Source organism: Camelus dromedarius, chromosome 11 (genome assembly GCF_036321535.1).
Source record: "Camelus dromedarius isolate mCamDro1 chromosome 11, mCamDro1.pat, whole genome shotgun sequence".
Classification (NCBI taxonomy): domain Eukaryota; kingdom Metazoa; phylum Chordata; class Mammalia; order Artiodactyla; family Camelidae; genus Camelus; species Camelus dromedarius.
The window spans coordinates 167,466-269,594 of NC_087446.1; the positions used below are offsets into that span (position 1 = coordinate 167,466).

Below are 102,129 nucleotides of genomic sequence, written 5' to 3' on the forward strand. Positions count from 1 at the left end.
AAAAATTTTTTAATGAACGTCTGGTAGTGACAAATTCTTTGTCTTTGAAATATCTTGTGTCACCCTCATTCTTGAATGATAATTTAGCCAGTGCAGAATTCTAAATTGACAAGTTTTTTTTTTCTTCAATATTTTGAAGATTTTTCTTTCCATGTGCTTCATTCTGGGTAATTTTCCCATTTCTGACTTCCGTCTCACTAATTCTGTTCGAGTTGACTTTGCTGTTAATCCCATTCATAGAGGGCTTTTTTCTCATAGATTTTTAATTTCAATGACCATAGATTTTATTTCTACAAGCCTTATTTTGTATATTATCAAAGCTGCTTGCTCTTTCTTTATATTGTCTTTTTCTTTCTTATTTGATGCATTTTTAGATTTCTTCTGTCTTAAATCATTTCAAAAATACAAAATTTTTAATTCTAGTCAATAGTTTCTTTGTGTGGGAGCTTTTCGGTGGTCTAATCCTGCTCTTTGTGGTGCTCACCGACTGATCCATGGTGGATACTTTCTGTGAGAATTTTGTGACTTGGATTATGAATTCAGTTGGGCCTGTATTTCTATGGAAATCCTGGGCAGCCTTGATGTGTCCCTCAGAGGAGTGTGGCCTGCCCAGGACTTCTTGTATGTTATCTGTCTTGGCTTAGTGGTCCTGGGGACCACAAAGAACAGCATACTTTAGACTCCAAAGTTGTGCAGGACAGGCAGTGGTTACAACTTCATAGGGAGACTGCACCAGGGAGACCACCACAAAGCTTTATGAAAATTATTTAAATGAAAAAGAAATATATAATAAGAACTACGAAAATAGATTGCTCACCAGGTTTTTGAGCACTGCATGTCAGTCTAAGTGTATGACATGGACTAGCTCATTCAGTCATCACCAAATCCCTAAGCAAGACCATCTTTGTCCTTATTCAACCGATGAGGAAACAAAGCAAGCTAGAAGTAGCTTAACTTGCCAAAGTCACATGTCAGTGGAGGAACCAGGGTCTGACACATGGCAGTGAGCCTGTGGCCCAAGCAGGGCCAGTGAGAACCCTGCCCTGGCGCCTTCTCTTTCTCTGCCCCTGGCATACACAGGCAAGTGCAGCTCAGGAGCTACTGCTGACCCAGGCTCCAGCCTCAGGAAGAAAGTAGCCCAGAGAGGAGTGCAGATACCAGAGACAAGGAGGGATCTGAAGAGGCTGAGCCCCAGCTTGTCCCTGAAATCTGCCTTTCTTGCATTTGGTTTTAAGAGCCAGTAAGTTTCCCTTCTAGGTTGAAAGTCCATGTAAAAGAGAGGTGGAAGGGCTGGCCTGGATTGGACTCCCTGCTCAACCACCAGATGCCCTGGTGGCCTGGGAAAGCTGCCTGGCTTCCCTGTGTCTCCGCATGAGCTCTGGAAGTTGGGGACAATAGTAGCCCTCTTGCAGGCCCCATGCCAGGCACCTGCCTTCAGGGGCTGACACGCTGGCTCCTGTCCCCCTGGGCCATTGTGCAGGCTGGTTGAGATACATGGATGTGAAATGCTCACCAAGTGCCTGGTACATAGTAAACACATTTTTACTATAATCATAAAGCTGGTTCAAATTTGGTTTCTGTCCTCTCAACCAAAGGAGTGAGTTCTAATGTGCATTTATTCCCATTTGGTGGCAAAACTTAGAGCCATGTTAAGGGTGGCTGAGCTTTGTTGTATGTTCTTAGAAAGAGCATTAGACTTAAAGTATTATTTTAACAGTGAAATTAAAAGGGAGAAATACATGCCTGGTTAATTTCACATCTAGTCTTCCCCTTACCTTTCGGTTCAAGACTGGGAGTTTTGCCCATGTGTTCACCTCTCCTTGTTCCCAAAGATCACTGACAGTTTAAGAACTATGTGAAGTTTTTTTTTTATTATGATAAAAAAAATACATAGCATAAATTTTACCATCTTAACCATTTTTAAGTGCAGAATACATTAGTGTTAAAAAGAACAAAGTGTATTTTTTTTCTTGTTATGAAACCTTTTTTTTCAATGTGTATTTTTGTTGAGGGGGAGGAAATTAGGGTTTTTTTTATTTATTTATTTATTTTTAATGATGGTGCTGGGGATTGAACCCAGGACCTTGTGCATGCTAGGCACTCACTCTACCACTGAGCTATACCCTCCCTCCAATGTGTATTTTTAAATAATGAATCCACCCTAGTGCTGGAAGACAGACACATGGATTGTGAATGGAATCTCAGGAAGACATGATGCAGACGGATCAGAATATGGAAAAGACAATAAAAACTGAAGAGTCGGCTGCACAGCCAGAATGGCATGAAGACTGCTGGGGCAGGGGGCAGCCGGGCACGGGGGACCCTGCTAAAGTGAGGTGGGGTCAGAGAACTGCTCCCCTCCCTAAATGTAGTGAGGTGAGGGCCTGGAGAGAGCGCTGGGCCAGAGAAGCAGTGGAGCTGTCAGTACAGGGAGGGGCTTCACTGTTTTTAAGGTAATTCCTAGCCCCTCCTCCTCAGCTTCCTCAGTGACAGCGGATCCCTGGCCTGCTTTCTGCCAGAGTCCCCTTCCACCTGCCTGCCTCCACCCACCACTCTGAAGAGAAGCCCTGCTAGGAGTAAATCCCACTCAGTTCCTTCTTTCTGTTCTCAGTAGTATTCCATTTTATGAAAATACCACATTTTTCTTATCAGTTCATCTGTTGATATGCATATTTGGGTTGTTTCTAGTTTGGGACAATTATGAGTAAAACTGCTATGAGTATTTTTGTTAACTTTTTAAGAAATTGGCAAGCAGTTTTCCAGAATGGTAGTACCGTTTTACACTCCATCTTTTTCTATTTCTTCCACATCCTTGCCAACACTTGGTATTTCCTGGCTTTTTAATTTTTAGCCGTTTTTGTGGATGTGTAGTGGTATCTCTGTGTGTTTAAATTTGCATTTCTCTAATGACTAATATTAAGCCTCTTTTCATGTGCTTATTAGCTATTCACATGTCTTTTGTGAAGTGTGTGTTCAAGTCTATTGCCCATTTTTTTTAAAATTTGCCTAATTGAAATTTAGGAGCTCTTCATATATTCCGGGAACAAATTTTTTGGTAAAATGTGTGTATTGCAAAATTTCTCTAATTTTGTGGCTTGCCTTTCACCTTTGTAACAGCTTCGTTCAAAAAACAAAAGCTTTTCATTATTACAGAGTCCATTGATTTTTTTTCTTTTATCATTTATATTCTTTGTCTTATCTAAGAAATCTTTGCCTACTACAAGGTCATAAAACTTTTCTGTGTTTTCCACTAGAAGTTGTAGTTTTAACTTTTACATTTAGTTCTATGATTATTTTCAAGTTAATTTTTGTTTGTGGTGTCTAGAAAAAGTTGATGTCTGTATTTTCTCTTTTGGGGTGTCCTGTTGTTTCATGCCATTTTAGATTATTTAAAAAAATTTTTTTTACTGTGGTACAATGTATATAACATAAAATGTACTATGTTGACCATTTTAAGTGTCTAGTTCTGTGGCATTAAGTACACTTACATCGTGCAGCCATCACCACTTCTCCAGAGCTTTCTCATCATCCTGTTTGGAAGCTCTGTGCCCATTAAACGGTAACTGTCCACCTCGCCTCCCCTAGCCCCTGGGAACCACTATCTACTTTCTGTCTCTACGTATTTTAGGGACCTCCCAAAACCATTTTTGGAAAGGTTTCCCTTTCCCGCTGAATTGCCTTTGCACATTTGTTGAAAATCAGTTGACCACATAATATGTGGGTCTATTTTTGAATTCTCTATTCTTTTCCTTTAATCTATATTTATGTACTTTCCCCAATACCATACAATCTTAATTTCTATAACTCTGTATTATCTTGAAATCAGATAGTGTAAGTCCTGCAACTTTGTTCTTTTTAAATTTTGTTAGCTATTCTAGGTCATTTTTATTTCTGTATGTATGTTTTAGAATCAGCTTGTCAGTTTCTACAAAAATTAAAAACCCGCTGAGAATTTGATTGGTATTACATTGAGTCTATAATATATTTAGAGAGAATGGACATCTTAACCAAACTGGATCTTCTAATGTTTGAATGTGACATTTCTCCTCATTTATTTTGGTCTTCCTTAATTATCTCAGCAAGGCTTAATGTTTTCAGTGTTGTGTTCATACACATTTTTGTTAAATTTGTTCCTGAGGAGTTTGTTATTTCACATTATTACAAATGAACTTTTTTTTAATTTCATGTTATAATTGTTTACTGCTAGTGTACAAAAATGCAACCAATTTTGTGGCCTATAATTGTGTTAAATTCACTTAGTTCTAGCAGTATTTTTTAGGTTACTTAGGATTTTTTACTAAATAATCAGGTAATCAGTAAATAGCAAAATACTTTCTTCTTTTGAATTTTTATGCCTTTTGTTTTTCTTGCCTTGTTGCAGTGGCTAGGCCCACCAGCGCAGTGTCACATAGCAGTGGTAGGAGCAGGCATTCTTGCTTTGCTCTCAGTCATGGGGGGAAATATTTGATATTTCTCTAAGTATAATGTTATCTGAAGGTTTTTTGCAGATACCCTTTATTAGATTTAGGAAGTTACCTTCTAGTCCTTGTCCATAGAGAGTTTTTCATTATGAACAAATGTCTAACCCTCTTTAGGAACATTTTTGATATCTTACCCAATAACTGCTTACATCCTATTGGCCAGAACTAGGTCTGGCTGCAAGTAAAGCTAGAAAATGTTCTTCCTTAGGTAAGCACATTACTGCCCCCTAGAAAATCTGGGCTTTGTTGAGAGGAAGAAGGCATGATGGATGTCAGAATAGGCAACTAGCTCCCCTAGGAACACAATACTAGATTAATGATTATTTACACTCCACATGTTAAGTTTGCTGTTCTGTTGTCATCTGGGTTCTATTGTTGCCACCAAAATAAATGCTGTTTTTAATTGTTATTCTTTCTTTAGGTAATCTGTTCTTTCTGGTCACTTTTAAGACTTTGTGTTTGATAGTATCCGATTTCAACATGATGTGCCTAGGTGTTCTTTTTTTAGTTCTAGTTGTCCTGTTTGGGATTTGTTGTGACTCCTGAACCTAAGGAGTTACGTCTTTCATTGAATCAGAAACTTCGCTGCTATTATCTTTTTAAATATGATATTTCCTTAGTATCTTCTGTTAAAAATATGTTGGGCCTCAAGGGTGACCCTTGAAAACATGTGAGGGGAAATAAGCCATTCACAAAAGGACAAACATTATATGACTCTACTTGTATGAGGTACCTAGAATAGGCAAATTCACAGACACAGAAAGCAGAACACAGGTTACCAAGGGCTGGGAGGAGGAGAGAACAAGTGGTTGTTGTTAATGGGTACAGAGTTTCTGTTTGGAATTATGAAAAAGTTCTAGAAATGAATAGTGCCGTTGGTTCCACAACATTGTGAGTATATTTAATTAAAAATGTAAATAGTGAAAAATTTTTAAGATTAAACTTTTTAAAAATATATCAGACCTTCTCATTCTAACTTCTGTAAAATGTTCTCATCTCCTAGTCTATCTATTTTGTATTCTGGGTAATTTCTTCAGACCCATATTCTAGTTTAGTAATTCTCAACTGTGTCTAGTTTGCTATTAACCTGTCCATTGGAATTTCAATTACTCTATTTTTCATTCCTAAAGTTACATTTTGTTCCTTTTAAATCTATCAGATTCTGTCCTTCTTTTTTCTGATGCTTTCTAGTTGTTTCTCATTCCTTGTTCAGGTTTCCAATTGCATCTTTCATCTCTATGACCATTTTTAGCATGCTTACATGTTTTGTGATTTTTAGATTATGATCACAGGTTTGGTTAATCCAGTCTATGGGAATCTGGGAGATTGAGTTGAGGCTGAACTCCTCCAGAGGTGATATGCATTTGCTTCTGCTAGGTGCCCCAATGCTGCCAACCTATAACCACTTCAACTCAATTCCAAACCACTGAGGTGGTATATATTTAAAATCCACTCCCATTTGAAGGTAAGTCTATACTTACGAATTCTGAAGGGAGGTTTGATTTCTGTCTTGTGGTAAGGTTGTTATAAAATCTCTCATTTCTCTTTCCTGGAAAGCAGATTTTTTTTTTCCCCAGTGTTTCTAGCCTTTCATTGAAATTATGGGTCTTTTAAAATCCTGATTTTATGTGGGAATCAATTCCAACTTCTTATATTGCCTGGGCCCAAGTCCCCATCTCTGGCCTCCTAAGCATCGTAAAAACCCAAAGCTTTAAGTTCCTGGTATTCAGAATGTCCCTAAAATCACACTTGCTTACCCAGGTGCTTTTAGTTTCCACTTACTAAATTTTCGTCAGCATTTCCAAGTGTTTTGCAATAGAGGAGTTTTAGATTATATTGTTGGAAGTTTGTTTTTCTTATTCAGCTACAGCAGTCAGAGCATCGAAGTATTTAATGATTGTTTGCTGGACAGCTATTAAATGAATGCATAAACAAACAGAAGGAGATCCTGCATTTTTAAATGTTTATTACACTTACACACACACACCAGATTGTGAAGGTAAGGTGCTAAGAATACAGCAGTAATCAAATGGGTCCCACATGGTCAATCACATCCTCTCACTCAGTGAGAACTTCAACAACTTGATCACAGGTTGTCTGCTCACCCCAAGTTCTGACATCATCCCTGTCTCTCCAAGTAACCCCTCACACCATGGCCTCCTTGTTCCTCCACCTCTCATCTCACTGACTGTGAAAGCTAGGGTTTGAGTGTAGATTACAGGCCCATGTATGTCTAGTTTGAGCAGAAAAGGATTTAGTATGTGGAATTAGTGCCTGCAGTCATTGGATGTACTGAAACATCCAGCCTGAGCTCCTAGAAGTACACACTCCTCCGACATCACAGTAGAACTGGTCCCCTGGGGATTTCCTCTTTTTGCCACAGTCAGCAAACTGAGGTATCAGGAGGCTGATATCCCAGCAGACGACACCTCTGAGTCAAGGCCTGTGTTTTCCAGCCCCTTTTGCATCTAGGTAGGGCCGTGGCAGAGAATGTGGAGTTGGTCTGGGTAGAAACGATATGTGCCACTCCTAGGCCTGACCCATAAATACCTCCTGCTCAATCCTGCATGCTGTCTCTTCACCCTTCTGCTGGCTGGAGGCAGGCATCTAGGATGACCCTAAATCCACATGTCAAAAATGGTAGGGGTCCCTAAATGATTATGTGGAACAGAGATTCCCCCCACTCCTGCCTTTGTTGCAAACTGGACTTTCTGTGAGCAGGAAATAAATGTCTTGTGTTATTAAGTTACTGAGATTTGGGGGTTGATCTGTCAAAGTAGCTGGTGTTCCCTTGACCGATACAGGGGGCGAACTCCAGTAGCCTCCATCGGGCTTCCCACCTTCAGAGTCCTTGCATGGATCCACAGGTAATGTTACATTGGCCAGCTGCTCAATATATCTATTCAAATAGATATTTTGGCTTGAGAACCAGGGAAATTGATGCAAGATAAATTCACATAACCACTATATCCATTGTGAGATAACCTGAGGCCCAAAATGTATGTCTCATCTAATCTCCAAAGCCCCCCTCTGATTAGTGGACTATGGGGGCATCGGAATATCTGGGAAGTAGCATTAGCTCAGAGCCAGTGCTCAGCAGTCCCTGAGAGCCTTCCCCTAGTGCACAGCCATCCTGGCCAAAGGCCATACCCTCCTCTGCAGGGGAAGCCAGGGAGAAGGTAGTACAGCCCTGGGTGATTCCGCCAGGTCTCTCCCTCTGGCAGAGGGCTCCGGGTCTGTGAGTGACTCATGTCCAGGAATTGGAAGAGAAGCTGCATTGTGAGTCAAGTCTGGGCCACGTTGCTGAGACCCAGGGTCTTTCCACCACCACCCCTGCCTCCACTAGTGCTGTCTCCTGTTTTTGTCTGGGAGGGTGACTCCGTGGCCAATGAGCCAAAAATCCCTGAGGCCACACTATTCTCGCTGACCATGATGGCGACAATACCAGCTTGGCCACATGGCCTCTGCCATCCCAGTATCCTTTCATTCCATTTAACTTCCACCCTGCAATGCCAGCTCCCCAGAGCCTTTCAACGGTATTGCTGCTTCCTTCCTGACTCCAAAATACACCTCTTAATAGCTTGATAGGGTCCCCCAGGCCCTGGCAGAGGACAGTTAGGGGACAACTGAGCAGATCAAGCACAATACACTCCTATCTCTCTCTGTCCTGGGATGACTTTTTCTCCATTAAACCAAGGAGTTTCCAGCATCTTGGCTTCATTCACACGGGCTGTCATGAGCCCTGGTTTTAATTACCAGAGCATAGACAACACCATCATTGCCCCTCAGATCCAGAACCTATGCTCACTGTCAGTTTTGCCTGATTTGGAATAGGTTTCCTCTAGTATCCAGCAGACAGGAGTCATGGCTGCTGAGGGAAAGGAGGGCAGAGCAGACCCAAGGGGTGGGGTGGGGGGCTGCACGAATGGCCTCCAGTGTCCTGGGTTCCCACGTCGGCCAGCCCCAGGAACCACTGCAGAATTCCTTCACGTGGGCCAAGTGTTCACCCACCACACCCAGCCCACGCAGGCCCGGGAGAGGGAGGCCACTTCCTTGTCCTGGGTTCAGAAAGACAAGACCCGCAACGCTCGTTGCAAGGCCCCCCTCATAACTGTGGGTGTTAGTTCCAAATTAGCACTGTCCCAGGCAACCAGAGCGGCTTTCCGCACCCTGGCAGGCTGCCTCCCACCAGGGCTCTGTCCCAAGCTGACCCTCCTGCCGGCTCCCGCAGCAATGCTAAGAAAGACTCACATCTCCGAAAGACTCAAACGCCTGCAGAGCTTGGCTTTGAACAAACATAGCTGGCAGCACACCCTCTACCCCCACCCAGAGGTCAGGGCTGGGCTGGCTCTGCTGTCCTGTGTGAACACACCTGAGCAGCCTCCAGGGACTGCAGGGGAAAGTGCCAGCCATTTGCATAACATTACAACCACAGGCAGGCTCTTCCAGAGAATAAGGGCAGGTCCTCTGCTGCCTGGGATAGCTCCCAGCTTGCGCTGAAAGGGAAGAAAGTGCTTTTGGTTGATTCCTTTTAAACTCAAATTCACAGCACCGACCAGCTGTGAAAGCTCCAATTACAGGTGATTCAAAGATTTCTGGGCCACAGAAAAACTTTCTGTCCCGGCCACCCACACACACAGCACACACAGGCCCAGAAACCACACTGGAACGTGACATCAAGGGATGGCTCAGCCCCTTCTATTCCCCATGAGGTCAGCAAGGAGCCTCAAACCCAGCCCCATCTCTGGGAGTCCCTGCCCTTCACATTTTGCTCCCCAACACCACCCCTTGCCTCGCGCATTCATGTTTCATTGGGAAAATGCCAGCTCCCCAGCCAGGGCTGGGCTTCAGTGGAAACTGTGTCCCGGCCCCCACCCCGGACCCCAGAGGCCTTTCCAGGGCCCTGTTCACTCTCCCCCGGCTCCAGGGTCGGTAACCATGGGAAGACCTCCCCAACCAGCAGCCCACATCCTGCCCTTCCTGAGGTCAGACCTTGTAGGGGAGCCTGAGGCTAGAGAGCTGCCTTGGGGAGGGTTCCCTGGGGGAGAGGTGCTCTGTGGGAGCGCTGACCTTGCGGCTGTCAGCTACACTGAGTAAAATGCCCACCTAAGAACCTTCTGGGGGGAGTTCTCTTACTTTGAAACAGGTAAGCTGGGGACCAAAAAGGTGAAGTCATCCACCCAAGGCTGCCCAGCTTCGGAGCCGGGCCGTGGTCATCTCTTTTTATGGGTTCTACCGTTGTTGTAAACGAGAGGCAGACCAGACCTCAGAAGCCCCCATCCCGCAGCACACACACACCCACCCCCACCACACACACACACACACATCCCTCATCACATCACTCACACGCACATCACGCACACACACACCCTGACACACAAACAGACACACACATGCACGGAAAGGAAAGAGTTGGAAAGAATTTTCGGTGTCACGTTTCAAGAAAAGCACCAAAGGTACTCTGAAGGAAAAGCCAGCAGCCCGCGGGCTCCACAGTTTTCGTTTTGATTTGCTCGTTCAACACTCTGCGGGACCAGGTGCCTTATGGAACAGTCCGCGCGCCGAGCGCGAACGCCAGGAGCCGGCCTGCGCGCACCTCCCACGCCGCCCGGCACTGGCGCCAACGGTCTCGGGGCGCAACCGGGGCCGAGCGCGCGCAGCACCTGGCCGCCCCCGCCCGCGGCGACCCCGCCCCAACCCCCGGGCCCGGGCAGGCCTGGCCACGCCCCGCAGGCCCAGAGCCTTCCGCCAGACCAGCCCGGCCCTGCACCATGCCCTGCCCCTGGGCGGGCCGCGCGGGAGTCACGGGGTCAGGGGGCGGGTCCGGTCCGAGGCGGAAGCGCTGGCGGAGGGCTCTGCTGCCGGCTCCCCGCGCTCGCCCCTCCTTGGCCGTGAACTGCCCTTCGTCCTGCCTCGCGGGCCCCCGCGGGTAGTGTCCTGGGACTTCTGCCCCTGACCACGGGCTTGGGCCCAGACTTTTAGGTGAAGAGGATCAGATCTCCGCTCGAGATTCTGAAGATGTCTTGGTCCTTGAAGGTCTCCAGGGAGTTGGATCTCAGGCTGTGGGCTCCTGGATTCTGTTGAGGTCAAGGGTCCCCGAGTGCCGAGTTAGCTGAGACTTCAGGATAAGGAGTTGCCTCGGTCGGGGAAATATTTTGGTCTGGGGTCTCCGGGGTAGAGCTTGCTGGACCCAGTTTGCACTCCCTCCCGAGGGTCTCTTGTTACAGGGCTGTCTGTGCCGTGTGCCATGGTGACTCTGTGGACCCTCATTCTGGCCTCGGCCGCGGGCCTGGCTGCTGCCAGCCCACCTAACATCGTGCTGATCTTTGCTGATGACCTGGGCTATGGGGACTTGGGCTCCTATGGGCACCCCAGTTCCACTACCCCCAATCTGGACCAGCTGGCTGCAGGGGGTCTGCGGTTCACGGACTTCTACGTGCCTGTGTCTCTGTGCACACCCTCCCGGTGAGCAAGGGCCGGGAGCCCTCACCCCCGTCGCCCACCCCTGCCCACCTGGTTCTTCCTAGATTCACTCCCCGTTACAGTGGGGAAGGCAGAGAGAGTCTGCCTCTCTCTAAGGAGTTCACCTTTCTCTGTCTTTGTCCTCTCTCCTCCTCCTCCTTGTGTCTCTCAGTCAGTTTTGCTCTGTCTCACACATTCTGTGTCTTCTCCTGTAGGGCTGCCCTCCTGACCGGCCGACTCCCAGTTCGGATGGGCCTGTACCCTGGAGTTCTGGAGCCTGGCTCCCGAGGGGGCCTGCCTTTGGAGGAGGTGACCCTGGCTGAGGTCCTGGCTGCCCGGGGCTACCTCACAGGGATGGTCGGCAAGTGGCACCTTGGGGTGGGGCCTGAGGGGGCCTTTCTGCCCCCCCACCAGGGCTTCCATCGATTCCTGGGCATCCCATACTCCCATGACCAGGTAGGAACCACTAGGGCCCTTCCCTTGACCCCACAGCCCCACCCCACAGCCCAGACCCCTGAAGGAGCTGCTCCCCCAGGGCCCTTGCCAGAACCTGACCTGCTTCCCTCCGGCTACCCCCTGCGATGGCAGCTGTGACCAGGGCCTGGTCCCTGTCCCGCTGTTGGCCAACCTTTCGGTGGAGGCACAGCCGCCTTGGTTGCCAGGACTGGAGGCCCACTACGTGGCCTTTGCCCGTGACCTCATGGCCGACGCCCAGCGCCAGGGACGCCCGTTCCTTCTGTACTACGCCTCCCACGTGAGTGACCCTGGCCCCGCCCTGGGCTGCCTGGGACCCTACCCGATGCTAACTCTAGTCTCCATCCCCAGCACACCCACTACCCCCAGTTCAGTGGGCAGAGCTTTTCTGGGCACTCAGGCCGAGGGCCATTTGGGGACTCCCTGATGGAGCTGGACGCTGCTGTGGGGGCCCTGATGACGGCTGTGGGGGACCTGGGACTGCTCGGAGAAACGCTGGTCTTCTTCACTGCAGACAATGGGTACTCCAGAGGGGGCAGAGGAAGGCTGGCTGATCCCGCCCTGGGCCCCAGGGTCTTCCTATCCTGACTGCTAGCCAAGGACGTAGCGGGAGAAGGGGGTTTCAAGAGATGCTGGCCACGTTATGGTAATGCACGGATGCGTGCGTGTGGGAGGCTGGGGGCCACGAGTACATGGAGGTGCTGGTTCTGGTAGGACAGAGAGGAGACAGGCACATGCTGGCCATTTCTGGGCAAACTGTGCAACTTTGAAGCCTGAGGCTGGGGTCACCCTGGGCTGCTCACTTGCTGACTATCCCCTTGTGTGTCCCAGACCTGAGACCATGCGGATGTCCCATGGTGGCTGCTCTGGCCTCCTCCGATGCGGAAAGGGAACCACTTTCGAGGGGGGTGTCCGAGAGCCTGCCTTGGCATTCTGGCCAGGCCACATCGCTCCCGGTCAGTCTTCAGGCCTTCTCATCCAGGACTCCTGGCCCCACCTCCCCTTCCCTGATGGAAACCGGAGTGACTTTACAGCCCTCTACCCCCAGGAGTGACCCACGAGCTGGCCAGCTCCCTGGACTTACTGCCCACCCTGGCAGCCCTGGCTGGGGCCCCACTGCCCAACGTCACCTTGGATGGCGTTGACCTCAGCCCCCTGCTGCTGGGCACAGGCAAGGTAGGGCCAGCAACCACAGGACCCCAGTCCCCTACCCTGCCCCCTGCCCACTTACCCTTCCCAGGAGTGAGTATGGGCAGCACTGAAGTCCCTGGGGCCAGGATGGACTCTCTGTTGAGCAACATCCAAGTGCCGCCGCCCCTGGGGTTCCTGCGGGGAGGCGGGGCAGACAGCCACTGCACATCCAGAGCCCGCGCAGAGCTGGTGTCTTTGGGTATGGGCAGACCCCCATGTTTGCACCTAGAGCCCTCGGCAGACCGTCTTCTTCTACCCGGCCTACCCAGACGAGGTCCGCGGGGTCTTTGCTGTGCGGAGCGGGAAGTACAAGGCACACTTCTTCACCCAGGGTAACTTCCTCTCCCTGAGCCCTGCTGGTGGCCCTCCTCTCCCCGAGCCCTGTGCACAGACGAGCCTCCCTCCCCAGGCTCTGTCCACAGCGACACCACTGCGGACCCTGCCTGCCACGCTTCTAGCCCTCTGACTGCTCATGAGCCCCCACTGCTCTTTGACCTGTCTGAGGACCCTGGTGAGAACTACAACCTTCTCGGGGGTGTGGCTGAGGTTGCCCCAGAGACCCTGCAGGCACTGAAGCAACTTCAGCTGCTCAAGGCCCAGTTTGATGCTGCTGTGACCTTCAGCCCCAGCCAGATAGCCCGGGGTGAGGACCCTGCCCTGCAGATCTGCTGTCAGCCCAGCTGCACCCCTAGGCCAACTTGCTGCCACTGCCCTGAGCCCCCACCCTGAGAGCCCTGGTAGAGGCCAGCCCAGGGCCCCTCACCCTGCCCAGGAATTGGTTCATTGGTGTGCTGTGGATGTGTGCAGGTGGTTTGTACCTGAGAGCTAATAACACCAGCTGACACTGGTCTGTGTGACAATTCATGTGATCCTTGTGCTAGCCCTGAGCTAGGTGCGGCTCTGCCTGTTACATGCGGGGAACCTGAGGCATGGAGAGGTCATGCGACCTGTCTGGGGTCACCCAGCAGTGAGAGTTTGGGCTGGAATTCTAACCCCGTCCCCCTGCTGATTGTTCGTGTCAGTGCAGAAAAGTGTGGTGGCAAGTGTGGGTATGTCCATTCCTGGGAGCAGTGCTAGGTGCTTCTAGTACCAGGAACAGGGGTTGGGGGTGGTGAGGGCAAGGTGGACAGCAGACCCCAAAGACACAAAGTGCCCATAAGAACCAGGTTTTCGTCGGGAAGAAGCGCAGGAACTGGACCACACTGGTTCTTATCAGAAAGCTGTCTGAAGGTGGGTGAAGAGATGCATGTTGTTTTGGGGGAGGGGCAGATAATTAGGTTTTATTTACTTATTTTTAGAGGAGGTACTAGGGATTGAATTCAGAACCTTGTATATGCTAAGCATGCGCTCTACCACTTGAGCTATACCCTCCCGCCACCTGAGATGCACATTCTGCATGGTGAAGTGGGCAGGGGGCCCTGCCAGCTCTGAGGAGGGCACGTCAGCAGCTCCTAAGGCCCCCCCCCCGGCACCCCTGCACCCCCTCCAAAGCTCTGCGTTTCCAAGGTACACACGCATTTCCAGTCTCCTGGCTTCACCCGCAGGAGCCAGCCTACACCCAGCAAAGTAATCTCTTGAAAACACATCAGGTTTGGCTCCATTCCTGCTCAAAACTGCAGACTTACCATCAAGCTCAGACTAGACCCCAGACTCCTTGGAGCGGCTACCATGCCCACCCCACACCCCTTCCCTCCTAGCCCTGGCAGCTGGCCTGGCTGCCGATTGTCAGGCCAAGGTGCTCATTGGCTCTGCCTAGGGCCTCCTGACTGCCCACCCACCTGCGTCTGCATGGCAAACATAGCCCTTGTGGGGTTACCCTGTGTGTGTGCCAATGTCAGATCACCTGCTCCCAGAGCAGCCGTCACACCCCACGTGCTCCCTCAGCATGGGTTGAATGAAAAGAGTGCTGTCTGGTCGCTCAAGACCCCGAAATGGGTATCCGCTCCTCATGGTTGACCAAACAGCTGTCCCCTTCCTACTAATGGACCCCTGCTTTTTCACTGATGTGCAGAGGCCCCTTGACCTCCAAGGTACAGCCTCTCCTAGTCCTAGGAGGGTAGTAGCCAGTCTGAGCCACAGTCCAGTGATTGGTCCAGGAGCAGCACGTGACCAAGGGTCCTGGTCAGTGAAAGATCGGGGCAGCCCACTGGATCCCTGGGTCCTCTTCAGCATTCATCCTCTGGTTGGTGAGGACGGTGCTGTGGCATCACTGGCCCTGACCAGACATCATGCAGCCAGAGTCTCCAGTTATGTACCCCCAGAGCTCACGATGTAAGGAAATAAACCAACCTGTTTAAGCCACTGCCATTGCATTGTCTTATTACTTGCAGCCAAAAGCATTCTTCCTGGAATGACTTGCAAAGGGCATGAGTATGTGTGCATGGGCTTCCTGAGTGAGCCTATGTGTCAGATACAGTGTGCTGAGGCCTCTTCTGTGACTCTCCCATTACTTCTAGTCTGGTTTGGAGACTAACCATACCCCAAATCCTGCTGTGTCTTGGAGCTGCCCCATAGGGCAGTGGTTTCCTTGGGGGCCTCTTCAGCACTGACACTGGCATAAGGGGAGACTGCCCCTTGCGGCCTGTAGCTGGTAGTTGCATCAAGGTGCCTTGGTTTCAGGATGAGGACAGAGAAGAACAGAAGCAGGTGCCTGATCTCTGCATCACATCCAACGATCATACACTCCAGCAAGAATGAAATGAATGCCCACGCTTAGGCACAACCTGCAGGCACCTTGTCCAGGTCTGTTGCGGATGGTGAGCATCACTGTATTCGTTCCACAGGCCTTTATTTACCACCGAAGGCTGTGCATAGTGCTGGGGCACAGGTCAGCAGAGGGGCCGCTTCCCTGCTCTCATGATGCTGAGTGTCTAGCATAGGAGGTTAGCATCAGCCCTGACCTCTCAGACTGCATGGAGTTCAGTGTGCTCATGACCTCTGCCTCTTGGGTTTGGCTAAGAGGGTATTGCCTGGGAAAGACAATAGGGAACTGCCAGGTCCTACAAAAGTTCTCTGTCTTGAAAGAGAGGTGGAAACATGGTGCACATGTATGTATAAAGCTGTCAAGCTACATACTTAAGATCTGTGCACTTTTTGATGCCATGTTTTTTTATACTTCAATAGAAATTAAAATTTAATCATGATTGTGTCAATTATATCTCAGTAAAACTGGAAGAAAAAAATTTAACCCTGATAAATGCCACAGAGGAAGAGTCCTTGGTCCTACAAAAGCATAATCATGGGGTGAGTGGGGGAGAGATCATTGAACCAGTCAATGCTGCTTCCCTTATGCTGAGACCTGAGGAGGGGCAATCATACCACCCTCTGCATGCAAGGTTCTCCTCTCCCCTTCCACTTTTGGTTTGGTTATGATGCTTTGAGAGCAGAAAAGCTTGTTCTCATTTTAGTGCTTTAGTGCGATACACCCTCCTCATGCGGGCCCTGGTGTGTATACACACTCCTACATTCGTGCACACGTGCCCGCAAACAGGCATATACACCTGACAGGCACATACACCTGACAGGCACACACACGTATTCATACACACACTTGCGGCTCCAAATGCTGTCTGCAGTGTCCCTTCTCTGCTGCTGTTGATTTAAAAAGCAGCCCTTCTGTGAGCCTAAGAACATCCACTCCCACCAAGCAACTTCCTCAAGGAGCCCCGTCTCCTCTGGAAGGAGCTACATGTGTTTGGAATGAACGGAACAGCACACTTGTCGGGGCAGTGGTTTCCCCTCAGGTGTGTAGGGAGGAAGAGGAGACATCCTGAGCCCCCCACCCCCACCCCCAGTGCCGCAGGGAGACGGTCCTCCCTCCCCTCCCTTCCCCTCCCCTCCCTTCCCTCCTGACTCTCCTCCCTGCTCAGGTGCTTGCGTCTCCCCTGAGTGACCAGAAGGGGGAGCAAAAGGAGCTGTTTCCATGGAATAAAATTCTCTTCTCCGGATATTTTTCATCACGAAAGTAACACGTCCTTGTTAGGGTGCCCTAGACAGGGTCTGCAGCTCATTCTGAGATGGGCCTCGCTACCAGGTGGGTGTGTGCTCACGAGAATCATACATTTTAACTCTGAGCGTTTAACTCAACCCTGGCCCTCATGGCACCTGGACAGTGCCTGTCCAGTGTCTGGAGAGTCCTGACCCCATCTTGGCCCCAGGCCTGGTGTTGTGGGCGGAGGGGAGCAGTAACAGAGGGGGAAGTGTATTTATTTGTGCCCCCAGCCTCCTCGGCTCCTTCGTGGGAAGACCCTTCCTCAGGTGGCTGCAGCCCTGGGGGCGGAAGCGTGGCCTCCTGCAGCACAAGCTGCGTCCTCCTTGGCAGCCTGGCTCCCCCCACAGCGAGCAGGAAGAGCCCAGTAGGGGAGCACTCGGGGCGGGTGTGGTCAGAGCGAGCTGACTCGTGACGGGCCTGAAGGGAGGGAGCAGTTTGGGTGTGGCGGGCCCAGGATTCCTCCCAAGAGTGGAAGCCTTTTCTCATCATTTTGCAAACACGACAGCAACGTGGAGTGAACGGCCGCTTTGATGTGGGGTCCAGGGCCTGCCCTCCCCAGGGGCACCTGCTTCCCTGTTGGGGATCATAGCCCCCCTCCAGCCTGGAGGGTCTGTTCCTATGCCTGTTCCTGCCCAGAGGTGGATCTTCAGGGGGTGGGGGCCCAGAGAGTGGGGGAGGGGCCAGCTCCACCACGAGGGAGTTGCTGCCACCCCCACCCACACCGTGCCGGAGCAGCCACATGCCTCTTTGTGCCTTCTTTTCCACCCGGGAGTCCCCAGCACCCTCCCAATACATTTCCTTTTAGCTAAGTTTCCCAGAGTTGGTTTCTATAGCTTGGTTGCGACCACAGAATGCTCACTGATACAGAAGGAGGTTAAAAACTAACCCCACTCTCCTGATCCCAGCAAATGTGGACTGGGGCTGGGAGGGATGGGACATCCCTGCCCTCCAGGGGACGGTGCTGCCACAGACAGGTTCAGTGTAATATGCTGTGTGTTTGGGGTGGAGGATGGGGGACTGGTTCCTGGAGACCCCGAGGCGCCGCCCTTAGGGGGTCCACCTGTGCCCATCCTGCTGCCCACTCTGGGCATGTGCCCTCCTGAACAACAAGACCCTCCTTTCCTTCGCCATCCCTGCCTGGGACACGTCACCTGCCCTGAGACACCTGCCATGTGAGCAGGATGGGGGTCACTGAGGAAGGACAGGGTGAGGTCCTAGTGGCTGGTGGGGCTGAGGCTGCTGGCTCCACTCCCCTCCCAGGAGCTGACCACAAGGGCAAGGCTGAGACACCTCGGGGCGGTCAGTGTCCTCTCGGTGTGAGCTCATGCAGGACCCCCAGGGGAGCACAGGGGCTCCTGCTCTCCAGGGCTAGGGTTCTGTCTGTCTCCAGGGTTAGGGCTGCCCCGTGCGATGAGCCAGTTCTGCAGAAGCAGGAGCCAGGCTACCTCCCGTAGGTTAGATGCCTTGGCTGGCTACTCTTATCTGCTCCCAATTTGCACAAAAGAAATAAGAAATAAAATCAAAGTTGTTCTTCTGTCATCAGCCCAAATGATGGCTGAGGCAGTTTTTAGGCTAAATTGTTTTATCTTCCTCCAGACAAAGCTCTATGTAGAAGAAGACTCCACTCACAGGTGTAAGGCGGAGGCACCCGGTGCAGCTGACAGGGTTCTGTCAGTGCTGACACAGGACAGAAACCAGGACTCGAGAAAAGGCCTGCCTGTATGCTGGGTTTTTTGACTATCCCATAAAACCCAACCCAGGCAGGAGATGGGGGGCACACCTGGGGAGAGACTCCATGCTATGCATCAACTCCTGTCCCACACACACCTCACACCTGCACACATCCCGCCACACCTGCGTTCACACCTGCAAACCAGGTGAGGTCAGCTCACAGTGGCTGTCTTGAGGGTGGGAGGCCTGGTACCATTGCTCTGCTCAGCACCAAGGCAATGTTCCTTCACGTCCCCCTTTGGGGTTGCCATGTACTTCCCCATCACCCTCACCCAGGGGGGCCCGGAACCCTGTTGGTGGGTTTGCTCACTGTGCCTCTTGCGAGGATGTCAGGATGGCTGCTCAGCTTTAAAGGGTCAGAAGCCTGGGTGGGTCCTCTGACCTTAGCTGCAGCTGACGGGGTGGTCCTTAGGGGACCTGCTTCTTCACTTTGCACTCAGCCCACACCTGAGCTGCTCTGAAGGGCAGGGGATGAACGCTCCTGGGGTGGCCCTTAGCCAGTGGGGGCCAGGAGCCAGTGGTAAATTTTTCTGCTCCTCAGCCTCTGGGAGGAATTCGCACCCTAGCTTCTCAGAAAAGCTCCCAGCCTCTGGGATGAGCCTCAGGCTGGCTTTTGCTCCCTCCCTGCTGCACTCCTGCCCACTCCTCACTCCAGCACACAGTGAGGCTTTTGCAAAACCAGCCGCCTGCCCCTCTGCTCTTGCACATCCTCCTGCCTGGAACTGAGCACAATGCTTGGAGTTACAGCAGCCCTCAGGCCATCATGAAGACAAAGACCACACACTCAGGATGCAGGATGCAGGGAGGAGCCTGTGGTCCTTGATGTCACCTTCTAGCAGCCACACCAGCCTCCAGACCTCCTGCCGCACAAGAAGCGCCCTGACTGATTAGACTGGTCTTAGAGCCGAATGCTTTGCACCACACCCATCGCAAGACTTACCGAACTGGCTGAAATGGTCCTACTGACGACCAGAAAGAATGGCACTCTCCACATACAGAATGTAAGCTCCGGGATACATGTATTTGTCTTACCTTATGATTATATTTTTGTATCTGTGATTATGTTTTTCCCCTTTTCTTGCCACTCAAACATTTTGCATCATGAATTTCTTGGTCTGTTTTCTCATAACTAGACTCCGTGCTGAGACCACCATTCTTTATTTTGTAATGATCTTGGCCACTTTGCCTTTATCTTTTTGCTTTAAATTCTTCCTTGATTCTCCCAATCTTTTTTCTGGCCTCAAACATAATAAAATCTAACCCACATATAGAAAGGAGACTGGAAAAAATACATCAAAATATTAGCAATAGTTGTCTTTAAGTTAAAAATACGTAAGGCTTTTTTACCTTTCTTTCTTTCTCCTGTAGTTTCCAAATTTTCTATAATGATCATGTCTACTCTTTATAGTGGAAAAATAATACTTAAGAAATAAAATAGAGAAATTCTACTTCACGTGGTGTTTATAAAAGTAACGAGCGCTTACTCACCGGAGTGCTGCCCTCAGCCTGACAGGTGAGCTCAGTGAAGTTTCTAGTAACCCTATGAGACAGGTATTTTTATAGTGGCCAAAATAACTTCTTTTGTTTGTGCTTAATTAATATATCTTTACTTTTTTATTTTTAGGTTTTCTGTGGCTGTTTCTATTTGCATTTGGAGGTCCCTAGTAAGCAACATATAATGCTTGAAACAATTAAGAACTGTTCATTGCAGAGAAAAAGGAAGAGAAACCCTCAGCCCCACCTCCAGCGACAATGGCTGAGCCTTTGTGTTCCCTTTCAGTCTTTCGTTTTATTTTGTTTTTTGACTTTTTTTTTATTGAAGTAGTCAGTTCACAATGTTGTGTCAACCTTTCAGTCTTTTTCAACATAGTTTCTAGCACAGATTCTGCATATTTTTTCCTTAACAGCATGACAAATATTTTCTGTATTATTGCTAAACATTTGTAAGCACACTTTTTCATATCTGCCCAATATTACAACTAGGTAAATATACCTTAATTTAGTTAACCCTAGTGGTCAATGTTTAGATTGTATTTATGCTTTCAACACCTTAAACAAGAACGTGTACAGAGCTTTTCATTTAGGATACTATCCTTGGCTGGATTTCCAGAACTCAGAGTCCTGGCATGGGAGGCTTACCAGGTGCTGCACCAGGCTCTGGGAGTATGAGGTCATTAGCCACGTCCTGCGCTCGGACTCACGGTCGGCAGCCTCTGCAGGGGGGCAGGCAGGGCCCAGGGCCCATGGCATCCAGAAGGACAGGAGGTCACACAGCAACATGCAGAGAAGAGTAGTGGATGCCCTCAGGAAGCCCAGTTTCCAAGGGCAGAAATGGGGTAGAGGGAAGACGGGGCTGGAGAGGGGCAGGGATGGGGCAGGCTGAAATTCAACAGGGAACCACAGCAGAATCTGAGGGCGAGGGGCCTGCTCAGGTTTCTGTTTAAAAATCCTGGTCTGGTTGCAGGTGCAGGTGGATTTGCAGACACAGGTGGAGGCAGGGAGCCTGGAGGAGGCTGTTTGTTGCATAAAGATCCAGGCAACAACTCAAGGTGGTTTGATCCAGGTAGAGGCAGGGAGGGGGACAGGCAGATGTAGGGGTGACGGGGTGGGGATGAAGGTGACAGCAGGGGGCAGTCTAGGGTGACTCCAGGACTCCAGCTCAGGAAAGTGGAAAAAAGCGTAAAACACAGAACACAGAATAGGGGCAGGTGGGGGAAAGGTTTACGTAAGTTCTGTGTCTGTGTTTTGTTCCTCTGCACCCCAGGGCCCTTGTGAGGGTCACTATATTTACGAAAACTCACAAAGCACCAGGCCAGTGGCTGGTCCAGGGAGTGCCACTGAAGGTGAGAGGCAGGCCACTGGGACCCTCGGCACAGGGAAGGTGAGTCCTCGGGGAGGAAGGAAGCCAGCGAGGGAGAGCCCAGGACAGAGCCAGAGTGGGGGTCTGGAGCGCAGCGCAGCTGGAGACCACGAGGTCTGAGAAAGAACATTCAGCGAGGTGCAGGAAGGGGCCAGAGAGGTGGAGGAAGTGGGCAGGTGTGGGGAGGCCCTACAGAGCAGGAGCTGTTCCAGGTGAAGGAAGCCCAAGCATGTCCAACAGCTGTCCTAAAGGGCCAGCAGGAAGGGAAAAGTCAATGATACAAAGAAGTGGGAAGATGAGTGGGGGAGGGACTGAGCCCAGCAGGGACTCAGGCTGGCTGAGCAAATGGCGCCTTCCCCGAGATGGGCCTGGGGGGCGTGGGGCATTCCCTCCGGACAGAGAGCAGAAGGCGAGTGTTGCAGCCGTGGGGTCGGAGGGCACGCCCCACGCCCAGCTGCAGAGAAGGTACAAGCTTCCAACAAACACATCCATGCCTCTTTCAATTTCAGTCAGTAGGAGCGTTCTCCCACAGATGCTCCACTTGGTCTTCTTGCCGCGTGGTTGCCACGTTCCCGGGTGCTGGCGTGCCGCTGGTCTGGAGCCCTGGCCTGAGCAGGGGCTTCCCAAATGCTGAAGGTGTGGGGCATTCACTGACTCCTAACGCTGTCACTGTACTTCCATTTGCTGGTTGCCCTTGACTAGAGCAGAGTGTGTGCTTTTTACAGACAGCAGTTTTCAGTCTTCAGGGAATGAATCTGTCTGAACTTGCAGCTGTTCACTCCTGTTTCGTAGCCTCACCTGTTGTCTTCCTGGTGTTGCTCTCATCCTGGGCTCAGGGTTAGGGGCCCAGGCCCACCCTCAGGAAGGCACTGACTGCATGCTGACCTCAGCACCTGAGAGCTGGGGCTCATTCAGGGACAGGAGAGCAGGAAAGCCCTTTCTCCAGGAGGTAGCATCTATAATCACCTAGGGCATAGTGAAAAATAGCCACCTTTTTTCCTCTGGCTTTCTGTGGAAAATTCGGAAAATTTCAGGCTTAAGATTGAAGCAGATTGACCCCTGCTGTCTCACACACACTCACAAGCGCGCACGTACAGTCATGAGCACGCACACCCTCAGACCCCCTTGCACACCCACTCCCGCACAGGTGGAAGGAACACACATCCCATGACCGCTTCTCTCTGGTCTCAGCTTCCTCGCTGACCAACCAAGAGCATTTGGGGAGAATTCCCGACATGGTTTTGGAGAGCACTGAAAGGGTGAACCTCCTCACGACTTGGTCCCCGTGCCATGGGCGGCACCTGGCCCTGCACCTGCTCCCCCAACCCCAGAAACAGCCAGGGTCACACCAAGCAGAGAGTTTATTGAGGTGCTGGACTGCGGGGAGTGTTTGCAGCGGCAAAGCAGGTGCTGGTGTGGCCGGGGCCCGGGGCACCTCCTCCTAGCAGCGTCTGGGGCTTGGGGTGAGCATCAGGAACGGCTCCTAGTCCCCCCAGGGCCCTTCTGAGGAACTCCTTCCCGCTTCCCCTGACCTCTGTGGGGGGCAGTATGGGGTCCCTCTCTTGGTTCCTATGGTCAAGGATGGGAAGATTCCTTGATATTCACTATAAAAATTAAAATTCCTTTATAAATCACAGGGGGAGAGTGGGAGGGGGGAATCACCTGGGAGCTTCCGCCACACACCCCTCCCAGTTCTGACCCCAAAGTAAAGAGCAGAGGGAGAGGGTTTGCAGGCACAGAGAGGGCAGAGACAGACAGGAGGAGAGAGGAGGGAGGCCAAGGGCAGACCAGGTGACACAGAGAGAGAATGGATCAGGGGAAGCGGAGGCGCAGGCTCCACTCTCCAGCAGCCCCGGGGGAGCAAGGAGAGTTCCCAGCACAGCCAGGAGACTCCCTGGACGTCAGATCCCACGTGCCCCCAGTCCAGTCCTTGCCAAAGCTGCGGTGGCCTATTGAGACACCTCCAGCCCCAGCTGCTCCCAGTAGCAGGACGGCTACTCCAGGTAGATGTCCTCGGTGGGGCAGGCATACTCCAGGTGCTCCTGGTAGTACTCCAGGAAGGCGCGGCTGGGGGAGAGAGAGTCCTCAGCCCCCAAAGCCCCCAAGCCCCCCAACCTGGGCCTGCCCACATCACCCCCCAGCTTCACTCAGCACTCCTGGCCCAGCAACCATGTCCACAGCACAGACCACTTCCCTTACCTTGGCCTCGATGCTGCCTTCCCACCCCCACCCTCACCCCCACCCCCACGGGCAATGCAACTGTGCTCTTTCCATCCCCAGGATCCCCCAATGCTCCTGCCCCAGTGTTCCAACTACCACCTTCCCAACCTTCCACCTCCATCACTCTCACCTGACCTTCCTCCTCTCCCACCTCCCCTGTCCCCAAGTCTCCCCAAACCTCATCCCCGCATCCTCCCAGCTTGCTCACCCCCCAGGTCACTGCTGCATGGGTTCTGCTCCCTGCCCCACCAGTCTAGCCATTGCTCGCACTGGCCCAACCCTAATCCTATACCTACCCTCCGGACCCACTCACCCCACACTTTGGGCCACGGGCCTCATCGACTCCTGGGAGACGAAGACGTGGCAGGCAAAGCGGCTCAGCAGCGGGTGTTTGGTGATGAAGCCAAAATAGCTGCAGGGGCGGCAGGGAGAGTTGGCACGGAGGGACGCCAAGGCGGACTCACACCTCAGCCCCCAGTGACTGGGGAGAAGAGGCAGGGACAGAGGGCTCGAGGAGAGAGCTGGGGTGAGGGAAATGTGAGGCTCATGGGATTTGAAGATTTGAGTCCCCCTTTTGGGTCCCTGTCCAAACACAGTGCTGGGCATCTGTGAAGAGTTAATGACCTACGTGAACTTCTCCACCACAGGGGTGTCCAGCTGCATCTTCCTTCTCCCCAGCTACTGCCACCCATCTCTGTGCCTCCCCTATCCTCGCCCTCCCCCGAGCCTGGACCACAGAGCCAGGCCTCTCCCCTGTCTTTTGGACACCACATCCTGGCTGACTCTTCCTTGTCATGTCACATGACACCATGAGCCTGCCCAGCCCCACCCCGGGCCCACCGTCCGGACTAAGCCTTGGCCCTCTACCCTAGCCCTCCATCCCTCAGAGCGGCAGCTATACAGAGGACCCCTCAAACCACCTCCCTTGTCAATGGAGAAGCCACCAAACAGGACTCTGACCCCGCTGAGGGTTGATATCACCGCCGGCCAGCAGACACAGCCCTCCTCACTCTCTTGCCACAACGTCCAGGTGACACATGTGCTGGCCTTGGCATCAGTCACAGGCCAGGCCCAGCAGCAGCTTGTCCTTCCCACATCCTGCCTCCCTTGAGGACCCACTTCTCCAAATACCACCGGGCACTTTGAGCCTCTGTGTGCCTCTGTCTCCCTCGCTGGGTAGCTCCTTCTCTCTCCTTCATCTGGGGCACTGGGATCCGTGCACAGGAGTCTGGCTGGGCACACAGTGGTCAGGCCTCTCCCCTTTCAGCCCAGTCTCTTCTCACTCTGTCTGGCTTCCTATTTGCTTCATGGCCAAAGTTACCCACCTGCTTGGAAACATTCCTCCCCCAAGGTCTCCTTTCCACATTCAGACCCACGTAACAACGGCCACGTCAGTCTCAATGCGTCTGCGATTGGATACTGTACCACCAGCCTGACCGGCCACTCACATACCTCTTCTCTTGGTATGTGGGTTCCTATCTTCCTAACACCCGGGTCACCCTTGATTCTCCCTCCAGGTCAGCCAATCAACCACATCCTATCGACCCAGGTCCTGCCTGCCCCTCCTCCTGAATGCCTGCAGGACGCAGCACCTGGGTCCTTCCACTCTGCCCAGCAGCCAGAGCCAGTTTGTCAACCTGTCATACTGCGACCCCACCATCAGTGGGATTAAGTACAAGCTCCCTGGAATAGTCAGGAGGGCACAGGCACCCCAGTGTCCTTCAAGCTTTATTCCAGCTGCTCCCCAAGACCCTAGTGTCCCTTGCCCACAGCTTTGGCTCAGCTGGCTCCCAGCCAGGAAGACCCACCCTATCACCTACTTGTCTTTCAAGGCTTGTAGAGTGCTCTTCAGTTGCCTCTTGAGTGGCCCCGCCACTGCAGCCCCATACAGACGTCCACCAGATCCCCTACAGGTACTTCCAGCACTACTTGTCTGTGTGTCTGTCTGATCCGTGTCTCCTGAGCCCAGCAGAGTGGGTGCCATGTGGGGGCTCAACTCATGGAGCTAAATGGGTGTGGGGGGTGGAAGGCGGGACTGTGTGCGGGCAGCCCTCGGGGACTATGGGGTGGCTCAGGCTCTCACCAGCTGTTGCGGGGGTGGCAGCCGCAGAACGAGATGTTTTTCATCTGGAAGAAGTGGCTGCAGTGTTGGAACTAGAAGGGGAGAGGCAGGAGTGCACCAGGTTAGGTGGAGTTGGCCCAGGGCCATTCCAGCCACCCCTGCCAGATGTCCCTCAGTCAGACCCTCCTGCCTTACACCCCCCAGCCTCCCCTGTCCTCAGGTCCTCACACTCCCACCTCGGGTCCTCCGCTTAGACTCAGCTTGACCCCCCGAAGAGAAATCTCAAGGTCACAGGAAGCAGGAGGACGTAGGTGGACTGTCAGTTTCCGGGCAGTGGCAATCTGGAGAAGAAGCCAGGGAAGAAGGGGGTCTCAAGGGCTTACAAGGATGTCTTTTCCTCCTGGGGGAACATTTTAGATTAGATCTGAAGACTTCTTGCACTGGCTCTGAAAGATGGGAGCGTGGTCTTGGCCATTCCTCAGTCCTGGGACAGCCTGCCTCACCTTCTTTCCATTCCTCCCACCGACCCAGGCCTCCTCACTGCATGTCTCTGGAGCTGAGTAGGGGCTTCCGGATACAGGGCTGTCTTGCACCCCTACTGCTCTCCTGCTCAGTCACAGGACCAGCAGATGGACAGCGCTCACTCAGTGTCCACTGTGTGAATCAGTGAATGAGCAAATGACTCCCAGGGAGGTGTCTGGGAGAGCTGGTCTTGATGTTCAGGTAGGAATAGGACAAGTTAAAGGGGAGGAAGGGCCATTGGGAGGTGGTGGGGGACAGCTGCTAAGCACTGTCCTGGGTTTGCCTGCCCAGGCCTCTGAATCACGGCTGGAGGGCCAGGCATCTGAGGTCCCCAAGGCATCCTCTGAACCCTCTGTGGAAGAGGGCAGAGGCCTGGGGTCTTCAAGGTTGTGCCAGCCTGGGGGCTGGGGTCCCCACCTCTAGACTGACCTTCTGCATGGCTGCACACAGGATGCCATTACCCTGGTGACAGGGCACCTCCACGGAGCCCAGGAACTGCACGTCGAAGCGCTCCACCCAGCAGGGGCCCCGCTTGCTCCCTGGGGGAGGGTCACAAGGGGCTAGGTCAGGTGAGCGAGAGGAAGTCTGGGGTGACGAGAGACTCCCTGGGGATGGGGCCTCACCCAGCAGGTCCTTGGCAGGGCCGGGCACTGCGTGGGCATAAAAGGCCGGGAAGACACCACGCTCCCCTGTGCGCATGTTGAAGCCACGGAACCAGAAGTCATCCTCCTCAGCCTCCACCAGCACCGGGTCATCCACATCCAGCTCCAGCTCGTCCGGATGGCGAGGGATGAACCTGAGATCAGGTCAGAGGTGGGAGGTCACTGGGGCAGGGGCAGGACTGGCTGGCTCAGGAGGCCAGCAGTGTCCTATAACATCTGCAGACTCAGGAGGGTCACCAGTGGCAATGGCAAGGGGGAGAGGCTATACCTGAAGACGGCCCGGTGGGTTTGCTCTCTCTCCTCCCCATTGACCAGGCAGGAAAAAAGGCCAAAAGACTCAGTGCCTGAGAGACAGAAACAGGAGACAGAGACTCAGGGGAAGGGAGGAGGAGGAAAGAAAGTACCTGATGGCCTGGCCAGTTCCCCCGGCCCCCGACAGTATGGTGTGGGTTGTCCTCAGGTGGGGAGGGAGGGAGAACCAGCTTATTAGGGGTTGGAGGCAAAGCAGCCCTCCCCACCCCACGGGGGTCTGGGGAAAGCCCCAGGCCTAGGTCCTGGAGAAGAGGGCAATGCCCAGCCCTGACCACCCGCAGACCCTCGGGCTGCCTTGGGCACTCTGGGGATCTGCATGGGCCCTGGGGCTTAGGAGGCAGCTTATTCCCCTGGGACCACCCCCTTTCCCCACCCCCCACTCACTGGAAGATCGAGAGGTGCTGTTGACAAAGACATTGAGGAACTTCTTGGAGAAGGTGAGGTCGGGGCTGTCTGGGGAGGCGTCCCCAGGGCCCTGGCCACCACTCAGCAGTGCAGCCCCTGCCTCTTCCTCGCTGGCCTCGCCACCACTGTCCTCCTCACTGTCGTCACCCAGGCCAGCGCAGCGCCGCAGGCTCACCAGTTCCAGCTGCGTGTGCTCGTCCACCACCAGCGTGTACTTCACTGCATCGTACACCAGCGAGGCGTCCAGCGCCGCAGGGCCCGAGCCTCTGCCCCCAGGGGGCGCTGCCTTATCCCCAGCCTCATCCTCGTCCTCCTCATCCTCTTCGTCCTCCTCCGAGCAGGCGGCGGAGCAAGCGCTGCCTGGGCGGGCAGCGCGTCCTGGAGCGGCCCACAGCGGCGTGATGGTGTCTCGCGTGGGGTTGCTGAGGAAGAGGCAGGGCCCGGGCTGCGCAGGGCCGGGCCGAGGTGCAGAGGGCGCAGGGGGCGGCGGCCCACACAGCGTCTCCATGTCCACCAGCTCCACGCCGCCTGGCCCGGCAGCCGCCTCGGGGGCCTCAGGGGTCCCACCGGCCGGCGTTGCAGGCTCCGCGGCAGAACGCGAAGCGGGAGACAGGCACTGGCCTGGGCAGAGGATGGGCGAGGAGCCCTCGGAGATCATGCGGCTCACAAGGTTGCTGAGCAGCCAGGGCGAGTCGGCATCCTCGCTGAGGTCTGGCTCAGACTCAGACCCTGACTCGTACTCGCTGTTGGTGTCATCGGGGCCCACGGGCAGAAAGGCAGGGCGACGCGGGGGCTCGCACGGAGGCTCAGGCTCAGGCTCAGGCTCAGGCTCAGGCTCAGGCTCCGAGGCGGGAGATGAGGCCTCCTCAATGGAGTTGGTGAGGTGCGAGGAGCGGCCGCTGCTGCTGCTGCCGTCGTCGCTGCTCCGCTCCAGCTCCGTCTCTGAGATGGACGAAATCATGCGCCCCAGGCGCGCGCCCTCTGCGTCCTCGGAGTCGGAGCCCGGCGACGACAGCTCTTGGCTGCTGCGCCGGCCCCCGCGGCCTCCGCTAGAGCTCCCCAGGTCGGCCTCTATGCCCGGATCTGAGGAGGGCGAGGCCCCACCTTGCGCCAGGGGCCCTGCGGGCTGGTTTCCTTCGCAGTCGCAACCTGGGCGCAAAGGTGACTGCGCCCCACAGGGGCTCAGGTCCGTGGGTGGGATCGGGGCGGGCGGTTCTGCAGAGTAGGAGGTGCATCAGCCAGGCCACTCCCCACTACTCCTACCCTCTTGCTTCTTGTGCACCCCCAACCCGTGGCCTAACTCACCTTTGAGGGGCTCCTGGGGGGGTGGGCACAGCACTGTCTCCTGCCAGGAGCCTGGAGGCTCCGGAGCAAACCCTCCATTGTTGTTCAAGGAGTCCTGAGAGGTGGAGGTTAGGAAAGCAGCGTTGAGGAGGGGTCCCAGTTCTCAGGGGTAAGAGGGGACAGGCGGCCATGGGGACCAGAGTCCTGGATGCTAAGGAACCCCAGTTTAGCCCCAGGATGCTGTGAGTCTGGATGCTCACCTGGGCTCCCAATGTTGTCAGGTGGAGTGTGGTTGGCCGATGCTTGTGGGGCTCTTCCAGTGAGGGGGAGGGAATCAGGGGCTCCTGAGTAGTGTCCTCTGAGCCAGGGCCTCCTCCCTCCTTGCCCTCTCCCTCTCCTTCCTCCTCCTCTTCCTCTTCATCCTCCTCTTCCTCTTCCTCCTCCTCTTCATTGTCATCGATCATCTCAAACTCTTGGAAGTCATCCTGGAAGGAGCAGATGGGGTGCGGCTGCTCCGAACGCCCCAGGGAGAGGCTGTCCTGCAGGAAAGAAGAAGAGGACAGAGCTGGGCCAGAGTAGGACAGTGACTGGGGATCCCAGGTGGCAGGAAAGGGGAGCAGAGTTCACTCTGCTTTCCACCAACAGCTTTTTTTTTTTTTTTTAAATCGGCTTAGGATACATAAGGATCATTCCAGTTTTTGGTAACTAAGAGCCCAAACTCTTAAGTCTGGGTGACAGAGATTCCCAAAGTGACCCCAACCCACCTGTCAGCCTCATCTCACCCCCAAACCCCATCACATATGACACAAGCACTCTTTACATCATAGCATTTTAACACAACTCATAACTACCATAGAGTTTTGGTTCTGTCTTCCTTACCAAGCTGCAAGCTCCACCAGGATAGGGCCATGTACATACTGTACATGGGTGTACCCTGCCCCCCACCGAGAACAGAACCTGGCCCACACTGGAAGCTCAGTAAATATCGAATGGATGCCTGAAAGAAAGACAGCTAGCACCCAAGACTCACCAAGCCCGCACCAACCTCAGGTTAGGAACTTTGACCAGATAATCCCTTGCCAGCAGTTCCTTTCCTCCATTCTCTCCTACCTCCCTCATCTGCCAGCTCCTGCTGCTGTTCCTGAAGGGCATGGTTGTGCACCATTTCCACTGGAAAATCCCCTGATGGCCTCATTCTCGGGTGATTTCTCCTTTTGCACCTGTGTCCCCCCGTTGGAATCTAGTCGTTGACACCCAGGAAGCCACTGCCTGTCACATGTCTTTCTCCTCTACTAGATTATAAGCTCCAGAGGGTAAGGGCCACACTGGTCCTGCTTTCCCCCGAGGCACCAGGAAGCCCTCAGCCCTTGCCACTTGGGAGTTGCTCAGGAATGTTCTTGAATGAAAACAAACATGGAGAGATAGGGAGGAGGAGAAGCAGGAGATGGGGGCAGAAAATATTTCAGGGGTGGAGACACGAGGCAGACAGATGGAGGCTTGAGAGGTGGGGAAAGGGCTGAGGAGGAGACAAACTGAGATGGCAGTTGGAAGGGGTCAGATCTTTCTGGGAAGTGACCTGAGGACAGAGGGCACCAAAGCATAGGCACATCTTCCCTCCCCCAAGCTAGCCTAGTGATGGGGGTCAGGTGAGGACTGCTGGGGAAGGCCCTCAATGGAGGGCCTATAGTCTGTTAGAAAAACGGAGGTTTGATATCAAGGAAGAACCCAGGTCAAGAGGCCAAGAGAGAGGAGGCAATCAGAGGATTTCTTGTTCCAAGGGTAAGCTTAGACCCGCCTTAAAACCCGAAGAGAACGTTAAGCAGAGCCCAAGTGAGACTCTCCCTTAAGAGAGTTCTATGCCCCCCAGCCCCTTTCCCACCTTTTCGCAGTGGTCCGAGTCATAGCTGAGGCCCAAACCACAGTCATCGGTGATCTCAGACAGATCTTCATCATCAAATTCTTCCAGGCTTATGTCCTGGGGAGGTCTGATGAAGAGACCAGGGTAAGAGAGCAAGGACTGGGCTCCTGACTGAGTCACCAACTCTGGACTCCCCATCTGGGAGATGGTCCTGAGGAGGGGCCAGAGAGACCACCCCCCAGATCCTGGGCCCTGTGACCTCCATAGCCCTGACTCCCAGATCTGCATCCTGCCGTTATCTGGGACTTCAGACTCTACTCTCCAATGGATTCCCCCACCATCTGAGCCATGATCAGCCCAGAAGAGCTGCCTGTCCCTCCCACCCTCCTCCCAGGCCTCCTCCCTCACGGAGCGAGCAGTCTCTCCTCCCTCTGTGCTTGGCTCCAGGCCCCTCTGGGTCACAGCCTCAGCCTCAGGGGAGTCAGGCTAAGCAGAGAAGGGGGAGGGGAAGTTGAAGCTGCAGCAGTAGAAGGAGGAGGAGGGGTTGAGCATGTTCTAGGAGCAGAGTCTGGCCACTCTGTCCCCCACTCCCACCCAAGGCAGGCCTACACCCGGAGGCCCAGGCCTCTCCCCACCTTAGTCCCTTCCCACAGGCTCCAGGCTTGATTTCAATTCTCTCCCTCCCTGAGCCCGACAGGCCAGGCCAGGCCTCCACCAAAGAAACCCAACAAGGCCAAAAGGACACTGCCAAGCACAGAGGGTGTGCTCAGCATCCTGCCCAGGCAGGCTGCCCCTCAGATGCTCAGTCCACAACCTCCACCCTTGAAGGGTTGGCTGTCCAGGCTGGGTGCGGCACTGAGTCTCAGCAGGAATCGGGGGTGGAGGGTCATTGGGGCTGGAGGAGGGGGCACAAAAGGAGGACAAAAATGGAGATGACAGGATCCCAGGGGTGGGGGATGGGGAGCAGGAGTCAGGACTAGAGTGAGGCCTGGGGCTTGGGTACCCAGTAGGCGATAGGGGTGAGGTGGCAGGTTCGGGTCGGAGGAGTCTGGGCACTGGGTCAGAGAGGGGACTGCAGGAAGGAAAGGGCCTGCCAAGGCCCGGGGCGCCCAGTTGCGTACCTGCAGCCTGGCGGCGATAGCGAGTGAAAGGTGGAAAGAGAAAACATCTCCGCCCGATCCGCCATCTTCTCCGGGGAGAGGCCTGCCGACTGCGGCGGGGGGAGGGGTGCCCAGAGCGACAGCCCCGCACGCCCTTGTCGCTCCCTCCTGCCCGCCCTCGGCCCGCCCCGAGTCACCTCGTGACACGCCCTGCGACACCCCGCCGCCGGCACACCTCGACGCCAGGACACCGCGGCAGCGCGAGCTGGGGGAAGGGAGGGGAGGACCCCGGAAGAGGGAGGATCCGGGGGGAGGGGAGGAGGGCGGACCCGGGAGGAAGGCGGAGGGGATGGCGGGGAAGCTGGTTGGAGGAGACAAGATGGTTTGACTGAGAGGCTCTGGTTGGGGAATGATCGGGTGTGCGGTTTGGTTTTTTCGGGGTGGGGGCAGGTGAAAAGTGGATTGTAAGAATGGGGGATCAGTTTGTGCCGTGGGGAAGTCGGTCAGCAGACCTCTGGTTAACTGAGTTTTTTTGGGGGGGCAGGGGGGCTAGTGGAGGGGTGGGTGCGGCTGCTCCAGGAGCTGCGCTGACGTCCCAAGTAATCAGAACAGAAGAGCTGAGGTCCCAAGTCTGGGTCTGAGTCAGTCATACGGAGACTGGGCAGAGGATGAGGAGCTGTCCACGTCTGGGTGCTGATCAGGGCTGGTCGGAGCTGTCCCACAAAGGGTGCTGATTGGGTCTACGGAAATTTCGCCCTAAAACGAGCTGATTGGGACTGGAGGAGCTGTTTCTCCTGCAGGTGCTGATCGGAGCTGGAGGCGCTGATTCCCCAGCGAGTGCTGAGCAGTGCTGGACAGAGGTATCTGACCACGGGATGCTGATCGGGCTGGACTCGGAGTTGGCCATACAGACTATGCTGACTGAGGCCAAAACTGAACTTTCAGTACCTATTACAGGCTGCGCAGGCTGGATTGAGGTATTCATGGGCACTGAGTGAAGTTATAACCCTGAGCCTATGTTCATTCAACTGGAAAACTATTTCTTAAGCACCAGCTATGTTACTGGCACTTTTTAGAGTATCAACGTGTTCTGGCTTGAAGTGGAGCTGCATAGGGAGAGAAATGGTTGAAATCCAGCTCGAGGAGTCACATTCGGTGAGGGTTATCTGATATTGCACTGGGGGAAGGACAGATCAGGGTTGTGAGTACGGTTATTTGTTTGTTTTTTGGTTTTGTTCGTTTTGGGGGGGGAGGTAATTAAGTTTATCTACTTTTTAATGGAGGTACTGGGGATTGAACCCAGGACCTTGCACATGCTAAGCATGAGCTATAACCCACCCACTCCCAGTATGGTTATTAAAGAAAGTTAGGAGGAGCAGGATAGGGAGACTGTGGAGAAGATTTGGCTAAAGAGGGATGCTGGAGTTTCAACAAGGTGGCAGTAAAATTATTCTTTTTTTCTTGATGGAAATTATATGCCCTGATATTTCTTTGTCCATTTATTTCTGTAGAAAATTATTTCTGAAGAAAGGATTAGGCTTTTGAGTGATTGATGCTTGGAAACCACAGGGCAGAAGGAGCTCATGCAAGATGGGAAAGGTGACATCATTCTTTGGATGGCAATCATTCCAGCCGAGAGAAAAGGCCTATGGCCAGGGGCAGATGATGCCCTCTTTTGTGGCCCAACAACAATTTATATTTTATCTCAATTACAGTGTTTTTCTAAGAATGACATTTATAAATGTATGTTTCCCTCTCAATGACTGAGAGCTGCAAGAGAACAGAGACAGTATTTTATCTCTCTTTAAACTTCCAAGTTCCAAGCCCAGTGCCTGGCACACAGTAGGTGGTCAGCAAATATGTGAATGAGTGAATGAGGGCTTATAGGCTCTACCAGGTCTGGGGCATTAAATCCTTTTCATCATTTGTCTTTACAATTTTAGTAACACTAAGAACATTCTTCATTTCTGGGGTTCAAGGAGTCTGGATGTACTAACCACTCTTTGATTTTCCCCACAAAACTCCAGATCTCTTCCCAGAATTCACAAACAGTTTTGACCAAAACTTCCCAGATTTCCTTTCAATCCTGAGTCTTGTCATCAAACTGGTTAACATGAACATCCACATAAGTGACCCATCCAACACTCTTGACTTCTGACCAGCCAACAATCTGATGGTATGTGGTCCACTAATGGTACAGTTAGTACAAAACACAAAATTGGCTGGACCTACAATGGAAAATTGGAACAGCAACACAGTCTTAGCAGTCTTGACCACAGATCAATCCTAGAAAGTCAGGGGACACTTTCTGACAATTTTCTCATAGATTAGAAAATAAACAAATGCAAACTATCTGTCTTTTATTTCACTCACACAGCATAGAAGTCACAAACACAGAATTTTAAATGCCAATAGCTGAAACAAAAAATGAAAAGCTTATGAGCCGTACTTTATTGGGAATTCTGTCATAACTAGTAGCTTCACTACCTCTTGAATCTTGATTTTAAGCTCGCAATTCTCTGACCATCACTTCTGATTTTTCTTGCTTTCTTATTACCATGACATCCGCAATTATTTGACTCCGTAAGAAACTTGTTCCAGGTACTACTGCTGTGTACTAAATTACCATCAAATTTAGAGGAATAAAACAACCACTTTACTTATAGTTTTTAGGTTATAAATTCAGGAAGGACTCCAGTGGGAAGTTCTTGTCAGGAGTTTCTCATGCAGTTTGTTTATAGCCAGAGGTAAGCTGGGCTGGACATCCAAGATGGCTCACTCATAAGGTTGGCAGTTGTCACTGACCGTTGTCTGGGAGCTCAGCTGAGGCTGTCAACCAGCACCTACACCTGGCCTCTCCAGCATAGAAGTCTCAGGGTAGCTGGGCTTCTTACAGAATGGCAGGCTTCCCCCAGAGTGAGTGTCCTAGGAAGGTCAGGGGGCAGATGCATGGCCTTCTCTGATCTAGCCTTGGAAGTCACATGGCATCACTTTTGTCATATCTGTTGGCTAAAGCAGTCACAATCCCATCCATATTCAAGAGAGCAGCCATGGAGACCAACTTTCAAGGGAGGCGTGTCAAAGAATTTGGAGGCTGTGTTATAAAACCACCACAGATCTCCAGCCTATTGATCTTCCAACTTTTCTCATGACCAAATCAAGTTCCTTGCTTGAAATTAGCCCCCTTTTTGGAATCATCAGCTTCTCTTCTGGATTGTTTCCATCAGCAAACCAACATAATCCAGTGTTAAAAGAAATAGTATATTCTCATCTCTGTTCCAATAAGGGATCCAAAGCCATGGGATTTGCAATACTGTTATGCCTTACAGGAAAGGACAGTAAAAAATATCCTTCTTTTAGTTTAAGAAAGAATTCTCACAAATAGTTATATCTTTCAGAAAACAGATTTCTACCAATGAGAAAAACTATTATGATAATGAATCAGAGTTGAAGCTTTTTTTTTTTTTAAGGGATTGTCATTAGGAAATAACAACAATCTTTGAAATCTAAATACCTTAAAAGTGTCCTTTGGTCCGAAGTGCATTCTTCAGAATTTTCTTTATTGAGAGCGTGGGGAGGTAAACTCTCAGTTTGTCTAAAAATGCCTTTATTTTTTTGTCCTGACTCCTGAAAGGTATTTTTACTAGATATGGACTACTATGTCAGGTAGTTCATTTCCATCATCATCCACTGTCTTCCTCTGAACTCCCTTGTTGGTATGAGAAGCCACCTCTCAGTCTGCCACTCCTTTAAAGGTAATTACCTTTTCTTCTCCAACTACATTTAGGACTTCTTTCCTTGTCTTTGGTGTTCTGAAGTTTCAATACAGTATACCTAGGTGTGGTGTATTTACTTGTTCTGCCAAGGTTCACTGAGATTCTTCTTTATATGAATTCTCTTTCCTCAGTTTAGAAATTATCTCTTCAAATGTTGTCTCTGCTCCATTCCATCTCTCCTCCTTCTGGGACCCCAATAAGACTTACGCTGGACCTTCTTGTTCTAGCCTCCATAGCCCCTGACCTTTTACATTTTCCATCTCTATGTCTTTCCAGGTAATATTCAGGATAATTTATTCTGATATTTATCTTTTAGCTCACCAATTCTGCCTTTAATTGCTTATAATCTGCTTTTTAAATTGCAGTATAGTCTGTCTACAATGTTGTGTTAATATCTGGTGTACAACATAGTGATTCAGTTCTACATACATATATTCCTTCTCATATTCTTTTTCATCATAGGTTATTATAAGGCATTGAATATAGTTCCCTGTGCTGTACAGTAGGACCCTGTTTATCTACTTTATGTATAGAAGTGCATATCTGCAAATCCCAAACTCCCACTTTATCCGTCCATACCCCTTTTCCTCCTTGGTAACCATAAGTTTGTTTTCTGCACCTATGAGTCTGTTTCTGTTTTGTAAGTAAAATCATTTGTGTCATTTTTTTAGATTCCACGTATAAGTGATATCATGTGGTATTTTTCTTCCTCTTTCTGACTTATTTGACTTAGAATGATATTCTCCAGGTTCATCCATGTTGCTGCAAATGACATTATTTTTTATGGCTGAGTAGTATTCCATTGTATAAATATACCACAACTTCTTTATCCAATCATCTGTAAATGGACATTTAGATTGCTTCCATGTCTTGGTTATTGTAAATATTGCTACTATGAACATTGGGGTACTTGTGTTTTTTTTTTGAATTAAGGTTCCCTCCAGACATATGCCCAGGAATGGGACTGCTGGATCATATGGTAAGCCTATTTTTAGTTTTTTGAGGAATCTCCATACTGTTTTCCATAATGTCTGCACCAAACTACATTCCCACCAACAGTGTAGGAGGGTCCCCTTTTCTCCACACCCTCTCCAGTATTTATCATTTGTGGACTTCTGAATTATGGCCATTCTGACTGTTGTGACCTCATTGTAGTTTTGATTTGCATTTCTCTGATAATTAGTGATACTGAGCATTTTTTCATGTTCACATTGGCTATTCGTACGTCTTCATTGGAGAATTGCTTGTTCAGGTCTTCTGCCCATTTTTGGATTAGGTTGTTTGTTTTTTTCTTATTAAGTTGTATGATTTGTTTATATATTCTGGAAATTAAGCCCTTGTCAGCCTTATCTTTTGCAAATATTTTCTCCTATTCTGTAGGTTGTCTTTATGTTTTGCTTATGGTTTCCTTTGCTGTGCAAAAGCTTGTAAGTTTGATTCGTGTTTGTGGAGTTTTTAATGATGGTTATTTTGACTGGTATGAAGTGATATCTCATTGCTGCTTTGATCTGTATTTCTCTGATGATTAGTGATGTTACGCATTTTTCATGTACCTATTGGCCAATGTATGCCTTCATTGGAGAAATGTTTGTTTGGATCTTCTGCTCATTTTTTGATTGGGTTGTTTGTTTTTGATATTAAGCTGTATGAGCTGTTTATATATTCTGGAAATTAAGCCCTTGTTAGTCACATCATTTGCAAATATTTTATCCCATTCTGTAGGTCGTCTTTTCCTTTTGTTTATAGTTTCCTTTGTTGTACAAAAGGAAAATCTGAGATAATTTTTCACTAGCATATACACAATACAAAAAAACATTAAAATAAGTTCTTTAGAATGAATAAAAACATACCTGAAGAGAACCTGGGTCTACCAAAAGAAATAAAGAGGACTGAGAGTAATCCTAAAAGACTTTTTCTCATGTTTGAATTTCTTTAAAATACAATAGACTGTATCCACTTCTTAGATCAGCGGTGTGTTATAGAGTCTAAAACGTTGTGTGTGAACAGAACACACAGCGACAGCAGCACAGGGCGGGAGAACTGGAGACCCACTGCTGTGAGGTGTTTATATGTGAGGTAGTATGCTAAGGTGGCATGATAGCCTGAAAGTGTATACTGCAAACCCTGGAGAATATGCGTTAACAATTACAGAGATATAAGCCAATTAGCTAAGAGTGAAGATAACATGGAATTCTTAAACATGTTTGTTTAATACAAAAGAGAGCAAAAAAGAGGAGGAATTAAATAAAGGTAAGATGGGACAAATATAAAACAAATAGCAAGATGGTAGATTTAAAACAAAAATGTCAATAATTACATTAAATGGAAATGTTTTAAACACTTAAATTACAATGCAGATATTGTCAGACTGTATAAAAAAGTGAGACCCAACTGTAGGCTGTCTCAAGAAATGGACTTTAATATAAAGACAAAAACTAGGCTAAATGTAAAGGCTGGAAGGGAGAAGAACCAATGAACTAGAAGGAAAGAAGAGAAATCAGTGAAACAGAAAACATAAAAGCAATTGAGGGAAATCAATAAAACCAAAAGCTGGTTCTTTGAAAAATTCCATAAAGTTGACAAACCTCTAGTTACACTAATTAAGGAAAAAAGTGAGTAGGCATAAATTACCAGCGTCAGAAATGAAATAAGGGACACTACTTTAGATTCAATAGATACAAAAAGGATAATAAAAATTACTATAAACTAATTTTTGCCAATAAATTTGACAACTTAGATTAAATGAACAAATTCTTCAAAAGACACAAATTATCAAAGCTGGAACAGGAAGAAGGGGAAAATCCAAATGGACCCATAGGTATTAAAGAAACTGAATTCTCAGCTTAAAACTTACCTACAAAGAAAGCTTTAGACCCAGATTGCTTTACTGGTGAATTCTAAAAAACATTAAAGGAAGAAGCTGTACGTATTCTAGAAGAAACACTTCAGAAAATAGCAGGAAGGAACCCTTCCCAACTCACGTTAAGAATCTAGAATTAATCATTAGTGAAATTTTGTGAAGAACAGCAATCCTAGTTTGCCTGGGACCACTTGCCTGTGACCATTTGCCTCCTAAAGTAACCCCTACAAAAAAGCCAGTAAGCATTCAGTCCCACAGAAAAGGCTGCACAGTCCCAGAAGGGCACGCACTTCAGTGCCATCTTCAGATATGGATATGAAGCAGAATGGGAAAGGGAAAATTTCCCAGAGAACATGGCTGGGGGCTGCCAAAACAAGGAACTTTCTCTCCTGCCAGGGAAGGGCCTTCACTATTTCTGCTCAGTAGGATTTGGAAAGTGTCGTGGACCAGACTTTACATGTTGCCTGTGTTGCCTTTTCTTAATAGGGGTTTTTCTTGAACTTATCCTACTCTTACTCTCTTGTATGCTTGGGACACCTAAAACATTTTTCAGTTTATAAACCACTAAATTTATAAAGTTGTACATTGGTTATATTGGGAAGCAAAAATGTATCTTTTCATTTATTTAAATCACTGGTCCACAAGGATCTACAGCTAGACCTTTTGGAACAAAATGCATAACTCAAGGAACCTGAACTTTAAGCTACGTGAAACCTCTGCGAATGATCTCCCTAGGGATAAAGTGAGGGTGTTCCATACACGGGAAAAAAGAATGCATGGACCTGTGAACGACCAAAGAAGTGGGCTGTAGCGGAAACTGCTCACTGTCCCACATAATTGTAGAATCCGGATTTTTAATCAGCCATTTAGCCCTCTAAAATAAAATACATTTTTCAGCCTCCCATGTAGCTAGTAGCATGTGGCTGTTTCTAGATATTTCCTTTAAGAGACTGCAGGCAAGAGGCGTGTGATTGTCCGACTCAGACCTTCTTATCCCTGAAAGCTGGAAGCACTTGTTGGAGCAGTCATCTTGAATCATGAAGTAACCTTGGGAATGGAGGACACAAAGGCAGAACAAGATAAAAGAAACCTGGATCATTAAGGGTTTCAAGGAACAGAGCCACCATCGAAGCCCAGGGCTGGCCACTCTAAACCTGGGCACTGTGTAATTCCAGGGCCTCCACTTACTATATCCTATGGGTTCAACCACACACAGCATCACCAAATTTTCTCTTTTACTTAAGTCACTGTTATTCTTGGTCTTAGTGACTTATGGCCAAATATTATCCTACTGTTACAGAGTAGAAATTGGGATAACCAGTTTGGAGAGAAATTTAGCAATATTTAGTAAAACTGAAAACACACATATCCTATGATTCCTATGATATACTACAGCAGTGGTCCTCAAAATGTGATCTGTGGATTCCTGGAGTCTCCAAAGTTCAGCAAGGTCAAAATTATCTGTGTAATACTAAGATGTTATTTGCTTTCCTATTGGACTGACATTTGCATTAATGGTGCAAGAGCAATGGTTGGTAAAACTGCTGGTTCCTTAACACAAATCAAAGCAGTGGTACCAAATAGTAATCAAAATCACTGCTACATGCTCATGGCAGGGGTAAGTTTCACTTGCTAATCAGTTTCACTTACTTGATAAAGCAATAAAATTTATTAAAATTAATTAAGTCTTGACACCTAACAACTCTAATAGTGTGGTGACAGAAAGCACTGCATACTGAAGTCCAGTGGTTGTCACAACTACTTACACAATTCTTCCAGCTGGCAGCTGAACTGGTCACTTTCTCCATGAAACACAGTTTTTACTTTTTAAACTTTCATTTATTATTGAGGTAACATTGGTTTATAACATTATATAAGTTTCATGTGTACATTATATTTCTTAATCCTTATAGCTTACATTATATTTCTACTTCTGTGTGCCCTACAGCACGCTCACCACTAGGAATTTAGTTTCCATCCATCCCAGTGCAGACAATCCTCTACCTTTTCACCTTCCCGCCCCTCCTCCTCTGGTAACCACTATTCTGTTCCCTGTATTTACATCTTTATTTTTGTTTGTTTTGTTTTGTTTATTTATTTTGGTTTTTTCTTTTTTTGCTTGTTTTTTATATTCCACATATGAGTGAAATCATACTGTATTTACCTTTTTCTGTCTGATTTATTTCATTTAGCATAATATTCTCAATGTCCATACAGCTTGTCACAAATGACAAGATTTCATCTTTCTTGGCTGAGTGGTATTTGAGTAGTATGTGGCTGCCTGGTTTTTCTAACACCATTTATTGAAGAGACTATCCTTTCTACACTGTGTGTTCTTTGCTCCTTTGTCATAACTTAATTGACCATAGATGTACAGGTTTCTTTCTAGGCTCTCAACTCTTTTTCATTCATCTATGTATCTTTTTTTCCCCTAGTACCATGCTGTTCTAATTACTATGGTTCTGTAATATGGTTTGAAATCAGGGAGTTCCAGGTTTGTTTGTTTTTTCTCAAGATTGCTTTGGCTATTCAGAGTTTTTTGTGGTTCCATATAAATTTTCTGTGAAAAAAAGTCCTTGGGATATTGATAGAGATTGCAGTGAATCTGTAGATAGGTATTAAATCTTCTTTGAATGTCTGGTAGCATTTGCCTATGAGGCCATCTGGCCCTGGACTTTTGAGTTTGGGAGCTTGTTGATCACCTTTTAAATTTCTGTACTAGTGAGAGGCCTGTCCAGACTTTCTATTTCTCCATGATTCAGTCTCAGAAGGTTGTATGATTGCAGTAACTTCTTCTAGGTTGTCCAATTTGTTGGGGTATATATTCATAATATTCTCTTGAAATCCTTTGTTTTTCTGAGGTATCCATTATTTCTCCTTTTTCATTTGAGTTTATTGGTTTTGTCTCTTTTCTTCTTAGTGAATGTAGCTAAATTTCTGTTAATTTTATTTATCTTTTCAAAGAGCCACCTCTTATTTTCATTGATCTTTTCTATTGTCTTCTTAGTCTCTATTTCATTTATTTCTACTCTGATCTTTATTATTTCCTTCCTTCTACTGACTTTGGGCTTTGTTTGCTCTTTTTCTCATTCATTTAAGTGCAAGGTTAGATTGTTTATTTGAGATTTTTCTCACTTCTTGAGGTAGGCCTGTATTGCCATAAACTACACTTTTGCTGTCCCCACAGATTTTGGTATGTTGTATTTTCATTTTCATTTGTCTTCAGATTTTTTTTTATTTCTCTTTTGATTTTTTTTCATTGATCCAATAGTTGTTCAGTAGCATATTATTCAGTCTCCACATATTTGAGATTTTTCCAGCTTTCTTCTTGTAGTTGACTTCTAGTTTCATACCATTGGATTGGAAAATTGCTTGGTATTATTTCAAGCTTCTTGAATTTATTGAGACTTGTTTTGTGTCTCAACATATGGTCTATCCTTGAGAAAATTACATATGTACTTGAGAAGAATGTGTATTCTACTGCATTTGAATGGAATGTTCTGTACAAATCTATCAAATCCATCTCGTCCAATGTTTCATTTAAGACCACTCTTTCCTTATGGACTTTCTGTATAGGTGATCTATCCATTGATGTCAGTGGGTGTTAAAGTCCCCTACTATTACTGTGTAGCTGTCAGTTTCTCCATCCCTTTAGGTCTGTTAATTTATAAATAAATAAATAAATAAATAAATAAATAAATAAATAAATAAATAAATAAATAAATAAATAAATAAATAAATAGATAGATAGATAGATAGATAGATAAATAAATTTTTATGCTCCTCTGTTAGGTGCTTGTGTGTGTGTGTGTGTGTGTGTGTATATATAAAAATCATGTTATGTCTTCTTGATGAGCTGTCTTTTTTATCATTATATGCTGTTTGTTTTTGTCTCTTGTTACTTTTTTGGCTTGAAGTCTACTTTGTCTGATATGAGTATGGCTACACCCACTTTATTTTGGCTGCCATTTGCTTGGAGTATCATCTTCCATCCCTTCACTTTGAGCCTATGTGTGCCTTTAGAGCTGAGGTGAGCCTCCAGGAGGCAGCACAGAATTCAGTCTTGTTTTTCAATCCATCCAGCCACTCTGTGTCTTTTGACTGCTGAATTCAATCCATTTACTTTAAGGGTGGTTATTGATAGATGAAGACTTAGTATTGCCATTTTCTCTTTTGTTTTCTGGTTGCTCTATTTCTCCATTGTTTCTTTTTTTCTTGTGTTTCTGTCTGCTGTTTTGGTTTAGTGGTTTTCTATGATTTTTTTCTCCATTTCTTTTGTTTGTTTCATATCTCTGTTCTACATATTTGTTTTGTGATTGCCATAAGGTTTGTATAAAACGTCTCGTAGATAAAATAGTCCTTTTTCAGTTGATAGCATCTTATCCTCATTTACCTCTATGGTTTCCATCATTTTCCTCTTCCCTTTTCTGTTTTTCTTTTATTGCCTCAAATTATCCCTTTTTTATGCTGAGTTTTTGTTTTTTACCAAATTGAAGTAACTGTCATTGTTTTTTTTCTTTTTCTCCCTTTAACCTTTATTTTATAATAAAGTGTTTAAAAATCTATTCTGATAAAGATTTGTGATTTTCTGATTCTGTCTATTTATCACCTTGCTCAAAGTTTTGTGTACACTTCTCTTTTTATTTCTGGTAAAAGAGTTCCTTTTAACAGTTCTTGTAAGACAGGTCTAGTGTTAATTAACTTCTTTGGGTTTGTTTGTCTGGGAAAGTCTTAATTTCCTTCATATCTGAATGATAACTTTGCTGGATAAAGTATTCCCGGGTGACAGTTTTTATCTTTCAGTATTTTGAGAATGTCATTCCACTCCCTCCTGGCCTGTAGAGTTTCTGCTGAGAAATCTGCTGATAATCTATTGGGAGTTACCACTATTTTTCCCCTGGCTGCCTTTAACATGCTTTGTCATTGACTTTTGGCAATATTAATATAATGTGTCTTGGAGAAGGACCTTTTGCATTGAGGTAATTAGCTATTATCTTAGCTTCATGGACTTGTATATCCAGTTTCTCCCTCAGGTTTGGGAAGTTCTCAGTTGTTATTGTTAAAGAAACTCTCTGCTCCCTTCTCCCTTTCTTCTCTTGGTGGGACATACCCATTACACTAATGTTATCCTTCCTGAAAGTTGGACAGCTCTCACCAAGTTTCCTCATTTTTAAAATATCTTATTCCTCTTGTCTCTTCTACTTGTGTTACTTCTAGACTTCTGTTTTTGAGCTTGTTAATTCTCTCTTCCATATGGTCTGCTCTATTTCCAATGCTTTCTACTGCATCCTTTATCTTATTTGTTGAGAATTTCTGTTTGGTTCTTCTTTAGTTTCAATCTCTTTGGCAAAGTCTTCCTTCTGTTCATTAATTGTATCCTGAGCTCACTGAACTGCCTAAGTTTTCTTGTAGCTGGTTGAGTTTCTTCATGACAGCTTTTTTTTTCTTAGCTTTTATTTATTTTTTTTATTGAGTTATTGTCAGTTTACAATGTTGTGCCAATTTCCAGTATAGAGCACAATTTTTCAGTTATACATGAACATACATATATTAATTGTCACATTCTCTTTCACCGTGACTGCTACTTTGAATGCTCTATCAGGCAGATCACAGTATTCCATGCCTTTAAATTTGGTTTCTGGAGAATTATCATTTTATTTTTGTACCATGTTACTGTGGTTCTTCATAGTGCTTGATGAGTTGTTTCTTTGCTGGCGCATCTGAAGTAATGGCCACCTTTCTGTTTGATTCTGAACTGCCTCTGGCTATGTTTGAGAGTCAGTACTTTCCACCCACCACCACCTCTGTCAGGATCATCACCCCTGTGCCCTCGTTATTGCTTCTTGTAGCCCTGGCGTGACTGGTACCTTGCTGCTGCCAGTGTGGCTGGTGTTGCTGCCTTGGGCACCAGGATAGTGGGCTCTTCCATTGGGTCTGGGATCCCCTGGGCTCCAGCTCTGCCATCATTGGGGAGGGATTAGGTGGGAAGTAGCCAGTGTTGCACAGCTGTCTCTGCCATGTCTGTTGTATGGTTCACAGGATCTGCTGTTGCAGGTAGGGGGAATGCTGCAGGTAGAGCCAGGGGCACCTCTGAAGCTGAAGAGATGGAATCTCAGGCTTCACTGCCACTGCTGCCAGTTACCTGTGACTGCCACTGTCACTGGAAGTATGGAGTTGTGTGTGCCACCTCCCCTGCTACTACCAAGTTATCTGAGGCTGCAGGCTCAGCTGCTGCAGCTGGGAATTCAGGATTATAGGCACTGCCTCCACTATTCCCCCAGCTCCACCACTCTAAGGGTTCCAGTCCATCCACCTTTAGATGCACAGAAGTGTAGAATTCTCCAGCATCCTGGTGTGCTGGACAGAGGTACCTTTTTTGGCATTGTGAATGTTTTATTGGCTGTAAATTGAAGGGGAGAGACAGGGAATTTCTCACTCTGCCTTCTTGCTGACATCACTCCATGAAACTATTTTTACTTGAAAGAAAACTGACAAACTATGGTTATTCTGACTTGGGTATTTGGCAAACACTCTCCAAAATGAATAAAGTGGGCATGTTACTTCAAGGAAAACAACTGATAGTATTTGCTGCCAATGATAAAATTTTTGCTTTTAAGCAAAAATTAGGTTTTTGGAAAACCTGTGTCCATCATCATGAGCTTAAAGTTTCCCAAAATTTTTATGTTTTTCTGATTAGATTGGTGGTGGCATTAACAAGTGTGATTTTTAAAATATATAATAAAATCTGTCAAAATTTGTAAGATCTACATAACTCAGTGAACCAGCATCATCCAAATGACCAACGAATGCATGATGCTTCAAAATTATGCATGACTAAAAGACCCACTCAACACACAAGACAGACCAATGGACTTTAATGCAACAGAGCATGAAAAAGTTCACTGATATGGTTTCAAAGTCCAAACTGCAACTAACCTTTAAGAAACTGTCTCTCATCAAGTCTTGGTGTACTATCAACAAAGATCCACATTTATCTAAAAAAAACCAATTGAAAAGGTTTCCAACTAGAAATCTGAGTGAGGCTGGATTTTCTTCATGTTTCAACTAAAACAATACATTGGAAGAGACTGACTGCAGAAGCAGCTATGGGGACCAGCTGTCTCCAACTAAGCAGGCAATAAAGAAACTTGCAAAAATGTAAAAAGAAGGCCACTATTCTCATCAAATTTTTATTTTATAAAATAGTTATTTATGCTAACATCTGAGGGCTTATTATCATTTTAAGTGAATAAATAAATAAATCATTCCCTCATGCATATACCATACTTCTTCAAGTATTTAGTCAGAAAAATTAAATTCTGTCCAAGGAGAAAAATTAGGCTGGACTCAGAACTGTTTGACTGCAATATTCAAGGACTGGGACACAATGGATTGATAAGCTGAAAGCTGTGAGAGAAAGAATTCGTGACTCTGGTAGGCTGAAAAAAATGGTCTCTCAAGAGATATCCATGTTCTAACGCTTGGAACCTGTAAGTGTTACCCTATTTGGAAAAAGGATCTGTGCAGATTTGATTAAATCAAGGATTCTGCAATGAAGAGATTATCCTGGATTATCCGGGTTGGCCCTAAATACCATCGCAGCATCTTTATAAGAGAGAATGAGGGAGATTGCACAGACAGGAGAGATGGAAGCAATGACGGCCATGGAGCCAGAGACGAGTGACGCAGACACATGCTAAGTAAAGCCCGCATCTACCAGAGCGGCAAGGAGTGGATCCTCCCTTAGAGCCTCCAGAGAGAGTGCAGCCTTACCAACACAACAATTTCAGCCCAGTGACAGTGACTTCAGTCCCAAAGACTTAGGTATTAGTGGTTTGTTCAGGAAGTGATTCCAGGAAACATAAATGGAGTAGGGGAAGAGTGAGACAGAAATGGAGGAATCAAAACATAGCACGGTCCTGAGGTTTCTGCTCTGGCTAACAGCACCTTGACTTCACCACGACCTCCTGATAAGTGTACAGAGTGCCTCCTAGGATTGTCCAACTACTCATCCACCGACGCCGGTCTCCAGTCCCTGAGGTTGCCCCCAGGGACCTAGACTGTGCTGGTAAGCAGACCAAGTGGGCTCCTGCTGTGTCAGAGAAGGCCTGGGCAGAAAATGCAAAGATACACAGCAGGTGCCAGAGATGCAGCTCTGTAAGTCCATTGCAGTTAAAGGTGTGCTGAGGGCATCAGTCAAGACACCAGACCTTGCACCCAATAGATCTACTCAGGTACTACACTAAGTCCACGTTGCCATGATTTTTTGAGCCAAAGTCTCGAAGGTCACATTTACAAAAGCCTTAACACAAGAGCATTAGTAGAACAAACAGAGTCCCCACTGCTGCACCTGCTCCTGAGGCTGTAACTGATAGTGGTTACCTCCTCCTCTAGATTTCCCTCACCACCAGCCAGCATTTCAGCTGGTCTATATGGCTTTCCTGGATGGATGACTCAGACCTTCATCCCTGAGGGTTCTGAGCCCTTGGTTGTCTTGCCTTTGGCAGGCTGTGGCTGCTGTCACCACGTGGCATGGAAGCAACCAGACAGAACCACGTAAACTCTCCAGGCCAGACCAACTCCTGATTGCCTTATGAAGTAGTAGCAACCCTATCTACTCATAATAAACAGGATCTATTATCCCCTTCTCCTTTGCCTGCTGGTTCTCCATGAGGAGCTCAAAATGACCTGCTGGAATTTGCAGATTCAGGCTCAGTGGAGGCGTCCTCCCCTAGAATCAGTGGAAGTCCCCTCATGGAAGTGCTCCCCACCAGGGAGCCAGGAGGTCTAATTCAGCAGAGCTTAATGTTACAGAGACAGAATGTGAAACTTGTATACGTGGGTTACTGAGAACAATTGCGGGGGATAGCTAATACCAACCCCTGGGTTCTTGGACTTGTGACTTTGTTCCTGGATCCATGTATTTTATCTCCTGGGGAACCATACGCTAGGCTTTGAGTTGTGTATATACTCCAGCTTCTCCGGATACTGCCCTAGAGCTGGCACGTTAGCTAAGTCTTTGTGAGGACATTCCTTCCTTCCATGAGACAGGCTGCTTGTAGGTAATACAGGATATTGGAGAAGCAGTGGTCCTGTGGCAATCCACACATTGTTGTGCGCTTCACCGTAAAACAAGTTTCTTGGCCCGAGGTTATACATGTACACATATATACATATATGTGCTATACATGATCTTGTGTTGGTAAATTGAGCATCCTCTCAGCTGCCTGACAGTGATGCTACTCTGAGACCTTGTGGATAAGGAAGGCAAACGCATATCCAGAGCAGGTGTCAATTCCAGCAAGGATGAATCTCTCCTGGGTGGAAAGGATCTGCTGTAACCAACCTGTCACTGAGTCATCTAGGAATGGCACCATATCAGGAGCTCAGCACTAATCTTGGCTGCTAACAGGTCAGACATTCATAGGCAGTAAGATTCATAGGCAGTTAGATAAGCCTTGGTAAGAGAGTCCATGTTGGTGGGCATAGACTGCCACCATGGCAACTCCATTCATGGGTCCACCTTACAAGCATAAGGGTAGCCAAGGACAGAAGCTGGCTGCATCCATTCACTTTGCTGCTCAGTGACCTCTTTGCAATGGGTATTAACATGAGGCACAAAGATGCACACACTTGTGACCACTCCTATAGGTCCCTCTTCTTTCCCAGACCTCCCTGCCTCCAATATTCCCTCTTGCTCTTCCCAGATCCCTGACTAAGCAGCAAGACATCTGTCTCGACCCAGAAGTTCAGTGCACATCTTCCTTAGGCCCCTGTTCTGTCCACTCCTCCCTGCTCTTCCCCATAAAGTGGGTATCCAAGTGTGCTGCCTGAAGCTCTGCTCCCTGGAGGAACTGTCCTCATTACTGTCCTTCAGAGCCACCCTGAATGGATGGTAGTGCAGCAGCAGTTCATTTTCAGCTCTTATCAACACATCAAGCTGACCCACCTGTGAGCCAGACCTAAATTTTTCTTGCTGTCTGCTAAGAGAGAAGCATTGGTACAACAAAGTAGGCAATGTGGGGGCCACAGTAGCCTCTACAAATGACCAGTACTCCCTGGACAGGCTCAGGTCTAATCCTGTTTCATTGTGCAGTGAATTGCTACTGAGCCTGCTTAACCTATTTGTTTGGTGGACCTGCCAATACCTAGCTCAGGACAGGCAGATGGGGTCACAGGGTCATTTGATGCCCCATAATCAGGCAGTCAGTCTCTACTTCGGACCAGTCTTGTGCCAGAAGCTGCTTTCCATTGCTGAGTAGTTCTTCATTGCAGCAGGCATGGTCTTGCTTCAGAATCCCAGTGTCTGCACTGCAAATCTCCTGTTGGAACCTGCCAAAGGTGCCACACAGGGTCCCTGTTTACCACAAATAAGCCCACCATAACCCACTGGTTCTGCCATGTGGCAGGGGAACCCATCCTCCAATCAGGATCTTCACCAGAGCCTTCCTTTTCTCTGCGCCCCACTCAAAACTGGCAGTCTTCCAAGTCACCCGATAAATGGGTCAGAACAGCACTCCTGAGTGTGGTACATGCTGATGCCAAAATCCAGAGGTGCATCAAGTGATAGGCCTCGTTCTTCATGATAGGGATGCAAGATGCAATCATGTGTCCTTACCTTAGAGGTGGTGCCCTGCTTTGCCCTACAACATTGTACCCCTGGAAACTTCACTGATGACAGGCTCCAGAACTTCTGAGGGTTTATCTCTCATCCTCCAACATGCACTGTCTTACCTGGGACAGTGATTTGTCATTTCCTTCTTCACCGTGTCCAGTTAGCATGATGTCATCAATGTTATGCAGAATGTCCAGGTGTTCAAGGTCTCAGTGGAGTGCACTGCGACAGAAAGCACGAGTTAAAACAGCCTTGAAGCAAGACAATGTGTATGTTTGGCTGCCCTTCCCACATGAAAGTAAACTGCTCTCGGAAATGTACTTTACTACTGGAAACTGAAAAGCATGTTCACATCAATTGCATTATCAAGTGTCAGAAGTGCATTACCAGTTTCAGCACAGATGTCTCAACTGACACAGCTGCTGATTGGGGTGCTACTTAGCTAAGTTTGTGCTAGTCCACCATCATTTTCTTGAATCCATCTGGATGTTGCAGGGGCCACACAGGTGAACTGAAGAGGAAATAACGGGGATTTATATCTTTGCAAGTGAGCAGTCTCTGCAACCCCACATGGATCCCACTATTGGAGGGGATGCGGAGCTTCAGAGGCTCCCACGCTTCCTGCTATGATTTTTATTCCACAAGTCAGGGAGCAATATGCAGGCTCTGCCCACTGCTGGGTATAATTATCCAAAGTATGCACTGGGACCAGAGAAGTGACCACAAGACTTGGGTCAGGACTCCATTTATCATCTGACTTCCATAGCCCCTACCCAAACCAGTGGCTCATGATGTTTCACGCACCCTGGCACACACCATCAGTTCATATCTTATACCTAACAGCCCTTGAAAGATCTGGGTAGTCTCTTTTTCAAAGTTAAATTCCTTACTTTGTCAAGAGGCAATAGGTCCCTTGGGGAAGGACTGGAGAAATATTTTTTATGTGCTTATGGTGGCATTGCAGGATCCTTTCTGTAGGGGATCAAGCCTCCCTTTCAACCAGTGGGCTCCAGTCCAGGTCTCAGAACTGGCTCAAATTTAAGTAAAGAATGAGCGATCATGATTTTCTGCTGCAGCAACTGACTTTCACCTTCTGATCACTAATAATTGGTTTCTTTCTTATTATTCAAATCAAACACCACTCGTCAGCTGCGCATCTATTTTACCCCAAAGAACACTGTGGTCCAACACGCGCTCCCACAGACGCCCGTGGGTCAAGTCTTCCCGGTTGCCACTCTAGCTTGGAGCAGAAGAAACGCAAGGAGGCATTTCACACTGCCGCAGTGGGACGAGGAGACGTGATGCAGCCCCAGGGGTCTGCTCCAGGGTGTGAGCCTCTCCTCCTGAGTAGATTTTGTAACCGATTTTATGTCTGGAGGCCAGAGGGGTAGTGGAGCGGGGCTTGGAGACATTAGTTTCAAGCAGGGTAACAAGAGCCTCCTCTCAGAGGTGCACTTCAACTGGCAAGGGAGTCTCAGCGGTGATTCGGGATTTAAGGTTACTCATCAACAAATTTGGCACCTACATTCTCCACCCCTAGATGTGAGTCACACACACTCTCCCCTCCCCGGTGTGACTCACACTCAGGACTCGCCACACACTCAACAGTCTGCCTTCCGACTGTTCCGGGGGCCAAATCTGTCCAGTGAGAGGGCTTCTGCCGCCCTGCCTGCGTTGTCTAGTCCGCTCCGCGACCCTAGCGAAGGCCCACTTTGCCTCACCGGCACTTTCCCCCAGACACCCGGCAGCGGACTGGCCACCCGCCCACGTGACACGGGGCTGTGCCGCGAGCCTGACCGCTCACGGCGCTTCTGATTGGCCTGCACTATTTCCTGTTTCCGGGTTACAGTCCAAACAGCGACGTGTCTTTCGAGCGGCCCCACCCATAGAGAGAGGCCATTGGTCTTCTCTCCGAGCAGGGGCGGGACACAGCCTTCGGAAATAGCACCCGGAACAGGGTCTCCTAGAGAGCAGAGCAGAGCCGCAAAGAGCCGAATAGAGCCTGAGAGACCCGAGTACGACCCGAGAAGCGCAGGCTGGCCGGAAGCGGAGCCGAGCGCAACCGGAAGGAGCCGAGCGCGGCAAGGCGTTGGGCGCGGCTGAGCCCGCGCCATGGCGGCCGATGGGAGCGCTGTGGCCGAAGGCGGGGCTGTCGGAGGCTGCTTGTCCAAGGACAGCTTGCGGCCGTCGAAATGCCCCGACACGGCCCCGAACCGACGGCGCGGCTCGGTGCGGTCGCGAGACGCCGAGCGCCGAGCCTACCAGTGGTGCCGGGAGTACCTGGGCGGGGCCTGGCGCCGAGTGCGGCCGGAGGAGCTGAGGGTTGACCCCGTGAGGTGGGAGGTCAGGGGTCAGACCCTCCTGTGCGCGGGCCGGGGTCGGGGTCAGGGCCAGGTCCGACCCTCGGGACACTCTGCGTTCCTGTGGCCGGGGGGTGTGGCGGGGCCGTGAGTGGCAGGGGAGCCCAGGGCGCGGGGGCTGGACGCGGGGCTGCTGGAGCGGACCGCGGGCTGAGGGCGCCGTGCTGTGGGTCCGCAGCGGAGGCCTCAGTAACCTGCTCTTCCGCTGCTCGCTGCCGGACCACCTGCCCAGCGTCGGCGAGGAGCCCCGGGAGGTGCTACTGCGGCTGTATGGGGCCATCCTGCAGGTGAGGAGGGAGTGAGCGCCGCAGTGGCCAGTGGCCCTAGACGTCTCACTTAAGTGTGGCAGGTGGTATTGTCCCCGCTGCGCGGTTGAGGACACTGAGGCTCAGGGGCTTAGTGTTTTGCCCATTACGACACTAAAGCCTGAGCCCTGGAGCCTTAGGCTATAGGACAGGAAGTCCCCGCTGTGGTGGGGGGAGAAAGCAGACCCTTCTGTGTGTTGGCGCCACTTTGCCTCTGGCCCCTCGTGACTGTGGCCCCTTCGCTGTCCATCTTCCTTCAGGGCGTGGACTCCTTAGTCCTTGAAAGTGTGATGTTCGCCATCCTTGCAGAGCGGTCGCTGGGGCCCCAGCTCTACGGAGTCTTTCCAGAGGGCCGGCTGGAACAGTACATCCCAGTACGAGCTCAGCCCGGCCCTGACCTCCCCGAAGCACCTCCTTCCCCAGCCCCTACCCCCCTTCCCAGTGTCTGCCTTCACATCCCTCACCCTAGGTAGGGGATTTTCCCCAAGCCCTTGATTGCACCCCCCCGTCCCCCTACCCTTCCCCCTCCTGCCCCAGTCCCCTCACACTCTGATAGGTTCCTGGGTGCAGAGCCGGCCACTGAAGACCCACGAGCTTCGAGAGCCGGTGTTGTCTGCAGCCATTGCCACGAAGATGGCCCGGTTCCACGGCATGGAGATGCCTTTCACTAAGGAGCCCCACTGGCTATTTGGGACCATGGAGCGGTGAGTCAGGGGCCTCGTCGGGGCTCCTGCACACAGGCTGAACCTACATGCTGGCAGCTACTCTGCTAGCCTGTGGCTGAATGCGTCCATGACTCTGTACAAGCCTCCAGTTGAGTGGATCAGGTGTCCCAGTGTCTGTCCTGTTCTCTCATAGGACAGGCTTCCAAACGACTGCCAGACCAGTCATGCAGTAACAGGACGGGTGGGACAGCCTGGCCTGGGGTAGACAGGAGAGGGGTGGGGAGGGACAGCAGAGGGAGTGTACCCTATTCTTTGGGCCTCAGGTACTTAAAGCAGATCCAGGACCTGCCCCCCACTGGCCTCTCCCAGATGAACCTGCTGGAGATGTACAGCTTGAAGGATGAGATGGGCAACCTCAGGTGAGGGCAGGCAGGACGGGGTTGGCGGGGAGAGGGACGGAAGAGCACAGGAGGTAGCTCCAGCCACCTAGTGGAGTCCTCCCCAGGATTCCTGAGGGCTGGGGTCAAAGCTGAGCCCACGAGAGTGGCTCTGACCCTCCTTTCGTCACCCCTGCTCAAGACCCATGCCCCTGTTCTCCTGCAGGAAGTTGCTAGACTCCACCCCATCACCAGTGGTCTTCTGCCACAATGATATCCAGGAAGGTAGGAGAAGGCATCTGAGTCTCCCAACCTAAGGTGAGGGGGACCAGAGGGCCCCGGAGTGACCAGAACCTCACCACATTCCCCCAGGGAACATCTTACTGCTCTCAGAACCAGAAAGTGCCGACAGCCTCATGCTAGTTGACTTCGAGTACAGCAGTTATAACTACAGGTGAGGGTGAGAGGATGGCCTCCTGTGGGTCCGTTCCCACAGTGCCCTGGAAAAGCAGACCAGACCTTCATCGCTGCATCCCAGCTGCCCAGCATATTTAGGGATTGAATGTCCACCTTATTTCCCCAGGGGCTTTGACATTGGGAATCATTTTTGTGAGTGGGTTTACGATTATACTCACGAGGAATGGCCTTTCTACAAAGTGCAGCCTGCAAACTACCCCACCCGGGGACAGCAGGTATGTGGGCCAGGAGCTGGGGAGCTGGACCTGTCCTGTGAGGGAGAAGGAAGGTGAAGTCTGGAAGGAATGGTGGGAAAGGGTGTTTACTGGGAAATGCTCCTCAGTCTCCCCATTTCCTGACTCTTGTCTGCTCATCTCAGCTCCATTTTATTCGCCACTACCTGGCAGAGGTAAAGAAAGGTGAGACCATCTCCCCAGAGGAGCAGAAGAAACTGGAGGCAGATTTGCTGGTAGAGGTTAATCGGTGAGGAAAGACGGATCGGGCAGGGGTAGAGCAGGTTGCGGAGGAAAGAGGGGCTGAGGAAGAGGCAGGTAGACTCGCTGGGCTGCAGGAGAGGTGACAGTGCACAGTGGGAGCAGGAAGCGAGGATCAGGTCAGAGGCTGACAAGGAAGAAGAGTTTAAAAGTGGGAAGAGTCAGGACAAGGTAGAGGTTAGGGCGATGGGAGAGAAGTTAGGGTTTTGAGGCTTGACCAGCCTCGGGGAAGGGGTTCAGGCAATGCCAAATGTGCTCTGAACCCCCCTTTTCCTGCCCCCGTCAGGTATGCTCTGGCATCTCATTTCTTTTGGGGTCTCTGGTCCATCCTCCAGGCATCCATGTCCACTATAGAATTTGGTTACATGGTAAGTAACCCAGGTGGGTGAGTTGGGGGGGTGGGGAGCAGCAGGAGCCTCGGGTCCTCCAGATCTGTGGGCAGTCCCAGGTGGCTGTGGGCAGACTGAGGGGCTGTGGGGTACTAGTCCTAAGCTTTCTCACCAGTCTGTGGGGTGGGTTTCCTTCCCTAGGAGTATGCCCAGTCTCGGTTCCAGTTCTACTTCCAGCAGAAGGGACAGCTGACCAACTTCCACTCCTCGTCCTGACTCTCCACCCCCCACTCCTTGGATTTCTCCCAGAGTCTCCAGGGCAGGACCTTGGAGGGACAAAAGGGAGGCCCTGGGGATTGGGCTGAGCCCCTGAGTGAGACTGGGGTTAAAGAGGCTGACTCCTTCGTGGTCCCACTGCAGGCAACTGGACAGCTGTGTACCTTAAGACAATAAACTAGCTTCTTCCTTCACACTCTCCCAGCCCTACTCAGTACAGCACAAAGTACCAACCAAAGAGTGCACACAGATTAACAAAGTGACCACTGCGTGGAGCCTGTTTCCTCTCCTGAAAAGCATGGCTGTTGGGTGATCTGGGCTTGAAAGTGTTCATTCTGCCAGTTGGAGCCCCTGCTCTCCCCCTCCCTGGCTCCAGCTTAGGAGTGACAAATTCTAGGAGGACTTGGGTGGGGGCCTGGGGAGAAATAGATTACAAAGAGGGCCCTTGGGTGGGCATGCCCAACCCTGAGCACTGGAGATCAGGGAACAGAAGGCACAGCTGACACACTGATGACCTTTTCCCTACATTTGGCTATTTTTAGCTCTACTGCCACCATCCTCACGTGAGACCTGTTGGGCCCCCCACCAGGTTCCCAGACCTTTGAGTGATATTCAGCTTGCAGAAACCCAGCCCCCAACTCCTGATTCCCACCACCAAGGGGGGTAGATTCTGGTTGCTGCCCCACATCTGTTCTCTCAACCCAAATTTGGGAGTGGATATCAGGTTCCTGGTGAGGGCGGGGCAGAGGTGGCCAGGCCTGAAGGACGTGGGGACACGGGCCAGAGCTACTGGCCCCACAAGCAGACAGGAGCAAACTCAAGCCGTGAGTGGAGTTGGGGGTGGTACAGGGCCGCTGGGGTGCGGAGGGGAGGGTGTGGGGAGGAGGGGGGTGTCAAGGATGGTGCCAGGGTCCCACGTGGTGGGGCTAGGGATACCCAGGCCCCGCCTCACTCGAGACCAGATCAGCTCCTATTCCGGTACTCCTCTTGCCCCCACCCCCAGGCTACTTTTCACTGTTCTCAGGACTCCTTAAGTTTTCATGGCCCTGAGCCCCTCCCTGACCCCTGCACCACTGCATGAAGATTCTGCGGCAGTTGGCCAAGCTCAGGGTCCAAGGGTGGGGCCTCGGCACTGCTGGGGCTGGCCGATGACCTGGCTCGGCAGGGTGAGGGGCAGGCAGGGATGTAGACGGCGGCGGGGGTGGGGTGGGCTTCGGCGGGGGCCGGATGAGCCCGCCCGCGCACCCTCCTGCCGCCTCCCAGGTGCCCACCAACCCCCAGGATGGCGGAAGCGCACCAGGCTGTGGCCTTCCAGTTCACCGTGACCCCAGAAGGGGTCGACTTCCGGCTCAGTCGGGAGGCCCTGAAACAGATCTACCTGTCCGGCATCAACTCCTGGAAGAAACGCCTGATTCGCATCAAGGTTGGCGCAGGTGGTTCTGGTCTGTTCCTCTCAGCAGGTGCAGAATAGAGCCTTCCAGGGATGCAGAAGCCAGGTGTGAGCCACTGCCCATTTCGGGGTCCTCCACCCCCACCTTGGTTGGCAGTTCTGCTGAGTGACAGGCTCCAGCAGTGCAGAAACCAGAGGGGTGCTCAAGGTGTGGAGGGGAGACAGGTGTACAGGAAGTGGCAGTGGGACACTGAGTAACCAGGTGCTGCAGGTATGGTAGTGTGGAGGGGGGACACCAGACATGAAGGAGGAGTAAAACCAGGCAGACCTCATAGGCGCTGCTTATCCCAGTCCTTGCTCTGTGAGCTTGCTTGTTTCTGGCCCACAGAATGGCATCCTCAGGGGCGTGTATCCTGGCAGCCCCACCAGCTGGCTGGTCGTCGTCATAACGACAGTGGGTTCCTCCTACTGCAACGTGGATATTTCCAGAGGGCTAGTCTGTTATATCCAGAGATGTCTTCCTGAGAGGTAAGAAGCCGGGCCATGAGAGGATTGGGTGGGCTCCATGGTCAGGGTTCCTGATGGGCAGGTATGGGACCACGGCCATGGGAGGTCATGGGGCAGCCCTCACCTGAGGGCAACCATCATCTCAGTCCCACTTCTGTAAGTTCATGTGTGATGCACTCAGCAGCTCAGATGCGAGTCCAGGGAGGCTTTTCTCCTTGTTGCCTCCCGCGAGATGGCTCACATCCATCAGGACAGCAGACTCCGAATTTCCCCAGGGCTGTTCTTGAGCGGACCCCCTGCAGTCCCCTCCCCTTCTCTGACAGATGTGGCCCCTACCGGACCCCACAGACCCGGGCACTTCTCAGCATGGCTGTCTTCTCCACGGGGGTCTGGATGATGGGCATCTTCTTCTTCCGGCAAACCCTGAAACTGCTGCTTTCCTACCACGGTTGGATGTTTGAGATGCATGGCAAGACCAGCTGCTTCACCAAAGTCTGGGCTGTGAGCAGAAGCTGACGGAGGGGTTCAGGCATCTGGTTTGAGACCACCCAGGGCCTTACTTTGGGTTCTGAGCTGGAGGGGACAGCCAGGCAGGGCACTGGTGGCTGGCAGGGTTTGTCCTGGTTCCAAGAGTCTAGGGCAGCTTCTCAAGTGGTTGCTAGTTTCCATTCTTTCCTCCAGCTTCCACTTTGACATTCTCGGTTCTGTACCCTCAGATCTGTGTCCGCCTTCTATCCAGTCGGCGACCCATGCTCTACAGCTTCCAGGCTTCTCTGCCCAAGCTTCCCGTGCCCAGCGTGCCGGCCACAGTTCATCGGGTGAGGGCCTGGTCAGGCATCCCAGTGGGCAGGGCAGGTTGAACTCAGAGGACTTGTCCAAACACAAGGGACTGTCCCCTACGAAGAGTGGGCTTGAGAGAGATCCTTGGGGCTGGGTCTGGAAGAGGGTCAGGACTGAGGCAAGTGTTGCTGACTGGCCCTCACACGGACAATGACTTGGCTGGACAGTACCTAGAGTCTGTGCAACACTTATTGGATGATGAGGAATATTGCCGAATGGAGGTGCTGGCCAAGGAATTCCAGGAGAAGACTGCCCCCAGGCTGCAGAAGTACCTGGTACTCAAGTCGTGGTGGGCAACTAACTATGTGAGTTCCACCTCATGGGCTGACCCTCACCCACCCTGGGTCCTGGCTGCCCACAACCCCACTCCGACCCAGCTCTAACCTCCCACCCACCCACAGGTGAGTGACTGGTGGGAAGAGTATGTCTACCTTCGAGGCAGGACCCCCCTCATGGTGAACAGCAACTATTACGTCATGGTAAGAAGTGGGGCTCCTGTGTGCTCAGCTCTGTCCACGGCCCTGGTCTTAGGGCAGAGGAACTGGAGGACATCCCAGAGCCCTGGTGGTGGTTTCTGCGGGCAAGTAGGGGTCCTGGGATGAGGCCTGAAAGAAAGGGGAGATGGAGCGGGGCATATCCTGGAAGAATACTCAGAAAGCAGCTTATAGATGATGGCGGTACTGAGAATGTGGAGAACCCAGTAGACTCCAAAGCCTGACACTGTCACTCCCAGAGCAACTCAGGCTCACTGCCATGCCCAGTCCAGGCTCTGTCCCTCCCTTCCTTGCTTCCCTCGCTGGCTTTCCAGTCACGGCTTCCCAGCTGTCCTGACGTCATTACTAGGAAACTTCCTTAAGCTCGTCTCCGTGTCACTGTACAAACACAGGGCTACTTCTCAGAGCTCAGGAGGTCCCTGTTGGTCCCCGACCCACGTGACAGGCTTTCTCCTGCTCCCAGTGTAAGGCTGTGCGCAACCAGCTGGGCCTCCCTGCTGCCCAGCCACAGGCCTCCGCACCTCCTTCCACTCCTGCTTCTAGAGCCCATTTTCAGTTGCGTGCTGGCCTTCCCCTCCTCCACAAAGCTGCCCTTCCAGAAACGTACCCGTACCTTGTCCACCAGAGGCTTTAAGCTATTTTGTAGTAATGGAACGCCTTTCTCAAAGGAAAATAAACAAAACATCAACAAACACACCGGGTTTAGAAAAGCAACTCAGGTTGAAGCTGGGGCGGGGGGTGACGTGATCAGCTGTGCCTTTCATCTCTGGCAGTTCACCCTCACAGAGTGTACAGGACAGACTGCGGAAAGGGGACAGAGAGGTGCCACTGTGCACCCCTGTCACAGCCACCCTGCAGGCCCTGCTCTGTCACTGTAGGACTTAGTGCTTGTCAAGAACACAGATGTGCAGGCGGCCCGCCTGGGAAACGCCGTCCATGCCATGATCATGTATCGCCGTAAACTGGACCGTGAAGAGATCAAGCCTGTGAGTCGGGTTGGGTTGAGGGTGTGGCCCGGAGAGGAGGCCGGGGTCTGAGCTGGGCCTTCCTCCCAGGTGATGGCGCTTGGCATCGTGCCCATGTGCTCCTACCAGATGGAGAGGATGTTCAACACCACCCGGATCCCAGGGAAGGACGCAGGTACGACCATGGCCAGGCACCTGTAGGGAGCCCTTGGGATGGAGCCCCTCCCTCCCAGCTGTGGGCCCACCAGGGCTAGGTGCCCTACTGCCTGCTGGTCACCAGGCATCCTTGATGTCTCAGGGTCGTGTAACTGCAAAAAAGTCAGTTTTTGACCAATAGTAGATACATACTACTTAGAGGCACAGGGCCGGTGCCAGGACCCCGAGAGGCCCTGAACAGAGCCCCTTCCCTGCAGAGGCTCCCAGTGCGGGGAAGGTAGGCTGGGGTGAAGAGCAGCAGGAGGCCTGCCGCTGCCCTGGCTGAGCCTGCCCTTCCAGGAGCCTGTTGGGAGGAGGGGTGGGCTCGTCCCAGGCAGGCTGAGCTGCAGCCCGCATGTCTGATGCTGGGACAGCCTGTGTTATTTCCTAGAGTTTTGGTTTCCTCTTCTGTGAAATGCCTCACAGGACTGTTGTTGGCATTAAATGAGAAATACGGAAGCGCCCAGCCCAGGGCCTGGCTTAGTGCCAGCAGATTCCTCCGGGGAAGGAGGCCAGGAGGCCTGACACAGCAGGGTCTACACGGGCCACTGAGTGCGAGGCTGGTGGGCCGGTGCAGGGTGGAGTGGCAGCAGGAGGAGGGTGCTCCCTGCCTTCCTGCCTCAGCCCACCCACTGGCCTGTCACAGACGTGCTGCAGCACCTCACGGACAGCAGGCATGTTGCTGTCTACCACAAGGGCCGCTTCTTCAAGGTGTGGCTCTACGAAGGCTCCCACCTGCTCAAGCCTCGAGACCTGGAGATGCAGTTCCAGAGGATCCTGGACGACCCCTCCCCACCTCAGCCTGGGGAGGAGAGACTGGCGGCCCTCACTGCTGGGGGAAGGTACTGGGGCCTGCAGGCAGGGATGGTCCTGGCTGAGGTTTGGGCTGCTGTGAGGAGAGGAGTTCGGCCCTGCCTGCCACCCTGGAACTCAGGGCCAGAGGCATGACCAAGGGAGGGCGTGGTGGCCCCAACGTCCTGTGTAAACAAGGGCCTGCGGCTGTGAGGGGTGCTGGTGGTAACGGTGGCGGGGTGGCTGCTGTGACTGGAGGTGGCTAGGTGGGTATGAGAGTGGGACCCCTACAGAACAGCCCAGTAGCCCCATCTCACCCCAGCTCCAGGCCCTGCCAGGTCACAGGAGGTGCCCTCAAGCCCACAGTGACCCCACTGCTCTCTGCCCTCATGCCCTCAGGGTGGAGTGGGCGCAGGCACGCCAGGCCTTCTTCAGCTCTGGCAAGAACAAGGCCGCGCTGGATGCCATCGAGCGCGCCGCTTTCTTTGTTGCTTTGGACGAGGAGTCTCATGGCTATGACCCCGAAGACGAGGCCAGCCTCAGCCTGTATGGCAAGGCCCTGCTGCATGGCAACTGCTGCAACAGGTACAGCAGCCCCAGGTCTCCCACACGGCCCCTCGGGCTCCCCCGCTGGCCTCTGCGTCACTGCCCATCTCCTCCCACAGGTGGTTCGACAAGTCCTTCACACTTATTGCCTTCAAGAACGGTCAGCTGGGCCTCAACACAGAACACGCGTGGGCAGATGCCCCTATCATAGGGCACCTCTGGGAGGTAACAGGCCCAGATGGGTCCCCGCAAGGCAGACTCAGGGTGGCGCCAGGGGTGGAGGTGGCAGGATGGCCTCTCAGCCCGACCTTTTCCCTACAGTTTGTTGTGGGCACTGACGCCTTCCACCTGGGCTACGCAGAGACTGGGCACTGTCTGGGTAAACCAAACCCTTTGCTGGCACCCCCTCAGCGGCTGCAGTGGGACATCCCTGAGCAGGTGTGCAGGCCAAGAAAGGGCAGGGACGGGTGTGCGAAAGTGACAAGTATCTGAGATGTTCTGTGGCCTTGTTCTTAGGGGAGGGGACAGGAGTGCCCCATGGCCCACACTGGCCACAGGGAAAACAGAGACCCCAGGGCCACCCGGGGGTTGGAGAAAGATGTGAGGTGTGAGCTCGTGTCTTGAACACCTGTCAGTGCCTCCCTCCCTGACAAAGCCCAACCTGGTCTCTGTGCTGATGCCCCTGGCTTGTCCTTTGTGTGTCCTCCTCCTGAGGATGTCGGGCACACCTAGGCCTGCCCAGCCTTGCCTTCCTCCATCGCTGACTCTTAGGCCTCCTGGACATGACCCAGGAGTCCTGCTGGACGTGACCCAGGAGTCCTGCTGGAGAGCTCTGCCCTCAGCTGACCCCTCCATCTCTTGGCAGTGCCAGGCGGTCATCGAGAGTTCCTACCAGGTGGCCAAGGCGCTGGCGGACGATGTGGAGCTGTACTGCTTCCAGTTCTTGCCCTTCGGCAAAGGCCTCATCAAGAAGTGCCGGACCAGCCCCGATGCCTTTGTGCAGATCGCCCTGCAGCTGGCACACTTCCGGGTAGGAGCCCTGGGGCTGCTGAGCAGGCAGGTGGCACCAGGGTTCACCTGTGAAATTCCCCTTCTGTGTTCCCCAGGATAGGGGCAAGTTCTGCCTGACCTATGAAGCCTCGATGACTAGAATGTTCCGGGAGGGACGGACTGAGACTGTACGTTCCTGTACCCGCGAGTCCACAGCCTTCGTTCAGGCCATGGTGGAGGGGCGCCACATGGTGAGCCCCCCATGGCCTCGTAGGGAAGTGACCCCTCGGTCTCCTGCCGCCTCGAGAGTCAGGGTTACTCTTCACTGTTCCATTTCTGCCCCCAGAAAGCAGACCTCCAAGATCTGTTCCGGAAGGCTGCCGAGAAGCACCAGAATATGTACCGCCTGGCAATGACGGGGGCTGGGATTGACCGGCACCTCTTCTGCCTTTATGTGGTCTCCAAGTACCTGGGGGTCAGCTCCCCTTTCCTGGCTGAGGTCGGTGTTGGTGGGTGTGTCCTCTGTCCTCATGACCTCTCCTGATGGGTCTCAGCCTGTTTTCTGTCTGGCCGGCTCTCCTGAAGTTGCCCTGGATGGCTGGGGCCAGCTTTCCCGCTCTACACCCCACCAAGGCCTGTGGAACTGGCACTGGGCAGGAGCCTGCCCCTCGTGGAACTGGTGTTCTCATGGTGGGGTGGGCAGACAAATGTGTGATGTGTCAGATGGTGACAGTGCTTGTGAGAAAAGTGCAGAGGCTAGGAGGAATCAGAGCGTCTGGGTGGAGGGAACCTCGAGTGCCAACGCTGGCACTGAGGCAGGGGTGTGGGGTTGGCGGGGAACAGGAGGGGAGGGGCGGGTCACAGGATTGAGGGTTTTGTGCAGATGCCGTGATGGTAAGAACAGACTGGGGGGACCAGGAGCAGCAGTCAGGAAGGTCCTGTGTTCCGTCCCTTCTGCATCCTCCTCCAGGACTGTACCTGGCTCACGTAGGTGCTTGGTCACCACCTGTCTGCAGGGGTGCACTGAGTGCGTGGCATCTGATTGCTAGGGCCCCCCTGTCACAGGTGCTCTCAGAACCCTGGCGTCTCTCCACCAGCCAGATCGCTCAATTCCAGATCCGCATGTTTGACCCAAACAAGTACCCCAATCACCTGGCTGCTGGCGGTGGCTTTGGCCCTGTAAGTGCCCCTGAAGGGCGATGGGTGGGCAGGACCCAGGGCTAGGGGTTCCAGTGGAGAGTGCAGGGCCTTGAGAAGGTCAGACCGGAGGTGAGAACACAGCCCTGGACCTACCCTGGAAGGAAGGAAACAGGTACCTGTCAACCCCAGGAAGAAAAGTGGCTAGGATCCCACCCATGTCAACATCCCTGCTGGAGTGACCCTCCCTGGGGCTGCTGAAGTGGGCTTATGGAGTCCAGCTCACCCACCAGGACGTTCATGTGGGCTAGTTTGTCAGGGAGTTAGAGACCTCCCCCCCTGCCCCAGGAGAGAGGCAGTGATCTTGGCCTCCTGAGGGGACGTGAGCTCCTGGATCCTGGGTTCGCACACTGTTTCGGGGGCAAGCAGAAGAAGGACAGCATTAGCTTGGACCTCAGATCTTTTAGGGTCTTGTTTACCTCTTCACCCCTCTTGCTGTCCTCAGGTAGCAGACGATGGCTACGGGGTTTCCTACATGATCGCCGGTGAGAACACCATCTTCTTCCATGTCTCCAGCAAGTTCTCAAGTTCAGAGACGGTGAGTCTCTCCTGCCCCTGCTCAGCCTGAGGAGGGGCACCCCCCAGGGCCCCGTCTGGCTGGGGAAGAATCCTTGCTTGTGGGAACAGAGCGGCAAGGGCCTGTCCAGAGGTTGGTCTGAGCTCTTGGCCCCCACAGAACGCCCAGCGCTTTGGGAACCACATCCGCCAAGCTCTGCTGGACATCGCTGATCTTTTCCAAGTTCCCAAGGCTGACCGCTGAGGGCTGGAGAAATGCCAGCTACCCTTTTGTCCCCGCATCATGGGGGAAGGGACCTGCAGTGGGACTGCAGACACAAGGGGTGGCCGTGCCCTGGTGCCCAGGCTCCAGGGACATCTCTGGTAGCAGATGCTCCCTGGGCAGACACTGCTCCCTGAGGGCTCAGGTGGTGGAAGTACGACTGGAGCAGGGAGGGAGTCTTGATTTTTTTTCTTGCTAGATGCTAATAAAAATAAGGCTGTATAATTTTATTTTACCATTTAAGTACCTGTGTTTTGTCTGGGAACTAGGAAGCCCTCCCCCTGCTCTAGCTCAGGCCAGGGAGGTGGGAAGGGCTGAGGCAGGGAGACTATTTGTGAGAAGCTTCTGATCTGGTTTGAAATGTGTCTCTTCTCTCCACACTCACGTGTACACTTGGAAGAAATTCTTGCTTCAGAACATTCACCTATTCCCTGGGGCCACTTCTGTTTGTCTGCTGGAGAGTGGGGCCCACCCACCTCCTCCGGGCTGGAGCACAGCTCTGTGAAGGCCCCCAGCCCCCTCCCAGGCATAGGAAGGAACTGCCGTCCCAGGTCTGAGGTCTGGTGGCCAGGTGGTCATGTCTATGAAAGGGCACACAAGATAAACTGGAGCAAGGTCGGCTTTTCTATTAAAATAATATTAAAAGTTAACCAAAAATATTATGTAAAGTGTAAGCAGGCACTCAGTTACTGTTGCTGCATCCTTGACTGAATCTAGAGCTCAGGACTCTGCTAGGTGCTGAGAACCACGACGTTAGGTAAATGCAGTCCCAGGTTATGATACTTTTACCATAAAACAGTGTTTCTTAAGCACCCACCACTGACTGGGCTCTGTGCTGGGGATTCTGTGGTGAACACGGCATCACCTGCCCACGTGGAATTCACTACCAGGTGAGGCACGCATGGATCAGGGCACAGAGCAGCTGGCAGGGAAACCAGGATGTTTTGAATAACCCATTTTGAGCGCTACAGTGTGCTACACACTGGGATACATCCGTGAACCAAACTGGCAAAGACAGTCCCCCCCTGTGGGGCCTAGCATCTAGTGAGGGAGACAGGCAATAACCAAGAAGAATGAGTAAATTACATAGTATGTCAGACAGTATTAAGTGCTAAGGAGAAAAGGAAGAAAGGGGAGGGAGCAATGGATGGGGGTGGCAATTTCAGACAGGGTGGCAAAGCCCTGCAGGAAATGAGGGTGCAACCCATGTTGATACCTGAGGGCAGAGTACTCCTGGCCAAGGGGACAGCAAAAGCCAGTGCTTCCTGGTGGGAGGAGCCTGCTGTGGTGGAGGAACAGTACCGGAGGGCCTGTGGCTGGCGTGGAGTCGAGGAAGAGCAGGAGGGGACAGGTGGAGGAGGGCAGCAAGGGCCTCATAGGCCAGCCTCTGGCTTCCCTGAATGATGGGGTAAGAAGCCACTGGGGTTTGAGCAGAGGGTGATATAATCTGTTCTAAGTTTTCATGGGATCACTCTGGCTAACCAGAAGATTGGAACAAAGTAGGGTACAGTAAGGATAGCCACGGGAAGACCTATCAGAGGGTCCTGCTTATAGTGGTGGCAGAGTTGTAAGAAATGACAGGACTTAAACTGAGGACTGGAGAATCAGGAAGCTAAGAATGTCAAAGGTGGGACTGACAAACCTGATAGGGAGGCATCAAAGATAATTCACGTTTTCTATTTGCGTAGTTGGGTGATTAAGATTTTTAAATGCTGGGTTTGACATGCCTGTAAGAAAAATTTGTGAAAATGCCTCAAAGATGCATGTATCTGGGTCCCTGCCTCATCTCCTTGAACCTCTGCATCCTCCTCAGCGAGAGAGTTACGGCAATGTGGACCACGCATGGTAGCTGTGAGACAAATATTGGGGCATCAAACTACTCGCTCAACAAATGTTTCCTAGCACTTAAACTGTGCCAGGGATTGTCCTGGACAATGCGGACACTGTGGTCAAGCGGACAGACAGGCGCGCAAGGACTTACGTTCACGGAGCAAGGCAGCCAAACTACAGTGAGGGCGGGGGTGGGACGGGGGAGGCGTGCGCCCCTCACCTAAGCCGTACCAGCCCTCGACACGGGCCGCTCCCGGCCCCAGCCCTCCGGCGGGCTGCGGCCGAGGAATCCCAAGAGCTGGACCCCGTGAGGCCCCGCCCCTTCCGCTCGGGAGACCAGCCAATGAGGGCGAGAGCCCAGCTCCAGGGGCGGGCCCGGCAACGGAAAGGGGCGGGGCGTCACTCCGAGGAGCCGCCTCATGCCTCAGGAGGTGGAGGGCGGCCCAGCGGGACCCGGGCGCGGGCGGGAGGTGAGCGAGGCCGGCCTGAGGGCCCCACCCTCCCTTGGCTTCCTGACCCCTGAGCCACGGCGTCTCCGGGAGGCGCCCACCGCCTCACACCGGACCCGAGGCGTGGCGACTACCGACTCCACCCACAGACCCCTAACCCCCATGTCCTCACCCCCATCTCCTCACCCCATGTCCTCACGCCTCTCCCCTCACCCCACTCCCATCACCCCATCTCCTCACCCTACTCCCCTCACCCCCATCTCCTCACCCCATCTCCTCACCCCACTCCCATCACCCCATCTCCTCACCCCACTCCCATCACCCCATCTCCTCACCCCATCTCCTCACCCCACTCCCCTCACCCCCATCTCCTCACCCCATCTCCTCACCCCATCTCCTCACCCTACTCCCCTCACCCCCATCTCCTCACCCCATCTCCTCACCCCACTCCCATCACCCCATCTCCTCACCCCACTCCCATCACCCCATCTCCTCACCCCACTCCCATCACCCCATCTCCTCAACCCCATCTCCTCACCCCATCTCCTCACCCCCATCTCCTCACCCCCATCTCCTCACCCTGCTCCCCTCACCCCATCTCCTCACACCATCTCCTCACCCCTATCTCCTCATCTCGACTCCCTTCACTCCTATCTCCTCCAGACCCCTCAGATTGCACACCATGAACTCTACCCCCTCACCCCCCCCACCTCACCTCACACATCACATCTGCACACCAGGAGTGGACCCAGACCCTCATTTTAACTCCAAGACTCCTACCCCATGCATCACACAGGTTCCATGCAGTGCTGTTCACACCACACACACACACACACACACACACTCTCTCTCTCTGATCCAAGTGCCCCTCTCATCCTCTCACATTTCCTATTCCAGGAAGGATCTCAGACTCCATTAAAACACTTCACACACTGGGCAAGACCCTCAGACCACAAACAGGGCCCCAGGCCCTTGCATTCCTCAAGCCTCTGGATTCCTCAGTCCCCAGGACCCCATTCTCTGAAAATTTTACACTCTAAGGTGATCCCCCACCCAGTCCCTCACACCCCCACCCTCTCTGTGCCCACCTAACCCCCATAGTCAGCCATTACCCTCAGTCCCTTATGCTTTGGTGCTGACCCAGGCCTCTCCATCCAAGTCCTGCTGTCGTCCTAGGCAACCTCATCAGGAAGGAATGCCATGCGCTTTAATCCCACGGTCTTCTTCCTCTACTTCTGCTCACACACTTTCCCTGGATCTGCTTTCCAGACCTGTCCCTCCTCTGAGGTCCAAAGTTACTCTTGCTACCTCCTCCATCCTTCTAGCTGTCTCCTGCTTTATCCCCCTGTCTACCTGCCCCTGAAATACAGGTCCCTCTATGCCTCTGCTTTTGTCCACCATCATCTTATACACTCCTTACTCCTTCATCCACCATGTATGTGTTTCAACTCCCAGGCCATTTTCTATATTCCATCCATTTTCTCTGGGCCACCCTAGGTCCTGAGGACACTGTGCAGCCATGCAGCCTCAGCCACATGACCACTGCTTCTCTGCTGCATGTCTAAATGCCTCTAGGCCAAACTTTTATCCTTTCCCTCGAACCAAGAATTCTGTTCTTAGGGAAAAACCTCTTCATTGCCATTCCCGGGTGAGCTAGAGATCTCAAACTTGAACGTGGACTACCGGACCCCTATCTACCTTACTCCACCCTTACCTTTTTACCTTCCCTTCCCTTCATAGGGTAGGGTGACCATTTTCCTGTCTGGGACCAGTCCCTGTACCATCAGCTACCCTTTCTCCTGATTCTTTAGCCTTTTCTGTTCAACTGGCCCTTTCCACATGGACTAAAGGCAGACAAGTCTCTGCCTTTGTAAATTCAAAAAACAAAAAACTTTTACTCCATATCACCTTCTCACTAACTCCTATTTTTTCTACCCTTTTCATTTAATTCTGCATACTCTGTTTCGTCTAATGATCCATCAGTTCTTTATTCATGGAAATCTTATTGCTACTTTTTACTGCTTTGCAGAAACAAGGTTCACTGATGACCAGTGACACCCAAATCAAATGTACTGGATTCACTGGGCTCTTTTGTAATATTTGACACTGTGTAACATCTACCAACTTAAAAGGCATCTGTGACTTCACATTACATTCCAGCTACTGGCCCATTTCTGTGCTTCCCTTGGAATGAAAACTCACAAGTTTCTACTTCTCTTCCTCCCTTCTCTTTAAACACATTTCAGCCAGGCTTTTTGTCCCTGCTACTCCATGTGAAAACAGTTCCTGTTAAGATCAGTATCCTCCCAATTGTCAAATCCAGTGGTCATTTTTTATTCTTTATGCTATTTGATATGAGACACAATTGACGACTCTTTATTTACTTTCTTCACTTTGTTTCCAAGACATTGATCCTTCTACCTCACTGGCTGCTTCATTTCAGTCTTCTTTGCTAGTTCCTCCTCATCTCCCCAAACTCCAGACGTTGGAGAACTCAGACCTCTTTTCCATCTACCTTCACTTTCTAGGTGACCTCAACTAGTCCCATGGCTTCAAATGTCATCTATACTCCCAACAACTCCTGAATATGAAAGTTCAGCCAGGCTTTTCACCACACTTCAGATTCATATTCCCACTTGGATGTCAACAAATACTGTTGCCTCCTTTTTCAAAACATGTACAGAATCCAGTCACTTCTTATTATTTTGATTTCTAACACTATGGTCCAAGCCCCATCATTCCTTACCTGGAATTTTGCAACAGCCTCCTCTCTGCTCCACCCTCTCTACCCCAGTCTATTCTCAACATTGCAGCCAGAGTGATCCCTTTAAATCATAGTTCAAATCATGTCACATCTGTCAGATTCCTCTAATATCTTTTCATCTCACTTGGAACAAAAGCCAAAGTCCTACCTAAACTGCAGTATCCTCCCCAGCCTCTCTGCCTCGTCTCCTAACATCCTGCCCTCCATTCCAGCGTTACTAGCCTTCTTGTTCTTCCTCAACCACACCTAGGCACACTTACCCTCAAGGCCTTTTTTTTTTTATCCTGTTCCCTTTGTACAGTTATCTATAGGGCTCACACAGTCACTTTCTTTGATTTTATTTCAAAATTTACCTTCTCAGACGGACTTTCATATTTCACCATATATGGAGTGGCTCCTCCTACTTCATTACTCTGCAGCCGTCCTTACTCTGCTTTCCCTATAGCACATGTTACCACCTGACATTTTATAAATTTATGTGTTTATTGCCTGTCTCCCTTGACTAAAATGTAAAGTCCACAAGGACAAGTTATTGTCTGTTTTGTTTATTGAAATACTGATAAACTTCTAAAACAGTGCCTGACATTCAGTAAATATTTGTTGACTGAATGAATTAATTGGCCCATCCCTCCTCTCTTCTGCTGGCTTCAAGTACACACTCTCCAGTTCCCTGCATTTCTAACTGCTTATTAGTGACTTTTATGTTCTTGCTTCCTTCTATGTTTAAGTGCTGATGCTTTTAAGGGCTTCTTCCTAGTCCATTTTTTCTTCTCCTTCACTGTGAATGATTTCATCTCTTCCCATAATTTAAACCACCATCAAATCTTTATTGTCAGTTTAGCCTCTCTCCAGGGCTCTAATCCAGTTTTTCTAAACTGTTTGTGGTGCTTGGATACCCCATAGGCACCATGCACTCAAGTTGCCCAAATTGAACTCGGTAGCCTCCCCACCCATCCACCCCCATTTTGCTTCTTTGCTCCATCCATCCTGACAGTCAGGCTCAAAACCACCCACTGTATTGTCTGAGGCAGTTGGGAGAAAATGCAGTGCTATGGAGCTCCGTCTCTAGAATCAAATAGGACTGGGTTTGAATCCAACTCTGCTATTGTTTAGTTGTGTGACTTTGGTTGGATTCGTTTGTAATCCTCGGTTTCTCATCTGTACAATGGGGAGAGTAATAGCACTTGCTTCATAGCATTGTTGTGAGAATGAAATCAGTCAGTCCTTGTTGAGAATTTACACAATTCCTGGCATATATTAAGCATGAAATACAGTTAGCTTTTATATTATTGGATTTGTATGTCTTTCTCACCTAATTATAGTAAAATATTTTCTGGGCAACTATTCTGTACCTAGTGTTTAACATACAGTCATGCCAACTACTTAGTTTGGTAGTTTTGGGGTGTCTGCTATATGTGTACCTATGTATGTCTTCACAATAACCTGCAAAGGAGCTATCATTTCCATTTTATGGAAGAGGAAACTGAGGCTTAAAGAGATTGGATAACTTTCCAGGGTCTCATAGTCAGTAAGTAGCAGGGCCTAGATTCTAGCCCAGGCTTTCAGGGTACACAGAACTTTTCTCCAGTTGCTTGCTACATTTCATCAGTTCTTTCCACTCACATATTTATCAACAATTTATTGAATACCTATGTGTGTGAGAGCACAAACTGGAGCCATATTGCCAGGTATGTGTATATTTGCTGTCTGACCTTGGGCAAGTTAGTTAACTTTTCTGAGCCTTGTTTCCTCATCTGTAAATTGGAATAATCCTTGTACTTTCCTTCAGTGATTCTTACAGAGATTTACCTTCTTAAAACAGTGTCTGGCTGGATGTAGGTAGAGGAGCTGTGGGATCATAAAAGAGATGCAGGTCTACCTTTAGGGTTGGCTGGTGGGAAATGTTAGGAAGGAAAGACTTCTCAAAAAAGTGAGCCTTGAGCTGAGTCTTAAATTAAAAAGCAAGAAAGAGCAAGGGAAGGACAGTTTAGGCAGTAGAATAATGATACACGTAAAGGCATGGAGGCAAGAGAGAGCATGGTGTTTTCAGAGTTCTCAGTGATGTGGCTATAATGGCCCTTTTTATATGAGAAGGCTTTGGTTAGAAGCTGAGTAGGGATATTTGGATGAATGGCTATTGAAATTCAAAGGATCTTGCTTTACAAGTTTCTTTTTACCAGACTGATTTCCTTGATGGCAGGGACTGTGTATTTATTTTTTAATCCATAGTTTTGGTAGTACTGTGTGGTGTATGGTAGGCACTTAAATTTATCAAATTAAATATTAATATGACTTAAATTTAGGGTGTATATGATGATATGGCTAGATAACTAAGTGTGAGCTTTGATGCCTTTAAAGGCATTATTTAAACAGAGGAAAGACTATTTGAATGTTACTTTGGTTTTAAAAATTAATATTTATTTTATTAAAGTTACTAATTAAAATTCTAGTCTTCCTTGAGCATTTAAGTTTAGTTTGTAAATTTTATCCTAAGTAAGATTATGTATTGGATTATTCATTCTAAATAGTATTATCTTATTTTAAACTCAGTCTTATTCTAGGTTTAGCAAATTTTAATAGTAACTTAATGTTTTTGTTCCATTTACAAACTTAAACTCTTAATTAGAAACTTGATGTATTCCATTTCTTTAAGTACTTAAGTTGTCTTAGTAACAAACCTTCCCACCTTCTTAAACAATTCTTATAAATATCACAAGCCAAACTTATAAATATGGTAAACCTCAATTTCTCTTAAATGTCCTAAAAGTCTTTATAAACTTACTAAGATTTTGACCTCAAATTACAACCCATAATTAATTTCACATTTTTAACTAGAATGACAAAGCTGATCTGCTACTGAATGATCTCTTAAACATTCAAATGCCTATAATACCAGGTGTCCCCTGCTTTTCAAAAGTTCACTTTACATCCCTTTGCTTTTACAAAAGATCTACATTAGTACCTATTTTCACTAACCAAAAGAAATCTGAAGAGGATTTTCACTTATGAAAAAAAGTGACAAATGAAAATAGCATCCAGCATTTGTTTTGCAGTAAGCTTATAGAGGCAGCCAACACCCCAAGCAGTGAGAGTGGCACCACCAAGCTCCTTCCCCAGGAACTACACTCAGCATCTTAGCATCAAGCTGCCATAGTTTTGAACTATGTCTGTAAGCATCTGTGCTTTTTCCTGATTTATTTTGTGCATCTGTTAGCAAGATGTATCCTAAGGTAATTGCTTCTTTGCTTTATGCCATTTTGGCTTATGAAGAGTTTTACATTTGGCTAGTGGAGGAGACCTGTAATTCCAGTTTTTATGCACTTAAAGTTTCCTATCTTAATTCCCTGCCTTCTCAGCTTTAAGGAAACACCTATATTGTCCCACACAATTTTTGGAGTTTCCTTCTCTTATAATTTTTAGAGTTGTGTTCTCAGCTTGCTGAGATTTCATAATGATCAGAGGACATTGACTGGGGTTCAGTGACTCTCTGAGAGCCTGCACTTGACTTCCAGAACATGACTGTCCTGGTTCTCCTTCTGCCTCTCTGGTCCCTCTTCCTCAGTCTCTTTGGCTGGTTTCTTTTCCTCTCCCCAATCTTGATGTTGGGCCTCTTCTCCATCTGCGTTTTCTCCCTGGATCCCACCCATTCTCATGTCTTTAAATATCATCTGTATGCTGATGACTCCCAAATTTCTATCTCTAGCCTACCCTCTCCCCTGAATTCATTTATTCAGCTGCCTACTCAACATTCCCACTTGGATGCCTCATAAGCATCTTAAACTTAGTATGTTCAAAACTGAGTTCTTTCTTTCCCACACAAACTTGCTTCTTCCAGCATTCCCCATCTCAGTTAATGGTACCAGCATTTCTGGTTGCCCAGCCAAATACCTTAGCATTTTCCCTGACTTCACACTGACTTCATCAGCCCTGGCCTCAGAATATGCCCTGAACCAAACTCCTTCACACCACTTCCATCATTCCCATGCTGATGGGAGCTGTTACTAGTCCAGTGGCCTCTCCTAACTAGTCTCCCTGCCTCCACCATTTCCATATAAACTACTCTCAGTCTAGTGACTTATTAACATGTAAATCAGATTATCACTCTCCAGGATCCCATCTCACTCAAAGAAAAAGCCAAAATCTTTTCAGTGGCCTGTAAGACCCACAACAATTCCACCCACCACACTTTGACCTTATCTTCTGCAACTCTTCCTTAACTCTATACCAACTATACCACTCATTGCTCTCCCTCCAGCTCATCCAGCAGGCTCCTAGCTCAGGGCCATTGTTCTTACTATTTCCTCTGCGTGGGATGCACTTTCCCCAGATATCCAAATGGCTCATTCTCTCACTTCCTCCACAAAATCACTTCAGTAAGGCCTTCCCTACACGCTTATCTAAATTGCAGCCACTGTACACTCTCTCCCACCTTCCATCCTGGTTCACTTTTTTCCTTTAGTGCTTATCCCTTCCTTATGTTTATTTCACTTATTAATCTTGTTTATTGCCTCCTCTCCCCACTAGAATATAAATTCCACGAGACCAAGGATTTTCATCTGTTTTGTTCACTGCTCTGTCTTCAGAATCTTAAATAGTTCTCAATAAATATGTGTTGAATGTATGAATAAAAGAATGTAAGTGGAACTTTATAACTTAATGAATTGAGCAAGTAGTCCACACAACTTAGGTATGAATTATGTCATTATCTATTTCTTTGCCTTCACACAGATTTTTATAGCCACCCACATGATAGAATTATTTTATTCCATTTTGTACTTCTTTAACTCTTTTGTAAGAAAACTGTAGAGATTTCTTAACTTTAACAGAGTTTCATGTTATTTTAATGGATATCTTTTCATTATACCTCTTGGAAATACACAACTCTTGTAGAGTTTAGGTAATGTCTCATTAAATTTTGGATCTCTCAAGGCTTTCAATTATTTGGCCACAACTCAGAACTAGTTAAGAAGAGGAGCAGTCAAGAGTTAGGTTATGAAGGATCTCATATCTGTAGTAAAGATACTATATTTTATCCTAAAAGAAATAGGAGCTATTGAAGTGTTTCAAACAGTGTGACATAGTTAGATTTGCATGTTAGGAAAGGTCACTCTGGGGGTGAACTGGAAAATGGATTGGGCAAGAGGAAGCTACAAGCAGGGAGACCAGTTAGGAGTCTATGGCAGTAGTCCAAGTGAAAGATGAAGAGAGCCTTTACCATTAGTTTCAAACTTTGTATTTTCTGCTCCAACTCTTCTGAACTCCAGGTCCATGTATTCAACTGCCTATTTATATCTCCAATTGGAGGACCAGTGGGCATCTCATGTTAACATGTTTAAAATAGAGAACCTGTTTACTGTCTAATTTGCTCCTCTTCTGGTCTTCCCCATTTCAGTTAACAACACCATCATCCATTGAGTTGTTCTCAACAAAAGTAGGAGTCATTTTGATTTTTCTCTTCCCATAATTAGCCCCTGCAAACTTTGATACATCAAGTCCTCTATCCAATTCTCTTGGCTTATCTTCCAAAATACAGCCCAAACCCTTCCACTCCTCACTATTGATGTTATTACCCAAGTCCAAGCCACTGTTATCCCTAGACTGCTCTAGTAGTCTCCTAAATGGTCTTCTCACTCTTTCCTCCCCTCAACTTTCTGCAACAGTACATTTCCCAAACAGCAGCTGAAGTTATTATCTAAAAACACAATCACATAATCCCCTGCTCTCTCAACCTCCAGTGGCTTTCCCTTACACTCAAAATAAAACCAAAGTTCTTGCCTACTTAGCTGATCAATTCTTATACCACTCTTCTCCTCAACCCCATTCTACACTTTCTGCTATTCCTTACAGCACACCATGGCTACACCCAACTTTCCTTGAGCCATTCCTCTGTCTAGAACTTCCCCTAGATCTTCACAGGACAACTCCCTTTTGTCATTCAAGTGGCAGTTCAAATGTCATGTCTTTAGAAAGGACCTCTCTGACTTTACAAGCCAAACCACTCCTCCTCATGAAAGAGCCTCTTTATTATGCCACCCTTTTTATTTTCTTTGTGGCAGTGACCACAAACTGACATTATCTGTCTCTCCCCCTGGAACAGAAGCTCCATGACAGCATCCAGTCTGTCTGGGCCCACAGATATACTGCAATATCCACAGAGCCTTAGTAGGTATCTGGTACATAACAGATGCTCAGTAAATCTGTAATCAATGATGGATAATGGAATGGACCGCAATTAAAGCAGCAGCCTTGGAGAGAGGGAGGAAGGGACTGATAGGAGAGACTTTAAAGAGCTGGGCCGGGCTATGAGCTCCACAGGGGTAAGGTTCAGTTCACTGGTGGCTCTCAAGCACTGGGCCTACCTGATGCATAGATGATTAAATATTTATTCCAAAAATAATTAAAATTGGCAAGTTCCAGTGATCCCTTAGGTCAGGAAGAAAAGATAAGGAATTAAAGATGACCTAAGTTTTCTGGCATGGGCTACCGAGCTGTGAGTAGTGGAGCTGGAATTGAAACACTGGTCTGTCTCACTGCATGTTTTTGTGCACTGTCTAGATGGCTGATTCTGACCCTGGGGAAAGAAACTATGACAACATGCTGAAAATGCTGTCAGACCTAAATAAAGACTTGGAAAAGCTATTGGAAGAGATGGAAAAAATCTCAGGTAGGATGTTTTCCTAAGCAGAGTGCCTTTACCCTTCTTTCCAATAGTTCAAATCTTTGCTTCACTTGTGAGCTCAAACCAAGTGCCTTCTTAACAAGGCCTTCCCCGACCACTTTTCAACTTCTATACTAGGTAACTACTGTACCATAAAGTTTTACACTGATCATTGAATGTTTCCTTGAATTATTTTTTTGATTATTTTATGTGTGTTTGCATCTTATTTCTGCAAATGGACTGTTATCTTCTTGAGGGTAGAAATAGTGACTTCTTTTGTAATGGGGTACACAGTGCCATACCCAAGCTCAGGTACTCAGCAAATGACCAATGATGTTACTATAACACCTGTGAACAGACTTGGAACCTTCTTTCTGTGAGTCATTTAAATAAAAAGAGTTTAGAGTAATAGTGCTAAGACTGGTGAGGTGCTGAAATGGGGGGTATAGCTCAGTGGCTCAGTGGAATAAGGCAGCAATAGAGTTGAACACATTTCTCCATTTTAAGAAAAGAATGTTAGTATGTTATTTTATTCAGCACGTTTCCACTAAGTGGTAACTGCAGTGGTAGTGATACCATTATAATTTTTAAAATTTGTTCTTTACTAGTTCAGAATATGTATAATTCTTATAATTTGTGAACCCAAGTTTTGCTAGAGAAAATCATAATGTAAAACAAATTTTAGATAGCCTGCATACTCTACTCAAATGAAAACAAACTGTTTTTAACGACATTATTGGTTTATAAATAATCTCCACTTATTGCAACAGTCTTCAGAAAATTTCTACTTAGAAATGTTTGCAATTTGGGGGCCTATGTACTTGAAAGTTTTTATATATATTTTAACTACCTTTTTAAAAAAGTTATATAATTCATTTTATACTATAAGTTATATAATTCCTTCGATCTAATTAAATATTCTCTTATGTAATAGTATTTACTGTGCACCTACTATATGCTATTCTAGGAATACACAGTTGAATAGAGATGCTCCTTCATTGGAAGAAGTGAGTGGGAGCCAGAAACAGATATCAAGATAACTAATTGTAATTTAAATATATAAATTAAAATGTACACATTTTAATTTTATAATAAAATTATAATCTGGCAAATGCTAATAATGGTGTACACCAAGTCTGGGAAGGAAGCAGAGACTGGACAGGTGAGGTAGGGGCCTTTGGGTAGAGAGGAAGGGCAGTCCAGCAGGAGAGATAGCCAAGGCTGTGTGCCTGTGGAGAGACTGGCACAGTCAAGAAGCCACATTAGCGCATGAGAGTCACAAGGTGGCAGGCCAAAGAAAGAAGAGGCTGAAGAGGTGAGAGGAATGGTCTTCAGTGCCAAGCTAAGGAGATTTACCTTTCTTGTCTAGGTGAAAGGGAGCCATTTGGGATTTCAAGGAAGATGCTTGTATTTAAGAAAGATACCTCTGGTAACAGTGTGAGAGATGGTTGGAGAGGGAAGGCTAGAGGCAGGAAGACATATTAGAAAGTTTTTGCAGAACTAAAGGCTGAAAAGGGGCTAGCCTTAACTTGGGCATGGCACTGAAAACAAGAAAGGAATAGCAGGTTTCTGTGATAGAATCTCTTATTGATTTGTAAGACCATAAGGTCCTTGCTTAAAATTGTAGTAAATGTTTTTCCCAGTTTATAATTTTCCTTTTGATGATGTACATGAAGCTTTGGTAAACAGAAGTCTTATGTAGTAAAAATGTATCAATATTTTCCTTTCTGATTTATTACCATTGCTGTGATGCCTAGAAAATCTTTCCATAATCCAAGATCAGTGAAATATTTACTTCTACCTGTGTTTTCTTTTAATCATTTAATTCTAAACTATCTGGTGTGCCAAAGGAACCAGGCTGCGTACTACATTTTTATTTAGATCCACTAGAGGTTTTCTTTTTGGCAAATATTCCAACAATAATTCAGGTAATAGTTAAGTAAGTTATTAAGTAATCATAATGAAGTTAATATTGCTAAGATGATATTACTAAGGTAATATTGTTATTTTTAAAATGCTCTCTCTGCTCTCTCACATTAGAGGCAAGGTTGACAGGTGTTTTTATTGAAACAAGTCATAAAAGACTCAGCTTTGACAATTTTTAAAATTTGTCTTTTAAAGTTTTCTCAGTAAACTTGAAGTTGTCTAATACATGCAACTATTGTATTTAAGCAGCTACACATGTTAGGCTTGTGCACTTTCTTTCCCACAAAATAAAACAAATAAAACAAACAGCCTACATCTCCTTGGCATGAATGAGGCTTCTGTCGTGCATGATTCCACATCCCCTCCCCAGGCTCTTCCATGTCACATTCCTTGATTTGGCGTAAGGTCCATTACTTTCCCTTTAGCTTATTTTTTTCTTAGTTTTAGTTGTACATATTTTCCTCTTTTTTATAATTATATTTTTATATAAATGTTCTGCACAGTTGCCTAATTTGGGGGGTAATATAAATTTTTAAAAATTTTTCTTTAGCAGTTTATCAGCTGGTAAATGTTTTATTGAACATATAAGCATCTACAGATTAAATAGTATTAAAATAATTTGTAAAATTTAGCTTTTGTAATTTCTTAAGCAAATTATATGTTTTTAGGCTCATGGACTCAGATCTAATGGTTGGAAACAGTAAAATATTTTTCTACCTGATGTGTAAGCAGCAGAACTATTTATTTCTTCACAGTCCTAGAACAAGTTAGGACAAATATTGTTGACAGAAGTAACATGAATCTCACACCCTGACCCTTCAGACTGAATTTAAAGTGAGGCCCAACATGTGAGTCCTTGCTCTCTGTTGCCCCTGGGAAGGCTTTTGCCAATTTTTCCAGTGACCACACAGGGCAGGGAAAATCACCAAAGAAGCAGTCATCAACTATTATAATCATCAACCAGCAAATAAGTGTGCATATTTATATATACATAAATATATGCCTATTTTAAGCGATTATAAAAAGGTAAAATCCTCTTGACTCCAAGGCCTCAAGTTTCTCTTTCCATGCTCTTGAACTTAAGTCAAAACATGACCTAGGATGATTTTCCTAGTACAAGTTTAGCTGTAGTATGCCTTGTGTGGGAATGAGCCTTGAGAATGTAAAATTCCTCAGGACAAGGAGAGATTCCAACTTTTTCCCCCCAAAATCTATCCCATCTTATCCTATTAGTTTGGAAGTGATTTCTAAACTACTCGTGAACTTTGTGCATATAGTAGAGCAGAGATAGCTAACCTATTTCATAATATGTGAGGTTTTATGGCATATCAACATTAGTTCATTATCAATCAGTAAGTCCCCCTTCATTATTCCTTTTTCTTTCTTTTTTCTCTTTTTAGCTTTTCTCACATGTTTATTCTCCCAGATAAATAATAGATTCATTTAATATTTTGTTTGGAATTGTGTTAAACCTATACATTTATATGGAAAGAATAATATCTTTTTAAGTACTCTCATGCAGGAATATGGTATTTCTCTCCAATTATTCAGATGTTCTTTGTTTTTAATTGAAGTATAGTCGATTTACAACATTGTGTGAATTTCTGGTGTATATAGCACAGTGATTCAATTGTACATAATATTTATATATTCCTGTTCATACTCTTTTTCATTATAGGCTAATACATGGTATTGAATATAGTTCCCTGTGCTATACAGTACGATCTTGCTGTTTATCTATTTTATATATAGAAGTTTTATCTGCAAATCCCAAACACCCAATTATCTCTCCCCACCCCTTTCCCCCTCTGGTAACCATAAGTTTGTTTTCCATGTCTGTGAATCCAGTTATTCAGATGTTCTTTAACATGTCTCAAAGGGTTTTGCAATATTTTTCTCCAGATTTTTTTTGCCTTCAGTTTTATTTTTTCCAATTTTACTGAAATATAATTGACATAGAATATTGTATAAGTTTAGGTTGTGTAACATAATGATTTGATATATGTATATATTGTGAAATGATATCATAAGAAGTTTAGTTAATATCCATCACCTCACCTGGCTACAAGTTATTTTTCCCTTGTGATGAGAACTTTTAAGATTACTCCCTTAGTAGCTTTCAAATATGTAACGCAGTCTTCCTAACTATAGTCGTCATACTGTTCACTACATAAATGTGAAACACTTCACAAGTTTGCATGTCATCCTTGCCCAGGGCCCTTGCTGATCTTTTCTGTATCATTCCAATTTTAGTATATGTGCTACCAAAGGGAGCCTCTCCAGATTGCTTTAATACATTAACTTCTGTGTTTCTGTTCTCATTATAAATGGGAGGTTTTCTGTTTTATTTATTGAATAATTAATGCCAGGGTGTAGGAAGGCTGCAGCTGTCCGGGCATTGAGTGTCACTCTGATATTGTCCCTAACAGCTTGTGTGTCGGCTCCCAGGTGTTGGTCTTTTTACCGTGTGCTTTACACACATTATCTCATTTAATCTTCGTAATAGATTTATGAGTGAAAGACACTGTTATTTCCACTTTATAGATGAGAAAATTAGAGCTTAGAGAGTTTAAACTGTCCAGGTCTACTCAACCTCTAGAGTCTTCTTTTTCTACATTCTGAAATTATATGTGCAGTATTTGGAGACAATTCTTTATTGAACATTTAATGGTAAGACTACTGGGAATAACTCCTGATAACTTTTTCAATTTCATCTTTGGTTATTGCTTTAAGATTATGTCAATGTGGATATTTCATTTTCCTCCCAAATCATCCATTTTTATCAATATTTATTAATTTATTAGATTATTATTGTATACAGCAGAATTTTCCAGGTGTGATTATTAGCATTTTAAAATAAAGAGTAACTATTAAATTATTATAATGAATAATTATCTTGTTTATATTTAATAAACATCATTATGTAATTGTTTAATTGATAATTATTAAATAATGATTTTTAAAGAAGTGTTACTTGTACATTGTTCTTAAAATCCAATCAAAGTAAAATTAAAATAGAAAGTTACAAAGAAAGTTTCAAATCAGCACAATCCAGTCACTCAGAGTTAGCCGTTAACATTGGTGAACACTCTTCCAAGTCTCTCTCTGCAGAAATAGAATGATGGACCTGTGCATGGATACATGGAGGGATAATTTTTTTTGAAAGATACAGTTTAATTAAAATTGAATCATACAGGTTACTTTTTAATTTATTTTTTATATATATATTTTATTGAAGTATAGTCAGTTTGCGTCAATATTGTGTCAATTCCTGGTGTATAACATAATGTTCAGTCATACATGAACATTGATATATTCATTTTCATATTCTTTTTCACTGTAAGTTACTATAAGATATTGAATATAGTTCCCTGTGCTATACAGTATAAACTTGTTGTTTATCTATTTTATATATGTTACTGTCTGCACATCTCGAACTCCCAGTCTATCCCTTCCCACCCCCTTCCTCCCTGATAACCCTAAGTTTGTTGTCTATCTGTAAGTCTGTTTCTGTTTTGTAAATAAGTTCATTTGTCTTTTTTTTTTTTTTGAGATTCCACATGTAAGTGATATCACATGGTATTTTTATTTCTCCTTCTGGCTTACTTCACTTAGTATGACAATCTCCAGGTCCATCCATGTTGCTACAAATGGCATTATTTTATTCTTTTTTTTGGCTGAGTAGTAGTCCATTTTATAAATGTACCACAGCTTCTTTATCCAGTCATCTGAGTCATCTGTCACTGGACATTCAGTTTGCTTCCATGTCTTGGCTTGTATATAGTGCTGCTGTGAACATGGGGATGCATGTATCTTACTGAATTAAGGTTCCCTCTGGATATATGCCCAGGAGCAGAATTGCTAGATCATATTAAGTCTATGTTTAGTTTTTTGAGGAATCTCCATACTGTTTTCCATAACGGCTGCACCAAACTACATTCCCACCAACAGTGTAGGAGGGTTTCCTTTTCTCCACACCCTCTCCAGCATTTATTGTTTGTGGACTTCAGAATGCTGGCCATTCCGACTGTTGTGAGGTGATACCTCATTGTAGTTTTGATTTGCATTTCTCTGATAATTAGTGATATTAAGCATTTTTCATGAGCCTATTGGCTATCATACAAATTACTTTTAAAATAAAGAGTACTACCATTAATTTTACTTAAGAATTTAAATTGAATTGAAATGAAGAAATTCTTCACTTAAAATAAATATTTCTTCAAGATAAAAAATACACTAGCTCCTATAAGATTGTTCCAAAATTAAGGAAGTTTGTGGGAAAACAATAAGGAATCTAGTGTTATTTCTTCAGTTATATCTTTTTTATCTTTATTCAGGACCTAATAATACTAATCAGTAATGTTCATTCGGTACTTAGTAATTGCTAGATTACTATTCTATTCTAGTTAGGTGCTATTCTGAGCACTATGTGAATTAGTTTACTTAATCCTCACAAAAATTTTATGAGATTATAGGAACTCTTATTATCCCTATTTTAGAAATGAAGAGACTAAGACACAACCGTCATTCATTATATTATTATTTGTATATTGTCAAGTACAAGTAATGTTTACATTCACAGCATTTACAATATTTACATTCTATTCTGTAGTCATAATTCCTATGGTTGTTGAGATTCACGTTCTGTATTCAAATAATTCAAACATTTACCCTAGTAACTATAGCTATAGACATTGTGTTTCTTGAATTCATAAATGCTTAAGAATATGTCTATGTTTATAACTGGGTGGTAACTTGGTTAGGTGTATAATTATTTTCTTTTTTTTCATTTTTCAGTTTTATTAGGTAGAATTGTTACAATTTGCACATATAAATATATATCGCATGTAAATACATATACACAATATACTGCACATATTTTTTAAAATTGACATATATGTACTGTTCATTGTTTCTAAGAACATTTAGAGCTTTAGCTTTTTAAACTTACATCGTTATCAAAGGAATAAAGCCAACCACAAAATAATAATTCAAAAAGATACATACACCCCGCTATTAACAACAACAGTTGTTATAATTACCAAGATATGGAAGCATCATCAGTGCACATCAATAGATGAATGGATAAAGAAGATGCAGCATATATATGTAATGGAATGCAACTCACCCATAAGAAAGAAGGATATTTTGCCATTTGCAGCCGTTCATTCACTTTTTTTTCCCACTTCAAAAACCAGAATTTTATAACTGGCATAAACATTTCCATTACATCAAAGACAATAATATACCTAGAAATAAACTTAACCAAGGAGGTTACCTATACTCAGGAAACTGTAAAACATTGATGAAGAAAATTGAAGATGATACAAAGAAATGGAAAGATATCTTGTGCTCTTGGATTGGAAGACTCAACACTATCAAAATGGCTGTATTACCCAAAGCAATCCACAGATCCAATGCAACCCCTGTCAAAACACTCATGACATTTTTCACAGAACTAGAACAAACAATTCCAAAATTTATATGGAACCATAAAAGACCCCGAACTGCCAAAGCAGTCTTTTGTAGGTCTTTTTTTTTTTTCTCTCTCTCTCTTTCTTCTTTTTGTTCTCTTACAGTTTGATGACTAGAGAAGTCCCTTTAACACTTGTTGTAAAGCTGATTTGGTGGTGCTGAATTCTTTTAGCTTTTGTTTATCTGTGAAGCTTTTGATTTCTCCATCAAATCTGAAAGAGAGCCTTACTGAATAGAGTATTCTTGGTTGTAGGTTTTTCCCTTTCATCACTTTAAATAAATCGTGCCACTCCCTTCTGGCCTGTAGAGTTTCTGCTGAAAAATCAGCTGATAACCTTATGGGAGTTCCCTTGTATGTTATTTGTTGCTTTTCTCTTGCCAATTTTAATATTTTTTCCTTACCCTTAATTTTTGTCCATTTGATTATTGTTTGCCTGAGTGTGTTCCTCTTTGAGTTGATCCTGTGTGGAACTCTGCGCTTCCTGGACTTGGGTGACTGTTTATTTTCCCAAGTTGGTGAAGTTTTCGGTTATTATCTCTCTGAAAATTTTCTCAGGTCTTTTCTCTCTTTCATCTCTTTCTGGGACCCCTGTAATGCAAATATTAGTACACTTCATGTTGTTCCAGAGTTCTTGTAACTATCCTCATTTCTTTTCATTCTTTTTTCTTTTTTCTATTCTGTACTAGTGATTTTCACTAGTCTGTGTTCTAGTTCACTGATCCGTTCTTCTGCCTCATTTAATCTATTCTTGGTTCCTTCTAGTGTATTATTCATTTAAATGATTTTATTCTTCAATTCTGTTTGGGTATTCTTTTTTTGTTTTGTTTTTAATTGAAGTACAGTCAATCACAATGTATCAATTTCTGGTGTACAGCACAATGTCCCAGTCTTGCATATACATACATATATTTGTTTTCATATTTTTTTCCATTAAAGGTTCTTATAAGACATTAAGCATAGTTCCCTGTGCTATACAAAAAAAGTTTTTTAAATCTATTTTTATATATAGTGACTAACATTTGTAAAGCTCAACTAAGTTTAGGTATTCTTTATATTTTCCAGCTCTTTGCTAAAAACTTCACTCTCTGCATCTATACTCCTCTTGAACTCTCTGAAAATCTTTGCCATCATTTATCTTTCTCAGATAAATTGCTTATCTCCTCATCACGTATTTCTTCTTCTGGGATTTTTTTTTAACATTTTTTATTGATTTATAATCATTTTACACCACTTCTGGGATTTTATCTCGCGCCTTGGCCTGGAAGATATTCCTCTGCTGCCTCATATTGTTTATCTTTCTATTTGTATTTTTAGGTAGGTTAGTTACATTTCTTGACCTTGGAGAGGTGGCCCTCTGTGGGAGAGGTCCTATGCGTCCCAGCAGTACACTCCTCTCCTATCACCCAAGGGCCAGGGTCCAGCTGGTCCTAATGTAGAGTCTGGCCTGTGTTTGTGGATTCTTTCCACAGGCTTTGGGATTGCTGTTTTCTTGTTTCTGGCATCTGCCCCTGGTGGGTGAGGCTGGACTAGAGGCTTATGCAGGTTTCCTGGCAGGAGAAGCCGGGGCCTGCACACTGCTGGATGGAGCTTGGTCCTGGACCTCTGGTGAGAAGGGCCGTGTCTAGAGGCCTCTGTGGCTCAGGAAGTCTGCTGATGGGTGGGGCTCTGCAGGAAAGCTCATGTACATGAACACTCCTGGAATGTCTGCCACCAGCTTTTATGTCCCCTGGGTGCGCTGTAGCCATCCCCCGCGTCCCCAGGAAACCCCCCAAAATAGGCAGGCAGACCTGGCCCAGGTTCCTATGAAATCACTGCCTCTGCCCTTGGACTTGGAGCACATGAGTTTCCATGTATGCTTCCCAAGCAAGTGAAGTCTCTGTTTCCCCCAGTCCTGTTGGGCTCCCGGAGCCAAACCCCACTGGCCTTCAAAACCAGATGTCCTGGGGTTTCCTTCTCCCAATGCCAGAACCCCGGACTGGGGAGCCTGACGTGGGGCTCAGAACTCTCCTATGGGAGGGTCTCTGCGACTTAACTATTCTTCAGCTTGTGGGTCGCCCACCCAAGGGGTATGGGGCCCAATTTTATCTCAAGCATACCCCTCCTACCGTCCTGCTATGGTTCCCTCTTTATGCTTCCAGTTGCAGAAGATCTTTTTCGCTAGGTTCCAGTCTTTTTTTCAATGGTTGTTTAGCAGTCAGTTGTGGTTTAATTGTAGTCATGAGGCGAGGTGAGCTCATGGTCCTACCCCTCCGCCATCTTGACCGGAAAATCTGTTTCGATCCCAATCTTAAAAGGAGTATAGCCACGGTTTCTCCATTAAGTATAATGTTTGCTATTAGTTTTTGGTATATCACCTTTACTAAGTTAAAATGTCTCCTTCTATTCCTAATTTGTGAGAGTTTTGATTTTCTAAAGTCAAAAATAGGTATGGGCATTATTAACTGCCTTTTTTTTTTTTTTTTTTTGCATTAACTGAGATATTCCTATGATTTCCCCCCTTTTATTGTGGTTAATTATTACTGATTTTCTGACACTCAGCTATCCTTGAATTTCTTTACAAACTCTACTTGATCATAACATTATTTTAACACATTGTTAGACTTGATTAGATAATATCATATTTAGGATTTTACATCTATATTCATGTTAGGCAGACCTATAATTTTTTCATATACTCTTTGTCTGATTTCAAAATAAACCAGCTCAGGGAAAGTTATGTTTTTATTTTTGCTTATCTCTGTTCTCAAATCTTCTACAGTGTAAATAGAATGCTTCTATAAAATCCTTTTCTTAAAAAGTTACACCAGTCCATACAGCGAGCTTATCAGTCTTCTCTCTTTCTCTAGTTTCTGAAATCACTTATATTAGATAAGAATTAACTGTTCTTTCAATGTCTGGCAGAACTCCTCTGTGAAAGGACCTGGGACCCGAGACTTGAGAAGATAGAACGTCACCATTTGCGTTTTACAACGTTGATTATTCTGTTTTGCAAGTGATGTGAGTTTGTCTGTGGGCTGGAAACTCCAGGCTGGCTTATCTTCATCTCTTTATCCCTGGTCAGCTGGCCTTCTTTTCATTCCTTTTTCTCTGCTTCCCCCTTTTAGGCTCAAAATAAATCCACTTTATTGCATCCCATAGTCCTCCCCTCTCCCATACAGATTTTTGGAACACTTTATCTTCATTCTTTACTGAACCCGGCATTTAGGTGCACATCTTGACCATTTTTTAAAATTTCTTTCTGTGTGCAGACCTGGCCCTACCCAGCAGGTAAAGCCACAAAGTGTGTGGGGTGAGTCCTAATTAGCATCTCAGAATATCTGCTGTTCAGGTCCCTCTGGAGATTATGCCCTTGGCTTTGCTACTGTGCAGGCCTTCCCTAAAGCCCTTTGAGAAGTCTTGCCCTCGCCACCTGCTCTAAAATAAGGCTTCTCCTACCACATTTCTCTGTCACAACATACACTGCTTATTTCCTTCACAGCACTGTTCACAACCTGCAGTCGTCTTGTGTGTTTATGATCTGTCGCCTCCCACTGCAGCTGGCAGAGACACTTCATGAGGGCAGGATGTGTCCATCCTGTAGCAGACAGATGGCAGGGCTGTCTTAGCAACTGCCAACACAGAGCAGGTGCTCAGTAAACACTAGATGAACGAAAACCTCAGGAGGCATGTATTTCTGTAGAGTTTTCTAAATGTGCATCCGTCCTATTCTGTGTGTATTCTGGTTTTCTCCCTTGGATCAGGTCATGGGAGAGCTGTGCCTTGGTGCCGTGTTTCGGTGCTCGTTGAACCGCCTTCTCTGAGCTGTGCTCTGCTGCTATGCCACCAGGTTCTTTCACCAGTGGTTACACTATAGACATAGAAGAGTCTCCTTGTATTTAGAGCAGGGATTTGTCAAGGGCATTTTCAGCTATATTGCATACCTCCCATAGGCTATGCCTATAGGAAAATTCTTGGGTCTTAAACAACGGAACAATGGATTTGTTTTTATTTTATGGTCACTGAGTCGTATAACTAAGCATGTTTCCTTCTCTGCTTTGGCCTCAGGAAACTCAGGGCTAGAATTCCAGCTGCTGTGTAGGACGGACTATATGACATTCATTTCTGTGAGCTGTTTGTTTTTTTTTTTAAACCCACCCTAATTCCTTGCCCTGAATACCTCATTTATTTTTTAGTAAGAGTTTCTTATTTCTGAGCACCTAATATGTGCATGGCCGTTTACATATATCATCCGCTCAATCTTCACAGAAAGCCATGGAATCAGGACATTGTCTGTCCTTTACGTATGAGGAGACTGAGGTTAGTAAGTTTAGCCACTTATTCCAGGTTACACTCCCAGCAGGTGGGGAGCTGGGAAGCACAGTGCTCTCACTTCCGGGTCCGGGCTCCACCTGCTATCCAGGTGGTCTGCAGGCTTCCTGCACCAGAATTATCTGGGTTACTTATTAAGATGCAGGTTCCTGGGCAGCATTCCCAACCTGCTACACAAGAACCTCTTTGAGTTCTGGGAGGGGCCAGCAGTCTGCATTTTAACGAGTGTTCCAGATGACGCTCATGCTTCTAAAAACTGGAGAACTCTTGTGCTGGCTGTATAGTCATGTGCCCTCTATCTGTTGGGGTGTATGGCACAGGTCTTTTCCGACAATTTTCTCTAACCAAACAGATGCCACTTTCTGTAAATCTTCAAGTCTGCCATGCTGCTGACCTCGGTTGTCTGCAGACATACATGTACATTTATTAGTGATCGTTTTGTCTCTTTTTTGCTTAGTTTCCTTAAGGACATAGTTTCCCAGAGTAGCCAGCCAGGCGTAAGCAGTTCAAGCAGATATACTTACTGCCCGGAGAGACGACCCTGTTCTTCATGGTTCTAAAGGGGGAACCATGCCAGTGGCGCGGGAGCCGCGGAGAGAAGGTGTGGAGGTGGGGCTTCTGCACACAACCACTGGATTTGTACAGGAAGCACATGTCCCCCTGTAGGCCCAGGGAGCATTGCCCTCAAGTTCTTCTCAAAGGGAATGAGTGAGAAAGTGGGTCACAGTGTAGCGGTGGGCACCAAAGGACGCCTAACATGGAACACAGCAAACTTCCTCAGGAAGAGTCCCTGGACTGGCCTTAATGAAAGCACAGAGGTGCCCAGGTGGAGGTGGGCAGGCATCCCAGGCCAATCGGCATGAGATAACCCGAGGCTCAGGGCCTTGCAGGAGTGGGAGTGGTCAGCCCTACCTGTGTACGGGGGGGGGGGGGGGGTGTTATGACTTCTTGGGGGATCATCCTGTAACCACTAATTGTGAGCTGCAGATAGGTATGTTTGCTCTAATTTTTCCTCACACTTACTGTCAGTCTGGGCTTCAGCCTTGTAGTGTTGTGGGTTGGTGAAGTAGAGACTTGTGTGAGATTAAGGAGGTTTCATTAATGCTCTGTGTAGAGAGGAGTTTTAATAGAGTTTGTTTTTATTTTTGGTTTTTTTTTTTTTGAGGCCTGTATAACGCATGGCCTACCAGCTTTCTCTCCTTAGAGTAATTGGGCGATTCAGGGGTTCTGGACCCCAGGACCCTGGACACGACTGGAGGCACCCAGCCCTCCATGGGGGCCCAGGGCTGCAGCCGCCCCGCGGCCTGACCAGGGCCTCTCTGATTGTTGCAGTGCAGGCCACGTGGATGGCCTACGACATGGTGGTGATGCGCACCAACCCCACGCTGGCGGAGTCCATGCGGCGGCTGGAGGACGCCTTCCTCAACTGCAAGGAGGAGATGGAGAAGAACTGGCAGGAGCTGCTCAGTGAGACCAAGCGCAAGCAGTAGCCCCCACTCGCCACCCAGCCGCACCACAGCGCACAGAAGCTTCACAGAGGGAGGGCGACCCCAGTGCACGGCCTTTGGCGCAGAACTTACTTCTCAGTAAACCTATTTTCAAGCACAGCCCGAGGACCCTTTCTGTCCCACCAGCTGCACATCAGTCCTTGTGAACAACACATGAGAAGTGCAAGATGCTCTTGAGGAATTAAATGTACTTAGTGCCAGTGGTGCCGAACAGAATAAAGGGCAAAAAAGAAGCCAGCTGGGGACAAACCAGGTCAGAGGGTGGGACAGGCAGCGGTTTCAGTCGGATTTATTTACCTTCCTACAGGGAGTTCCAAAGCGGGTGAGAGGGAACATTATGTATTCAGTTCTGTGTCCTGGGCGCGCTGCTGGGTGCTCAGTATGTCCCTGTGTTTTCACAACTCTCCTGAGAGGCAGGTGTCCACCAGCCCCGATTCACAGACAAGAGAAGGGATGTTAGATGTCTCATCCAAGTCCACTCAGCTAAGAAGGGACAGAGTGAGGGCAAAACCCAGGCCTCACCTAGGAAAAGGACTGGTGGGAAGTGGAGCAGGCTTCTGGAGGGGCTAAGCAGGTGGCAGAGACCCCACAAGGCTGCGTAGGGGCATGAGCTGAGTAGTCCTGGCCAGTCTGGGCTGGGCTCTGGGCAGCAGGATGCTTTCACAGACAAGGGTTCGAGGCCCTTGAGGTCAGACAAAGGAGGGCTTTGCTTCCAGGGGAGAGCAAAGCAGGGTCCCAGAGGCCTCGGGACAGGCAGGCAGTCCCAGAGGCAAGGATGTTTTCCTGGGGACTTCTTTGCTCCTTGTTCCCCCTTCCCACCCCGTGAGGGCTCCTTGCCTGGCCTGTAGCCCCAGGGACAGAACACGAATGTGTTCCCAGTCATCTCCTTCCCTCGGCTCAGGGGTCCCCAAGCTCCTTGGTGAGCCAAGTTCTGGCCCCCGGGGACACATCAGGCTCTCGGAGCCCAAGGAGTCCCACGTGCAGATTATTTCCAGGCAGTGGGATGGTACTGTGAGAGAAGAGCTCTGCCTGGAGGAGTGTGTGAGCCAGCTGAGGTGCTGTGTAACCAGGGAGGGAAGGAAGTCACAAAGGCAGGAAACAGCCTGGGTTTGGTGGGAGGTGAGGAACCAGTGTAGGGAACCAAGGACCAGCTCCCAGGTGCAGGGAGCCTGGGCTTAGACACGGAGAGGGCTCAAGAGAGGGGAGGGGAAAGGCGTCAGGAGGCTGATTAGAACAGAAAACGAAAGTTGTCCCAGAAACAACAGCAGAAAGTTCTGGATCCCAGCCTCCTCCCTGGGCCCCACCTGCCCTGAGATCCCCCGAGGCCCCAGTGTCTCCCTGGAGAGCAGCACTGAAGTCAGGTTCCTCCCGCAAACACTCAGAGCTCTGTCTGCAGCGGGTCTGCCGGGGGCAGAGTCAGGATGAATGGGCAGAGGACCCCTTTGGTCCTCAGGGGAAAAGGCTGTAGCTCCTTGGCCTGGAACTGGGCAGTCCCCTCAAAGACTGTGAAGGTGGCCGTGACCTGGTGGTTGAGGCAGTAGATGGTGTTGCCCAGCACAGCGCAGCGAAGCGGGGCCGGGTCGGGCAGGGGCAGAGAGGCAGCCCGGCTCCAGGAGCCCGTCACCGTGTTATAACGCATCACCGCAGCGCCCACACCCCGCAGCAGGTCGAAGCGGTACAGGAAGCCCCCCAGGGCCACCATGTCACTGGACCGCCGGTGGCTGGCACTGTAGGGGCACTCGTCCCACACGTCCTTCGCGGGGCTGTATCTGAGCAAGCGGTAGAAGAGATGGCCCCCAGTGACATAGATGTCCCCACGGCAGGCCACAGCCTCATGAACCACCGGGAAGGTGCCTGCGGGGAGGGGCGCGCGGGAAGTCCAGGCGTCTGTGCGCGGGTCGTAGCGCTCCATGCTGTACAGGCACTCGCCCCCAATGGCGTAGAGCAGCCCGTCCAGTGCCACCAGTTTGAGCTGGGCACGGGCCTGCTGCATGGGCCGCACCTGGCTCCAGATGTTGGTCAGAGGGTTGTAGCAGAAGACCTCGTTGGAGCAGACGGCCTTGGCGCCTGATCCACGGATGCCCCCCGCCAAGAACAGGTAGTTGTGCAGGGTGCAGAGACCGCAGCCCCGAAGCGGGACCTCTGGGGGAACCTGGGTCAGGGGCCGCCAGGTGTTCTCTCTGGGGTGGAACACGTGCAGGTATGTGTGGAGAGGCGGGGGCACAGGCCCCACCGCAGGAGCCTCGGCAGCACAAGGGTGCCTTGTGAGTCCCGAGCGGCTCACCTGGTAGAGGCTGGGCAGCACGAGGGCCCCCAGCACAGCCTGGCCCCGGCCAGTGCGAAGGCTCAGGATGCGCTCCCGGTCAGCCCCACTCAGCTGCCGGTAGAGGCTCGGGTCTCCCAGCACGTGCAGCAGATTGTCACTCATCAAGGCGTAGGTCTCCTGGGCCAGGCCGGGCGCCCCATGCTGCTGGGCGAAGGCCAACACATCCAGGCAGCTGCCCAGGTCCCGCCACCGTGGCAGAGCCACTGCCGCGGTGGAAGCTGGGTCCCCTGCGGAGGACCTGGGCTTCTGGGGCCCCTCCACCACCCCCCAGCCCCCAGGCCTCTGCAGAAACACCATGAGTTTTTGGGCCTCCTTCTGCTTCTCCATGAGGACCTCTCTGCTGCCTGCTGGGCTGGGCCTCTCCCCTGGTGCTTGTGCTTGGTGTTGCCCTGAGGCCACCTGGCTGACCTCCTGCTCAGAGTTCTCGGATATTTCGCACATGCTGCGTTTCCACGGCCGGGGGACAGGCCTTGTAGCAGGGGATGGTACAGGCCCAGCCTGGGTCTGTGCAGGTGGCCATGAGGGGGCCCTGGGCATTGTGGCTCTGGGCAGCAGCAAGTCTGGACAGTCCTCCTCAGCTCTATCCCCTCTTGGGCCTGAGGGAGGGACTGTGGTGGGAGACTCCTTGGTCTCCGCACTGCTCTGCTGTGGTTGACCTCCAACCTCAGCCAGGCCCCCTGTGCCTGGCCCTGTGACCAGTCCGGCTGAGCCTGGCCTGTCCTCACAGCTGTGGACAGCCTCTTCAAGGGGAGAATCAGACTCTTTGTTCTCAGAGGATGTGGAAGTGCTAGGATCTCTAGGTCTCTCCAGAGCTGCCCTTGGGGCTCTCCTTTGGGGCCTCTCTTGCCTGGGGAAGGGGTGACTCCTAAGAACCATTGAAATAAGGTTTCCCCAGCTAGTTGAGAACTGCCCCTCCTGGTTGCCCTTGCAGAGAACACTGGGTTCCCGAGATGCTAGCCTTGACCCACCAGCAGGTGCAGGGGCTGTGGCTGGGGCTGGAGCTGGGGCTGGGGCAGGGGCTGCAGCTGGGGCTGGTGCGGGGGCAGGGGCTGCAGCTGGGGCTGCAGCTGGGGCTGGGGGAGAGGCTGCACCTGTGGGAGGGGCTGGGGCTGGAGTGGGCGCTGCAGTTGGGGGAGGGGCTGGCACTGCTCTGAGATTTTCATCCTCTGCAGGACTCTGGTTAACTCTGAGGGGCAAAGAGTCTGAAGGAGACAAGGTCAGAAGAGTTGGGGATACAGCTAAGAGACCTTGGTGGGGATGTGCTGTGGATGGGGAAGCTGAGGGTGGGAGGGGTTTAGAGATGCATGGAGGGGGCAAGACTGAGGGGCCCCGCAAAGGGGTGCAGCTGCGGATGTCTGGAGCTAGCTTAGCTCTGTCGGAACCACCAGCCACCTGACCTTGCAGGGATCCTCTCCCTTCGATGCTGTGGCCTCCTCGCTTGTTTGTCCCTCCAGGCCCTGAACTGAAGACAGCGTCGTCTCCAGCGCCATTAGCCCCAGCTTCTCCCACGTTGCAGGCCTCTGTGGTCCCCTGCCCTTGGGACAAGAGTGGGCGTCCCCACTGTGGCCCCTCTGGTGATGGGCCAATGGAGCCTGGGGCCTGGCTGAAGCTCCTCATGACCACCTCCCTCCGTGCCCAGGGCCAGCATTCCATGGAGGCTGGGGACCCCTGAGACTCCCTGGGGGCCAGGGTCCCAGCCTCCCTGCTCTCACCAGCTTTGGCTTCTGAGTCCAGAACTAGGACTGGGGCTGGCTGAGGTCTGCTCTTCCCACGCCCCCTCTCTAAGACATCCTTCAGGGGCCCAGTCTGTGCAGTGTGTGATGGGGGCAGCTCCCGGAGGAAAGGGAGCCCCTGGGAGCCTGCAGGGAGGCTACCGGCTGCATCCACAGCATCCCACACGCTCACCACAGTGCCCAGGCAGGCTCTGCCTCCTGAGCTGTGGCCCACCTGCCACCGCCAGCTGCCCGGGCCCCTCCCCAGTGAGCCAGGTGACCCTACACCTTGTTGCCAGGGCCTGGTGTCCTGTTCCACTGTGTGGACTGGGGCCTGGTGAGCTGGTGACTTGGCTCGGATGCCTCCTGCCTTCACCTGCACCTCCACTTCTCTGTCAGGACTCTGAGGGGTGAAGTGTATCAGGAGGGGTGTAGATGCCCCCTGTGCTTTGCTCCTACCCAGGAGGGCAGCACCTGGCCTGCGAGGCTCCCTTCCTTTTCCTCGGGGGGCTTCCGGGGTGGCATTACCATGCTGCTGTCCCAAGGCCCCTCCACTGGTCACCTCACCACGTGTGTTGGGTGGAGGTGCGGCTGTGGCAGCCAGACCTCTACCTCCCAGGAGCTCCTGATTTTGTGCCCTTGCTGCCGCCAGGCTCCCCTGGCCACATCCTGGAGGCTCTGACTTCCCCTGCCCTGAGCTGGGCCCCTTGATGCCACCACTGACCTTGGACTTTGGGGGCAGGGCTGGCCCAGTTCCTCCCACCTGAGAAGTCTGGGTCCGAGGGGCTGTGGATGCTGGTCCTGCTGCCTCCTGGTCCTGCCCAGAGCCAAACCAGTGCAAGGCCAGTGCGGTGGCGGCCACCACAGCCAGCGCCAGCAGGGTCAGCACGGCGCCATCCCAGTCGTCGTCCCCGTCCCCGTCCCAGCCCCAGCTGGGGCCGTCAGCCTCTGAGGCACCCTGGATCATGGTCTGGGCCACTGACCCAGCGTGAGGAGCCAGGCAAGAGACTGGAGGCCGCGAGCGCTGAGTGCACCACTCCTGCTTCAGGCCTGGGCTCTTTCCATGCAGATGGCATCAGTGACGCACCCTGCCCCGCCCAGAGGGCTGCCCAGTTAAGGTGGACCTGGGCTGGGGCAGTGCTCTGCTGTCCTGGGAGGGGTGGGTCTCTGTGTCTGTGCCTGGGCTTGGGGGTTTGTCAGGAGGCCCCCCGCTGGAGGTGTCAGGAGACAACACAGTCGACAGCAGCTCCAGGAGCTCAGGCCCCCCACCAAGCTCCTGCCCCTTCTCTTTTTCCGTAGGTTCTAGTGGCAAATGGCAGTGTTTCTCAATACTGTTCGGGCATCCCAGCCAACTGGCTTCTGCCTAACAGACCTCACACCCCCAAGCTCGTCCCCCACGCCCCGTGTCCCTCCTCTGAGCTCGGGTCCAGCCTCAGGGGGCTCCGGCAGGGAAGAGTTACCCACAGGAAGATGTTCTCTGTAGTTTCAGCAACATGATGCGGCCCTGATGAAATTACCAGAAACCTGAGGAGACCATTCCACTGTGAGCTAACAGGAGAGGAGGGGGCTGGTCTCCCTGAGGAGGGCGTGCAGGGGTCAGGGGCATCTGTCCGCCCCAGCACAGGGATGGGCTGCTGAGGAAGTTGTGCCCTCCCGTCACCACATGCGTGACGTGGAGGCTAACACTGTTCCCCTCCCAGGGTCCACAGCAGAGCCCGAGCGGCCAAGGCTGAGCCTCCCACACCCTCGTCCAGCAGCCCCTGGACCTTCTTACCCCGAGTTCAGCAGAGATATCGAGAGTGAAAAATGAACGAAATAAAGAAAATCCAAAAGTTGTTTTTCCCTCCTCATTGGCCTGGCCTCTTGGGCCTCCCCCTGTGCCCTCTGGAAAGTCTTGACTGCCAGGTGCCACTCACACCGGTGGGGAACCCGGCCGGCTCCCATTGCCGTCACTGGGCCCTTCGGAAAGCCTGGGAGTCATCCTGGGTGTCTCATCTCAGTTCTCGGCCTTCCCTCATCCAAACTCCTCCTCGCCAGGACTCGGGCCCCTCCAGGCCTGTGTGCAGATGCTTCTGGGGGTGCATACGCCTGGCCTCCTCTCAGTGCTTGGTTTCCCAGGGACAAGCCCTGTCTCCTGCATCTTCTTCTCACTTAATCTGAGGAGTAAGTCAGTCTTGGGACAGATGCCAGATAGGGCCCAGACATGAAAAAGAGCCTGGAGTTCCTGGGACAGAGGCAGGCCCCCCACAACACATGCTTGTTTCTTCTTCTGGGACACAGGTGCTCCCTGACGCAGGCAGCAGGCTGGCCAAGGCACACCCCTGGCTCCCAGCCTGGGCTCTGCTTATCCTCAGGTATCTCACCTACCTGCTCCTCCCAACACCCCCTGCCCAGTGTATCAGATGGCAGTAAAGGATGGAAGGGGCCCTGCCTTAAGGTGGACCTCAAGCTGGAGGCCAGCTTTCTGGACACTGCCCTGATTCTGTCCCTGTCCCAGGCTCTGCCTCCTGGTTAAGTTTGGGATCCAAAGACCTTGAGAGGATGGAGATGCACCTCCCCATTGGCCATGTGTCTCCCTGCAGCATCACCTGTCTGAGTGCCAGGCTGCTGTCAGAGAGCAGAAGTGTCCACTTGAGATAGCTTAGGACATCCTGGTGGGGAGATCACCCTAACCAACTTCACAAGGTGCAAGGACCGTGATGGGTCCTAGAGACACACAGGTGACCAAGGAAGGGTCTAGTCCCCTTCTCTACGGAGAGAAAACACCTTACCTTGTCAAAACCCAGACTGAGGGCAACCTCAGCCCCGCATGGAGAAACTCACTACTGGGAAGGTGACTAGAGACATGTTACCTCCTGAAATAGTGGGACTTCTGCCGTCTTAACTTTCCAGAGAGAGTAAAAATGTGGCACTGACGGAAAGGTGACAGAACTTCAGAAGCACACAGGATCACCCACGGAAACTGTGAGACATAAGTAATTGTCCTGGTTATGCTATGATGGCATAAATATCACAAATTCCCATCGAGGTAAAAATTAAAATCAAGAAAGTGGGTCCTGGGAACGTCCAAACTTTAGTGGCCTCCTTAGAGCTCCTTTTCCGATTGCCTGCTGAGGCAGGAATCCTGTTCCAGTCTATACAAGGAAGAGAGAGGGACCTGTGCCTATGTACCTGAAGATACTGTTTCCTCAGAGACAACACAAGCAGAGCAGGAGTGGAGGCAGTCACCTGCCTGCCAGCAGCCAACACCAATGGACACTGGGGGCCTGGGAGGTGGGGAAATCCATCCACATATGAGCTGGTCCACTGCAGCACCCACAAGAAAAAGAACCCCCACTGCCTGGTCACTGAACCCCAACAAAGCTGGGCGGTACCCTGGCCCCCACTGTGCCCTTCCTGAAACATATACTGGAGGAAAAGCCTAGTGAAATGAAGACGTAATTCCACGTGGAGTGCTAAATACAAGTGAACAGCTGATATAAATAAGACAGTAGACAGCAGCAAACCCCGCCTAATGTAGAGTTTCTCTATTGGAATTTTTTAAAGGTAGGAAATACATAATCAGAAATGATATAAAACAAGGACTATAATATATAATCATATTTATGCTAAAAGCATATATTATTTTTATATATATGTTAACAAATCTAGAATAATGTTTAAGGCTTAAAAAATATAAATCTCAGATTTAATAATTACATCCAACAGGGAATACCGCTTAAGGAATCTGGCTGATGTGGGAAAAGGCTTATGCAAAAACGTTTTTAAAAAGGACAATGCAATATGATTTATAATGGAAAAAAATTAGAACATGTAAGCATTCAACAATATGGGAATGATTAGGAAAACATGCTCATGACTTTAAAGTGTGGTATTGAAAATGAATTTAAATAGTTATTAATAATATGGCTGAAAAGCTCAATACAACTATTAACAGGGAGTCTTAGAAGAGGCAAAAAATAAAATATTTAAATAATGACAAAGTATAAAAAGGGAGAGAGAAGAAAGAGAGAAAGTATAATGAAGAGTCACCTCTATTCCAAGAAGAATAGTCACTGCCTAAATCTTGAGACCAGTTACTAAATTCAGTTCAAATGTAAGTTTAAATTTTTTTAGTTCTAAGTTGCTGCCACTATTTACAACATTCGGGGATTAGAAAACCTAATGTTGTAAAGATGACAACTGATGAATTACAATTCAGAGATTCAAAAGACTCAATGCATCTCAAGCAGAAATAAAAGGAAATGAATACCAAGACACAAAACAAGTGAAACACAGAAATCACAAAAGACAGAAAATCAAAGCAACCACAGAAAAAGGCAGGTTACCTAAAAGGAATGACAGCCTTACAGCTGACTTCTCAATGACAGAAAAATGGAGGCCAGAAGATGATGCAACGAAACTTTCGATGTGCTGAAAGACAATAATTACCAACCTAAAATTCTATACTTAAAAGAAATATCTTTCAAAAATGAGGCAACATAAAAACATTTTCAGACAAACACTAAGAATCTTCACTAAAGGAAATTCTAAACTATGTATTTCAGCATAAAGAAAATCATACCAGATGAAAGGATTAAGACTGATGTAACGACAGATGGGCAACCACAGCAGTGAGAATGGTAAGAAAGTGAGTGAATCTAAACAAACATTGACTCTACAAATCATGTAGAATTAAAAATATATATAATCAATGAAACCAAAGTTGTTTCTTTGCAAAGATCAACAAAATTAACAAACTTTTAGCTAGACTGACCAAGAAAAAAACGGAAAAGACAAAAATGCAGTTGACACTCAAACAACACGGGGGTTAGGGGAACTCACCTCTGTGCAATCAAAATTCCACACGTAATTTTGACTCCCCCAAAACAGAAGACAACTACTGATAGCCTACTATTCACCGGAAGCCTTACCAATAAGACAAAGTCAATGAACACATCTTTTATGCTATATATTATATACTGTATTCTTACAATAAAGTATCTACAGAAAATATTATACAGAAAACCCTAAGGAAGACAAAATACATCCAGAATTCTGTACTGTATCAATATCATTAGTTTATCATGAGTTGTGTCATCATCTGCTTACAAGATGAGTCGTTTCTGTCAGTACTTACATCAGTATTGTGTTAGACGATACAAAACACTGTCGGTGTTACACATATTACTAAAGCTAGACATGACGAATGAGAAGATAATATGAAAATAAATTCACACTTACTTACGGGTGTAACAGTTCATGCACTGATGATGAAGCAGCAGTCATACAACCGCTTCATGGCCATCTAGTGTCATCGACACCACTGCTCACGGCAGCCCAGTCTGTACACTGATGAACGAGTCGTTATAAAACCTCTAAGGCTTGCAACATCAGTCATGTTCATAACGCAGCACTGGGAATCTTGTTACAGGCTTGAAAGCCACTTACCTGTGAGGTCAGGCTGACAAACAATTTCTCCCAATACGAGAGAGAGAGAGGAATACTATATGGTAATGTAATTCTTTAAAAGCAAAGTTATAAAACAGTAAGAAAAGTAACATTACTAATTTTATGTAGAATATCACTCTCCCTATACCTATTTACAGATAGACAAATATCTACATATATTTTATGCATTCATGACATAATTTTTTCTTATTTTTTTATATTTCTAGGCTATGTAGTTCATCTGTGAGTTTTTAAATAGTGTCATAAATCTCCAAAATTTTTTCCAAAATATTTATTGGAAAAAATCTGCTTATAAATGGACCTGTGCAGTACACATCTATGTTGTTCAAGGGTCACCTGTATCTAAAACCAGAAACAAAAATGGGAACATTACTCTTGATTTTACAGGAAAAGGAAAAGGATTATAAGAAAATACTATGAACAATTATATACCAACAAATTAGATGACATAGATGAAATGGACAAATTCCTGGAAACACACAAACTACCAAAACAGACACGGAAGAAATAAAAAATCTCAACAGATCTTATAACAAGTAAAGAGCTTGAATTAGTAATTTAAAACTTCCCAGCAAGCCCATAAGTCAAAGATGGTATCAAAAGAAAAATGAGAAGTTACTTTGGACTGAATGAAACATTCTGCAACACGTATTTCAAAACATATCAAATTACACTTTAAATATGTGCAGTTTGTTGTATGTCAAATAATTATATCAAATTATTTTTAAGATGTATGAATTAATCAGAATGTAAGACTATAACTCACTTCCCACTGCTATAATGTCCATAGCTCAAAGAATCTCAGATTTCAAAGAACTGCAATCTGTTAGTAGGAAAGTTAAATTTCAGAACTGATTCACACAGTTTACTATGTTTGAATCATGCTTTGAGTTTGAAATACAAAGCTTAGGATATGTTTAAATTATAAACTGTACGCAACATAAGATCAGCCAGGTTCTAGAGGAACTAAGATAAAAGTAAACTAGGCCCACCAAGAAGCCAGTGTTCCTGGACTTTTAGAAAAGAGCATGTGAATTCTATAAATATCCTAAAATGTCTTTTATATGGTCTAGCTCTGATCAATGTTTGAGTTTATCTGGCTCTATGAAAGTGGATTCTCTTTTCAGAATTTCTTATCAAAGGCGAAAGGCACTTGAAATGTAAATCCTAGAATAAATAAAACAATGCCCCAGATAAATACAAAAAAAAAAAAAACAAGAAACCTCCCAACAAAGAAAATTCCTGGGCCAGATAACTTCACTGGTGAATTTTACCAAACATTTAAAGTATTAAAACCAATTTTTCTGAAACTCTTCCAAAAAATTTACAAGGTGGGAACACTTCCTAATTCATTTTGTGAGGCCAGCATTACCCCCCTTGATATCAAAGCCAGGTGAAAATATCACAAGAAAAGAAAATTATAAACCAATATCCCTTAAGAATACAGATGCAAAAATCAACAAAATACTAGCAAACTAAATCCAACAGCGTATTAAAAGGACTATATATACCATGACCAGATGGGATTTATCCCAGGAATGCAAAAATGCTTCAACATAAGAAAAATCAATCAATGTAATACATTGATTAGAATACATTCATTATTAGACAGTGTTCATGTACTAGAGTACATTAACAGAACAAAGAGGGGAAGCACATGATCATCTCAAACAACAGAGAAAGACAACTACAAAATCCAATACCCTTTCCTGATTTAAAAAACAACAAAAACAACAACAACAACACTCAGCAAACTAGAAATCAAGGGGAACCACTTCAACACCATAAAGGGCATTTAAGGAAAACTTGTGGCTAACATAATGGTGAAAGATTGAAAATGTTCATTCCTCGTAAATCAAGAATAAGGAAAGAATGTCCATGTTCACTGCTGTTACTCGACATTGTACTGGAGGTTCTAACCAGAGCTATTAGTGAGGAAAAAGAAATAAAAAGGCATACAAATACTAAAGGAAGAGGTAAAACTAACTCTATTTACAGATGACATGATCTTATACATAGATTATCCCAAGGAATCAATAAGAAAGCAGTTAGAGTTAATAAATTCAGCAAAATTACAAAATACAAGATCAACATATAAAAATCAGTTGTTTGTATACACCAGCAATGAACAATCTAAAAAGAAAACTAAGAAAGTAATTCCACTTAACAATATTATTTAAAAGAATTAAATACTTGGGAATACATCAAATCAAGGACATAAAAGGCTTGTATGCTGAAAACTATAAAACACTGCTGAAAGAAACTAAAGGCATAAATAAATGGAAAGACATCCCATATTCGTGGATTGGAAGACAATATCATTAAGATGTTAATTCTATTCAAAGCAATCTTCAGACTTAAGCAAGTTCTATCAAAATGGACATTTTTGTAGAAATGGCAAAGCCAATCCTGAAGTTCATATGGAATTGCAAGGGGCCCTGAATAGCCAAAACAGTGTTGAAAAGGAACAAAATGGGAGGAGTCACACTTCCCAAGTTCAAAACTTACTAGTAGTTCAAAACAGTGTGGTACTGGCATAAGGATGGACATAAAAACCAACGGAATATTACTGAAAGAAGTAAACCCATACATCTATGGCAAAAACTGATTTTCAACAAGGGTGCCAAGACCATTCAATGGAGAAAGAATAGCATCACCAATAAATGGTGCCAGGACAACTAGATATCAACATGCAAAAGAATGAAGTTGGACCCGTACCTCACACTGTACATAAAAATGAAATCAATATGGATCAGCAACCTAAATATGAAACCTAAAGCCATGAAACTCTTAGAAGAAAACACAGGGGTAAACCTTCACGACCCGTATTCTTGGCAGTGGATCCTTAGATATGACATCAACAAAAATGAGCAATAAAAGAAAAAATAGAAATTAGACCAACTAAATGTAAAATTTTGTGCATCAAAGGACATTATTTTAAAAAGTAACAAAACAACTTGCAGAACAGGAGAAAGTATTTTCAAATTGTGTTTCTGATAAGGGTCTAACATCCAAAATGTATAAAGAGTGGGGGGGGGGGTCCTAGCTCAGTGGCAGAGCACATGCTTCGCATGCATGAGGTCCTGGGTTCAATCCCCAGTACCTCCATTAAAATAAATAAGTAAATAAATAAACCTGATTACCTCCCTCCCAAACAAAAAATAAATAAATAAAATATTTTTAAATGTATAAAGAACTCTTCCAACTCAAAAACAAACAAACAAAAAGACAAACAACCCCCCCCCTTTTTTAATGGGCAAAGGACCTGAATGGACATTTCTCCAGAGAAGAAATGCAAATGACCAGCACTCATGTGAAAAGATGCTCAGCATCATTAGGGAAATGCAAATCAAAGCCACAATGAGATGCCACTTCACATCCACTAGGGTGACTATAAATTAAAAAAATAGAAAATTAAAGTGTTGGTGAGTGAGCCATGAATAGGAAAACAAAGGGCCATTAAGGAGGCTATAAGCCAAATACTTTTGTTTACACCCTCATGATCTTAGAATAGTTAAGTAATCAGTTAATACCAAAAAATAAAGCTAAATAAGTTAACAATTTTAAAAAAAATTATTGGTGAGGATGTGTGTAAACTAGAACTCTCATATATTGCTGGTGGGAATGTAAAATTGTTCAAGCACTGTGGAAAACAATTTGGCAGAGTTTGAAAAAGCTAAACATGAAATTACTATATAATCCAGCAATTTTAGATACACATCTAAAAGAATAAAAACAGGTACGTAAATATATGTATACACACGTTCATAGCAGCATTATTCAGAATAGTCAAAAGGAAGAAACAGCCCAAATGTTCAACAAATGGATAAATAAATTGTGATCTATGCACACACTGGATCAGCCATTAAAGGAAGGAAATCCTGACACACTCTACAACATGGATGAAACTTGGAAACCTCATGCTCAATGAAATAAGCCAGACACAAAAGGGCAAATATTGCATGACTTCCCTCATACAAGGTACCTAATGTAGTCAAATTCATAGAGACTGAAAGTAGATCAGAGGTTACAAAGGGCTGGGGGAGGGGAATGAGGACTTACTGTTTAGTGGGGACAGAGTTTATCTTAGCAACGATGACAGTTTGGGGTGTAGACTATGGTGATGGGCACATAGCATTGTGAATGTATTAAGTGCCACTGAACTGTACCCTTACAGATGGTTAAAATGATAAAAATTAACACACAGTCCCCAAACTATCATCATTCTGCAGCACAGGCCAGTCGTAGATGTTCTGAAGACACCATGTAAGGTCGCAACAGCCAGGGTGACCAGAAGCACGCGTCACGTTACACATCTGCAGGCTCCCCAAAGAGGGACTAGGCATAGCTAGCTTCTCCAAGTAACCAGAAATGAGTCAAAGTACATCCAGGCCCAGGAACAGCGCCCAGGAGAGTGCCTACCAAGAACAAAGGCTGCACGTGACAGTCCTGGCACTGGACACCGACGGCAGCCAAGGTCTTGATGAGACACGGTCAGTCCGACGGGTCTGTTCTCAGCTAAGCCACCTGAAGAGGGAAGGAACGTCTACCCTCGCGGTCAACAACTGAGAAATCCCATTAATAATCAATAGGCTAATGCTTAACATCAACAACCAATATGTAATAACTAAACAAGTAATCAAGAAGTAACAGTTGAGAAAACAAATAAAATTAATTATATTTTATTTAGAAGCACTGAGTACAGAGCAGATGGAGAAGAGGAGGGTGCCTCCCATGACAGCAGTGGTAGCGTTGAAGGTAGAAGTCATACAAACCATATGTATTTGTTCTTAAATTTGTGACAAATAGAACAAAGTAAATTTTTTTAAAAACCTAAATTTCATCCTTGATAAATATTACAGAAAAGTTCACCAATGATAAACAAATCCTGGCTAATAA

At 48.2% G+C, this 102,129-nt stretch overlaps 7 protein-coding genes and 2 non-coding genes across 16 annotated transcripts; 5 read left to right on the forward strand and 4 right to left on the reverse strand.

Moving 5' to 3' along the window:
- The first annotated feature begins 10,300 nt into the window (after positions 1 to 10,300).
- ARSA (arylsulfatase A) lies at positions 10,301 to 13,456 on the forward strand. Of its 3 annotated transcripts, XM_010999981.3 has the most exons (9): positions 10,301 to 10,463; positions 10,709 to 10,946; positions 11,159 to 11,399; positions 11,479 to 11,697; positions 11,769 to 11,938; positions 12,249 to 12,373; positions 12,466 to 12,593; positions 12,838 to 12,940; positions 13,018 to 13,456. In XM_010999981.3, exons 2-9 carry the CDS (start codon positions 10,729 to 10,731, stop codon positions 13,335 to 13,337), a joined length of 1,524 nt encoding a protein of 507 aa, XP_010998283.2. In that variant the 5' UTR covers positions 10,301 to 10,463; positions 10,709 to 10,728; the 3' UTR covers positions 13,338 to 13,456. The 3 variants fall into 3 exon arrangements, with proteins under 3 accessions (XP_010998283.2, XP_031319442.2, XP_031319444.2); XM_031463582.2 differs by having other exon boundaries at positions 10,301 to 10,946; XM_031463584.2 differs by having other exon boundaries at positions 10,301 to 10,946; positions 12,818 to 12,940; positions 13,018 to 13,221.
- Positions 13,457 to 20,094: 6,638 nt separating this feature from the next.
- MAPK8IP2 (mitogen-activated protein kinase 8 interacting protein 2) lies at positions 20,095 to 50,628 on the reverse strand. 3 transcript variants are annotated; one of them, XM_064491313.1, is made up of 13 exons: positions 50,448 to 50,628; positions 48,986 to 49,088; positions 30,537 to 30,642; positions 28,918 to 29,196; positions 28,679 to 28,772; positions 27,353 to 28,588; positions 26,925 to 27,000; positions 26,618 to 26,790; positions 26,424 to 26,533; positions 25,709 to 25,813; positions 25,494 to 25,564; positions 23,724 to 23,822; positions 20,097 to 23,257 (listed from the first exon to the last, which is right to left on the reverse strand). In XM_064491313.1, the coding sequence occupies exons 2-13, from the start codon at positions 49,003 to 49,005 to the stop codon at positions 23,185 to 23,187; spliced, it is 2,442 nt and encodes an 813-aa protein (XP_064347383.1). In that variant the 5' UTR covers positions 49,006 to 49,088; positions 50,448 to 50,628; the 3' UTR covers positions 20,097 to 23,184. The 3 variants fall into 3 exon arrangements, with proteins under 3 accessions (XP_064347384.1, XP_064347383.1, XP_031319436.2); XM_064491314.1 differs by lacking the exon at positions 30,537 to 30,642 and having other exon boundaries at positions 20,095 to 23,257; XM_031463576.2 differs by lacking the exons at positions 48,986 to 49,088; positions 50,448 to 50,628 and adding an exon at positions 31,637 to 31,855.
- Positions 50,629 to 50,694: 66 nt separating this feature from the next.
- On the forward strand, positions 50,695 to 54,322 carry CHKB (choline kinase beta). Of its 3 annotated transcripts, none has more exons than XM_010999985.3 (11): positions 50,695 to 51,202; positions 51,405 to 51,513; positions 51,792 to 51,905; positions 52,102 to 52,235; positions 52,520 to 52,615; positions 52,800 to 52,858; positions 52,946 to 53,027; positions 53,157 to 53,265; positions 53,409 to 53,512; positions 53,810 to 53,891; positions 54,054 to 54,322. In XM_010999985.3, exons 1-11 carry the CDS (start codon positions 50,979 to 50,981, stop codon positions 54,126 to 54,128), a joined length of 1,188 nt encoding a protein of 395 aa, XP_010998287.2. In that variant the 5' UTR covers positions 50,695 to 50,978; the 3' UTR covers positions 54,129 to 54,322. The 3 variants fall into 3 exon arrangements, with proteins under 3 accessions (XP_010998287.2, XP_031319440.1, XP_031319439.1); XM_031463579.2 differs by having other exon boundaries at positions 50,824 to 51,202; positions 52,069 to 52,235; XM_031463580.2 differs by lacking the exon at positions 53,409 to 53,512 and having other exon boundaries at positions 50,822 to 51,202; positions 52,069 to 52,235.
- A 128-nt stretch (positions 54,323 to 54,450) lies between these two features.
- On the forward strand, positions 54,451 to 63,052 carry CPT1B (carnitine palmitoyltransferase 1B). Its single transcript, XM_031463578.2, has 19 exons — positions 54,451 to 54,952; positions 55,392 to 55,551; positions 55,907 to 56,046; positions 56,349 to 56,526; positions 56,742 to 56,843; positions 57,033 to 57,170; positions 57,267 to 57,344; positions 58,238 to 58,345; positions 58,415 to 58,499; positions 59,166 to 59,361; positions 59,711 to 59,896; positions 59,977 to 60,082; positions 60,179 to 60,295; positions 60,723 to 60,887; positions 60,964 to 61,098; positions 61,194 to 61,346; positions 61,913 to 62,026; positions 62,490 to 62,582; positions 62,721 to 63,052. The coding sequence occupies exons 2-19, from the start codon at positions 55,411 to 55,413 to the stop codon at positions 62,802 to 62,804; spliced, it is 2,319 nt and encodes a 772-aa protein (XP_031319438.1). The 5' UTR covers positions 54,451 to 54,952; positions 55,392 to 55,410; the 3' UTR covers positions 62,805 to 63,052.
- Positions 63,053 to 64,040: 988 nt separating this feature from the next.
- SYCE3 (synaptonemal complex central element protein 3) lies at positions 64,041 to 87,913 on the forward strand. Of its 2 annotated transcripts, none has more exons than XM_010999987.3 (3): positions 64,041 to 64,230; positions 74,421 to 74,529; positions 87,566 to 87,913. In XM_010999987.3, the coding sequence occupies exons 2-3, from the start codon at positions 74,421 to 74,423 to the stop codon at positions 87,721 to 87,723; spliced, it is 267 nt and encodes an 88-aa protein (XP_010998289.1). In that variant the 5' UTR covers positions 64,041 to 64,230; the 3' UTR covers positions 87,724 to 87,913. The 2 variants fall into 2 exon arrangements, with proteins under 2 accessions (XP_010998289.1, XP_010998288.2); XM_010999986.3 differs by lacking the exon at positions 64,041 to 64,230 and adding an exon at positions 65,069 to 65,122.
- LOC116156622 (U6 spliceosomal RNA) lies at positions 78,620 to 78,724 on the reverse strand. Its single transcript, XR_004140467.1, has one exon. It is a non-coding gene; the product is annotated as a U6 spliceosomal RNA (small nuclear RNA).
- Positions 87,914 to 88,731: 818 nt separating the features above from the next.
- On the reverse strand, positions 88,732 to 90,958 carry KLHDC7B (kelch domain containing 7B). The gene has a single exon (XM_010999990.3). It carries the CDS (start codon positions 90,941 to 90,943, stop codon positions 89,120 to 89,122), a length of 1,824 nt encoding a protein of 607 aa, XP_010998292.3. The 5' UTR covers positions 90,944 to 90,958; the 3' UTR covers positions 88,732 to 89,119.
- Positions 90,959 to 91,020: 62 nt separating this feature from the next.
- Positions 91,021 to 92,746, reverse strand: LOC135322501 (collagen alpha-2(I) chain-like). Its single transcript, XM_064491289.1, has 3 exons — positions 91,780 to 92,746; positions 91,465 to 91,602; positions 91,021 to 91,253 (listed from the first exon to the last, which is right to left on the reverse strand). Exons 1-3 carry the CDS (start codon positions 92,744 to 92,746, stop codon positions 91,021 to 91,023), a joined length of 1,338 nt encoding a protein of 445 aa, XP_064347359.1.
- A 7,519-nt stretch (positions 92,747 to 100,265) lies between these two features.
- TRNAA-CGC (transfer RNA alanine (anticodon CGC)) lies at positions 100,266 to 100,338 on the forward strand. Its single transcript has one exon. It is a non-coding gene; the product is annotated as a tRNA-Ala (tRNA).
- The last annotated feature ends 1,791 nt before the right edge of the window (positions 100,339 to 102,129 follow it).

Bases quoted from the DNA above. Each gene is read 5' to 3' on its own strand.
- ARSA (XM_031463582.2), top strand. From the start codon at position 10,729: ATGGTGACTCTGTGGACCCTCATTCTGGCCTCGGCCGCGGGCCTGGCT. The intron at 10,947-11,158 runs GTGAGCAAGGGC...CTTCTCCTGTAG, and splicing joins TCTCTGTGCACACCCTCCCG to GGCTGCCCTCCTGACCGGCC. The intron at 12,941-13,017 runs GTAACTTCCTCT...CTCCCTCCCCAG, and splicing joins GGCACACTTCTTCACCCAGG to GCTCTGTCCACAGCGACACC.
- MAPK8IP2 (XM_031463576.2), bottom strand. From the start codon at position 31,701: ATGGCGGATCGGGCGGAGATGTTTTCTCTTTCCACCTTTCACTCGCTA. The intron at 29,197-30,536 runs GTGGGAAAGGGG...TCTTTCCTGCAG, and splicing joins ACTCGGACCACTGCGAAAAG to GACAGCCTCTCCCTGGGGCG. The intron at 28,589-28,678 runs GTGAGTTAGGCC...CCTACTCTGCAG, and splicing joins CCCCCAGGAGCCCCTCAAAG to AACCGCCCGCCCCGATCCCA.
- CHKB (XM_031463579.2), top strand. From the start codon at position 50,979: ATGGCGGCCGATGGGAGCGCTGTGGCCGAAGGCGGGGCTGTCGGAGGC. The intron at 51,906-52,068 runs GTACGAGCTCAG...CTCCTGCCCCAG, and splicing joins GGCTGGAACAGTACATCCCA to TCCCCTCACACTCTGATAGG. The intron at 52,616-52,799 runs GTGAGGGCAGGC...GTTCTCCTGCAG, and splicing joins GATGAGATGGGCAACCTCAG to GAAGTTGCTAGACTCCACCC.
- CPT1B (XM_031463578.2), top strand. From the start codon at position 55,411: ATGGCGGAAGCGCACCAGGCTGTGGCCTTCCAGTTCACCGTGACCCCA. The intron at 56,047-56,348 runs GTAAGAAGCCGG...CTTCTCTGACAG, and splicing joins CAGAGATGTCTTCCTGAGAG to ATGTGGCCCCTACCGGACCC. The intron at 59,362-59,710 runs GTACTGGGGCCT...TCATGCCCTCAG, and splicing joins GCCCTCACTGCTGGGGGAAG to GGTGGAGTGGGCGCAGGCAC.
- SYCE3 (XM_010999986.3), top strand. From the start codon at position 65,072: ATGCCTCAGGAGGTGGAGGGCGGCCCAGCGGGACCCGGGCGCGGGCGG. The intron at 65,123-74,420 runs GTGAGCGAGGCC...TGCACTGTCTAG, and splicing joins GACCCGGGCGCGGGCGGGAG to ATGGCTGATTCTGACCCTGG. The intron at 74,530-87,565 runs GTAGGATGTTTT...TGATTGTTGCAG, and splicing joins AGAGATGGAAAAAATCTCAG to TGCAGGCCACGTGGATGGCC.
- KLHDC7B (XM_010999990.3), bottom strand. From the start codon at position 90,943: ATGGTTCTTAGGAGTCACCCCTTCCCCAGGCAAGAGAGGCCCCAAAGG.
- LOC135322501 (XM_064491289.1), bottom strand. From the start codon at position 92,746: ATGATCCAGGGTGCCTCAGAGGCTGACGGCCCCAGCTGGGGCTGGGAC. The intron at 91,603-91,779 runs GTGAGAGCAGGG...TCTTGTCCCAAG, and splicing joins GGACTCAGAAGCCAAAGCTG to GGCAGGGGACCACAGAGGCC. The intron at 91,254-91,464 runs GTCAGGTGGCTG...TTTGCCCCTCAG, and splicing joins AGGGAGAGGATCCCTGCAAG to AGTTAACCAGAGTCCTGCAG.